Source organism: Dermacentor silvarum, chromosome 8 (genome assembly GCF_013339745.2).
Source record: "Dermacentor silvarum isolate Dsil-2018 chromosome 8, BIME_Dsil_1.4, whole genome shotgun sequence".
Classification (NCBI taxonomy): domain Eukaryota; kingdom Metazoa; phylum Arthropoda; class Arachnida; order Ixodida; family Ixodidae; genus Dermacentor; species Dermacentor silvarum.
The window spans coordinates 16,542,686-16,686,864 of record NC_051161.1 but is presented as its reverse complement, the minus strand read 5'-3'; the positions used below and the strand labels follow the sequence as shown (position 1 = coordinate 16,686,864).

At 44.5% G+C, this 144,179-nt stretch overlaps 5 protein-coding genes across 9 annotated transcripts; 2 read left to right on the top strand and 3 right to left on the bottom strand.

The window, feature by feature from the left end:
- Nucleotides 1-32,980: 32,980 nt before the first annotated feature.
- On the bottom strand, nucleotides 32,981-35,489 carry LOC119460685 (methylmalonyl-CoA mutase, mitochondrial). The gene has a single exon (XM_037721733.2). The coding sequence runs from the start codon at nucleotides 35,329-35,331 to the stop codon at nucleotides 33,019-33,021; it is 2,313 nt and encodes a 770-aa protein (XP_037577661.1). The 5' UTR covers nucleotides 35,332-35,489; the 3' UTR covers nucleotides 32,981-33,018.
- Nucleotides 35,490-35,590: 101 nt separating this feature from the next.
- On the top strand, nucleotides 35,591-69,167 carry LOC119460687 (SH3 domain-containing kinase-binding protein 1). Of its 5 annotated transcripts, none has more exons than XM_049672427.1 (13): nucleotides 35,591-35,692; nucleotides 37,880-38,182; nucleotides 39,567-39,658; nucleotides 47,088-47,141; nucleotides 49,191-49,272; nucleotides 50,217-50,401; nucleotides 55,027-55,192; nucleotides 58,667-59,092; nucleotides 59,918-60,036; nucleotides 63,238-63,342; nucleotides 63,562-63,658; nucleotides 64,308-64,498; nucleotides 68,768-69,167. In XM_049672427.1, exons 1-13 carry the CDS (start codon nucleotides 35,689-35,691, stop codon nucleotides 68,918-68,920), a joined length of 1,977 nt encoding a protein of 658 aa, XP_049528384.1. In that variant the 5' UTR covers nucleotides 35,591-35,688; the 3' UTR covers nucleotides 68,921-69,167. The 5 variants fall into 5 exon arrangements, with proteins under 5 accessions (XP_049528384.1, XP_037577662.1, XP_037577664.1 ...); XM_037721734.2 differs by having other exon boundaries at nucleotides 39,567-39,697; XM_037721736.2 differs by lacking the exon at nucleotides 47,088-47,141.
- A 7,922-nt stretch (nucleotides 69,168-77,089) lies between these two features.
- On the bottom strand, nucleotides 77,090-78,021 carry LOC119460693 (COMM domain-containing protein 2). Its single transcript, XM_037721745.2, has one exon. It carries the CDS (start codon nucleotides 77,850-77,852, stop codon nucleotides 77,247-77,249), a length of 606 nt encoding a protein of 201 aa, XP_037577673.1. The 5' UTR covers nucleotides 77,853-78,021; the 3' UTR covers nucleotides 77,090-77,246.
- Nucleotides 78,022-78,240: 219 nt separating this feature from the next.
- LOC119460689 (sodium/potassium-transporting ATPase subunit beta-1-interacting protein) lies at nucleotides 78,241-101,707 on the top strand. The gene is made up of 6 exons (XM_037721739.2): nucleotides 78,241-78,723; nucleotides 78,916-79,053; nucleotides 79,156-79,236; nucleotides 80,433-80,627; nucleotides 83,100-83,160; nucleotides 94,803-101,707. The coding sequence occupies exons 1-6, from the start codon at nucleotides 78,670-78,672 to the stop codon at nucleotides 95,261-95,263; spliced, it is 990 nt and encodes a 329-aa protein (XP_037577667.1). The 5' UTR covers nucleotides 78,241-78,669; the 3' UTR covers nucleotides 95,264-101,707.
- A 1,916-nt stretch (nucleotides 101,708-103,623) lies between these two features.
- On the bottom strand, nucleotides 103,624-133,671 carry LOC119460695 (atrial natriuretic peptide-converting enzyme-like). Its single transcript, XM_037721747.2, is given in 10 exon segments — nucleotides 103,624-103,713; nucleotides 104,178-104,300; nucleotides 113,980-114,099; nucleotides 117,598-117,732; nucleotides 119,033-119,143; nucleotides 120,236-120,358; nucleotides 127,855-127,884; nucleotides 127,887-128,093; nucleotides 132,546-132,707; nucleotides 133,596-133,671. Coding segments are annotated over 10 exon segments (1,116 nt in total). The 3' UTR covers nucleotides 103,624-103,684.
- Between the last annotated feature and the right edge of the window lie 10,508 nt (nucleotides 133,672-144,179).

Below are 144,179 nucleotides of genomic sequence, written 5' to 3'. Positions count from 1 at the left end.
CTTAGCTATACTAAGCCAGGCTCAGCTTCGCTAGTTCACATAGGTATGTGCCACTGCGCTTGGAGCCTTTCTGCACTACTGCCAGGATCGGCCCACATTTTCTGTACACAACCCACGGACTTGCGCCTGGCTTAAACAGCTCTGCTGTTAAAAAGCGCTTCTGGGTCCGGGTAAAATTCACAGTAAAGCAGACACTCATGTAAAGCGGTTTATTGGCGTTTCGGCCCGTGGCCCGGCCTTCATATTGTTACGCGAACGAAGGATTGAGTACTGGAGACTATTTACAAAATATATTTCCACAGGATAGCTGCAGCGCTGGCCAGTTCAGCCGACAGCTCGAGAGCCAAACGCAATTCGTCTTCTTCGTCTGGGCGCCCGCGCGCATCGTCCATAAGAAACACGCAATATGCATGTATCATTATCCCCGGCGGCAGAAGCACCGTCCCGGTGCGTCTAAATGTCAGAGGGTACAGGAGGGTAATATGGTTTTAGGCGTGCGACATGCACAACGTCAGTGGAAGTCGGGGCAGATGGGGCACTGGTACTGACTGGGGCGATTTCATACGTAACTGGAGTCACGGCACGCAGCACTCGATATGGGCCTGTGTACCGAGACAGGAGTTTTTCAGACAGGCCAACGTGACGAGTCGGTGACCACAGGAGTACCAGAGATCCAGGCGAAAAGTGAACATCTCTGTGATGTCGATCGTACAAACGCCGCTGGTTCGCTTGGGAGGTCAGGAGGCGAGCGCGGGCAATTTCGCGAGCTTGGGCAGCCCTGGTGATGGCGTCAAGTGCATATTCGCTGGTCTCTGCTGCGGCGGTTGGAAGGGATGTGTCCAGTGGCAATGTGGGTTCTCGGCCAAACAACAGAAAGAACGGGGAATAGCCGGCAGTGTCGTGGCGCGAAGAGTTATATGCAAATGTGACATACGGTAGGACGAGGTCCCAATCAGTATGGTCAGACGAGACATACTTTGCAAGCATGTCTGTCAGGGTTCGATTGAGACGCTCCGTGAGACCATTGGTCTGTGGATGGTAAGACGTGGTCAGCTTGTGCCTGGTTGAGCAGGACTGCAGTATGTCGGCGATGACTTTTGAAAGGAATGTCCGACCACGGTCAGTGAGCAGTTGGTGTGGAGCTCCATGCTGCAGAATCACGTCGCGTAAAAGAAAATCGGCGACATCTGTGGCTCATCCGGAGTTCTCCACTCTGTAGGGTTGCGGTATCTGGGAGGGGAATACAGATTGGTGCTAGGCGCAGCTGTCGGCACCAGTCGGGCGTCAGGTCGCGAGACGGAGCAGGCAGCAGGAAAACCGAGGTTGGCAAATTCTTGCCGCACAACTTCCTGAATGAGGGAGATCGCCGGGGCTGGTTGGTCAAAGGCGGGGTCAACTGGGCGTGGATGGAACGGGGCAGGACTTACAGCCTCGAGCTCGCGGCGAACAATACGTGTGACGGTCTCATCGGACGGGGGTGAAGCGGTAATGGCGACGCAGGAGGACGTCGCAGCCGTGTTAGGGAGCCGGGAGAACTGCGGAATGACGCGGCGGCTTTTGGCGAGCTCAAAGCGGCGGCATTCCTTGATAATGACGTCGATGGTGGACACATTGTTGAATATCAACAAGTTGAACGCATCGTCCGCGATCCCTTTGAGAACGTGGCCTACCTTGTCAACTTCGGCCATGTTCGCGTCGACTTTTCGGCAAAGAGCGAGCACGTCCTGTATGTACGAGACATACGATTCAGTAGAAGACTGCACTCGAGTAGCAAGCTCTTTCTTTGCAGCCAGCTGCCGACCGGTCGGATTTCCAAAAAGGTCGCGGAGCTTCTCCTTGAAAGCATCCCAGCTAGAGATCTCCTCCTCGTGTGTCCGGAACCAGACACGAGGTGTTCCGTCCAAGTAGAAGAGGACGTTCGCGAGCATTATGGTAGGGTCCCAGTGGTTGTTGCGGCAAACAAGCTCATACATGCCGAGCCAGTCATCAACGTCGACATTATCTTGACCGGAGAATATGCCAGGATCGCGGGGAGTGGCAACCGTGACGTACGTTGTGGTTGGAGTCTGAGTAGTAGGAGCAGACGAGGTCTCGTCAGCGGGAGCCATGGTGGAAAGCAGGACGGTGCGGCCGCTGCGGAGCTCCGTGGCGAGGACGGGGAACGGCACGCTCCACCAAAATGTTACGCGAACGAAGGATTGAGTACTGGAGACTATTTACAAAATATATTTCCACAGGATAGCTGCAGCGCTGGCCAGTTCAGCCGACAGCTCGAGAGCCAAACGCAATTCGTCTTCTTCGTCTGGGCGCCCGCGCGCATCGTCCATAAGAAACACGCAATATGCATGTATCAATATATATATATATATATATTGTAACGGAATAAAGGAGACGTAGACAGCACCCATTCCTGAGCCAGCTGGCGGAAATCTGTCATAACGACTGCATTGAATAGGAATAATAATTGACCTGGCAAGTGCTGTCATTCACCTTCTCTCGGAGCATTAAACAAAGTAAAATGCAAATGATTTGAAAGATTACATGCTATGACTGCTAACATTGAAATATTAACAAGAAATACCAATGCACATTCACAAAACAGTAATTTATTTAATGCACTGAAAATAGATAGACTGTCATTCACCTTCTCTCGGAGCATTAAACACAGTAAAATGCAAATGATTTGAAAGATTACATGCTATGACTGCTAACATTGAAATATTAACAAGAAATACCAATGCACATTCACAAAACAGTAATTTATTTAATGCACTGATAACAGATTAACAGACCTAATTGTTTAATAAATGATTAAACGGTTAATTGCTGCAAACAAGTGATTACATGCAAGAAGACAATGAAAAAGGTGAGACCATCATCATAATGAAAAAAAGCTAAAAAAAAAATACATACGTACTAGAACCTAGAGGCAACAGAAACAAAGTTTAACACGAGAAGATTGCATCTTATTGTGCACCAAACAACATTAGGGTGTTCAGATAAGTTCGGCCAGGCATATTCGGTAACCATTTTGAATTTTGGTCGAAAAAAATATATTTTGCCTCCCGAGTGCCAAGAAAAACAAATTAGTGTCCCATGGTTGTTGTTTGCAATACACACCCCAATGTGGTATTGGCTCACTGCAAGTTCCGCAGTGAGCTCCTTCGTTGACCAATTTATACCCTGTGTAGAGCTAAAAAGATTGTTTTCGCATACTCTCCCTTGTGTTTCAAGTTAACTGCACGCACGACATGCGCTTAAAGGCCCGATATCAAGAGCAAGCGCTCCAAACCATGTTGTAATGCCCCACGGTTCTGTCGCTGCAGTGCCCATGCATAGATTATGCAATTCCTGTCCATGAAAGCACAGAGTGTTTCACCCCCAAATTTTCTCTTTTGTCAATCCTCGCTTTCAGAACCACCCTGGAGCATTTCCGTGCAGCAAAAGAAAAGAACCTGCTACCATAAGAATGCACAGACCCTTCATGTGCAGCAACGATACCGTCTATTCAATCACATATCACACGCTTTGTAATTCTGAAACAAAAGAAATGATCCAACATGTTCTTCCAGATTACACTAGTTCAAGTCTAAGACTTCATTTGGAAAATTTCAGAGAAAATCGAGGATAGTATATTTTTTAAAAAGATTTTTAGGTTCCGCTAATTTAATGATAGACCTATACTTAAGGGCTTCTTGTAACATTTTAGTGCCACATAGGGAAATATACTTGCCTCAAGTTTCAACAACTTTCATCGCACAGGCTGATGAAATTTGAAAACCGTGCTCTTTACAAATACATAGAAAAAATCTTGACTTTGGTCATTATTGTGCAATATTCCATTTTCATAATTTTTTTTCTCCTCAGCATAACGGTGATACTCGGTCATAATTAATTAGAATCGATGCTACCGAGCTGTACTATATCAATAAATATTGTTAGAACCGTCGCCCCAACACTTTTTCTTTGGGAGCTAACCCAAATGCAGATTAATTCACAAAAAGTGCTTCCGACTGACCAGGCGCTTGCATATTTTTTTCGTGAGGACACATTTTTCTCTCACAAAACTAAGTTTGGTTTCGGTTTTCTTGGCACTCAGGCAGAAAAATATTTCTTTTGATCAAAATTAAAAATGGTCGTCACCAAACATGCCCGGCCGAACTGATCTGAACACACCACCTACTGAAGGCACCAGTCACACAGATACACGAATGTTAACAGAGGTACAGCCACTAACAAAAAGTAACATTTCACATTATAACCATGGCACATAGTGTGGCTGCGAATACAACATAAGCTACCTACCAGCAACATAATCTAGGTACAAAAAGAAAAACAAAGGTGTTGTAGACAGTGAACTTCCAAGGCCAGCATCAAGTAACAATACTACGTACGTGTACAATGCTTGTCAAGAGAAACAAAGTCACCGTGTGAATTATGGCAGCCTAATCTGAGAAGTCTAGAAATTTTTCTGCACTGTCATTGCTCAAAGCACCCGTGAGGAACATGAGCATCACATCTCCCTCTTAACAGCTTTTCAGCTCCTATAATTCTTCATTTCTCCATTGAAGACTTACGATCACATTATTGATGCTCATTTGCCTGACCTGGCCCTCGTGCATTAAACCCTACACACCAGTCAATCAATAATTCTTCGGAATTAAGTGAGACTCATGGTCCTATTGGCGTCATTCCTTTTGAGAAAAAATATGTACATACCAAAGTGCGCACAGTTGTGGCATCACAAAGAAAATCACTGCTGCTGTGATGTGTCGACACTCATCACAAGAAACATCTCTGCAACATTTAATATAGCCGGCCTCAGCTACTGTCTCAACAAGATGGAATAACATGCCAATTCAGAATCTGTTCATTCCCACCACACATGCCATCAAAACTGCAGTAATATATACTTCACTATGGTATCATGTTATCATTTGAACATGTTCCCCCTCATGTCAAGGTTAGGCATTTCAGCATTTTTTAATAGAACAACTAGTTAGATGACACTGGCAGATTCTGTGAATTCACTTAGCAGTTCTACAATAAGAGCATACAATAGCTCTTGTACTTCCTGATGCAGCAGAATGCCATGCAGCATACTGCAAATGTATGCAGATTCCCATTTCAGACTCCATTTAAAATGTAAAATACACCTTCATGGCTGGTAGCATACTTGGTGCTATAATGGTGCTGTGTCTTCATATGTGTTCAAGTGAGTGGCTTGCACAAAGGATTTCGAGCAGACAATGCAGCAGCATGGTCAATCAACTGTGTGGATACACAAGTATTCCTCGAGCTCGTAACATACAGCACATTTGCCTGGTCAGTTCAGAACACTCCAAGGGAAAGCTAAAAAAAAGTCACGCAAGATAGTCGCTACACTTCACCGCAAAGAATGTTCCAGTAGTGATAGTGTAGCCATATTTCTTACTATTATACCTGCGGCGCTTTATATTTGTCTTACTACTTTCTTAATACTGTCAAAATGTTCTGGAACACCCAGCCAAATATGCTTTAACAAATAGGCTCTGACAGCAAAACTAGCACTGAAATGGTTACTTGTGGTTGTGGTGGCACAGGTGCCTGTTGAGGTAGCTGTTACACACAAATATCAGAGGGCACAAGTGGCACTAAAATGGCCTCTCACTCGTGTGGGTGCACAGGTGATCATTCACTGAGGACCTTCGTGAGAAGCTCCGAGGGCATTCAGGGCATTGAAATGGCCTCTCGACCATGTGGATGCGCAGGTGTTCATTGATGAACACCTGCGCATAGCTTCTCACATTTTATGAGAAGCTGTGAGGACATAAGGAGCACGAAAATGGCCTCTCGCCTGTGTGGATGCGCAGGTGATCATTCACTCCGGATCTTCGAGAGAAGCTCCGCGGGCATTCAGGGCATTGAAATGGCCTCTCGCCTATGTGGATGCGAAGGTGTGTTTTCAAATGAACCCTTTGCGAGCTCTGATGACATGTGGAGCACTGAAATGGCCTCTCGCCTGTGTGTGTACGCACGTGTCTTTCCAAATGGTCCCTTTGTGAGAAGCTCCGAGGACATAAAAGGCACGAAAATGACCTTTACGAGAAGCTCTGAGGGCACGAAGGGAACTAAATTGGCCTCTAGCCTGTGTGGATGCGAAGGTGTCTGTTCAAATGAACCCTTTGTGAGAAGCTCTGATGACATGAGGGGCACTGAAATGGCCTCTCGCCTGTGTGGGTGAGCAGGTGCCTTTCCAAATGACATTTTTGTGAGAAGCTGTGAGGACATAAGGGGCACGAAAATGGCCTCTCGCCTGTGTGGATGCGCAGGTGATCATTCACTCCGGATCTTCGAGAGAAGCTACGCGGGCATTCAGGGCATTGAAATGGCCTCTCGCCTGTGTGGATGCGAAGGTGTGTTTTCAAATGAACCCTTTGCGAGAAGCTCTGATGACATGTGGAGCACTGAAATGGCCTCTCACCCTGTGTGTGTGCGCACGTGTCTTTCCAAATGGTCCCTTTGTGAGAAGCTCCGAGGACATAAAAGGCACGAAAATGGCCTCTCGCCTGTGTGGGTGCACAGGTGATCCTTCAGCGTGGACCTTCGTAAAAAGCTCTGAGGGCATGAAGGACAGTGAAATGGTCTCTCGTCTGTGTGTGTACGCAGGTGTTTGTTCAGCGTTTCCTTCAGCGAGAAGCTCTGAGGGCACAAATGGCATTCAAATGGCCACTTGCCTGTATGAGCCCTGGTGTGTGGTTTCAGATTGGACAGATTATCAGTCTCACAGTAAGGGCGGAGGTATTCTTGATGTGGTATCTCACCATCCACAGTTGCTGGAAAGCTCATCTGCACTGACTGCTGCACAAGGAAAACAAGACAGGTTAGTTAAGTAATGCTTTTCATTTGAAACACAACAGTAATTATGAAATTCCAAATAAATGAAATAACATGCATAATAATGCCAAAGCTCGGCTTTTTCCTCATTCAAGAAGTGCTGAGGGTGACGTCAGATCCGATAAAACAGAGCACCGCTGGTTGACCATTTTGATTTGCCCAAAATATTTCAGATTGCACATTGACCAAGTTTGCAAAATCCCCACCTATTTTCGCTAGAAAAAATATTTTGAATAGTGAAATATTCTAAATTGAGAGGACTCGGAGTGCAGTATCAGTGCAAGCTGCTACTGGCAGCCAAGTGTGACAGGATGAACCTTCAGTAATATCGTCACGGAACAATTACTCAAATAACACTGACAGAGATGATGAGCTCAGCAACCAGATGAAGAAGGCAAGGCGCACCTCATCTGGAGCTAAGATTCACTATATTGTATGTTATGGTAAACTGCTACATATAATTATAATAAGTACATTCCAATTTTTTCCTTCCTCATTACAATATCTTGATGACATCCTTGATATTTTCACCTAAGAATTACACACAATTACAATAAAAAAAAAGTATGTTAGCGCCAGTTGTTTAAAAAAATTTGTAATGTTGGTCCTGGCTTTGATCCTTGATACAGGACAAATTTTTCTTCAACTGAAAAGTTTTCTTTACGAGAAACCCGAAGTACAATGCCAAAACAAGCACTCTGCTGCATAAGCATCAGCCCCTGAGTCAAAAACCTAGTTCCTGGCATCATAAACATATACACATGAGCTGTGCCATTTCCATTTACCATACAAGAGTAATTCTTTTTGTTTTCAATACAGGGTGCAACACAGCACGGTTCCACATGTGACAAGAACGCTTGCACGATGCAGTTTTGAACTAACAGTGGTTGCTTTTGGTCAAGCATGCTGCGTTATGACTAGTATTTTGTGAGTTTATGGTGGCTGTGCATTCTTTCAACTATTTACTGCATAACACACTGTAAAATAAAATCTCGGTGGGCAGCATATGCCCCATGACGTGGTACCTGTTACAGACACATTTACTACAAGGTTCTACAGTAGATTGTACACATCTCTGCTTCACATCTAGAAAATATAGCAATGTTCAATGGTCAGTACATCTGCACACAGTGATCAGGTATTGGTGCAGCACGGCTCTTGTTCATTTTCATTATTTGAGTTATTTAATTGTTACATACTTTTTTTTGATAAACATAAAAGACATGAATAGCCTTAACAACTACATAGATAGAAAGTGCACAATGAAGAAAATGATGATGCTAACTTTGCAAAAATGCTGAACAGATATGTCTCGCAGTGCAGGAGCTAGCATAACTCAACACAAACAGTGCACAAAATCAGTGCACAAATCAGAGGCTTGCAGTACTCCAATTATTGATGAGCAGCAAACAGCCACACACATGTATGCATGCACACAAACAAAATAATAAGGAAGAAGAAACCAGACAGATTATACCAAACACCAATAGTAAAAACAGCAAAAATGAAAAACCCTGCCTGTCTGACAGTTGTGTTAATACATGGCACTTCTGCTCTAACAAATGCAGTGAATTTAGAATTGCGATGCCAAAACAGTAAAGGTAAACAACACAAGAAATTAAACCGGTTAGCATACAAATGATGTTGCCATTGCAAAACTATGGCCTTAAAGAATAAGTATATCTTACATGTAATGTACTTTTAATATATTTTATATTAAAAAACATATATAAACACCTTATAAAAAACCAGAACAACAGAACATATGCAATTCTGTAGAACGAAAAGTAGAATTGTAACTGTCTTGAATCTGCAATTACTGCTTCAATGCTGAGGATGAAGAAACAAGGGCGTGCCTCTTATTAAGGCACCAAAGACGACAAAATGCAGAAAGCAATAAAAGACAGAATCTAAAAAACAACTAGCAGAATCACAGCCCAATCTTTAGTGACTCCATTTCTTTGAGCAGCAGTACAATAGTTATTGCTTGTAATAAATCAACTTCCACGTGTGATCACTCAACTTACCTCGGAGCATCCAACACAATAAATGCTAATGATACCAAAAGGTTACAAGCTACTAATGCAAGAATTAAAACATCAACAAGAATTAACAATGCACAAACATTCACTATAACATGGTCATTATTATTCTGAAACAGACATAGAGAACTGAATTCTTAATGATTGTTAATCACTCAATTACCATTAAAGAATACTTACATGTAAATATAATAAAAATAAATGAAATTACAAATATAAATAATAAAATATGATTTTGAAAAATATAATCAGAAGGCTGAAACAAAATAATAGCGAAAAGAACTCCAAGGAAAACAGTGACCATACTAGAACCAAGAGTGAACAAATACATGAGCCAAATCGAAAAAAATCCCATCATATTGTGCAAAACAAAAGAAGTGCTTATAAAAGGACCAGTCACAAAGCTGCAGGAAATGTTACAGTACACAACCACTAACAAAAAGTAACATCACACATTGTACAGATGATGGACAGTGGGTGTCCAACAATAATGTTTTCCATCTGCCAGTGACACACCTAGAGAAAAAGAGGGGAGCACTGTGTTATCAACAATGAACAAGTATAGTTATCAATACAACAAGCATAAATATACAAAAAACAGTTTTGAATTCCACTTGCATTTTGACCGAACTACATTAATACAACTAGTCTGTAGTTTTATGGTGGTTATCTTTGAAGCAATTTATGCATAACACTAAGTCAATTAATATTTCTGCGTGCAACATATGCTAACCAATTTCCGCCATTTTCTAGTCAGTGTTGACCGAACGCTGCGTCTTAAGTCTCACATGATTACGCACCCCAGGGATGAAAAAGCTCGCACAGGGAAGGTTAGAGTGTGGCCTCAGAAGATGCATTATGCAGCTTTAGCTGAGGTACATAAACGAGCTCAGTATGGGCACGCACAGATGACTCCGTATGTTTGACCAGTGCAGTCTCATAGGTTATGTTGGTCACGGCACATAACATGATAGAAACAATTGTAGAGTGGCAGAAACTCTGCCCAGAGACCAACTCTACAGAGTTGGCAGCCAGAACTGCACCAGGGAACCAGAAGAGTAATAGTCATCTTTGTTACAGCAATTGTAACAAGACTTTCGTAATGCCTGTCATATTGTGAATCAGTTACAGATTGTATGACGTGCAGTGGTTGCCTGTGCAATCACATCTTGCGCATACTCTAATGGTCAATGAGGTGTGGCCGGTAGCAAGGTGTCCATACAGAGTGTCAATTCATGGCCAAAAAGAAGATAAAATAACTAATAGTCGACAGTGTCATGGCGTCACAAATGATAGGTGAACGTAACAAAAAGCAAGGTGGAGTCGAAGTTGTTGTGCTCAATAAAAACATACATGGAGAGCATGTAGGTTATGATTTGGTTCAGTTGTTTGATGTGCCCGTTTGAGAGTGATAAGCAGTAGTCACCTTGCGTTTAGTTGAACATGAGCAGACAAAATTATCTAGAACATGAGGAAAGAAGTAAGGGCCTCGATCAGTTAGCAGCTGATGAGGAGCTCCATGAAGCGGAATCACATTGTGGCGAAAAAACTCAGCTATATCTGTAGCACAGCTGGTCAGAAGAGTGCAAGTAACACCTCTCATGGGTGTTTTGTGCTTTGTTTTTCTGTTCCCGTCAGAAACATGGTGAAAAAAAAAAACTGAATGTGCACTAACTAGCCCCGTATGTTGCTTTGCTGCGAGTAATAGCGTAACTTGTGGCATAGTGTGTCATGACAGCGAGATCCATTTGTTCCCCGAGGCCAATGTCAGGAAAGGGCCAGTAGATCAAGGCCGATACAAAAGAAAGCGCCTTAATGGGATGTCGATAGGCTGAAAAAAGTCACAGGTCTGCGCGGAAAACGCAGCACAGTCACGGCGTAAGCTGGTGGAGCGGCTCAAGAGTAACTCCAACTGGGGCACAACACTCAACAGGATCTTCGGGGCAGTCTGTTCACCTCGTTTTGACGAGAACGATCTGAACTGTCCGCCCGGCGTCGACGGCGAGCTGCGGCTTGTAATGCCCTCTCCACAGCAGTCTGCTGAGCCCGATCAAGCCTTACAACTATACAACTTACATGTTGGGCGCACCGCGTTTGCAGGCACCTTAACTAGACGGGGCACCATACAACAGAGGCTCGGCAGCTTGGGAGCGTATTGATTGCTCCCCTTGTCTGAAACGCATATCGTCGTCTGCGCCTGCGAACACTGCGTTTGCAGGCATCTTATCTAGATGGCGCCACCATACTGGCGGAGACTCGAGTCGTCTCACCCTGTGTTTGCCTTAGGGTATTTTCCCCGGCCCAAAAGCAAGCGCTTGCGTGGCTCAGTGATAGAGTATCCGGCTCCCATGCAGCGGGTGCGGGTTCCATCCCGGCGGGAATTGGGTACAGTTTTTTGCGTTTCCGGCGATAGCGGTTACTCGGACGGCGGCGGCGGCATCATCGCGACCCGAAACGGCTATTGGAATGAGCCCATAACAGCTTACGCTGTAAAAGGCCAGTGGGAGGCATAGGTGGTCTCTTGCATTGTTGGTGCAGCTCGCAGCTGCCAACATATACTTCTGCACGAAACAATAAAGCCCAGGTCAAAAGAAATGATGCTGCAAGTGTTTGTCGTAAGTGCATGTCAAACAGAAATTTCCTGCTGTGGGTTCATCATGCAGCTGCTGGATGACCATGGTGAGCAGGAGGGCAGAAACAACTAGCAGGCACTTAGTGCCATTGGCGTAAGCACTGTGGTGTATAAATTGCCACTGTGTAAAGGTGAGCCTGCTGATGATGAGCCTGCTGGTGTCTATGGCGATAAGGAATAGTGTTATCAAATACCTCGTGCACCCGGTAATAATATATTACATATATATATACACGATTTTATAACCGGAACACCACTGCGATGGTAAAAATTTGCCTGTTTGTCCATATCATTGCTATAAAAATGAAAAGCAAATGTGGATCCCAACCCTTGCATCATAATCTAAATTGCTGATGGAAATCTGTCGTAATGACTGCATTGAATGGCAATAATATTTGAACTGGCAAGTGCAGTCATTCACCTTCTCTCTGAGCATTAAACACAGTAAAATGCAAATGATTTGAAAGATTACATGCTATGACTACTAACATTGAAATATTAACAAGAAATACCAATGCACATTCACAAAACAGTAATTTATTTAATGCACTGATAACAGATTTACAGACCTAATTGTTTAATAAATGATTAAACGGTTAATTGCTGCAAACAAGTGATTACATGCAAGAAGACAATGAAAAAGGTGAGACCATCATCATAATGAAAAAAGCTAAAAAAAACTCACATACGTACTAGAACCTAGAGGCAACAGAAACAAAAGTTTAACACGAGAAGATTGCATCTTATTGTGCACCAAACAACATCAGGGAGGGTGTTCAGATAAGTTCGGCCAGGCATATCGGGTAACCATCTTCAATTTTGGTCGAAAAAATATATTTTGCCGCCTGAGTGCCAAGAAAAACAAATCAGCGCCCCATGGTTGTTGTTTGCAATGCACACCCAAATGTGGTGTTGGCTCACTGCAAGTTCCGCTGTGAGCTCCTTCGTTGACCAAGTTATACCCTGTGTACAGCTAAAAACACTGTTTTCGCATACTCTCCCTTCTCTTTCAAATTAACTGCACGCATGACATGCGCTTAAAGGCCCGATATCAAGAGCAAGCGCTCCAAACCTTGTTGCAATGCCCCACCGTTCTGTCGTGGCAGTAACCATGCATAGATTATGCGATTCCTGTCCATGAACGTGCCAAGTGTTTTCACCCCCAAATTTTCTCTTTTGTCAATCCTCGCTTTCAGAACCACCCTGGAGCATTTCCGTGCAGTAAAAGAAAGGAACTTGCAACCATAAGCATGCACAGAGCCTTCATGTCGCAGCAACAATACTGTCCATTCAATCACATTTCTTGCTTTGTAAATCTGAAATAAAAGAAATGATGCAACATGTTCTTCCAGATTACATTAGTTCAAGTCAAAAACTTCATTTGGAAAATTTCAGAGAAAATCTAGGATGATATATTTTGTAAAGAGATTTTTAAGTTCCGCTTATTTAACGATAGACCTATACTTGAGGGCTTCTCATGACATTTTAGTGCCACATAGAGAAATATACTTGCCTCAAGTTTCAACAACTTTTATCACACAGGCTGATGAAATTTGAAAACAGTGCTTTTTACAAATACAGAGAAAAAAACCTGGACTTTGGTCAATATTGTGCAATGTTCCATTTTCATAACTTTTTTTTTCTCCTCAGCATAACGGTGATACTCGGTCATAATTAATTAGAATCGATGCTACCGAGCTGTACTCTATCAATAAATAGTGTTAGAACCGCAGCCACAACACTTTTTCTTTGGCAACTAACACAAATGTGGTTTCGGGAAAATTCGCAAAAAGTGCTTCTGAGTGACCAGGCACTTCTATATTTTTTTCGCGAGGACACATTTTTCTCTCACAAAACTAAGTTTGGTTTAGTTTTTCTTGGCACTCAGGGAGAAAAATATGTCTTTTGATCGAAATTAAAAATGGTCGTCACCAAACAAGCCCCGGCCGAACTAATCTGAAGACATCATCTACTGAAGGCACCAGTCACACAGATGCACGAATATTAACAGAGGTACAGTCACTAACAAAAAGTAACATTACACATTATAACCATGGCACATAGTGTGGCTGCGAATACAACATAAGATACCTACACAAAAAAAGAAAAGGTGTTGTCGACAGTGAACTTCCAAGGCCAGCATCAAATCACAATACTAGAGGCACAATGCTTGTCAAGAGAAACAAAGTCACCGTGTGAATTATGGCAGCCTAATCTGAGAAGTCTTGAATTTTTCTACAGTGCCATTGCTCAAAGCACCCGTGAGGAACATGAGCATCACTTCTCCCTCTTAACAGCTTTTCAGCTCCTATAGTTCTTCATTTCTCCATTGAAGACTTACGAACACTTTATTGATGCTCATTTGCCTGACCTGGCCCTCGTGCATTAAACCCTACACACCAGTCAATCAATAATTCTTCGGAATTAAGTGAGACTCATGGTCCTATTGGCGTCATTCCTTTTGAGAAAAAATATGTACATACCAAAGTGCGCACAGTTGTGGCATCACAAAGAAAATCACTGCTGCCGTGATGTGTCGACACTCATCACAAGAAACATCTCCGCAACATTTAATATAGCCGGCCTCAGCTAATGTCTCAACAAGATGGAATAACATGCCAATTCAGAATCTGTTCATTCCCACCACACATGCCATCAAAACTGCAGTAATATATACTTCACTATGGTATCACGTTATCATTTGAACATGTTCCCCCTCATGTCAAGGTTAGGCATTTCAGCATTTTTTAATAGAACAACTAGTTAGATGATGCTGGCAGGTTCTGTGAATTCACTTAGCAGTTCTACAACAAGAGCGTACAATAGCCCTTGCGCTTCCTGATGCACCAGAATGCCACTCAGCATACCGCACATGTATGCAGATTTCCCATTTCAGATTTTTACGAGAAGCTCTGAGGGCACGAAGGGAGCTAAATTGGCCTCTTGCCTGTGTGGGTGCGAAGGTGTCTTTTCAAATGAACCCTTTGTGAGAAGCTTTGATGACATGAGGGGCACTGAAATGGCCTCTCACCTGTGTGGGTGAGCAGGTGCCTTTCCAAATGACCCCTTTGTGACAACCTCTGAGGACATAAGGGGCACGAAAATGGCCTCTCGCCTGTATGGGTGCGCAGGTGATCATTCACTGCGGACCTTCGAGAGAAGCTCCGCGGGCATTCAGGGCATTTAAATGGCCTCTCGCCCGTGTGGATGCGCAGGTGTTCCTTGAGCACGTACATTTGTGAGAAGCTCTGAGGGCACGAAGGGCACTGAAATGGCCTCTCACCTGTGTGGATGCGAAGATGTCTTTTTAAATGAACCCTTTGTGAGAAGCTCTGATGACATGTGGAGCACTGAAATGGCCTTTCGCCTGTGTGGGTGCACAGGTGATCATTCAGAGTGGACCTTTGTAAGAAGCTCTGAGGGCATGAAGGACAAGGAAATGGTCTCTCGCCTGTGTGTGTACGCAGGTGTTCGTTCAGCATTTCCTTCAGCGAGAAGCTCTGAGGGCACAAATGGCATTCAAATGGCCACTTGCCTGTATGAGTCCTGGTGTGTGCTTTCAGATTAAACAGTTTATCAGTCTCACAGTCACGGCGGAGGTATTCTTGATGTGGTATTGCACCATCTACAGTGGCTGGAAAGCTTGTCTGCATTGATGCTGCACAAGGAAAATAAGACAAGTTAGTTAAGTAATGCTTTTCATTTGAAACAACACAGTAATTATGAAATGCCAAATAAATGAAATAGCGTGCATAATAATGCCAAAGATCGGCTTTTTCCTCATTCAAGAAGTGTTGAGGGTGACGTCAGATCTGATAAAATAGAGCACCGCTGGTTGACCATTTTGATTTGCCTAATATATTTTAGATTGCACATTGACAAAGTTTGCAAAATCCACACCTATTATCGCTACAAAAAAAATATTTTGAATAGTAAAATATCATAAATTGAGAGAACATGGACTGTAGTATCAGTGCAAGCTGTTGCTGGCAGCCAAGTGTGACAGGATGAACCTTCAGTAATATCGTCACAGAACAATTACTCAAATAGCACTGACAGAGATGATGAGCTCAGCAACCAGATGAAGAAGGCAAGGCAGCACCTCATCTGGAGCTAAGATTCACTATATTGTATGTTATGGTAAACTGCTACATATAATTATAATAAGTACATTCCAATTTTTTCCTTCCTCATTACAATATCTTGATGACATCCTTGATATTTTCACCTAAGAATTACACACATATTTTATCACAATAAAAAAAAAGTATGTTAGCGCCAGTTGTTTAAAAAAATTTGTAATGTTGGTCCTGGCTTTGATCCTTGATCCAGGCCAAATTTTTCTTCAACTGAGAAGTTTTCTTTACGAGAAACCCGAAGTATATTGCCAAAACAAGCACTCTGCTGCATAAGCATCAGCCCCTGAGTCAAAAACCTAGTTGCTGGCATCATAAACATATACACATGAGCTGTACCCTTTCCATTTACCCATACAAGAATAACTCTTCAATACAGGGTGCAACACAGAACGATTCCACATGTGACAAGAAGAACGATTGCACGATGCAGTTTTGAACTAACAGTGGTTGCTTTTGGTCAAGCATGCTGCATTATGACTAGTATTTAGTGGGTTTATGGTGGCTGTGTATTCTTTCAACTATTTACTGCGTAACACACTGTAAAATAAAATCTCGGTGGGCAGCATATGCCCCATGACGTGGTACCTGTTACAGACACATTTACTACAAGGTTCTACAGTAGATTGTACACATCTCTGCTTCACATCTAGAAAATACAGAAATGTTCAGTGGTCAGTACATCTGCACACAGTGATCAGGTATTGGTGCAGCAACTCTCTTGTTCATTTTCATTATTTGAGTTATTTAATTCTTACATACTTTTTTTTGATAAGCATAAAAGACATGAATAGCCTTAACAACTACATAGATAGAAAGTGCACAATGAAGGAAATGATGATGCTAACTTTGCAAGAATGCTGAACACGTATGTCTCGCAGTGCAGGAGCTCGCATAACTCAACACAAACAGTGCACAAAATCAGTGCACAAATCAGAGGCTTGCAGTACTCCAATTCTTTTCTTCTTTGTGGAGTTTTACGTGCCAAAACCAGGTCTGATTATGAGGCACGCCGTAGTGGAGGGCTCCGGATTAATTTTGACCACCTGGGGTTCTTTAACGTGCACTACAACGCAAGCACACGGGCGTTTTTGCATTTCGCCTCCATCGAAATGCGGCCGCCGGGGCCGGGATTCGATCCCGCGACCTCGTGCTCAGCAGCGCAACGCCTTAGCTGACTGAGCCACCCCGGCGGGTAGTACTCCAATTCTTGATGAGCAGCAAACAGCCACACACATGTATGCATGCACACAAAGAAAATAATAAGGAAGAAGAAACCACACAGATTATAGCAAACACCAATAGTAAAAACAGCAAAAATGAAAAACCCTGCCTGTCTGACAGTTGTGTTAATACATGGCACTTCTGCTCTAACAAATGCAGTGAATTTATAATTGCGATGCCAAAACAGTAAAGGTAAACAACACAAGAAATTAAACCGGTTAGCATACAAATGATGTTGCCATTGCAAAACTATGGCCTTAAAGAATAAGTATATCTTACATGTAATGTACTTTTAATATATTTCATATTAAAAAACATATATAAACACCTTATAAAAAAACCAGAACAACAGAATGTATGCAATTCTGTAGAACAAAAAATAGAATTGTAACTGTCTTGAATCTGCAATTACTGCTTCAATGCTGAGGATGAAGGAACAAGGGCGTGCCTCTTATTAAGGCACCAAAGACGACAAAATGCAGAAAGCAATAAAAGACAGAATCTAAAAAACAACTAGCAGAATCACAGCCCAATCTTTAGTGACTCCATTTCTTTGAGCAGCAGTATAATAGTTATTGCTTGTAATAAATCAACTTCCACGTGTGATCACTCAACTTCCCTCGGAGCATCCAACACAATAAATACTAATGATACCAAAAGGTTACAAGCTACTAATGCAAGAATTAAAACATCAATAAGAATTAACAATGCACAAACATTCACTATAACATTGTCACTATTATGCTGAAACAGACATAGCGAACTGAATTCTTAATGACTGTTAATCACTCAATTACCATTAAAGAATACTTGTACATGTAAATATAATAAAAATAAATGAAATTATAAATATAAATAATAAAATATGATTTTGAAAAATGTAATTAAAAGGCTGAAACAAAATAATAACGAAAAGAACTCCAAGAAAACAGTGACTGTACTAGAACCTAGAGTGAACAAATACATGAGCCAAATCAGAAAAAAAAACCCGTCATATTGTGCAAAACAAAAGAAGTGCTTATGAAAGGACCAGTCACAAAGCTGCAGGAAATTTTGCAGTGCACAACCACTAACAAGAAGTAACATCACTCATTGTACAGATGATGGACAGTGGGGCTCCAAAATTAATGTTTTCCATCCAACAGTGACACACCTAGAGAGAAAGAGGGAAGCTGTGTGTTATCAACAATGAAGAAGTATAGTTATGAACACAACAAGCATAAATATATGAAAGTAGTTTCGAATTGCACTTAAATTTTGACCAAGCTACGCTATCAGAACTAGTTAGTAGTTTTATGGTGGTTATTTATTTATGAAGGAATTTATGTGTAACACTAAGTCAAGTAATATTTCTGTGTGCAACATATGCCAACCAATTTCCACCATTTTCTTGTCAGTGTTGACCGAACACTGCCGTCTTCAGTCTCACATCATTACGCACTCCTGGGGTGAAAAAGCTCACACAGGGCAGGTTAGAGCGCGGCATCAGTAGATGCATTATACAGCTTTAGCTTTAACTAACAAACATGTGGCAGAGAAGTGCTGCCACTTTAACATTGCTGCCTACAGCAGTCTAGCCTCTGCGACGAAAGCCCAGGACACTAGTTCCCGCAACCATTACTCCAATGACTCACCCTTGGACAGCTCAGCTATATGTGACAAGTCATAAAGCTCTGATGATTCAAGTGCATGCTGTGATTGCGCAAGTTTGCCCACTGCCAAAAGAAGCGTCACCACACTGTGGCACAGATGACAAAATCCTGTATAACACATAAGAAACCTGCAAAGTTGGAAGCACAACCTGGGTACTCCTGCTGTTCTAAGATGTCCATGCATCTGGCAAGACTTTGACAAGACCTGTTGACAATGGAGATGTCGAGCACTACTACACAATATTACCTCCTTGGTGTCATTGCGATCTTTATAAAGTGAGTAGAACAAATGCCGAGGAAGCTCTTCATGTGTTTGACACAATGAATGGTAAGGGGAGTGCGAAAAGCAATTTTTCAGACCAAATTCAATCCAAATCGAATAGTGCAAGAAACAAATGGAGTTGAATACCTTTTGAATAGTTTTTGAATAATGAACACACATTCCTTCAATTAATATAAAATGATGCTCGCATTCTACAGTGTTCATAATGTTAGCATATTTTTGTCATTGCATTGCCCATTATGAAATGTTTATTAAAAGTAGAAGTGGAGCATCAGGAACAAATAATCAGTTTCTTTGCATGCACAGGACTCTGCAGAGAGCGCGATTGATTGTTAATTGTATTGTCGGTAAAGTATGGCTCACTGAGCGACATAGCCTGCTCCACTGTGCAAGTTTTAATCGTTTTATGCCTATACTATACCCATGGGTATGAAATTTATCATACTTTTGCTGCAATCTTATATTTAATTGCACACAGTTATCATTCTGAAATATTCTAAAACTATTTCTATTTATGAATAGTTGCTATTCAATTTGAAGACCGAAACATACAGGACAATATTCGATTTGTTATAAATTTTCTAATATTCGCACATTCCTATCAGTGGTTGTGTAGATGGTTTCTCTGGTTGTACAGAAAATCAGGCTTACCCCAGTTCCGCTTCCAAAAGATTTACCGTATCCTTTCCCCAACAATGACAGCGTAACCATCTATGACTCTTATGACCAACTCACAATAGCCAGTTCTGCCCACCAGAGCCACCTTCGAGGATCAGGATGCTTTTAATAACAACCTTGACTACCAGGATTCGCAAACAAAACAACCTCTGAGCAAAGGACCTGAATGATGTGCATTCATGGTCGAGTGTGAAGAGGAAACACTGGGAAAGGAAAGATGAGGAAACATAGTAAAAGCAGGCATTATGAGAAATGGCAGACAGTCTCTTGACTACAATATTAGCTTTGCCTGGCTGAAGCACTGCTTCAGTCAAGCTAAAGTGAAAGTGTTTCAAGATGTGCAAGGTAAATTTTGCCAAGAAGAGAGCCAAAGTTACGTGCCAAAGTTAATGAAACGTAGGACCAGATTGGCGGCCACTTTTAAACTTCCATATAGTTAGGTGCAGCAAGGTATTGGTCAAGGAGAAAAAAAAAATCCAATAACATAAATAAATATGTGCTTGCATTAGTGTATTCAAACTCTTAATGTTCTTGCCAACATGGAAATACTCTTAAGCTTACAGCTTACAAAAGAATAAAAGAGAGAGAAAGAGAAGAAAAAGTCATTCACATACTGGTCATACCATAGCACACAGGACTTTACAAGGTAAGGCATTAACCTCTTGGAGAAACTACATACAATTAGCCTTTTTTTGTGCATACAAACATCTCTCAACACTCAAGAATGTGCAAATAGGCAGCAGTAAACCATGAAGGACACAAAAAATGACGCAACGACGGCGACACCGACGGCAGAAATCTGGTTGAAGTGTGCATATAATTGCTATCGCAATAAAAAAATTCCAGTGGGAGGCCTAACATTCACTATTGTTCATTATTTTACTGCACACACAAGTATTTCTAGGGTGCAGATGATGGTTCAGCTTTTCTAGTTTATTGTGTGTTCACATGAACGAATATCGCATGGACATGGAAGCTGTAATGTGCTTCAAACTTCTAAAACAAAACGTCCCTCCTACCTTCAATGTGGATTTAACAGGATGAAACATGTTATTCAAAATCATTTTAATCCACGTGAGCCAACAAGCGTAGTAACCTACTTTGACATGGTATCATGGTGTCGTCTGATCATATGTCTTGTCAGTACAAGGTTCTACACAAATGACTTGCGAGGTTATTGAAAATGTGAAATCGCTCCAGCAAGCTGTCACCCAAGGGTGATTTAAATGATGGATATTTAAGCTTTTTTCTTTTTTTTTTTCTTTGGGAATCATGTATTTTGTTAAAGAGGCCATAAAACAGCTTTCTAACTAATCATAAAATGACATCATTACATAATGACGTCACTTCACGAATCTCCTGCTTAAAAATTTTTTACGAATCCTTCAAGCACAAGTTAGATGTAGTTATTGGATCGATGATCGGCTTTCTTTCTCCTTTCATTTCAACTAGCGAGCTGAAGGCTACACAGGAGAGACGGCAAAGGCGCACAAGGGAAGCCACGCACAGCAGACGCAGCAACGCGCAACTGTCATGTATAGACCGGCAGTCCAAAGATGAAATGGTTTTTCTGTTGTTTCGAGATCAGACATATATTTTTCATTTATTTAACGCAAGTGAGCAATAATTGCATTACTGAGAATGTTCTCGCGACCACGAAATCCTCAATAGCTGTTGGTGGGCCTAGCTGATTGCGAAGAGGCTGCATGACATTTCAAAGGAGAAACCAAGCGATTTTTCACTCCTTTTGACATGAGATTGTAAATTCCCTGCTGCTTGCAGTGCAATATTATTTGGCTCCCACGTTCACAGGAGCCTCGTTAACAGATTGGCAACATTTTCTTACTGTGTTAAAAAAGTGTGTCTGACCTCTTTTAACAGCCTTCAGCACCAATTGATTTTCTGAAAACCAGCCCAAATACCACAAGCAGTTGATAAGATACTGTGTCCTGCAATTCCGAGCATAGGTTGCCTGTGTAACTAGGTTGTCTCATCTGCATACAATGTGAAATTTGTAGATGAGAGAGTAAAGAGAAGATTATTCATATACAGGGAGGGGGGAATGGGGCTGAAGACAGATCCTTGTGGCATGCCACAATTTATATTGTTGAATTCCAAATGATACTCATAGGGTACAACTTACTTACAAAGTAATTGGAGATGAATCAGAGTGAGTTTCCAACAAATCAGTAATATTTTAGTTTTCCTAAGAATATGAAATGGCAAACTGCATCAAAAGCCTTTTTGATGTCTAAAACGATTGAAACTGTGATATTTTGCTTAATAAGGGCAGAGCTAACGATTTATCAGAAGGTTGAAATGGCAATGCTTGTAGATTTACTGTTACAGCTTAATAAATATGTTTGTTATAAAGCGGCCAGCCTCCTTGACTGGCCAGAACGGAACTGTCAGTGCCACTCCATGCCGCTTGATATAGGCGCGTCAATCGCACGCCTCCTGGTGGCTCTGCTGATGCAGCATCATCTACAATCATAACACTTCTTCCCTGCAAAGTTATCTATGGAAAGTACCACTGAACTGGTCAGCGCATCTTGGAAGACGTACGAAGTGCCGTTGACTATACCACAGGCTGACTGTCTGTACATGGTGCAGCTGATTGGGTATCAAATGTCAGTGGTGCCGATGTCTCACAAGGGCCACTGTCAATCTGTTAATTGTTGCTTTCCGCTTGCAAGCCTCCATCTGCCTCCTTCACATGATTATATGTACCAGATCCAGGACATCACTTATCGCTCTTCTCAGCAAAAGCCAAACCACATGCACGCTTGCCAGCGCGTGCAAACTTGTGTCTGCGCACTTACACAAGCACAGATAGTGCGCATCGAAGTGTGGCAGGAGCGCGGAGATCTGTTCCAGGCAGATATGAGATCTCGAGCTGGCTCGTGTTGCCACGCGCCTGGAGCCAATCGTAATATAGCACAACATTTGCTATGTGCCCGACCGAGTTGGAGTATGCACTCATGCTCACATGCTCATCTGGCTGTGAGACATGGTGGGGAGCGACTTTGTCCCGCACCAGCTCGACTAACGGATAGTAGTCAAGTCAAGATTGTGCATTTTCAAGTGCTATCGCTAGCACAATACGAGGCGATGTCAGTCAAGGCAACTTGCCACCACACCAAGATCGAGCGTGCATTGACGAGCGTCTCTTGTAGATGCAAAGTGATATTCCTCCCGAGGCATGGCAGGTGGAAGGTGCATAGATGTGAGCTTGTGCGTGTCAGCAAGCATAGGTGTAGTCTGGGGTTAAGGAGCTGTTCATCCGCCATTAGGATCTGATGCCTCAAGTAGTCACAGGACGGTCCCAAACCGAGCCATCCGCCAACTTCGTTTCCCTGGACGACACGCTGGTGGCTTCTCCAGCAACTGCAGGAACCCAGCGAGGACCTGGCCTGAAGTTCTTTGCCCATGCAGCTTCATCAGGCTGGGGTAACGGCTCCATTCTCACCCCATGGTCAATGAGCAACTTCTGCTGCAGTCCTTGGCGCTGCCTCCGGTCTCGAAGGTCTGGCCGCAGCAGGTCTAGTGCAGTCTTCTGATGCCGTCTCGTAAGGAGCTCTGCTGGAGAACGTCCTGTGAGGCTGTGTGGTGTTGTTTTGTAGGATAGCAACACCCTGGAAATCCTATACCCAAAGTCCAGAGGCTGTGATTTCTTGAATGGGCCTTGATTAATACACTAAAGCATCTGCAGAAGTTAGCCTTTTGCTTTTCTTAAACTCGGGTCTCTGCTCCAGTGCCCAGTGCAACAGCTGATGCGAAGGATGTAGTACAAAAGACAAACTTGGCAAAAGCCTCCTGTAGAAACTGATCACTCCCAAAAAACTGCACATCACGCACAGTCCACTACTACGGGGCTTTGACAATTAACTCCACTTGCTCGAATGCCAGATGCACACTGTTCTTATCGATCTCACTGTCCAAGTGCTCTGCCCTGTATGCTCCAAAAGCGCACTTCTGCAGTTTAAGCTTGCGGTCTGCGTCACTCAGTCATACCTTCTCCGAATTGTGGTGGTAGTGGTCTTCGTCCGATAGCCTAGTTATCAGTACATCGTCAAGATAGACAACCACTCCGCGACAATCCCGCAGCAAGTTTTCCATTTCGCGCAAGAAAATCGCCGGTTCTGAAGCCACCCCGAACAGTAGACGACTGTACCTGACTGTACTGGGAAAGCCCTCGGCGAGCGTTGATCGTCACATATGCTATTTTGAGGCATCATCCAGGGGCCGTATTCTGAAACGTTCGCCTAGGCGAAATTTCTTTTTTCGCTTTCAGGCGTGCGCCGATTGGCTGTTTTAGCAAAATTGGATGAGCTGATTGGGTGGTTGAGCCCGACGTCATTCAATTTGCTCAACCAGCCAATCAGCGCGCATGCTGATTTCGCCTAGGCGAAATTTCGCCTAGGCGAACGTTTCAGAATACGACCCCAGCTCTACTGGTGATAAGCTCCTCGATGGTCTTGAACACGTCTCACCAATTTCGCCCAAATTTTGTCCATGCGCGGTACTGGGAATGTCTCAACGTCGCCTGCCTTATTTACGGTCAGCTAATTGAAGTCACCGCACAGTCGGATCTCCCAATATTTTTTTTCAACCCCGGAACCATGTAAGGGTGCTACCCACTGCGACGTCCGCACGGGGTTCACGATGCCTTCACGTTGAAGCCTTTGAACTAGCTTCCTCGTCTTCAAGGTCCTGACGGGCGAATGGTGCTGTCCTAGGCCAAAAAAATCGTGGCATCGCGTCCTCGGGCACTTCTATGTTGGCCTTACACCACGCAGTGGACCCATGTCCATCAGAATACAATTCGGGAAACTTGCTTGCCCAGTCTGTCGTTCCGTCGACGCGATCGAAGCACATTCAAGAGGCTATCCAGCAACATACCAGAAGCTCTTGTCCAGTTTCTTCTAAGTAGGGCGCGGCCGCTCGGCCTGCCTTCCCCCGAACTCGGCGAGTAGGGTTGCCTTATAACTATCAACGACGGATGACTGGTAGCCGAAGTATCCCCTCAGCTACGTTGAACCATTGGCTGAACCCTTCGGGCGGCAACCCGGAAAATTTCCTAGCTCGCTTCGTCCATCACAGAGTACACGGCACCGGCGTCGACTTTCATGCGCACCGGCTGTCCCTGCATCAGCACACACACGCAAACGGGCGTATCCTGTGTTTACAAAGCGTTTATGGTCTTTCCTCTTCTGACGGTGCCAGCTGTCGCATCCAGCAGCGGTTCGGTTTGTAATCGCGCGCATTGGTGCCGCACCGGCTGGCCCTGCGCACACGCGCAAATGAGCGGCTCCTGTGGCTACAAAGCGCTTATGGTCTTTCTTCCGCTGACGGTGCCGTTAAACGATCCCAGCTCCATAGCCCAGAGGCTGTCACCGCTGTCACACTGTCAACGTTTGGTTTGTGATCGCGCGCCTGGGTGCCGCCATGTTTGCTAATGCGAAAACAAAATTGGCGGAAGTGGCTTGCATCTAGAACTTATTATATTCTAGGCAATGTTACGGCCGCTTCCAAGATTCTTACCAAGAATCGGGTGATTGAGGGAAAACAATTATCGGAGACTAATAAGGATCACTGAGAAAGGATGAAAAAAAAACGGCATGACAGGAAGAAATGTTCTATTGTTTCGTCTTCACTACAGTATGAGCACAAGGAGGAGGGCGCCAGATCGATGTAGATAAAAATTTAATGTAGGAATGCGACCTCTGAATTTGGTAAAGAGGACTCCAAGTTTTCTATTATGGCAGAATTTTCTGTTCCAAGGAAATAGGAGGTGTCGATAATCAGTTTGTTAATGGCAGGTTCCAGGAGTCTTGCATGACTGCCCGTCTCCTGAACCTAGCCGCGGTTATATATATATAAGCTGATACAGGAAGAATCGGAAGGATTGGGCCATTAAGGGCAGCTCTCGCTAAGCTGTCAGCTAATTCATTGATAACTAATCATTTGTGACCAGGCACCCATACCAATCTAATTAGTTTTAAGTTAGAAGGTATACTCTGACATTGGAATGTACGCGAAACTTGTGAGCCACTATACTTGCAATAAGAGCTGAACATAATGACAAAGAATGTGTTACTATTACAACTTCCGAGATTGATGAGTGCACTTTTCGTAGAGCCAATGTAACCGCCAGAAACTCAGCTAGAAATGTAGTCTGTATGTAGTCTGGAAGTCTTAAGAGAACGGCCAGTCAAAAACGGAAGAGAAAATTCCAATTCCAGATTTTTCTTAATTCTGATTGCGAGGCATCTGTCGCTATGACGGCTTTTATTTTTAACTCCGATAAGTGATTTTCTAATAGCCCATATATATGGTCCTGGCAATGCCTCCTCTTTCTCCTCTTTCTAGAGGAGAAAGTTGGTCCTGGTCATGGTGCAAGAAAATGGTCCTGGTCGTCCTGATCACCATTCCCGAGTTTGATTAAATTTACTTTAGGCGCAGGTTCCGGGCCCAGAACAATGATTCTGAGCTTAGTTCTGTGAAAAACAAGATCTTGTTCGCCTGAAAAAAAAAAAAAAAAAAAAAAAGAATGCACAATTTTCGGCCGTCGAAAACACTTTTCTGCCAGTTTTGCTATTTCTGAACTTCGAGTCACTCTACTTCGAGCGCGCATAGAGAAACAATGGTACAGGTACTTCTCAATCACAATATTTTTCCACCACAAAGAACAAGTGAAATGCTACCTTATGAGTATTTTATTGCACTTGGCTAGGGAAGGAACTTTGAGAAAAAAATCACAAACGTGGTAAACGGACCAAAATGCCTGTAATTCACGAATTTATTGCTCTCTATATATAGGCTAATAAAAGTGAGGTTAATGAAACTCGGTGCACATTAACCTAAAGGTTAGGTTAATTAATAAGGCTTCACATTCTTTTGAAATAATTTTCGTTACTTTGTCAAGCACCGTTATATTTAAAAATTGCACTTATAAGCATAAGCTGTTTGCCAGAAACATCAAAATTTGCAAATAGTTTTCTGAAATGGCCATTTTTTATTTTTTCAAAAATCACTCTGGTTGAAGTCAAAGACGTTGCATGTCTACCATTGTGCGTAAAAAAACGTTGCATTATTTGAGTACTGAACGAGTTACAAATAATGCGTCAAATGTGACCACACTCAGCCTAGCGGCCACGCAATGCACTGATATTGTGCTGCAAGTAGGACGCAGGTCGTTAAAAAATAATTGTACCTGGCATACTCATATAGAAGCCCTCAAAAAATAAAAATAAGAAAATAGAAAAGAAATGCGCCACCAGGTTGCATAGTGCTTCAAGCTTTGTCTTCCGAACCGGCGCTTAGCTGCTTCCCAATGGGCAATAAAAGTCCGGTGGACATCCACTGGTCCGTCGGAGATCCACAGAAATCCACCAGATTTACTACGGACGTCCATGGGACGCTTATTTGCAAGAAAATTGGCAGTCCGTCGAACATCCGATGGCTGCCAGAACCATACATTCGGACGTTACAAGGACATCCAAAACCATGCACTTGGGCCTTTTCAGTGCATCCATCGGACATGCACAGGAACACAGTTATTGAAACTTCTTCAGCGACGAGGTTACAAATGCGGGGTGCTTGAACTATGGGCATTGTTATTTTGTTTTTCTTGTGGAAACGTGCAATTTTGCCATGAAAAATTATCTGAATTCACTATCGAGACTTTATGCAATGTCCATTGCAGATGTCGCTTGCACCATACGCAGTGCAGAAACTGTTGAGAAATAATCAAATAGACGATGTCCCATGGATGTCCCTCTGTCGTCTGAAGCATGACGTCTGCATAAAATCCAGTGCAGATGTCCTTAGGACGTTCGAGATTAAAACAAAACAGACGTTCAAAATAACCGGAACACAACGTTCCTTGGAATCCTGGGGATAATCGGCTCTGGACGTGGACGTCCGTACATAATTCAGATGTCCACCGGATTTTCATGGCCTATTGGGTTAGCGAGAAAGGTCCCTTGTATGCTGGTCGAGCGAAGGAAGAATGCCTCTGTACACGAAGAGCAGGTAACCTCCTCATACTACATATTCTTTGCTTCTGTTTCGGCTACTATTATACCAGTTTAAAGAATTATTGTGGTAGAACACCCCCTGGAAGACACTTTACAACTTTTATGGTATAGCTAAAATTTTCCACAGGGTCCTGGCGAAGGGTTCTTTTTGTGGAGGGACCCAACAAGGAGTTGTATTACATCAGTGGCTTCACTGTATACCTCACATTGGCAACTTTGCAAAAATCTGAGCAATGCTTGTTACATTCGGCTGAAGTGTCGAAATTGTTTTTATACATAAACCCTTCGAAGAAATTTACAGAAGAATAAAATTGGGTTGGAGTGCATACGGCAGGCATTGCCAAATCCTGATTGGGAGCTTACCACTGTCGTTGAAAAGAAAAATGTACAATCATTTCATTCTACCGGTGCTAACATATGGGGCAGAAACTTGGAGGTTAACAAAGAAGCTCGAGAACAAGTTAGGGACCGCACAAAGAGCGATGGAACGAAAAATCTTAGGACTAAGATTAGGAGACAGGAAGAGAGCGGTGTGGATCAGAGAACAAACGGGGATAGCCCATATTCTAGTTGACATTAAGCGGAAGAAATAGAGCTGGGCAGGCCATGTAATGCTAGGATGGATAACCGGTGGACCATTAGGGTTACAGAATGGATACCAATAAGAGAAGGGAAGCGCAGTCGAGGTCAGCAGAAAACCAGATGGGATGATGAAGTTAGGAAATTTGCAGGCGCAAGTTGGAATATGCTAGTGCAAGACAGGGGTAATTGGAGATCGCAGGGAGAGGCCTTCGTCCTGCAGTGGACATAAAATATAGGCTGATGATGATGATGATAAACCTTCGAAAAATTTATTTCAGCCTGTTCCACAGCCATCTGTCATACTGTGTTACATCTGGGGGCCATTCATACATTGAGCCAGTTATGAAATTTCAAGAGGGCTGTCTGCTTTGTGACTTTCTCACATTACAATGATAACACAATGCTGCTGTTTCAAAAAGTAAACATTTTACCGTTTCTCTCATTACTAAATTTCAAAACTCTTGCAACGGTTAATCATAGCATATCGTTGCCAATTACCCACTCTCAGCGACAAACTTTACCGAATCGGGACGCTCTACTCGCAGTGCACTAAAACAAAACATTTTATGGTTCCAAACACCCATAATGTATATGGTAAACGGAGATTTTCAAGTGTTGGAGTAGTCGAGCGGAACGTTCTGCCCACATAAGTTAAACACGTAGATAATCTTAAGAGATAATTAAAACTACTTTCATGATCTTCTTTCCTATGTTTAAAATTACATTCACCTATTGGTTTTTTCTGGTGCATTTTCCTTTACTTTATATGTTCAGTTACTATACCGTTTGCAATTTGAAGATTCCTTGTATTGCATTCTCTACCTTGTCTGATGTACATAGCTTATTGTTGCTTAGTTTGTTAAGTAGATGTGTCTATGCTATCTTATTTGGGCTGGTATTTTGTAGCGATTCCTTTCGGTAATAATGCCTTTCGCGCTTATCGCGCTTTGTCAGTGGTCGGAGCGACGGTCCGCTCGCGTTATCAACGGGATCAGCCGGCCGTGAGCGGTGGATGATAAGACTAGAGTAGAATAAGTCATAATGCCTCGCTACAAAATCGCGGCCTTGCTTTGCTTCCTCTACATAGTTTTGTTATGGATCCCAACTAGTCTCGAGCTAGGGATCCAAATGCATTTGTTTCACATGTTTTACTCTGTACTGTACGCAAGAAAAAAACTTCAATTCAAGGAAAGACTTTTCTCATAGGGGCTCCGGCCCCCTTATCACAGGTTAATCTAGCCCCTGAAGTAACTATGAAAATAAAAAAATGGCAACAAACATTCCCTTACTTCCTTGTGTTGCCCTGCACATGGTGCTAATGAACTAATGTCTATAATGAAGACATTCTGTTCTTTCATTAGAGGCAGGGCATAAAGTCTCCCTTCAGTGGAGGGGGGAGCCCTCATAGGGCCGCGACCAGTATAGTGTGCTCTCTCTCAACACACACGCGCACACACACACACCAGGATTTTACCAACGTTTTGGCTGGGGACCGGCCTTTAATCCGACCGAGGCCGAAATATCACTAACATTCTGGTACATTTTACTACGTGCTGTTATTATTTGACCTATATATGTATGTGTATATATATATATATATATATATATATATATATTGTCACGAGCCTCGAGAAGTATTCCTGAAGGTTTAATAAACGTAGAGCAGCTGGCTCTTGGAAGACGCGACCGTCGGGGCTGGCTCGAGCAGAGAAGGAACGCGCGGTCTTCTTTCTTCTCTTGGGCTCGACCCACTCTTGCCCTCGACCCACTACCTACAGGTGGCGATATCCCCCCTTCCGAACAAAAGCATCGCCTCGATGCTAAAAAAAAGGCGTAGAAGACAAAGAAGAGGAAGGCAGGAAAAGCGAAAGTACACAAAAAAAAAATGTAGCCGTCACGCCGGCACAGTCAATGAACGAAGAAGCAAGCTCCCAAAGATAAATGAAAAGTAGAAACAAAGAAGGGAATGAGAGAAAAAAAAATGAAAACAAAAAAAAAATTAAGGACGCGCAATGTACGGCTTCATGCGCACAACATGAACTATGTCTGAGGGCGGTTGTCTTTGTGTCCTACTCCGTGTCTGCGATGTTGTGTCCGGAACAACTTCGCAGACACGGAGTAGGACATTTGACCTATATTATTTGACCTATATATGTATGTGTGTGTATATATATATATATATATATTGTAAGCACATTTAACGTACTTCATCATTCTCATTTGTATATATATGTGCTTACAATATATATAAGGTGGCCCTGCCTTCATCAGAGTGTGTCACTAGCCACTAGCCGAAACGTTAGTAGTTATCTTTTGTGTGTGCCATACTAGGGCCTTCCTACATGACAAAATATGATTCTACATGACAGTCGGTTACGTCACAACTCTCAAAGGCCACATAAGTTGTGTTTGGGACGTTCATTTTTTTACTTATTTGACGCCATGAAAGTCAACTTCAAGCAGGTGCAGTTAAGCCAATTTTATCTAGAATTACACGAATTCTTATGGGTGTTCCGCAAATAAATATAAAATTCTGAGCGTGTTTCGGGCATTTATTTAATGTGCTGATATCTCGAAACTGGTGTCATCCTGGAAATTTATTTCAAGTGGATGCGTCTTGCAAACTCACCGGTTGCAATTCATAAATTGCAATATGTGTCGTAAAGTAATTAACCAAGAAGTTCATTAGTCAATTTTTGTTAATTGGTTGACTATGTGTTTCGATTTCTCGTGCTACTAATGTCTGCCTCTTCAAATAACCCAGCTGAACGAAAAGAATTATGCTACCTGCCACAGGCGATTTTTAAAAGTTCCGTAAAGCTTAATTTTGAACACCTGGTATATGTTGAATTCATGCTCGGTTAATATTTTGTTGAAAGTTCTTAGCCTGCTCTATTGCTAGCGGTATGCAAAGGATTTTGTATGTTCCAAGTGCTTTATATTGAAGATATGTTTGACCGTATTTTGAATGCACACTTTGCAGCATAAACAAAAATAAGAGTTTGCTTTTTCAGCTTTTGACACGACAAAGCGTATAGACAAAGGTGCTTGTAAAAAAAGAAAAAAAAAAACTTGTAAAATGTTCCTGCTAAATATGTAAATTGAGTCCATGAAGCCATGGCACAAATCCTACAGTACGTCTGGCTAGCCCCTTTCCCCCAGACTGTATAAAACAGTTTCTATCAAAGGGCTGAGAAACTATGCACAAACAATGTGCATGCATGTTGGCACTGTACTTATTTGCTAAATGTTCATGCATGACAGCTGCGTGGTACATTCCATGGCTCATAAGCAACACCGGAGGCACATGTTTTCATACTGCAAAAGCTGTGACCATTGCAAACAAGAGCAATTGTGCCAATTGATGCTCACTAAATTGCCTTATTATTGACAGGGGTAATTGGAGATCGCAGGGAGAGGCCTTCGTCCTGCAAAGGACATAAAATATAGGCTGATGATGAAATTGCCTTATTCATAGGACTATTTATCATATCGGGAGAGGATGTTTGTGGCGCTCAAAAGCAACTGTGTCCTAAAGCTTAGATATTTACTGCCCCATCATAGTCCAGTGCTTTGTCCCTGGCCTGTGCACCTATACAATGGTCCCTCCAAGATTAGGGGGCTGCTATTTTATGTGCTTTACATACAGCTTACTGCATGCATAGACAGCATTTCTTGAAGAGGGCTTGGAACTTTTAACCTGTCACCCTTTCTGACAATCCCTCTCACACACTGTAAAAAAATAAATGTTAACAGTGAATAATGTGCCATTCTTTAGCAACCATCTAAGCACTCTGAAAAAAAAAAAAAAAAAAAAAAGAAGTGGCCAACATTGCTTTTGCTCAGTGGAGCTAAAGTTTACAATTTGGCAATGCCGATTTACATATAAAACTGAACAAACAGCATGCAATGTATAAAGGTTCATTGTTTATAGTTCATGAAATTAAATCCGAGTGTTAATGTGCTACACAACTAGACATGCATGCATACAAATGAGTGCATTGTGTTAATCTTCAAGGTAATTAATTTTATAATTGTTTCTACATGCATGCACCCTACATTAACCTTTTAAGAACTTGTACGCATCTCACTCAAAGCATTGCATTCATTTTGCACAGTTTTTCTGTACATGGCATGAAACCAGCTTTGTCAGTTGCCCCTAGTGAGGCATGTTACATATTTCCAGCTAGTTATATATAAGCCAGCCAAGACAGCAAACCATAACCCAAGGCTAACAAAATGTAGCTAAAACTCAAAAGCTAGTAAATTAGTGTGCAGATTGACTTGCACAGTGCAAGCAAATTCTTGACCATTGCAATTCTCTTTTGTACAATATCAACCATATTTTAGCCTAGCTCTTCTAGCTGGTTCTCATGATTTCACAACTTGCCAATTATGAGAACCTGAGTCAGAAGAGAATATTTAAGCCAGAAAAAGCCAAGTTCCGAGGTTGTGTAGCCGTCCAACAAAAATATGTGTCACCATATCTCACTTTGAAAGCAATGCATAGAACACAGAATTTTCAATAAAGCTGAATGCTCCAAAGCTCATGTGGCTGTATCCTTTCAGGTACATAGATTGCGGTCATCTCTATAAAACTGCTTTGCAGGCTGCTACAAGGTACGAGACGGTTTGTCTTCCAAGTCAAAGGACATATAATGAGAAAATGCATATATACACTAGACACCAGTTTGTTTTTTGCAACAAGCTGACAAAATTCAGCATGGGTTAGCAGATGGTGTGAAGTGCATAGTTTCTTCTTCGAGACATAAAGAGGGTAAAATAAATTTTGACCTTTTCAGCATGCAAATAGCAAAATAAAAAAAGAGGCGCATTTTAACCACAAGGCAATTTATTTTCAAATATGGTGATCACGCTTGCTGCTTTTCTTTCTCTTCATTTTTCTTTCCCGACAGGAGTTCAAGCACTTGTTCGGCACACACTGGTATGCGTGTACCAGGGCCGAAGATTGCAGCAGCACCAGCCTTGTACAGGAAATCATAATCCTGTGGTGGAATGACACCTCCAACAACAATGTGTATGTCTGGCCTATTCATTTTTTTCAGGGCTTTTGCAAGCTCTGGCACAAGGGTCTTGTGGCCAGCAGCTAAGCTGCTCACACCGACAACGTGTACATCAGCATCGATTGCCTGCTGTGCAACTTCTTCAGGCGTCTGAAACAGTGGCCCGATATCAACATCAAAGCCCATGTCAGCAAATCCTGTAGCGATAACTTTGGCACCTCTGTCGTGGCCATCTTGTCCCATCTTGGCAACGAGAATACGTGGCCGTCGTCCTTCGCGCTCCTGGAAAGCATTGACTTTGGCTATCACATTCAAAATTTCCTCATCCTCTCCAAATGTCGACTTGTAGGCACCAGAAACCATTCTATCAGATGCGACATGGCGACCGAACACCTTTTCCATTGCGTAAGAGATTTCACCGACTGTAGCTCTTAGTCTAGCTGCATCAATGGCCAATGCTAATAGGTTGCCTTCTCCAGTCTTTGCAGACTCCGTGATGGCATCTAGTGCTGCTTGTGTTTTTGCATTGTCCCGGTTCTTGCGGATTTGCTCGAGCTTGGCAATCTGCGAATTTCTCACTTTTGTGTTGTCCACCATCAAGACATCAATGGGGTCCTCCTTCTCAAGACGATATTTGTTTACACCTACAATGACTTCTTTACTACTGTCGATGAGGGCCTGCTTTCTGGCAGCACATTCCTCAATGCGCAGTTTTGGCATGCCCGATGCCACAGCCTTTGCCATGCCTCCCATTTCTTCAACCTCGGTGATTATTTTAAGAGCTTCATCGTACACCTGAGAAGTGAGCGCCTCCATGAGATATGAACCACCCCAAGGGTCTATCACATGTGGTATTCCACTTTCTTCCTGCAGGATGATTTGAGTATTTCTAGCAATCCTCGCACTAAATCTGGATGGCAGTGCAAGTGCTTCGTCGAAAGCGTTAGTATGGAGGGATTGCGTCCCACCAAAAACAGATGCCATGGCTTCAATTGTGGTGCGGACAATGTTGTTGTAAGGATCTTGCTCCGTAAGAGACCAGCCCGAAGTTTGAGAATGAGTACGCAGCTTCAGTGAGTTTTCATTCTTTGGGTTGAACTTTTCCTTGATAAGTGTAGCCCACAACCTGCGTGCAGCTCTCATTTTCGCAATCTCCATGTAAAACTTCATGCCAATGCCCCAAAAGAATGACAGTCTGGGTGCAAAGTCATCGATGGTCATGCCAGCCTTCAACCCCGTCCTGCAGTATTCCAGTCCATCAGCAATTGTAAATGCTAGTTCCAGAACGTTGTTCGCTCCTGCTTCTTGTATGTGGTAGCCCGAGATGGAAATGGAATTGTATTTTGGCATGTTCTTCGAGACAAACGCGAAGATGTCGCCGATGATGCGCATTGACGGGTCTGGGGGATAAATGTACGTGTTCCGTACCATGAACTCCTTAAGGATGTCGTTTTGTATGGTTCCAGAAAGTTGTCCAACTTCGACACCTTGTTCTTCTCCAGCTACAATGAACATCGACAGCACAGGAATGACGGCACCATTCATTGTCATGGACACCGATATTTTCTCCAGGGGTATCCCGTCAAAGAGCGCCTTCATGTCTTCAACGGAATCGACTGCCACACCGGCCATACCGACATCTCCCTTGACTCGCGGGTTGTCGGAGTCATATCCACAGTGCGTCGCCAAGTCGAAGGCGACCGACAGACCCTGCACGCCGGCCTTTATGTTGTCCTTGTAGAATTTGTTGCTCTCTTCGACAGTACTGAAACCAGCGTACTGGCGAATCGTCCATGGGCGACCTGCGTACATGGTCGGGTAAGGGCCTCTCGTGAAGGGGAACATGCCAGGGTAGTCCTCGGGCAATCCCTTGATGTCTTCGCTTGTGTAAAGCGGCTTCACGGTGATGCCTTCCGCCGTATGCCACGCGAGACTCTCGGGGGGCTTTCCCTTCAGCTGCTTTGTGGCACGTTTCACCCATTCTGAGGGAAACTTGAAATCCACGCCGGTCGACGCTGGAGCAGCTGCTGGAGACGGGGACGCCGAAGGAGCAGCAGCGCCTGCAGCAGAACTTGCTGCAGCACTAGTAGAGTCCCACGAACACTGGACATAGGTGCTCCTGTAGATGAGATTACGCCAACTCTGGGATGCCCTCAGCATGGTTGACAATTTTAGCTGCGTGCTACGCGCAGACACCTTACAGAGCGTCCTTCATGGCACAAGGGAACTCAGAAATGAAACAAGGCACCACAGTGACTGAAGCTCACGACTTAAATGTACTACGCATAAACTACCCTTCCATGTCTCATCACGCTACGTTGCGCTACACCGGGTCATGCGTCGGGTTCCCGTTCGTTCAGTCACGTTCAGTCTTCGGTTTCTTTATGTTTACGCTCCTTTCGAGCAGATGGCGCAACGTGTCAAAGCGGTGGTGGGGGCGCGTTTGCCGGAAGTCGGTGACACTTCCGCTGGGGACTACACCTACAAAATCGAAAAGCTGATGACAAGACAACTGGAATGGGTTCGTTCACGTTTTTTGTGTTTTCTCACGATATAAAGCGACATATCCTTGCTAAAGGGTAACCCGAATGTGTTGGACTCGTGCCGAGAAGAATGCGATAATCGACAATTGTCTGCGAGAGACTTAAAACCGTGTTACACCCATCGCCGAGTGGCCAGCCCGCCGCCGTCAAGCTTTTGTAGTTTTTCAGGGCCAAAAAATAAAGCGATTTGACAGCGTCACGAATTGTTCATCGCAGACGCTCGTACGCGAACACGAGCCAGCATTGCCCTTAATTAAATGTTAAACGAAGCGCTCAGTGTAAGCAAGCGTCACTAAACGGGGAAAAAAGCAGCGTGCACTTTTTTTTTTTTTTTGTCCCAGATTCGATTTTCTCTTTATTTTTCAGGCTGGTCTGTCGGTTCAACAAGAGGAAGTGGGGCCTAATTGTGTCAACTCAGCTGATAACGAATGGGGGCCACACTGGCGGACGGGTTTGGGTTGTTTTGACCGAGCTCATCGCTGGCAAGAACTTCGTATTCGTTCCGTCAACTCCGGGTTGATGTTCACGCGGCTTTTACTCAGCAGCGGTACTCAGCAACGTCGCTTTTTTTTTCTTCTCTTTTGCTTCTTTCGGGTGCACGTTAGCAGCTTGCGTTTTAAATCTTTCTAATTTTGTACGGCTGCAATCGCATGCATGGTTCTGTGCGACGAAATGTTTCGAGCAAGCGTCAGCCACACTCAAGCTGCGGCGTAAATTGTGGCACTCCCGGTTTGACAGGAAGGCCGCTGAGCGGTCACGTTTCTAAACTGTTTGCCTCGCGTGCACATTTCGCGCTATTTCGCACCATGATGCGTGCTTACCGCGTTTTTTCTATACCACGAGGATAGCCCGAGTCTGACAAGTTAAGAGAACAGCAGCGTCAAGCGTTCCGCAAGAAATGCTTCAACGAGCAGGCTCGTTGACGCAGGAGCTGAGTAGGCAAAGCGTCTGGAACGACCTTCGAACCATATTACGAAACTCTTGAGGGATGAAAGCAGCCGCTTGCCTATCTTCGAACCGTAGATGAGCTTCATTGGGAAGTTTCTTATCAGCTCTCCTGGCGTAGCAATATAATACCAGCGTGCGGAGGCAAACCGGAACAGAAAGTGCGGCAAAATGTTCCGTGTATAACACGGTGAATAAAAACGGTTCGTATCTTGTTTTATGCCTGATACAAAGGGTTAGCATAGCAGGCTGTGCTTTAGAAATAAAGGTGGAATTATTGTTAGCCAGAAGTTGAAGCTGAGTTCGTCTCTCAAAGGCCAACTGAACTGAGGCACATCTGCGACCATTATCAGAAAAGAGCTGGAAGCTATTTAATACGTTCAAGTATGTAAGGGATTACTGTGTAAACCATTCATTTGTCATTAATATTTGTCACTAATCATCTTTTTACGTCACTTGTCTGTTAGTACTGACGTGCCTGTTTGCCTAAATAATTACATGTCAACATCTACTTTATTGTGAGACAAGTTATTGCTTGCTGCAATTTTAGACCATTGAGCTACATTAAAGTTGTATTGCAGTTCTGTGCCAGACCACCCATTTATATTTATATGTTTTCTTTGGACATTTTCTGAGCTAAGCTGTGTGATAGCATCGGACTAAAAGATCTTATTTCACCAGTATCCCACGTGAAGTTCCCGACTTTACAGAAAGTGCAAAGAACTTATTACTCTGAGATTAGAATATCTTAAGTAAGCTGCAGCAGGGGGCCTAAAAGGAGTTATGGCATGTTGTTTGCATGACATACACCATTAAGCGTGCAATGTAGGCAGTTCTGCTATCAGTTTGGTTAATTAAAAGGATTGTTTCCCTGAAGATTATTATCGGGCTGAGCAGTAATTTATGAAGCAGGACATGTAAAACCTGCATATAAAGTCAATGCAGGAAGGTTTGGTTGGTGCCCCTGTACACACTTCTTTAATGTATTAGACTTCCAGTGGTGAGCCCAAAAGAGCATGTTGAAGTTGTGGTTGTCTGGGCCTGCACCATTACCTCCCCCACTTCAAAGTGAAATGATTTTTTTTTTCAGAGTTTTGTAGACATTAGAGAGCCTCATGTGGCTTTCTGTAAATCCATAACTGCAATTTGATTGTTTTATAGGCATTTCTTTTCTAGAAACATGCTTCATTGAGTGTGGGCATTATTACTTACCCATACAGAGGCGCTGAACAGGAGGCGTGCTCGGGTAGCATTCAGCTACCAGCCCCAGAATGAGGATGAACTGCAGTTGGAGGTGTCGGATGTCATTGAGGTGCTTGAGGAGGTCGAGGAAGGCTGGTGGAAGGGTGTGCTCAAGGGCCGCATAGGTGTGTTCCCTTCCAACTTCGTCGTTCTCGAGGAGGCTGCCCCTGCCTCTCCCCGTGCGGCGGCCACGGCGACTGCCAACAACCAGTCGCGCTGGGGAAACTCAGTCACCTCCGATTTCCACTCTGAAAAGCCCGAATCGTCGGGGGACATCACCGGTTAGTGGCATTCGGTGTACTCTATTATGTTTCCCATTGGTAATCTTTGCGAAGATGCACATTTTCTTTCTTAAGGCTGACTGTGACGAAATTTTACTTTGGCTACATTTGGTTATATTTAAGTAGTATATACTATTGAAGCAATTTTGGGCAAAGTTGCAGAGTTTTCTTATCAGCGGCCTTTAAATAGCACCTTAGAACACAACACGTGCACCTGGTTGTTAGCATGTGACGCAAATCCGACTACATCACCTCCGAGATTTTTAGCTTGTTGCTTGTGGGGGGGGGAGGCAGGGCAGGTCCCGCCTAATCGCGGTGTTCATGCAAAGAAGCCATGCTGGTTCTGAGTGTTGCGCGTTCTGTGTGATTTCCAGTGAGTGGTGATGGTGGCAGTTCTTTTTTTTTCAAGTTTCGTTATCAAAAATGTCTATCTTTGCGAGCTTTTCATGACGCATCCATTCTTATTTAATACTCAAAATTTTGCACAGTGGTTGCTCTATATTTTTACTATCTGAAACTCTGCTTTTTATACACTTCAAAATTTTGTTGTTGCTTTGGATACTACAAAGAGTGTAGATCAGCTTTGGACTGATTAATGACCATTTTTTAAAACTCTGTTTGCACCTGCTGCCATGGCACAGGGGCTATGGCAGTGTGTTGCCGAGCATTAGGTCGCAGGTTCGACGTATGACTGCGGCAGCTGCATTCCAAAAGGCCAGAATGCAAAAATGCTCGTGTTCCATTTCAGTGAGTGGACATTAGTGAATCCCAGGTTGTCAAAATCCGAAGACTGCCACTACCATGTCCCCCATGCTTTCACTGTGCTACTTCAGGATGTTAAACTCCACAGTTTTAAGCACTATTAATGTTCCTTCTTAGAAAGAAATTTATAAATAAATCTTCCAGGTACTACTAGAACGGATTCAACCGTGTGGGTGAGGTCAATTTATCAGTCTCCTGTGAAATGTTGTAAGCTCATTGCTTTAAAGTACAGTATGGTCCACTTTTTAAGGGAACACTGAACTAGCGATAAAGCCAGTATAACAGCAATATTTCACCTTGGTGGAAAAAAGAAATAACTGGTTTTGCGAGTTAGGCAGGTATCTTGAAAAAAAAAATTAAAATTGCCCACGTTCATGTTTTATTCTAAGCATAATTGCTGTCAGAATACAGACTTGGCATTCTCTTTAAGAGTTGACCATACTGTACTTGCCAAAGGATAATGGTTTTGTCCATTGCCGCAAAGTTGTTCATCGATGATCTATAATAAGTTGAGAACATTTGATTGGCCCCCGAGATGTGGGCTGTAGTTGAAATGCTCAAATTATGAGTTACCGAAGGTGTTGCATGAAACATGGCTAAGTTTGCTTTTCTTTTCCTCCAGGCGACCATTCACTAGCATCACTAGAAATCAAGCCCAAACCCGTCGCCAAAGGCATCGGATTCGGCAACATCCTGCCGGAGAGCCGCATCAAGGTCAAAAGCAAAGTCACTGACTCGTCCAATGACAAACGCGTGAGCTTGGGAGCTGCTGTGGTTGCCTTGCTCTTGCTTGAAATATGACACATTGCCGTGTATGCTCTTTCAGATGGAAGTCATAATCATGTGAAGCCAACAGACAATGAAACTAAGGAAAGCATAGGCTAAACTACTTGTTTTAATTGAAATGTAGAAATGATGAAGTAAAGGGAAAAGTGGACGAAAAAAACAACTTGCCGCTGGTTGCCACTTGCGTAAGTAGTTTTTTTTTTTCGTACACTTTCATTTCCCTTTACTTTATCATTTCAATTAAAACAAGTAGTTTAGCCTATGCTTTCCTTAGTTTCATTGTCTCTTGGCTTTACTTGATTGTGAATAACAAAAATCGGGCCCTTCGGTTCTTTCTTCTATCATCATAGGAAAATTTCATAAATTTGTCGACCCTGTATGGCTATGGGGGAATTGAGCTCAGAGATTGCTGAGTCACTATTTCACGATTTTTTATAATTATTGTAGTTTTTCTTTCTTTTCTTTAGTTATTCCTTTTTTTTTTCTTCCAGTCTGAATTGCAGAGAACCTGCAAAGGGAGTTCGCTTGTCACTTTGCATTATTTTGAAAAAACTAAAATAACATGAGGACAAGCATGGGACATGGTTGTCGTGTAAAGGTGGCTGTGCAATATTAAAGCCCAAAGAATGTCGGCAGATGTCATGAAGCAGCCTGTTACCTGGAAATTAAAACTACACCAAGAGTGTTCATTTTGAGGGGTGTCGTAGCACTTCCTCTGTCATAGCACTTAATTACTTAAAGGTATTTAAGGCAGTCTAGCTAGAGAGACAGATTGCTGTCTCGTAGAATTTCCCAACATTTAGTATGTACTGGGGGATGACTTAGTTGCTGGGCGGATTGTCGTAGGAGGCAACGCATCTCTTAGAAACAGCAGATAGCCTGTCAGCAGATGCAGCCTGGTGTTGCACCAACCATTTTGGAGGTCGTGCTCTGCCAAGTACTAGTACATGCTCTGGTAAATCACAGGGCCAATTTTTGACAGAGGGGCATAAACAGATAAAATTGGAAAGTTATTCTTTAGAAAAATTGAAAAAAAAAAAGAATCAGCCACACTACTTTACTTCCATGGTCAATTGCAATGTTATTAGCCTTTTAACATAAGTGGTTGACCATTATTTCTTAACGAAATATGTGCATGAAAGATACTGTACAGTCATGAGCAATGTGAAAGGGAACACTGCAATCGTTTTTTAAAGGGGCCCTGAACCACCCTTCAGGCTTGGTGAAATAACAGTCCGCGGGTATCATACGCTGCTGTGAACATCTCAGCCAAGTTTTGCTGTCGTAGGCGGTGCGTGAAGCTTGGAAGCGGAGCGCAAAGTTACCTTTCTCTTAAAGGCTCTCGTTTCAACAAATGCCATGATCCTCACTCTCTTCTGCGTGCTTTATTACATAATAAAGCACATTCCAATATGCAGCTGCTATTGGTCGCTGCGGTCGGCTGGCTGCTCGCTGTGGACGAGAGTGTTTGGCTTACGTTTAGCGCGTCATAGGCATCAAAATTGGAAGTTGTGGCATCTACGTTAACTCGCTGTGGACAATCGCGTTTGGCTAACGTTCATTACGTCGTAAGCACCAAAATCGGAAGTCATGGCGTCTACGTTAACATCCAAAATGAAATTTGAACTGTGCGCCACTTTGAGATTTCGAAGGCGGAGCATAGTGGGCCCTGCCCCACTCCGTAGCCTTCGCATTGCAAGGCATTCAAAGAAGGGGAGCACGGCAGAGGCAGTGTTCGATTGCCAATAACTCCGCTTCTGCTGAATGCATTGAAGTACTTTTTGCGGCAAAGTATTTCTGAAATAGCCTATTTTCACTTCAAATGTCAGTCTCCACTTCGATAAAAAAAGTGGTTCAGGGCCCCTTTAAACAATTACGTACTCCAAATAAGTAGATAATCAGACCCCTCGGTTCCCTTTCTTCTCGTTCGTAATCAGGTCATCAACTTGACGTAGTCAGGTCAAGTAAACTGCTGGATTTAATATAGTATAACACCTTTGTGCAGGGCTAGGGTGCCTTGAAAGCAATTTTGGTGTTCCTTTTCATATTGCTCTAAGGGGCGTCACTTGAAGCTGGTGCTATATGTGCGCACTCTGTGCACTAATGTTGTCCGGTGTCAACATTGTTTTTTCTTGCTTGCAGAAACCTTGTTCTTGGCCAAAGTAACATTATGAAGCTCTAATCTATTGCTTTAGCTTGACTTGTATTCCATTAGTGCCTCTTAACATGCGAGTTGGGTTTCGACTGTTGTGCAGTCTAAAATTTATGTTGGCAGTGCTCATCTTAACATATCTGTGGACTTCCCATGCACCCTTGCTTTGTAAACGACTGCACTGCCAAACCTTCTCGTATGCAATCTTGAGCTGAGCATGTAAATTAAGACATGGTAACTCTACCAATAGAAAATGTATCTGAAAATCTTATGTTTATCCAAGGAAAGCATATCATTCCACATACAACAGCTCTTGTGTATGGAGTCATGTTTCAGTGTTTGAATTGATACTTCTGGAGCACAAGACATAGTTCACAGTGATTAATATTTTGTTCATTGTTTCATCATGCAGGGTTTGCTAAAGATACAGTCGCAAATATACATTGGTATAGCAGGGTTGCACATGAGCAGTGCTTTCAGGTGGTGTGAGCATTGTTGTGGGCTCCGGCACTATGTTTGCGGTCGTGCGGCCATTTTGATCGCATTGTATAGTGGTCCATATGATCCAGAAAGCAGTGTCGTGGCACTTTGCTATGGTGAACTGCACGTTGTTAAAAAGTCTCGAGAGATGAGAGCGGTGTGCAGTGCGCTTGGCTGCAAAAAAAAGAAAATAGAGACGAAGCCAAATAGGAGGGTGCACCACCACGCTTCACTGAATCTGCTCTGCAGCAGAGACAGAGTAGGATTCTGCCTTCTGCGCACACACATTGGCATTCCTGCCGAGTAGCTGTGTGCATACACACTGTGGTGTCATCTGCCAGAGAAAATGTTTTGCATTTAATCTACCTTGTCTCCATGCAAGCCATAAGAACATATTCCACTTACCAATGATGGCATGGCGGCTGTTGGCAAGCTCTCCGACTCATGGCTCTTGTATCCATCCTCACTTTCAGTAATTGTGTGTCTCAATCACTTCGATCGCTCTTAGTTCGTCTCACATCACAAAATTCCTGCCGTTTATGCCCAAATCCTTAAAGGGGCCCTGAAACAGTTGTTAAACGAAGTAAAAAAAAAAAAAAAAAAAAAGCGTCGCTCTGTTGACGGAGGCTACTGTGAACATGTGAGCCAGATATTATTGCACTCATGCGGCAAGGAATTTATGACCTCGTGTCAAAAGCAGTGAACATTCGCTTGCTCTCGCATCCGCAATGTCGTCATCGAATGCAGTTGGTGGACCAATGCAATTGGCTGATTTTATGATCGCGAGAACATTTTCGGTAATACATAATTGGTAATTTTGAGTTAAATAAATTAAAAATATATATGTCTGCCATCTCAAAAAGACAAACATCCTTTCACCTTTGCACTGTGCCTAGTTGTGTCTGCTGTGCATGGTCTCCGAGATGGCAGTGGTGTGCTGCCTAGCATAGTCTACAGCGTCTGCCACGGGGTGCCATAAGGAGCCCTTTCACCACCGTGACACTCATCTTTTGACCGTGGCTTCCCTCTTAGCTTCTCCACTATGTAGCCTCCAGGGCGCTAGCAGGTATGAGTGTGTTTCAGGGCCCCTTTAGTGATTGTGATGTCCTTGAAGGGGCCCTGAAAAACTGTTCTAGCTAATCATAGAATGGCCTCACTATTAAAGGCCGCCGATTCACGAGTCTCCTGCCACAAAAGTTTTCGAATCTTTCAACTATAAGTGGAGTTATCACACCGATACTTGATTTTCTCTCTCTTTTCGTCTCCGCTAACACACTGGAAGCTACACAGCCGAAAAGCCAAGAGGGTAAAGCCCCGTCCAAAAGTTGAGGGATGAAAGGGCTCGTGGTAGCCACGGTAGACTATGCTATGCAGCACGCTGCTGCCATCTCAGAGGCCATATGCAGCTGACGCAGCTATGCATAGTGTAAAGATGAAATGATTTTTGAGTGTTTTTTAGATTGCGGACATATATATTTTTCATTTATTTAACTCATGGCATTATTTATGTATCAAAATCCGACTAGAAAGTTGGCAATAACGTATTGAGAATGCTCTCATGATCAAGAAACCAGCCAATAGCATTGGTGGGTCCAGATGCTTTTGATGACACTGCATGATGGCATTGCGGAGGTGAGAGCAAGCGAATTTTCGCGGTGTTTGACACGAGATTGCAAATACCCTGCTGCATGCAGTGCAGTAATATTTGGTTCACATGCTCACAGCAGCCTCCAAGACAGTTCGGTAATGTTTCTTTACTATGCTCAAAAAAGTGTTTCAGGGACCCTTTAATAATCGCAACGTTCACACGTGGCAACAGCTTCATGTCACACACATCACCGTCTTCTTAGCAGTAAGGGTCGATGCCTCTGCATAACCAAACCTTTTCGAGATAGCGGCACTCTTCTGCACCGTGCAGGTCACAGGCATAGGCACTGAGACACATGGCATGTGGTACACAGTTGAAGAATGGCTGCAATTAACTACCTGTGCCTATCCTTGTCACTGATCTGCTAAGATCGCAGACCGCAAACATGGCAGCGACCACTGGTGCTGTGAGTGTCCCTAGTGGATGGCAGGGAGAGCAACACTCCTATATTATTAATGTGTTAGCTCAATTTCTTAAACATACTTTTATGTTTTGATTAATTTGATGCTGATGTGTGACCTATCCTATTTTCTGCAATGGGCTTGTGCTGCTTTGTTTTCTTCATCATCCATTTTTTTTTGCACTGTCTCTGACAGGTAGTTCACAAGTGATGTCTTACCGGCAAAGTGTGACTCTTTTGCATGACATTGCACTTCTTTTTAAATTCTACTTTGGGTACTAATTTTAGACTAGGTTTAATAAGAGCCTGGAGCTGCAATGACAGTTCTGGACACATCAGAGGAACTCCAGGCAATGAAAATATGGAACCAAGCACACTGGTTTGCCTAATAGTAAAAATAGTTGCCTTGCAGCAAGAAACCAAAATTTGTTTGGCGGAATGTGTCCCCATCTAAGAAAAATGAGAGGTATGGCGCTGTAGTACTTTCAGCATAAAAGGTGTTTCAATGGACACTTTAATTATTAAAAGTTCAAAGGCATTACATTTTTTCTGTCCAAATGTTGTAGCAGCGTTAGACACCAGAAATGGTTTCCAGACTTGAAGCCAGCCACCATTGCTTAGAACCAGCCCACTTCAATTTGAAACTTCGCTTCAAATTCAGCAATTGCACCACTTGCACCAGCTTCACGTTGTCAGTTTACACATACCTGCCAAGTCTGCCGGATTTAGACAGTTTTTTCCAGTTGTACGGTTGACAGGAAAATCTCCCGAAAAATGCAGTTGTGTTCCCTTTCCATCCGCATCAAGCGCTTTGTCAGGCCACATTGGCAAAAAGAATCCAACCCAATCCAGTTGGAAGTTCATTGCGTAAAAAATTGTTAAGAAAGTAGTAGGGGAACACTATACATGCGCTATTTTGTTAACTGCAGAGCCGCTCCTTACGCTGACGTATAGAGGGACTTTACGCTGATGGGGTTGTTGGGTGCCCTAGTGGCCCTAGCCTCATTAAGCTAGAGAGCGAATGCCGCGTTCTGCCACTAGCAACACTAGACTCTCTATCGTTCTCCTCGGCGTCAGCCGCTCTGGCATTGCGTAGGCCCGCAGTCAGTCATGGCTTTGAAAGCAAGGAGCGCTAGGGCAAAAAGTGTCTAAGTATTTTAATGTAGTGCTCAGTGAATAGACGTTGGGTATTTTGTTGATACCACAGAGTAATGCAGAGTGGCGAGCGGCAATTTAACATGGGGAAAAATACGAGGATGCAGTGCCGCTTGTCCATGTGTCGCTCATCTAAGACGCTGGGAAACGTCATCCTCGCAAAATGTTAAATAAATGAAATTCCTTACAATCAAACATTATCTGAAGAATTTTCAAACACCTGCCGTGGTTGCTTAGTGACTCTGGCATTGCGCTGCTAAGCACGAGTTTGCGGGATCAAATCTCGGGCCGTGGCGGCTACTTTAGTTGGGGGCGAAGTATGCCCGCGTGCCTTCCATTGGGTAAAGAATCCCAGGTGGTCGAAATTAATCCGGAGTTGCCTCATAATGAGATGGTGGTTGTGGGACGTAAGACCATAGAATTTAATTAAATTGTAAAGAATTCTTGAAGACAGAATTAGCAACAATGAAATGCTTGTAAAAGTGAGACCTTGATGTTCATGTGATCATTTGTATATCTGTAAATAAAATTGTTAGGAAGTGCTCCTGCCAGTACTTGAAAATATAGACGTCCGGGGGGAGGGGGGGGGGGGTCGTGTAACCGACTGACTCATCCGGAACTTGGCAGGTATGGTTTACAGCTTTGTGACGCAATGCATTGGCATTCCAGGTGTCATTTTCTGACTGAGCTTTTAGTTGGCATTACTGAACTAAACTAGATGTTATGCCAGTGTGATGATGATGTCTCAAGAATCCTTGAAAATGGATTGAGCAGTGACAGGGTTCAGCTGTCATCGCAACATGCATCATAAAGCAAATAATTAAGTAGGCAATTAGTAGTTTGGAGTATTTAAAGAGCTTATTAGTGATTTTATGGCAGCTTGTGATGTTCACCACTGCCATTAATTTTGACAAACAATAATTGATGCCCTGCAGCAAGAAACCAAAATTTGTTTGGCAGGCTTGCAAGAGCGAAGATGATTTGGCATGGCGGCGATGCCCTCTCCGCTCATGCAACACCTGACGTGCTACTGCAGCAACAGGTGTTCCCTTTCACCTGCTCTGCTTCGTCGAGGCGCTCTCGTGCCGTGGCGTCGCAGCCGGCGCCTCCGTCGAGACGTACTCATGATGTGGCATCGCAGCCAATGGGAATTTAGGTGCCGTTTCGCTGCTACAGACGCAGGACACCGACTTTTTCACTCAACGACCCATTTGACTCTTTTGCATAAATTATTCAAACAGTATTCTCTGAAACACCTCTTATGTTGCTCTCAGCAATGTTTGTGCATGTTGCTTTAATAAATAAAAATAATTGTTGATAATCCATTTGATACTGAAAGAACTTGGTACATAGGCAGCTCGTTCGGTTTCAATGGACAGGTTGCACTATTCTTGCTTCTTCCCACCTAGCTTCTGCACCTAATTGAAGGAACTGCACTCATTTTCACATAATCAACCCACCACCCTCTGCATCATTGGTCACAAACCATGGCCTACTATTGACAAAAATTTCATACTTTCAGATTTTCTTTCAACGAGGGTGCAGGCTTTTCAGAAAAAAATTCAAATCTCTGGAGGTGAATATTAACGCAATTTCAGTTGCATTCATATATGTGCAGTCGGGGATGAAAGTTTGTGGATTGTAGGTGGCCATTGGACCGCTGAATATTGTTGCAGTCAGGGCACGCAACTCGGCATTGAGAAGTGTGTACTAAACTTTGATGTGTAGGAACTGTGGTGCAATTTTTAATGCCAGGCTACACACTTAGACCACAAAGATATCCTGTTTTACTGGAGCATGTGTGTTCCACAAACTTTTGTTCTTGACTGTATGCTTTGTGGCTAAATGTTCAGAACAGTGCTCAGCCATTTAAGAAAGAAACGAGATGTATTTGTCCACATAGGACCTGCTTGAATAGCTTGCTGGCATTAGGTTATGGACTGAGTATTAATGCGTTATAGGAACATGTGCATGCCTGTGAACATAACACATGCACATGCTTCTTTGTGCTGATATGAGACAATGCTATTCCAAAATGAGCAAAGTGCAGGATGTGCGAGGTATTTGAGGGTACAGCTGTGGATCGCCATAGGCACTAACATTCTCATTCTATCGGTCTAGGCGCTTAGATTTATCTTCAACCAACCCTATTATCAACTACTTAGCATATTTATTTCCATGTAGCAACTTTGAGTCTGACACAAGAGATTAAACCGCATGCAATCCTAGCCACCTTATGCACCGGCCACAGTGACTTGGACAGCACCAACTTCTCGATTGTAAAGAAATGCTGTTTTTTGCGTTAGACAGGAGATCAATGCAGATTGTCATCCGTGACAAAAAAAATAAGTGCTGCCAGTGATCAGATTTCATCCGGATGGTTGAGTTTCTCCAGCAGGTGGAGGCCATCATGAGCGAGAAACCTGAAAAGCCAGTGATAGTTATTGCCAAGCAGCATCATATAGTAGAGCCAACAGTGAGGCTTTCTGTCCTTGAAGACATCAGGCACTACTCCTAAGTAATCGATTTGCTCCATCCCACAGGGCCTGTGTGACCTAGGAGTGACTGGCTGTAAACTTCTTTGGCCGCATAACTCTCAACTTAGTGTCGCTGTTCCCACTATTTTAACCTTCTATGTTGACATGTATGGGGGTGTCGCTGAAAGGGAGACTTACAAGCGGCCACACAATGCCAAAACTTGTCAAAGGCTGCACTGGGCAACATCCTCTGGTCCGTACCTAGTAGAGCTGTTACCGAAGCTGAATTCAACCATTGAGATTTAAGATCGTATTATTGAACAACAGTCTTAAGAAGCAGTTGTAAACTAAAGAAATAAATTTTGAGTAAATTTATATGTCTGAAATATATATTAGATAAATTATGTCTTACATAGCATTGCTATTTCTCAGATCGTCATTGTATCCTCAAATACCCTGTGCACCCGGTACGTGCAAAAGGTTCCTATATTGTTTATTTTCTCTACCACCTCATGTTTAAAAAAAATTTCACGAATTGAATTTCTCTATGAAGATGTCATATTTTGAGGGCCTTATTGCCTCTTGATTTCATTGCCTAATTTCGCTTATCTGACTAAGGCTCGTGTTGAAGCTAGGTGGAGATTCATGGATAAAATGCAACACTGCCTGATTTCAAATGCTACAAAACAGTACTAAGAGAAGCATGCGCAAGCAAGTAACTCTAGGACAAAAGCTATATTTTTTAAAAAGGCGGAAAGGAATGCATACACAAATGCATGCACACAAAAAACCATGATTAGATCACATGTCATTGAGACGTGCCATACAGCATGCTTATTAAGCTTAAGTCACCTGGTATAGACAATATTCTTTTTGCTCTTGCTGAACGACGCTATGGCAACTGTGTGCATGCTCTGGTGTGTGCGAACTCAAGCCGCCTAAAATAGAGTGGTTTGCTTTTCAGAAAGAGCTGTCGATGGGGAGCTCTCGCAGCGACTGTGCTTTCCTGAAACCATATTGTAAGCCTCAGATGATTGTTCCCCCTGGCCTTTTATTGTTGCATGCCAAGGCTTGGGCGAATAATCATAGTGTAGAATTGTAGCTAGGCTTGTACTGATAGTATGTGTGAATGTGGTACGTCCTTGCAGGCTCTGGGGCCATTGAAAAAACCTGCGCCCCCCGTACCATCGGACACGTCGACAGAAGCCCCTAAGTTACCTCCAAAGCCGGGTGAGTAGAAACTATGTTCACAGCAAAATGGAATAGTTGGACTAAAGGTCCTTCGTTTTTGGGTTTATGGATTTCATAATTCAAGGGGGGGTTTGTGTAAAAATTGGTGTTATACTCACACGAAAACCGGGGGACAAATCTGCTTTAGTTATCTGGCAGCCCATAGTTCAAAATATTTCTTGCAACTTTCACAAAAAATGGTCTCCTATTGCACACAAATATTTTATTTAAAGAAGCGAAATCACTGACAGGAACACATAATGACAGAAAGCTGTTTTTAAGGTATTTGACAAACTTATGTATACAAATTTTCGCTCGCAGGCATTATTTACTTCTAAAAAAAACTTCACCCGATATTTGGTTGACATCTCATCCACTTCATCACAATGCTCCAGAGTTGACCACTGTAATGCTTTAAAGGTGTCTTTTTCACTATTAACGTGTTACACTACACAATACTGCTACTTACTATCTTGAACTTATTTCAATGATTTGTTAAAATAAGGAATAATCGCAGGGGGAAAATTTGTACGTAGGAGTGTCCACTCGAGGCCGCCGCTGATCATCTCAAGTGTACTCGGTAATCTACGATATTTAAACATTGCTAAAGGACGCTAAGTTGTCATTTTGCATCTGCGGACTTTTGCGTCTTTGTTGACTTTCTCTAGTTGGGGTCAGGGCATGTTAGCCCGTCTCCACGGCACAACTCGCACTTGTCCAGTGCTCTTTGATCACCGTTGTCCTTTCGACCAGCAAACCTCGCGTTTCCTCATCAATCTTTTCTTGGCAGAACAATGCATAGTGGGGCGATTGTATGCCGTACATTTTCCAAGGCTTTCCATTAGAGCAGGCTTGCATTTTTTTTAGGCAGTTGCAAAGAATGCATGCTCAAGAGCTCTGCAGTCCATGCCGGTCTGAGGCTTTCGCATCTGTTTCTGCCGCAGTACGGGAGCAGGCTAAGGTGCTGTACGCGTATGAGGCGCAGAACGACGACGAGCTGACGATCAAGGAAGGGGACGTGATCACGGTGTTGACAAAGGAAGTGGAGGACAAAGGCTGGTGGAAAGGGGAGCTCAATGGCAGAGTCGGCGTGTTCCCGGACAATTTCGTCAAGCTCATAAAGGAGGAGGTAAGCTAGCGGCCCTAACCGCTGTAGTAGCCCAGCTACTATGGCGTTGCACTTCTGAGGTCACAAGTTCGATCCCAGCTGCAGGGGCCGCATTTCAATGGGGGCGGAATGCAAGAACGCTCGTATACCGTGCATTGGGTGCATGTTTAAAAGAACCCCAGCTAATCATTATCAATCTGGGGCCCCCTCTCCCTCCTCCCCCTATTAGGGTATGCCTCATACAACCCCAGAATTAATTTTCTTCTGAGCTAGCGGTTCGACGAAACCATGTTTGGGCTTGCTGGCCACTGCATTGTCTGTACGATATTGAAAATGCTTAAAGGTTTCGAATTACTATGCAGGTGAATGTGGCAGGGCTTTTGTGTGCGATTCAATGAATCCTCGCACTGTACTTGTTGTTTTGATGAATTAAGTCTTGATTACTGTCATGTGCACCTTGTTGCATTTTGTGCCTTCTTTTCCTGTCTCGGCTGGATTTTTTCACTGTTCTCTTTGCGTGTATGTTGTGTGTGTGTATGTGTCCAAGCAAAAGATTAGTCACATTGCTACTGTGGAGGCCCAGTTTCTGTACTTGCTTGTAGGTTCTGCAACTTTCTCACAATCACGAAAGAAAGCTACCTTTAGGCCAATCTTTTGGTTCTTTAATTTTGTTCCGCAATCTATTGACAATAAAAGACTCCACTGTGCCTTGCTCCTCTGCAAGGCACTGACAGTTGTGATTATTCACGTAGCTTTATGTGGCCGCTACACACAGCAGGAGCAGCAGCAGCATTTTTTGTTTTTTCTTGACTACACGTATTCATTGCTTCTGCCAGCGTGTGTAGTCACCCTCAAATTTGAAAACTATCGCAGTATTTAGTGGACAGGTTAAGCACTCGCCCGAAGGTGCAGTTGATCAGGTCACCACCAGTTGTACAGTGCAATCAATGGCAGTGTGTGAAATTTGTTTCTGGCCATGTGCAGTGTATCAGTGTATACCTATGCCTGCAGCCGGGGTGCAGAGCAATACTGTACTCATAGTAGTGCTATGATTGGTATCCGTGCCAACTATAGGGTGAGGCACCAGTTGCGTAAACTGCAAGCAAGACAATTAGTCCTGTCGTATATATCAGGTGCTGTAACCTGTTGTGTAAATTATGGGATAAAATTGACACGTGTGAATGTAAGCTTTAGGAAAGCTTTTCTAGGAAACTTTCGATTTGAGTGTTTGTTAGGCCTAGCTGGCGGGGGAGTTGAGCGGCATCGCGAGAAGCTCGCCCTTAGATCCATAGACGATTACATAGAGACTGCGAATTCGATCACGCACACGGGCTGAGCTGACAGCAATGTGTACAAAGCGGAGTTTGGTTCCTCGGGCGATCAGCCATGGCAACTATACTACAAATGCCTACCAAGTTTGTATTTATGCGCACTGGTACGAACGGCGGAAGCTCACAAGTGCACATAAACCTTTATAGCTCTAAACGAAATTTGCGGAACACTGCTTAAACTGACAGCCTCACACAGGCGATATCTGCACTTCACAGTGCGCATTGCGATGGGTGCACAGAAACTGAAGCCGCTTTCAGTGCAAAGCGCACCGCTGATAAGCAGTCGAGCCAAGGGCTTTTCTGTCACCTAGGCAACCACCGCGCACTCACATCACGCTGCCACCGTTGTTTTTTTTTTCGCTTGCTGCTTGTCTCATGCTCCTCCTCCGCATCGCCCTCGTTGCTTTCCTCTCCCATCAGCGGGCGCAGCTTGTTGAAAAATGTGCTCGCCACCGCACTTGTCGGCGAGATTTTCCCGCAGAATCTGCATTATAACCGGTATTTCGTCTCGCGCAGCTGCACTGTAAGCGGTATGCGTATACCATATTTACTCGAATCTAGGCCGACTCCGATTATAAGCCGACCCCCCGAAAGTTCGAAGCCAGAAAAAAAAAAAAAAAAACTTGCCTTGAATGTAGGCCGAACAAAAAAGCGAGGACAGCATTTGCAAAATGAAACAGCATTTATTAAATATGAACATGCCGAGCTCATTCTACGTCACCGTCGCTGCTAGCTTTTCGCTACCTTCCTTATTGCTGACATCTTCAAACAGTGCACTATATTCAGTACCATCAAACGCATTAGAGATGCTGCACTTCTTGAAGGAGCGCACAATCAATGTTCCTGGGTCACTGCCATCCTCGTTGTGGCGCACGCAAAAAGCATTTCTTGTGGCCCCCTCCGACGGGCGTTTTTCTTATCGATGCCGAAGTCCCGCCCGACGTGAACGTTTGACGATGCCTCTACAGCTAGCACAACTACCGTATTTACTCGATTTTAATGCGCCCTCGATTGTAACGCGCACACGTTTCCCGTGACGACAAGAAAAAAAAAAATCCTTTACAGTACCGCGCACCTCATGCTTTCAAACAGAAATACAACTTTCTGTCATTTGGAAAAACAGATTTCCTCTCGATGCACTGAAGTTGCGTTGAATAAAAAAAGTTACAGTTTCGCCCGAAAGGCGAAGCATCGAATGTGATAACAAATTAGTAGACCGCTATATTAAGTAAGGATAGCAGTTTTATCGGCCGTATAAACTTGCAAACATTCGCTTACTAAATTAACAAGCACGGTGTCATGTGCGCATAAGCAAACATGAACACATCTCGCTCGTTGACCGCGGAAGCGAACTGTCAAAACGCTAGAGTGACAAAACGCTGGTGCGGCGAGCGAATTGACCTTCGTGCTAGCATGCCTCTTGCTTCAACGCGACCTATAAGCGGCGAAAACACGGCGCACAACGGACTTTCGCCGTCGTAGATTGCTTTAATGATAGGGCCAAGGCAATCGTATTGCCGAAGTGGATCGTCGCAGGTTACGTCCTGTTTTGGTCCACTGAAACCGTTCCGCATTGCTTTGCTGGCGAAAATCTACTCCTTCCCATCCCGCACACAAGTTTTGGATTCTCCGAATGCCCGTGATGCGGCCAGATTTCCGTCCGTCTCCGCAGACATGATCACTTTCCTTTTAAATGCGACATCATGATGAACTCGGTACTTCATGCTGATGGAGCAGACGCAGAGAACGTGAAGACGGACGGTAGACTATTGCCTAAGCACGTGTACTGCAGCACACGGAGGAAGCTATGGTAGCTAGGCTCGACGCGCGTGTGAGGGATGGCTATACAGTAACGCAGATTTAGGGTCGTGTTAAAATTGCGCTTTAGATTCAAGTACATAATACGGTATTTGTTAGAAAGCGGCACTATAGTGGCATCGCCTGTTTGGTGCCATTACGATAACGCCACGCCGTGTGCCGATGCTACACCACACCGATACGACACTACTTAACGACACAGATCAAAATCGCGACGTCCCTCGTGTACTTCAGTTGGCTACAGGCACGGCTAGCAGCGGCTGCGATACTGACTTTTCTAGATGGCGCTAACTATGCACCATATTTATCAGTTCAGTTAAAAACTGGCCCGTTTTTTAAAATCCTCGTATCTAAGCCGACCCTAGATTTTGTATATGATTATTTGAAAAAACTATCGGCCTAAATTCGAATAAATATGGTACATAGAGTTCTATGGGAAGGTAAATGGGAGTTGCAAAAGGTGGCATTATAGCCAGTTCTGCACTATGAACGGTTACGTTATATGTGGTCTATCCTGTACATGCATTATTTTATTCATCAAAATAGCTTCGAAGCAGCACACGCACGGCTATCAAGTTGACAAATATTCGTTTCTGTTTGAATACTATAATGGATAACAACAGTTGCTGCAGTCTACTGGGAAAAAAAACCGATTCAAGTGGATGCTCTTAATTTCGAATGATTCTGCCCTGGAGATCCATGGTTGTTCTGGCACAGCAGTTCTCTGTGAATGCATGAAGGTGATCACTACTGCACATTAGTTTCCAGCAAACATGCTTTGCCTTAGGCTGCCTACGAAATTGCTGCTTCAATTTAGACAAAGCAGTTAATTATTTGGCCACCCTCGCCATGTTTCAATTCCTTTAAAAAGATGTGTGGTGCTGTAGTGTACTACTTTTAGATCCAACGAGCAGAACACTTCACTGCTTGCGTTTGATGGCATACTGTTCCTTCGTTTCATTATACGCTCGTTGCCATGGTGCATTAGAAGTGATCACGTTTCGGTTGTTTCTCACTTAAAAGCTTTTCATTTTGCCTGGCACCTAGTTGTTGATAGCATTAAGTTTATCAAACAACATAAATGTCTTTTTTTTTAGTCCTACATATTCTACACAACCTTTGTAGTATTTAACTTTGTTTAGAAATTTCACATATTCTATATTTGAAGGTAATTTTTCTAAAATATTCGATTTGATAAAAAAATTTCTTTATTTGAACACCTCTAGTTAGGCAAAGTGGAGATGTGGGAGATGGACTCATTTTGCCTTCAAGTGTGGCTTCATGGCAAGGTGGATATGCAAAACAAGACAGTTTTTGGGGGCTTTGCCCCCTTTCTGCTGTCATTTGTGCCAGGTCACTTTTACAAAGAATTGAATGTTATATGCATGGGTTACCTGCACAATTTTTTTTTTCAATGTTTAATGTAATTGAAGCTGCAGATAATGTGCTGGGTGGGTCATGTGCACGAAAACAGCTTATGCTCTGCTTGTTGCCCAGGTTCCACAACCTGTAAAACCTGAACGGCCCGAAAAGCCCCCAGGAGGCAAGATGGCGGGCAAGCCCGACCTGCCCGACAAGCCTGCCTTCCAGGAGTACGGCAACAGCTCGGACCGGCCTGTCTCCAAAGTGCCTCCTTTTAAGCCTTCCGAAATTTCTAAGAAAGGTGCATATATCATACGCTCTTTGATCATCTGCGAGGTTGCATTCCTTACCTACGTCTGTGCAGCTCAGGAGAAAGGATTCGGCATTCTAACATTCTTGAAATTTGCGTGAGAATCTCGTATACATGTAAAGGTTGCAGTGAACTTCAAACACTGACTGCTGTCATTAATGAAGCGCTGTTTAGATATTCTAATGCTGTGGCCTATTTTGTGAAGATATTAGTACTAATAGACTATTTTCCTGATATGCAGGTGTGCTTTCCTGCACTGCACATTTGCCCAACTAGTAGTGGGACCGCTCGTGGTTCAAATGACACAGTGCTAGTTGCACTTGCTGTTGCTTGTCTCTTGCGCTTAGTTTCATCATGAGAGCCATGTCTATATTTTTTGTCATTAGACAAGCCAACTTTTTAGTACATGCGCATTACAAAAATGACTTGCCATTAGCTTGGCAAGCTGCCTTGCAGGAAAGCCAGCTTTACAATTTACGAATATAATTAATTGAGGCAATAGGCCTTGAATGCACTTAGGTGTCCTTCATGTGCCATTATTTGCACACGCATCCTGCATGTCTTGATACATCTAAATTTTACATCTTACACTTTGCCTTTGTCTTTCATTATCATTGAATATTTTTATCTGGAGATGCATTGAACTTTTCTTAAAATCTTCATTCTGATAGTTACCATTATCTAGTTCTTCATAGAACTTCACTTTCACAGGAAGTACGAGTGTGATGCACTTGCTTTTTATTTTTTTAATTTACTATAACATTCAGATAATTAGTCCTAGGGCAGAAATGTGTGTCTTTCTCCCCTCGTGTTACTTTTTGGCAGTAATTTCTGCTTCAGCATACACTATGTAAGTGAGACCATATGCATAGCATACATTATGACAGATTGTTGGGGGTGTCAAAGATCTTGGTTGATATTTTGCAATAATGTTTTGTTAATGAGACCAGTACGACCAGTTAAGTTGTGCATGGGTTTAATCATCTTTCCAGTTTTGCCCTTTTAGTCCTGTGTATGCAAAATATACAAATGGGAATTTTTGTTTGGTCAAAAAACCTGCCATAGCAAGTGTGTAGAAATTTAACTGAATTTGCCAATGCGGTTCTACTGGTCCAGTAGATTTGTTGAACATAGCTGTGTCTGGAGTCCATTGTGGTAGGTTAGTTCCTGCAGTCACATATCTCAGCTTCTGTAGACACCATACGGACTTGCCAGAACAACAACAGCGTTGAGTGTTTTGGTATTGTTATGGCTTTTCATAAATATCTGATTACAATGTGTTTGGTGCCTTCTTTAGAGGGAATTCCAGCTCCTTATGGAGATTTTCTGAGGATATTTATTCTTTTATCTTCTTTTGGTGTTAGTGTATTGCAGGCTTTCTTAAGCATGTTCATTCCAGGGAAGCCTGCTAAGCTCCATGAAGCGCCAAGGAACTCCCCCGGTTTAACCAAATTGAAATGTCCTAATTAACTGAATGTCGAATTACCCAGCGTATCAAGAAAACAATAAATTAATGCTTACTACGGCAACACCCTTTTATTTACTGAATGAATCAGCAAATCTTGTTTCTATTTTGCATAAGAGCAGTGTGGCACCTGCCGCAGTGGCTCAGTTAGCTAAGGCGTTGCACGGCTGAGCACGAGGTCGAGGGATCGAATCACGGCCGTGGCGGCCGCATTTCGATGGAGGCGAAATGCAAAAACGCCCGTATGCTTGCGTTGTAGTGCAATTTAAACAACCGCAGGTGGCCAAATTAATCCGGAGCCCTCCACTACGGCGTGACTCATAATCAGAACTGGTTTTGGCACTTAAAACCCTAGAAAGAAGAGCAGTGCGGAAGCTGAAATTCTCGTCATCTCATGACTGATTAGAACTAGCAGCGGCGAAGGCCTCCCGACATCCTTCGCAGAGCGGCCGCAGCGCGCGTCTTCATCTGAGACACGCTTTTCACTACCGCACGCACATCCCGATTATTTTTTTGCGAGTGAGCTGATTGTCCGCCCATTGCGATGTATCCGGTGTTCTTCATCTTCGACAGCTTTGCACTGAGTCAAAGCGAAACTGCTGCTTGCCGCAACCGCTGCGGACAAAACTGCGGCCGTTATCGACGCGATCTTGGACGGTGACCTTGCGGTTCAGAAGGCAGGCGGCCAACGCACGCACCAAGTCAAAACGAAACTACTGTTGCTGCAACAAGTGTGCACAAAACCGCGGTCGTTATCGACGCGATAATGGATGGCGACTACGCAGTTATGAAGGCACGCAGCCGACGCGCGCACCGAGTCAAAGCGAAACTACTGTTTGCCGCAACTGCTGCGGACGGAAACTGTGGTGGCTATCGACGCGATCATAGATCGCGACTACGCACTACGCGACTAGGCACGCGGCTAGCCGCTAACGCGATGTTACGCGCGGCGATTAATGCAAGAATAAAAGGCTTTGAGGGCACAATTAAGCACGAAGAGTTCCGGCGTTGCTGTCAGTCACGTATTGCGTACAATTGCCGCTGAGGACCATAGCAATGCGGACTGCGTCGCTTCGTTTTTATATGCTAGCGCCGTTTTTGCTCTTTTGGGGTGCATTTGTGGTGTTCCGCGCATATATTTTTTTACTCCTCCGAAGTATACGTCAGTGCGCACGCTATCGGCACCTACCCTATCTACAAACGGGAGAAATGCGCACAGTGGTAAGTTACGGCCTCTGAGATTCAAGTGCAAAAACCTAGGTGCGCTGCCCATGGCTGCCCGTTTTCGTAGGTTGGGTGGCTACAAGCTGCTTGCGGATTTATTGCGCAGTTCGCACGTTGCTGTTACACACTGTGATGTGCTTTCTGATACTTGGGCATGGGTAATTGAGGTTCTGTGGATCGAGCGCACCTCGTGTTCGCCATTTCAGCCACTTGGCGAGCGCAGGACCATGGAAAATTTATCAGTGGCTTGCGGAACCCTGAGCAGGGGCCTGCGGAACCCACTTTTGAGAACCCATGGTGTATTGTATAATATGGCTGTCACCGGAAGAATAATGGTGGCGTAGTACTTTGTTGTAAAGCAAGGATCCATTAATTATGAAGCATTATGTGTTGAAGATACAGCGCACTTAGTCCATCACGAATGATTTTCATTTATTTTGAACTGGTCCTGTTTTTGTGGATAGGGATGTCATTCTGGTGTTTGGATGCGCATAGAAAGAAGCTGTGTTGAAATATTTTACTAGCTTGTGAATGATAAATGGCCCATGTTAAGACGTGTACTTTTGGGAGGAGGTTGTCTAGTAGGAGCATACAAAGAAATATACAAGGGCACTAACAGGCTAGTCTGCAGCTTTAGATGAGGGTGGGAAGAACCTGGATTCTCCAACCAAAAAATATATATTGGGAAGTATGTTTGTACCACAGTCCCCATACAAGAGAGGTTGGTAGTTGGCTCTTGCTCCAGTGGGTGCTTCACCAGCCCTCTATCACCACAGCACCATCATCGGCCAGCGTGGCAGTGGTGGAAGAAAAAGGCAAGGCACCCGCCCCTCCCCCCGCTACCTGCTTGGCAGCGGCCAAGAAGCCCTTTGTCCTGCAGTCTCCACCCACCTCGGCAAGCCCCGCCCCCAAGAAGCCCCTGCCCCAGTGGCCTGTCCAGGATGCGGATGTGCCTCCGCCCTCGTCCCCACCCCCTCTGCCACCATCCAGCCCCACTCCCACTGCCACACCCACTTCCAGCCCTGCCCTGCCCTCAGTTGCACCTCCCTTGCTGGCTGCTAGGAAGACTGAAGGGCAAACAAAAGAGGCTGCTGCGCCTGCCCCTGTGTATGCCCAAGTGAGGCGAATTACGGCCAATGGAGTTGGCAACTCCAGGGAGTCTCAGTCGTCAGTGGCCTCGTCCAGCAAGGAAGAGTACTCTGGTAAACAAAGGTCCTTGCCCTTCTGCTGCTGGTAAATCTGTTCATGCGCATGAGCTTGTGTGAGGTTCCTCTGCTCTAGGAGCAGCCTCTGTGCATTGTGCACTTCTTTCGCCTTTCCTGTAATTCTTGCTGCTCCGCTTTGCTGCTGGCGATCTTTGCTTGCTATCCAGTGTCGTCGGGCGCTTTGGCAAAGGCTTCCTTCAGTGTTAGTCATCTATCGCAATCGTTGATTGCCTTTTGGACCCTTTCATTATCGATACTATCATGTCTTCTGTAGTTGCTTCATTCTCTTCTCCCGTGCCTCTAAATCCCTCACCTGTCACTCTCACTTTTCTCTATCTTGCTGTTTGTTGCCTGGTGAGGCTGCTTTCTCTTGGTATGGGGGTCAATCTGCTGGGCTTACCACCTTTGGGGCACCCAATGCTAAGTTTACTCGATGGGCTTACTATTATGTCCTTCAAGGACTGTTTCCCTTTCTTGTCTTGCCCACTTTCTTTCATTTTTCTTCAACCCACTTCAAGAAAGGGATCTCACTCTTTTTCATTGGCATTCTGATTTTTTTTATTTAATGATCTGTGTTACCTTTTCTCAGGGTAGTTGCTGTTCCAACAAGTATTTCTTCCTGTCTGTTCCGTGGCTGACTTTGTAGTAACAAACTTATTCGTACCTCTCGTAACTTGCACAAAATGGTTTTAGAGCACTCGAGACATATATATGTACTTGCGAGGGCTAACTAAAACTTCATGTTGAGCAGTTGGCTTGGTTGCAAATGTTATGTTTGAGTTTAACTGAATGCGGGGGTTGAACACATGCTGCATATTTCAGAAGCGACATTTGACAGCATCGAGCCCTCAGAGAACAAGCTGAACCACCCCACTGCCAACCGTGTGCGACCTCCCATGAACAGGAGGCCTCCCTCGCATATAACAATCGTCAAGGAAAACGTAAGTGAATGACTACTTGCCGTCCTAGTGATTTCAATACTGGCTCCTGTATTATGTACCCATGTTGACCGTAATGCTCCGTCTTTGGAAAAAAAGCATTGGTTGTGTTTACAAGGCTTCACTTTGGTTTTGCGGACATTACTTTACCATTTAAATGCTGCGGAAGTTGTAAAAACCTGAAAAATGTCCTTAACACTTTCCTGCCCACAGGAAAAGCAGCAGTTTTTGGGTAGTCTAGTAAATAGTTTTTTCCTCTCACAGAGCATGCTTGATACTAAAGTGTATAGTATCAAATTCAAGAGGAAAAAAAATATCTTTCTTATGGTACTAGTCTCAAACATCACCTTCCTCAAAAAGAATTTTGAAATACAGAAAAATATGTTATACAAAAATGGCATTGTTGTTTTCACTGAAAAACCTTAAATAATTTCAGAATATACATTTTTAACGCAAGGGACGTGTGCAATATTCCTGCAAATATCAGCTTTCTACGTAAAGAATTTCTTGAAATTTCAATGAAAACTTTAATCCTTGTGACTAGACCTAGTACGAAGCTGAGGTTGACTCTCGGCTGCCTTTCTGTGCGAAACTCGACACCCTGCTTGCTGCCGACAAATGGTCCTGACCGAACGATGTTAACACCCTGCACGTAAGAACTGTTGCCTTCAGAACACACGGGATATCTTTATATCGGTGTGTGGCAGCTTTGAAACGGTGCGGCAAAGACTGCAAAACTCCATTCTGAAATCTGACGAATTGAAGTTTTCTTCTGTGTCAGTGCTGCTTCCGAAGTCCGGAAATTCTGCATACATCAGAATTTGTAGAAAGGCAACGTTTTGGTGCGTGAGCAGCCTGCGTCGCCGATGCCATCTTGGAAACTATTTAAGTGTTCACCGCGCCAACTGTGCCCCTTCTCCAAAGGCGCTTTAAATGTCTCTCTGCGGTAAAAAAAGAAAACAGGAAAGCGAAACGGGCTAAATAGTTCGAAAATAGCCCAGTAGATGGCGCCAGCTGTGCAAGAGCACCCAGCGAGACCTGTAGGTAGCATACATCTTCCAGAAGCGCTTGGATTTAAAGTGGACGGGAGCATAAACCGGTCAACTGTCCCGTTAAGCACGCTACCTGTAGAGTATTGGTAGAAGAAAAGCAGGAAGAGATTGATACGATCGTATCCATTACAGGCATAGGTAGCGGTACGAAGTACATAATTTTTGAGGAAGAGAAAAAAGACTAAAAGATGTATACAAAAATGCGAAAATGAAAAGCACGTATAGCATACCTGAGTAACCCAAGCAGACTAAATGACTGTTTGTCACCGTCCTGTTTCGGAGGGGATACAAGAAATCATCATCATTGCTCAAAATGGCAAAATACTTATTTGCACCCATCGTTGATGGGAATAGGCACGGACAGGAAAGTGTCGAAGGGCCCCCCACTATGTTGGGCATCGCAAACTGACAAGTGCTGTGTGTAGATCATGCTGTAAAGGTCGTGTCTGCAAAGTATCAAACTGCTGGACGACGCGAAAACAGCTGAAATTGAACGAAAGTTGGTGCGGCCTTCATCTTTAGGGAGCCTTCCTTCCTGCCAGAGAATCAATGTCACATGCATTAATGCCTCTACATCAGACACACTGCCTGCAACATCACCGATTATGGCATGTGACTTCGGTAAATCATCCAATGCAGTAACGCCACTTAAAGTGTGCCGTACAGCAAAAATTGATGGGAAGAAAAAAAAATGAAATCGGAGCTCGTGACGTAATTGCTATGTGGTTCCTTGCCTGCGGTTTGGGAGAAGGCAGGGATGAAACGAAGCTTGCGGACGCTGATCAAGGCAAATGGAGAGTGTGCCTACGTTGAAGTAAAGTTCGCCTCCTGGCAGCATGGTGATGCAAAATTTCAATTTCCTCTATCTCCTCTAATGATTAACCAGTTTGAAAAATTATTGTGATTAAATGCTCCCTAGATGGCACTTGAGGACTTCTGTTAATTTAACCTCGGTTAATTCAAATTTTTGCTTAATTTGACCGCACTGAAAAGTCCTGGCAAGAAGCCATACATTGCTACTGAAGGAAAACTCGTTTAGTTACAACGCAGAAGCATGCTGCTTCAGTCTAATTCGAACCCCACTGACCTTAACCGGTGCCCCCTGATACGCGGAGCAGTTACTAAAACCTTGAAAGTCACAAGAATTTCAGCAAATGGCACTATTCCATTTCTTTAGATGGCACTATTCCATTTCTTTCTTGAGGATTTTGTCTTCGCCGACGACAGTGTTGAGGTATTTGTGGGCCACTCACCGACGACAACACTGTTGGAAATGTGATAGTCCAACGCTGAGACAGCATTTAAACATGTAGGTGCTCTTCGCCACATGCTGGTTGATTCGTGCTTCAACAGGAAGAAGCCAAAGGACATTACGAACTACTTCTAGCAGTAAAAAAGATTTGAATTCTTTCATTTTGGCACAATTTCTTTATTCAACCTTCCAAATAATTCAGGCATATCTTGCGGTCGGGCAAGGGTCCAATTAACGGGAGTCGACTGTATAACCAAAGTGGTGGTTTTGTGCATACTGCATTGAATAATTTACTGAATTCACATGCCATAATTGGGGATGTTGCATGCAGTGCATCTTGTCCAGTGGCATTTATTTGTGTAACCTTGATTCACCGGCAGGAAGCGGGTCTTCCTTGAGAGGAAGGTCACACACACTTTTGTTTTAAATTTAAGCTACGTTCGCTCCCTGCAGTGGTTCAATATTTTGCAGACACAATCATCACCGCATGATCAAGGCACCATGCTTGTCTGCAATGTGTCAACCTGGCGAGGGACCCTCCCTTTAAGAATGAGCATATTATCCATCTATAATTAACCAATTTATACTTCAAGAAGCGCAATTTAATAGCTGGTTGGTTTCCCCTATGCTTTTCCGGTCTTCATTGTCTGACGGCTTCATATGGTTGGTAAGAAATATCAAGCTCCTCAGTTGCTGTGACACTTCTCACCCTTAGCACCTACGGGTGTTTTCGGCAGCATGGGAACTTTATTTACATTTGCATATAATGTTTTCGATGCATTCTTTCACTCTGGTGCTCATAAAGAGAAGCTGAAGGATGTTGAAATAAAAAGCTTTGAATGACAGTGCCTTGCGTGCGCTATTTCATGGTGTCCTCTACTCTCCCATATCTCTGTGCAGGGAAATGAACCGAGCGAGCAGCAGCCAGCTTGGATGAAAGATCTTGGAAAGAGGCACCAGGCCAAATTCTCTAGTCAGCCTACATTTGAGGGCAAGGACACAAAGGTGACCATCCTTGAGTTGAATTTGCCTTGCCTATGTGTCCCATGCAGGCATGATTGCAATTGAGTGAAAAAAATTGACACTCTATTGTTCACACATGATGAGTCCGGTGCCAATGGGGAGCCAACAGTTTAGTGCCTTTTCCTTTGGAAATCCAAGAAATGCCAGCTTCGTCCTGAAGTATGGTACTGCATAAGCAAGTTTGCAACGTTTTTTCTCCAGATTGCCAGCAGCCCAGAAAAGGAGCTCCCGAGTAGAGTGTACCCGCAGAAATCGCCACCGTCTGCACACAAGCCTCTGGCTGGTTCCGTCAGAGAAGGTGGGCCAGCATGCATTTTATTTTATTGTTCTTGCATCGAGGTTCAACTGCTTGTGTGTGTGCATGCGTGCATGCATGCATGTGCATTATACAAATGAGAACCCATACGCATGGAATTTGCAGCTGTAATTTGGTGTGTTAAAAGATTACATGTTTGAACTTTTAACCAGTGAGAACAGTCGAATTTGAAAAAAGGGGGCTTCTATTATAAATTTAGCCACCACGCATTAATGCACAGAAGGGTATGTTGCCAAAGTTCTGTGTTTTCTTAGCTAAAATTAAACCAGTTCAATAAATCTAAAGTGAAAGTTGGAAGGGAAAGTATGAATTGGCATTCATAAATAAGACGTTGAGAGAGAGGGAAATTTTTTAAAGGGGGGAGTGATGGAGATGTTTGCCTGACCGTACACCTGGCATGCTTCTCCAGATGAGATTGCTGACTCATGAAATGGCCCACTCATACACATTATGCACACACAATATGCACAAGTAACAAGCATAACATTGGGTGTGATAAGGGAGTTAGAGGAAGGGAATGTGTGTAAGACTTGCAAACCGATGCTACAAGGCTGATGTGTGTGCACATGTGCGGTCACACATTAGCCATAGTTAGCAGAGACGCTCATTTGGTGCCGACACTGCTGCACAGAATCAGCTGTGCTGTCACGGAGCCCGGTTGCCAAGGAGATTCCGGCAGTGACGGCAGCACCTGTAATTCTGCGGAGCCAGAAGGGCCTGTGTTCAGCTGAAGGCGATGCTGTACAGGAGCTCAAGAATGAGCTAAAATCACTTCGCGAGAATTGCGTGCCCAAGGAGGAGCTCACTAGCCTCCAACAGCAGGTGGGTGTTCTCAGTCATCTGCTTGGCATGAACTGCTTGCAAGAGACACTGTAAAATTTCAGTATAGCAAGCTCACTTAGAATAAAATCCGCCCATGTAAGAAAATTTATCTTCTATTGAAGACAGCAGGACTTGATGCTTTCACACATTGTGCAAGCATACTTGGATGTGTCTGGTTAAAAATAAATTCGAAAAAAGTTAGGCCAATTATAATCTTCATCAGCTATTCACATAGTTTGCTCGTTAGCAGAAATTGATAACGACATGGAAGGTACTTGCCAAAATTACCTCGCTGTCATATGGTCACTTTGTTGACACACTAGGTGTACTCTGGTTAAACTTGCGGGACATTAGGAAACTTGGAAGGTCAACATGTTGGAGATTTTGTTAGCCGACAGCATGCATACTCATCCTTTCCATGTTGTACAGCAGAGATTTGCACGTGGGTTGGTGCAACCGCACTTAATTTCTTATCAACAAGTGCTCAAAGCATGCGTGTGAAACCACGACTTGTCAGGGCTCATGACATGCATGGGCTTTTTAAATTGTGAAAAGCAACATAAAGTGGTCTATGGTTAGCGCACTTGTTTTTATTGCCCTAGCATGGAAATGAGTAAGGGTGTGGTCAACTATGGCTTAAATTGTAACTGGCCAGAGCCTCTGTGGGCTTGAAATCAGTTGCAAGTAAGATGTGTCCTGATGACCGTGCAGTGTGTGCTGTGCAGTGATGAACATGCATAGTGGCCTAATAAGCATGGGGACTGTGGCTGCTGCCACTGACACAAAAATTGCGTCTTGATGAAAACAGCATGAAGTCATTTGGGGGTCCCAGTGCTCTTGATAACAAAAGACACAGCGCACAACAGTGCCAACATCCAAAAAAATTAATGTATTACGCCTGCTATACCAGCATTTAAACTAGCCAAAATACGAAAAAAAAAAAAAAAAATCAGAGTACACTTTGTTATCCCTACGTGGATGAATGTGAAAGCATTGCGACCACCAAAGGTCAAGGGTTTGACTCCCACCAGTGGTCGTGGGTTCAAGTGCCGTAATAGTCTTTGTCTTAATTAAACCTACCTTAATTAACTTTGCCTTAATTGACGGTCATCAACAGCCTCGACTGACTCGCTTGGGCTCCCTTGACTTTTTGGACCATCGTGGTCACGCCAACGCCGGATTTTCCGGCTCATGAGCCATATAATGCTTTTGCATTAGTAATTCCTCGATAGAACATGCTCAGCAATTAAGGAAGTTCAACTCGCCATGCAAATGAATGTTTGCCCAAGACCGATGCCTAAGTCACTCGTGGGTGCTGTCTCGTGAAAAGATCCAGTTTGCTCATGCTGGTGTCACTTCTGAAGCCGAATGGGGAGCATTCCACGGGTTAATCTCTCGACGCTCACCAACAATGCACATCGCCATCCTGTACCTGAAGAGCAGGAAGCGAGTTACACACATGTCCATGTTGTTCACGCCTTCAAGCAATGTTAGCATTGAACGCTTGCACCATCTCTCATCTCAGCTGCGTAACGACGGCACCGACTGCTACCATCGCGTATGTGTGATGTGGGGAAGCCAAACGTCAGGAGACACGAGAGCCGTGGAGGGAAGAGGAATGTCAGGGGACGTGACAAGTCGAGCGTCCCTACAAATAGGCACAGAACTGACTGATCTTGTGTACAGAAATACTGTGACTAGCTTCACTGCAGCATACTCATTGTAAAAAAACTATGAGGACGTTCGGACGCAAGAAAAGCAGTCAAACTCGCGATGCAAAATACAAACTACATTTATAATGAAAGCCAAACTACACCAGGACAGAACGTTAAGGCACATGACACACATAATATGCTAAAAGAACTAAGATTGCTATGAGTCCGAGAAACACAGTTCGAAACAGCTCACAGTACGTGGACAGGAGACGAGAGGTTGCCAGGAGTGAGGGGCGATGACGTGGCGACGTCGGACACACCATGATATTGGGTGGTGAGGATATGGCTCTTGCTTAACCGGGACGACCAGCTCAGCAGTCAGCGTGCATTAGAGCTGCAGTGCACGTTGCAGGAATGGTCAGCCTGCCCAGCGGACAGCTTGCGCGCGAGCCGCAGTGCTGGCGCATATGCGGCCATTAGCCAGGCCACGAACGGTGCTCCGCTGAACAGCTGACCAAGGAGACGCCTTGCCCACGATCCTTAATGCTCGCGGCAAGAGGTAGCACAGCAGGCCAAGCCATGCTCCGAGCTGCAGTACTCGTGCTAGTGAACACCTTAGCCAAGGACAACGTTCGGGTGGTAGCTCCAGGGGCGGCCGTGTTCCTTGGAGCCTTGATTGTCAGCGTCCGACACGTCAGAATCAGAACTTTATTATTAAAGGTTGAGACATATTACCAGTATTTAGTATACAGAAGGAGGTCCCATAGTCAAAGACTGTATCGGGACCTCCTGTGTCGACCTGCTGTCTTCCATCTCGCTGACTAGGCGCGTCTCGCCACGACGCATCTTCGGAATACCACTGGGCCATCGCTGATTTGGCGGGATCACTCAAATGCGTGGTCCACTCGCGAAAGAACACGTGCACACTTCATCGTTGGCGTCATTTTCTTTCATTCATCACACTCATATATTGGAAAGTACAGTTTCGTGAATCCCAAGTGGAAGAGTGCGGAAATGGAACAAAAGAACTGGGAGGTATTTTGTAAGTGTCCACCCAGTGAACATGTCTATTTCGCCTGCTGCTGAAGTGATGATTGGCTGTGGCACCTGGCTCCTCCTGACGCGCACCCCAGCCCAGCTAATCAGAACTTTAAGAGCAAATAAAATGGACATGTCCACTAGGTAGACACTTACAGAAAACCTCCCCTGGACAATGCTAAGTGCCGACTCCCTCGAGTGTTAGGAAATTCGCAGGCGCAAGTTGGAATAAGCTAGCGCAAGACAGGGGTAATTGGAGATCGCAAGGAGAGGCGTTCATCCTGCAATGGGCATAAATATAGGCTGATAATGATGATTTAAAATCTTGCGAGTACCTATGAGAAAAATTTACAATTTTTTAGTGATCATAAAGTGACAAAAAACATACATTGTTTATTTATGAATACAGATGGGCTTGCATAAATACTTATAAATAAGGTAGATACACTGGAATAGATATATTCCAATTTGGCCCTTGGGCAGTAGTGCTCATGAAAGGAATTGTCGCATCGACTCACTTGCAGAAGAGCAACCAGCGCGCATGTTCATAGTGTAATCGAACCAGGTATGTGAGCGCACGCACTCAGTGGCTGTGTGGCCACAACCATCAGAAGGGGAGCTCAGGCTCTTCTAACTGTGCATGCGTCTAGACGTTATAAATTTAAGAAGAATTGATAATCGCGAAGGTATCGAACCTCCTTGTCAGTCAAGGTATAATCGAAGGCGCACGACACATGACAATCCCTTGCAGTGCATAGAAAAGGCTTTTTAGATCTCACGTGCTCGCTTGTTTCAGTATTTGCGCGGAACACGTCCTGTGTCGTCTTTTTTGTCTTAGTTTTATTTCGCGCTGTTTTTTAGCTATGAGTCCATACCCTTTTTCCTGTTTGTCATTTCTTAAGCTTACAATGGAATAAGTTGCAAAAGCAAATGGCCCAGACTTTAACAATTCACAAGTTTACTAAGGCATAGGCATTCAATGGAAATGGACTGAATACTTGAGGCAAATGCAGACTGTATCCTATGTTTGCATCCTTTCGAAGCACAAAATTGAAGGGGAAAAAAGAGAATCGTCACTGCCAAGACATCGATTCTCAAATGGAAAATAGCAATGGATACTTTTTTGTATGACTGCCACATTTCCAACCTATATCCCTGGCTAAATGGAGAAGTCGTGAAGAAATGCTGCACCCTAACAACTTTTGTGCCCTGAAAACTTCTGCAGCGAGCTGTACAGTCGTGGACAAATTAAATATGAACAAGTTATGATCAGCTAGATCGCATTCTTTCATTTATGCATTCGCTAATACATCTAGTATGTGCAGTGCACAATTTCGATTTGTGCGTTTAGTGTGAAGCATGTACCATCTGTGGTGGCCAGATAAGCAGCGGTGCGAGATCTTGCTCTCGAGTTACAAAAGGTGTCCTACTTTGCAATCTTTTGTTTGCATTTTATTCATCCATGATTGTACATACACAAGTGGCCCACAGCCCACAAGCATTATGCTTGAGAGCCTCGCTTAGACCCGCAATCACCTCTTTCCTTCTCTGATACAACATTGGTAAACCTTTGCAGATCAATTCTCTGAAAGAGACCGTGGAGTCCAACCGGAACCAGTACAGCAAGCTGGTGCGCGACCTCATGGCCGAAATCGACGAGGAGAAGAAGCTACGCATGACCCTTCAGGTGGAGATTGACCGACTCAAAAAGCTGACCCTGACTGTCTGACCCAGCGCTGCTGTCTGACCGGGTTATGCGGTCCGACCAGACTTGTGCAACCTTCCCGTCTGAAGGCAGAGGGCCCCCCGGCACGCCTGCCGCCCTCCAGCCAACTTGTCGATTCAGCAGGGCAAAACTAGCGAAGCCCTCCCCCTTCAGAATCTCGGAAGTGCATAAGTATTTGAATGAGGGTGTATGCAAGCTGCTTCAGGGCATGTAAATTTTCTAAGTATTAAATTTTATCTATGAGTGAGTATTTATGAATTGAGGTTGTGTCAAGCTATAAAATGCTGGCATCAATGGCTGAGCGCTGTAGTAAATGTTTTAGTACATAGAGAGTTTCATTCTTTTTCTTTATTGTGGTGTAACAGCTGTAAAGGAAATTGTGGCATTGGTGTTTCGTACGGTCGGCGGTGGTTTTGAAGGATACTTTAGCCTTGATTTGAGACTTGGTGCATGTTTAGGAGACATAGTATGCATTACAATGGTGTCTTGCGTTCTCAAGGCATCAGCCATGCTCTTATTGCGATGGTGATTAACATTCGTTATGAGGAGCTTTCCTTTTAGTCAAGATATCAGGGGCCAAAAATGCTGTCTGCGATGCAAGAAAGTGTCGCTGAGTAGGCTTGATAGCAGAAGTGGCTGCCCGATAAGTAGATCACTGTGCAGCTAAGCAGTGGCCTGTTTAACATCCAATAACAAAAGTTACAGCTGCAGTACGATCGCTTTTTGTCAAAGAATTAAGAAATGTGTAAATGGTTTCCTGCACTAAAATAACTTGCATTTGTGTACTCGTAACAGTACCATACTACCATTGCCAATTTTGTGCCATTTAACAATAATACAACTACTACCATAACTACTGCAACCACCATTGTCACCTCATCTCGCTTCTGGTGAGCCCTGCTGCATAGTATTCTGTGAGATTTCAATGGGTCTTGCTGTGCATGCAGTATGGTTGGAGGGACTTAAGATGATCATGGCTTACGTGAGATCATTGCCACATTAATAAGGCTTAAGGAATACAGAACCAAGTCTGCACTTGCTCTGTCTCAAGACTTTGATGGATAGTACAGCTGGGAAAGTCTGAATGAAATCACGAAAGACTGTCATTTGTAAAGGGGTCAGAAGTTGACTTCAAGCGACAAGTTTATTAATAACAAAGTATGTTCTTATTGTCGGCTTAAAACAGTGGTTTCAAGCAAGCTGGCCTTGGATGTAGGTGCAATGGTCTCAGTCTGTTGTATTTCCAAGCAGTGAGTTATGCTGACACCAACACCTCCTTTCTTTCTTTCTTTTTTTTTTTTCTAGAGTAGCTGATAGTCTTTTTTTCTTCGATGTGTGCTACACAATCTGCTTATTCTTTTGCTGCTTGGGCTTTTTCTTTTTCTTCACCCCTTTGTACCCTAGTGTAGGTGGTGATATTGCTCATGGCAGTATTCACCTAAGGGAACTATCTGCTTTTTCCTTGAGTAAGAGTTGGTTCAGTTCACTTAGCTGTAGGTGTAACGGCTGAGAGTAGGTCAGACTGTGTAATTGTTCCGTCTTGAAGTTTGCTTTTTTTCTGTTATCTTGCTCGAGATACATTATGACCACTGGTCTGGTTCAGATGTGACACCTATAATCGGTGACAACCCAAGAATGCAGTGCTAAATAAAACTATGTCCAGTTCACAAAAACTGGTTCAGAAGCTGTTTGTAGTAGCTAAAACTTTGCTCTGAGGGGGATTGTTATATGTGGGCTTGACTGTAGATGCGTCAGCCAATTAAGTTCGCTCATTTCTGTGATGTCACGACAGAGGCCAAACTTTCAAAATAGGTGTCTCTTTCGAGAACTGTGTTTCAGAGTGCGGAGGCACAGAGTATATGTGCAGTGTGGTTTTGTGGGTGAAGCTGGTACTGGATTATTGGGCTGTCACCAGGTATAGGCAGTGATCTAAATTGCTCATTCTGTTAAAAATTGTCTTATTACTTTACTGTGATGTATAGGTAATGTGATTTGTGGCCTGTGACAGATTTCTCGAGTGAGTGTAGAATAGTTTGTTCTGAGCTTGCAGGTGGGTCGACGCACGAATGTGCGAATTGCGTGGAGCTGGTTACTCTGACGAGGTTGCAGGCAATGTTGGTTTTGCTGCATTGTGTACTTCACCGATGGTACAGCCATTGACCTTTCCGAATACAGTTAGCGCCAACCATCTTGTGTTGGTGTGCACTGTAATCGGCTCAGTTAACATGCACAAAACATCTCATCTTTCTTTATATGTGCTATTCATCATGAGAACACCTGTATATACTGAATGTTCGTTTTCATTTGTGTTCATAATGGGTCGTAAAAGGTGCAGTATAGTATTCAGGCAGCCGTGTTCTGCCAATTCTTTTCCATATTTCTTGGCTGTTCCGGCACCTGTTTTGCAATAGAAATCGTCAGTTTAGTGCTTTTCTCATGGATAAGCAATATGGTCTCATACTTTGCTGCAAATCCTCTCATTTTCATTGTATCTTAGTGTGGCACCGTTGAGACAAGACATGACATTATCAATCTTGTCATAACGAATCTATGGTGGTGAACATCTTCAGAGGAAACATTTTTTATGCTCATTGAGATGCTACCTAATTTCGATGTAATCTATTTTCTCTGTGGTTCAAAAGCGTGTCGATATTTCTGCATGCAGTCTGGTGTTAGGTCTTGAATTGCTTGATTTCTTTTTTACTCCACTATGAATTGTGGTCTTTTACATACTCTCAGTGAGTTTTCTAATTTATGTGTCTAAAAGTTTATTTATCTTTCGGTTGATGTCAAGTTTTATTAGTTCTTGGTGGGCTTGTACAAAACTGTGATGTCAAGTCTGCAGTTACGCACTAAGGTCTGTAGAGCAGCCAGGGCTTAAACAACCTTGATTGTGGATTTATTGAATAGAGATAAATTTCACATCAAGATGGGTCTTTGAGGAAAAGCATACATAATGTACCGTGTAGACTTCGTACGATTCTTGACTGCACAGCCCTACGACAGACCAGTTTTGGCTGCCAGTTCGTGCAGGTCATCTTGCATTTTTTCGAAGTGCTCTTTTTTATAAAGCACCAGCACTAAAAACGTGGATCAGGCTTGCTTTGTGGCCTGAGCTGCTTCCCCTTTTGTACAACCAATTTAATTGCATACATACCGTCATTTTACATGGCCTGTTTATGGCTTTGGTACGAGTTTTTCACAGAAGTGCGTGTTTTGGGACTTCTGACTGAATTTTTCAAGTCTCCTTACTCGATAACCCTAGCTTGATGTCTCGAGAAACTTTTATTTCTGTGAGTGCAATGTGATTTTTTTTTCCCTTGTGGAATTTATGCAACGACTTGTACTACCCCTTTTGTGTGCCTGGCCATGTCACTGTTCTTCTGAACAGCATGCGTTACTCATCGCTGGAACGATCCTCAGCTGTGTATTGTTTATCTCGCATTGTGGTTATTGAATATCCAGCCATCACTGACGTGAGCATAACTTTGCGACAGTAGAAATAAGGCCTTTACCGCACTTTTGAAAATGTGCGTGATTGTAACTTTCAGTCCACATTGCAGCAGCGATGAAAGCCTATACATGTATTAATGTGCAGTGCTGGTGTGGAAGGCATAGAGGCCACCACCTCAACCGTGTTTCCTGCTGTGGGTTTATGCGCTGGCCATCTTGCTGTAAAGAAGAAATTTGCTCATGCATACTGAATGTTTGTTTTTCAACCTATGATTTCTTGGTCGATCATCGCAGGCCAGGCAAACTGCCAATGATTGCTGTATGGATGGCAACTGATAAGCTAAGCAGTTTTTTCTGTGTTCAAGTGCTACTGCCTTTGCAAATAATGCATCGAAAGTAGAATTGGTATTGATTTCACTGACATACACAGATATAATCAGCGAGGATTGTGGGATCTCAGAAAATGTTGAATTGGAGTAGCTTGCAGCCGTAGACAGTAAAACTGGAACACTATGTTTATGTAGATTAGCAAAGGTCGGAAACCCAACTACCAGGCTGCAGAAATTGTCTGCTTATTTCTATGATCCCTCAGCCCATAAACTATCTTTTGATAAGAACGATCTTTTGATACCTACTGTGAACACCTGCACGATGCCTTTCATACCGTGTTGACAGTGCTGCGAGAATCATAGCTGTCTCTGGAACTCTGTGGAGTGCGAGCTGCACAGTCGCATGTTTTTGCTGATTATTGTTTGCCGTGTGCACATCTCACAGCTGTTATCGTAAGCACATGCGTCAGGCACTCTCAACATGACTGAGTGACAGCTGCCGGCAGTACTGGTGAGGATGCACATTTGCTGTGCAGTTCGGGGCATTGGTCACCAAACTTGTGCGCAGCTTCCCAGATAATGCCAGCGGCTCACAAGGTTGCAAGCATCAAGGGAATGTAGCTTTAACACTTGTGTGGTCTGTGTGCCCAAGATGACAGCAACACAGGTTGCATACTGGGAATAGAACTACTGCACCGAGGCTTCTTTAACTTACTTGTAAGGCCTGTGCAAAAAATTTATAACTGGTGTCTTTACAGTTTCTAGCATAGGTAGTAGCCATCTCCAGGGTCGTCACGCAACCTATTCGTTCATATATAGTAATTTTTTTTTATTTAAGTGTCGCATTTTGCATCAGGATTTCATGTGCAATGATCTTCACTTGGCAGAAAGGGCACTTGCTCCAATTATTTGAATTTGGTTAATGGAAGTATGCTGTGGGGGGCATACTGTTCAATTTATTGACCGTTGTTATTGTGACATACTCTGAGCAACTCGGCTACTGTGCTGGGAACTGTGTATTACAAGGATTAGAGTATTGGGTCATCTTTGTCAAGTACTAGTGAATCAGCTCTTCAAAGAGTCTGCTGCCAGGCTTTCACATTTTTTTGTGGAGGGTATGACGTAAAAATGCATATCCATTGATTTTTGTGATCTTAACATTCCGGATATAGATACCTGTACAGATGGAAAAGTTTCTTAACACAAGGGTGTGGATAAATGGGGGGTGTCTGTCATTCTTATGTTATTTAAGAAAGTAATGAGAACATCCTACACATCGTTTTCCCGTGTGAGCTGACCGAAATAAGTGAGGCGCTATTAAATGTTCCTGTACTTGAATAGTCTAGTAAGTGCTTCAGGAGATAGTAAATTTCTTGTGCATCTTGTTATCTGCTGAGCTAGCTTATCTATATACAAAAGTACATATCCATTTGCAGCCAATGTGTGGCATTTGAGTCTCTTCTACCTGCAACTGTTTTCTACAATGTCTGTAGGTAATGTGCAAGTTTAAAATGCTGAAGAATGTAATGTGGCTTTTATGAGACAAGCAGACAGCAAGTTCAAAAACTTATTTCTATTGTTTGTTTCAAACCGCCAACCAGTGTGAAATCTATGTATCTGAAAGATGTATTTATCTTCAGCAGTCACCTTACGTCATTTTTACTGTAAGAGCTTAGCACAAATGCACTACTGCAGAACCACCGTTCCAGGTTGCAATGCTGACCGATGACAGATTTTTTATCATCGATTCACTGCTGGAGAGCTGGGCTCAAGATAACTTTTTTTGGCTGTGTGGGCTGTACTGTAGAACACAGCCTCGAGCTCGTATTTTGTGGCCCTAAATTTCTTGGATATGCTTGCTTCTGTGGGTAATCGTGTTATGCAAACAGAAACTAACGTAAACAGGGCAGTGATATACCTTAGAGCGACACTAAAGAGAATGATCTGTATCAGTAAATTATGCTTCTACAGTACGAAAAAAGCCGCTCATACGATAAGAGGAAGCCTTATAAGGCAGAAAAGATGTAATAACAAGACTGTTGGCAACACCACCTTGAAGGTCCTTCACCAGCTCACCGTGGATTTTAAGAGTATCTACTCGGGCCTAGTTAAGTGTTTATCGGTAAGATGGACTTCATGGTGTTCTAAAGCAGCCAAAGACTGAACTTAGCAAGTTTCAAGAACTTACTGCACTGCAAAATACTTTCAAATTCATGGCATCACCCGACATCTCGGCACTGGGGTTGCGGTGCGTAGTCAACTTTTACTTTAAAATGAGTGAAAATAGAGCTTTGAAACAATATTTTAATCAGTTTTAACTAAGTGTTTCTCATCAGTGCCCCTTTAAGAACTATTGTTCTACACCTCTAAATGTCTTTTAGTGGCACTTGAGGATTGTATTTGATAGTATTTTGAATTGTATGTCCCACTCAGTAGTTTGGTGCACTCACTCTTTAATTATTTTGAAGATACTTTCGTACTTTCTTATTTTTCAATAGGAGTTGAGCAAGTCGCATTTGTCGTGGGCACGCCCATGCTGAGAGCGTGGCATCAGTTCCATGGTACTTAATAAAACGAGCATGTTCCTACATTCCAGTTTGCAGAGATGGCTTTCTTAATTACCAGGTGCTAGGAGAAACATGGTTAAAAGAAAAAAAAAAGGGGGGGGCCCTAATGCTGCTGCAACTAAAAGGGCATCCTGTCACGGGGCATAACATTCGTGTGCTAAAAAAAAATATTGCCAATGACTTAGGTACCTTGACTTACGTTGTTAGATAGTTATTGTAAGATTTGTGATGCAATTTAGCAATAAAGCTGTGGATACTGGTCTAGTTGACGTGTAGAGCAGTGAAACATTTATGCTATACACCAACCTGTGTGTTGCATCGTGTGTGAAATGTGTGTGCGCTAGCTTTGGTTTCAAGTATCAATCCTTTGTACTTGGTTCTGTGCTTGGCTGCACTAATCTGTGTCCCCTTGTACAATAGTGTTTGTGTATTGCTAATGTATTGACTTGTATGTCCGGCACATGACAAGAGCGGTCAACACAGAGTAACAGTATTGCTGAAAAGCAAACTTTCTTGTTCTCCTTTTTGTCAGGTGTTGTAGGTAGGCACAAGCAGTGTTGTTTTTCACTGATGTTAAATTATTTAAGCATTCCAGCTAGCAAATGGCTGTGAATCATTTGTCAGGCCGTCTGCTATGTCTTTCTTTAAGCCCTGCTCTTTTGTATGGCCTTCGAGAGGCTGCTTTTGTTTTAAAATGGAGTGCTGTTCATTATCATGGATTGCTTAGCTTGGTGTGCACAAGATATGTGCCTCAACTAAAAAACTTCTTCCTCTGCTCCATAAAGAGTACGACAGTGCTGCCATGAACTGAAGAAGACAGTGTACTTCAGTAATGCTCCTTGGTGATTACTGCTGTAAAGAGTTGCTTGAGAGACATCACTACTTTAGTGCCTTCGAGTAAACAGTTAGCTTGGTTAATGAAATAATAGCGTGGGAATCGCCGAGGAGCATCATTGAAGCGTGGTGTCGCCTTCAGTGGAGAGCGGTGCAGTCCTTTACTTTGTGGAGTTGAGACGAAGTGACAAGTAGAGGAACTTTTGTGTGCTGGTGTTTGTTTGCTTATAGTGATGTAGTATGCTGTAGCACATCAAACCCTGAACAGCAGCTGGTTGCTTCACTCTTAGAAAACACTGATTCTACATAGCCCAGTGAATTGCTGCACGAAATTCTTAAGCCTTAAACTGATTGTGTGTTGCACGCCTTTTATGTGGCTACAGTACTGTTTTAGTTGCGAAGAATTTCCCAACACTGCAAGGAAAATGAAAGCAGGGCACTTCCCCCCCCCCTCCCCCCCCTTTTTTTTTGTCACAAGAAAGCGTACACAGTGTGACAATCCTCTGAGCTCAGTCTGTATGTAATATAATAGATTTATATATGATGAAGAGATGATATGTAGGTGACCTGAATGTGTAGCCCTTTCGTACAAATAAATGGTATAACCACTGAATGAAACTAGCCTGTGCCAGTTGTTTTGCTTGGCCTGCTATGCATGCTTGCTATTTGCAGATACAGTTTGGTCATCTTTTGGTTATGCGAAACCATATGTCCCATGAAGCAGAAAAGCTGGCATTGTCCTGAACAAGTGCTACAAAAATCATCAGCATGGATTAAGGTTTGTACAAATTAGAGCAGGGTGGATTAAGGTAGAGTTGTGTTGGGCATGTGACAATGTACTACGTCACGTGTTGTGGACGTAACCAATTAGAGATGTCAATGTTTTCAAATTCAAACCACATCAGTATGCTTAAGTGACAATTTTTTTGCATCACAGGCAGTGAGTGTAGTTTATGCAGATACAAAACGCATGAAAACACCCAGTAATGTCAAGGAATACGGTAATATATTTGTTGGAACCATTATGTGGTACCACAGCAAATGATTCGGGTTTGTATTACATTGTTCTTATTGCGCGAGAAACGCTTCGTACAACACAGGTAAGACAAAGATCCGGATGTTGCGAGCCTTTATCGCGTTCAATAATCACTTGACGTGCTTCGCTATTCTTCGCATGTGAAGAGACTTCGCACTCTGTAGCGCTTCCTCCAGCGATTCGGCCATGTGCAGCAGGTTCAAAGGGTCCGTCTGCAACACCACTTCTTTGGTTTCGCTGCCATCACCTTGCTTGAGATGAAACTTGAAGGTAACTAGAGGCGTAACGTGCGACTTGAGACAGCGACTGGCGACCTCGGCCTCCAGTCTCCACTGGAGATGCGAGAAGCTCCAGCAGGGAATGGACTTCTCGGACAGCAACTTGCGCACGTTCTTCTCGTTCTCGACGTGATGTTTCACAAGCTCTTCGCACACAGACTCGGGAAAGCTCAGCAGCAACAGTGATTCTCGAAAGTGTTGTTCGCTGAGCTTTAGCTTCGCCGCCTGGCTGAGAAGATGGGAAAGGCCCTCGACGGCACCCTGAACGACGTCGTCGTCGACTTGAAGCTTCTGCGCGGCAGAGTGGTACACTTTGGGGTTCACTCCGCGAACGAGGAACTCGTTGGCGATCTTGCAGAACTCCTTTGCCACCGGCTCGTCGACGCTGGTGATAAACTGGAGGTGCTGCTTGTGCTCGTCCTCCAGTATGAGCAACATGATGCCTGCTGAGCTCAATTGGCGCTGATCACGGCCACACGTAGCAAAAATATTGAGACGCACGACTAATAAGGAGTAAAGCACGTGTCGGAGTTTCTTTCCATGAACATGAAACTGGTGAAACGCCCACAAACCGCGGCGCTATAAGCACCAAATACATTAAGCGGGGGGAAGGGAAGGGGGGGAGAGAGAGAGAGAGAGAAACAGAAAGAAGGTGCAAGAAATAAACTTTCACATGGTAGCCAACAGGCTGCTGACAAGTTGCGCTAATTGAGCACGCCTAGATTTGGGTATCGTGATTTTAGGTACTGTATCATCTTTGTACTTATCAAAATTTTTGTTTGGTATAACACAAGGATAATGTTCTCAGGCTTTCTATTGAACACAGATCATTTCGCAACAGTCTTTCTTTTATCCAACATATTTTGTTCTAGACGGCGACGCCGTCGCTTCGCATTTCTTTCGCTCTTCCGCGCATGCTCATTGGTCTGAAGTTGACTGTTGTGTACACGGCGTTCTGTTTTGTGTCGTGCTTTTGTGCTTTTTCTACCAACCAGTGTTGGAGAAAACAAGTCTGGAATTTTTTCAGCGCTCTAAGAAATGATGCCTCTCAATCGGTACTTCTCTTTGTCACTGGAAACTCTAAAGTGCCGGGACAAATATAGTATGTGACGTGAATTTGTGATGCGGTGGTTGCCATGTTAGTGTCATCTGCAGTGCTGCGGTTGAGGCCGCATCAAAGAATTGTTTTTCGCTGTATATCCACGCTGTTGTGACTATGGAGAGTTAGACACTGTTTGGTTATTGGCGGCAAAGTATGTCTTGCTGCGGCGCAAGGATCCTTGTCTTGGCGATTTGCATCATTCAGCTGGTAAGTTGACCGACCATCACCTTTCACGTAATCAGATAAACGCTGCGGCCTTATCACGCAGCTGTGTAAAAGTAGCCCAGGGAATTGCTTGTTTTTGTTTTCGACTTAGCTAGCTATAATTTTTGTTTATTTTATTTGGGCGCTCATGCGTTGCGCTGCGTGTTCTGAGCGCGAAGAGTCGTCTTTGTGCAGATCGCAACATTCCAACGCCAAGTCTTCGACTTCTTGGGGTACATGTGGGCGCCGATCCTGGCGAACTTCTTCCAGATCATATTCGTCATCTTCGGTTTCTTCGGAACGTACCACTACCGGCCAAGATATGTTGTTGCCGTGAGTGTATTGAAGCATTTTGTCCAACAAGCGCCGATGTATAGTGTCTTCAGATAGAGATGGGCGTATGAAATCAATGGGGGTATGAAATTTTCATTGCAGTACATCATCTGGACACTCTTGTGGATTGGATGGAATCTTTTTGTCATCTGCATTTACATGGAAATCGGCGCCCTGAACAGGGTAAGAGCAACTTGCTGCGATTCAGCACTTAAAAACCTAAACTAGTACACATGCTAGTGGATACACTCCAATAACAAAAGATGCATTGTTTGTATGCATTGTTGTTTGTTTGGGATATGGGCTGGCGTTAATTGTTCTAAATAATGCATTCTATTGTTGAAATATTTCTGTCCATTTGTCTCGGTTACCAAGGTGTGCATTTTTTGTCTGCTTTTGTTTCCTTCGTGCTACTCTTGTTTGCCAGCTAAATAGGCTGTCATACGCGGCCAACAATTGGATTGAATTTTACGACGAACACCTTTGCTATGAAATTACCATTATAATAAAGGGGTAAATAATGCCTGGTAGATGATTTATATGGCATTATGAGTAATGCTGTAACAATAAATTCTCCCTCTTAAGAAAAATGATGCGTCCCTTATCACATTTTGATGTTTTATAGCTAGCGTACACAAGAAAGATTTTGTTACAATATTTAATTGATGGCATGCACACTTTGTGCAGCTGGGAGAGGCTCATGCTCTGCACAAGTGCATCGGCTGATGAATCTTCCTTGCTGCATCACAGACAAATACAGTTAGAACACAGCATTATGCCTCCTGTATGTTGTTCTCACACAATTTGTTGGGCTGGGGCAGACTCCAATATTAGCAAAGTACGATGTTGGGCTAGTTGGTGCATAGCTGTTGATGCTAGTGGCACGAAAGATAAACAGGTAAAAGATAAGATGGACAACAAGAGCTCATGCATTGACTGCTTGGATGCGCAGATCCAATGAGAGCAAACAAGAAATATATGAAGCACTATCACACAGCCATATCTAGAAACTTGCTCTTGTAAAGTGCAACGGAAGCGACACTAATGCATGTCACCCCTCTTGATATAATATGTGTTCATTAGCTCTCGTGTCATTGTATCATGACTTCTGAGAATGACCTCGAACTGCAGTACACCTCCTCACAAGCCATAGTGGAAGCACTGGTGTGAGCTAGTTCCATTCTTAATCAAAAGGACATTTTCCTCTTGTTTAGCAAAAGACAGATGCTAATGCATAGCACCTGACCTGTGCACTCATTCTTCATCTTTGTCTTTAGTGTGCATGTTTTTGCATACTTTATTATGAACCAACGAGTCAAGAAAACATTTTGCAGTGTTGACGTACAGCAAAAAGTGCCTTGATTGTTGTTTGTTCTCAGGATTCTAGCATTCTGAATATGGGCACTGGAAGCCGGAGTTGGTGGGAGGCGAACGGCTTTGGTTGTGTGGCCATCTTCAACTACAGCTCTTCCGATGACATCTTGGCTGTCACCAGGCCTGTATCAGTGACGGGATGCCTACTTGCATACTACTATGTTGAGTGCATTCAAGCTGGCGTGCAGTGCCTGCTAGCGGTAAGCATGCCACACACCCATTTCTCTCCATGTTCTTGAAACAAGGCAATGCTACATTGTAGGCTACATAAAGGTTCCTTCAAAACTTGCTAGAAAAATTTAATATGTGCTTCTGTCTATAAGCGCTACAGGTGTGGCAGTTGAACCAGCGTCAGAATTATGGGTATTACAATGCTTTGCCATTGTACTTAAACCTTCTGGCTTCAAATGGCCATGTTGCTTTGCAAATTAGTCATTTTCAACAAAATATTGGGCTGTAAATGCAGTGATTTGCAGTGGTTATTTGTGTGTACAGAGACTCATTTCCTTCATGCATTAACCCTTTGATGGTCAATGCCGTACATTTACGGCGCTGACTGTAGGTTTGAAAAATGTGCCATTTTTTTCTATTCTTTGTTGCCTAGCAAGTGTTGCCACTCTATGTGGATACAAGTAATTTTTGGGTTGCTCCGTAGTCTCTTGGTTTTCATTCCACAGCTTCTTTATGGTTGTGTTTCAGCGACAGCTCCTGCATCCGTGTGTGCGGATGTGCGCTGCTGTTAGTTTTAGTTTTGTCTCGCGGGCTGTTTCTGTTTGTTGCGCTCTTAAAAACTGATGTCTATCAGGTTTTTCATCTCTCGAAGGGTCACTGCTAGATGCTCGCCCGTCTGTTGCTCACAGGGGTGCGATTACATCTGTGCACAGGCAGGCACTAGCATATACAAATGATGCCACCGTAGGCAAATGATGCTCCCATGCCTGCATTTCTTTTATTGAGACTCGGCTCGCAAAAGCTGATTGCCCTTCGTTGGCGATGGAACGAAGGATTACTGCAAGTTTCTGACTCGTTTGGTTTTTCTGATGGGCGCACAACCATCGAGTTTTCTTGCGTGGGCTCTGGTACACGATTCAATTGTGCTATGGGCGTGTGTGCTGGTTCCTCTGCTGAAAGTGAGTCGAGCAGAGATTCCTCCAATATGGACTCACTTTGCCAAATCAGAATATATCTCTTTCAGTGTATGTACTTTTCTATTGTTAATAAATGTATTTATGGAAGCCCATCTGTATTCATGAATAAATAATGCGTGTTTACATATGGGAAAATGGTCACACCAAAAAAATTGCGGTACATTTTTTTCCGAAATAGGCCAGTCTGGAGATTTTAAATCTGCAATAAATATATTCGACCCTGGGAGGTCGCATTTGGAAAAAAAAAAAAAAATCTACCCTCAAAGGGTTAAGAAACATGATTGCTTTGAAATTTTAGAAAAAAACAAGCCACAATCATTAACTCCATAAGGACTTCTGATGGCATCAGCACAAAGATCACAGATTACAGAGTAGCTGCATGATCGCAGCACAAGATCTCCCTCTGGTAGTTTTATTATAGAACTCGGTTGTTTGTGTAATGTTTATGTGTAATGTTTATGTGTTTGATGATGTTTATTGTGTAAAATAAGTTGAATGGCACTAGAGTAATGAGGCATCGTCTCTGTAAACCAAGGGGGCACTAAAATTCCATTGTGCGATAAGCTCGCTCCTTGGGACCAGGGTGCTAACAAGTTAAATGGCACTAAAGCAGAGTTAGCGCAGAAATTCCAAATTTTTTGTGGAATTTAAGAACTTGGGATTACGTTACGAAAAATGCTGTTAGCCAAAACGTTTTGCTTGTCAGTCTCTGAACCTCCTGGTGGAAATTTTCCTATGGTGAAAGTGTGCAAGAGGGATGCTTGCTTTGAGCAAGTTCAATGCAGACAAGTTCCTGAAGCAGTGTGAAATCTGCAACAGCAAAGTCGCTGAAACAGTTTCTGTGATATAAAACAATGCTTTGCTGGTCCATCTCAGCTGTTGAAACTTTGCTGCTGCTTCTTGAGTGCTGCGTCTAAAAATAAGCCATTTTTAATAAAGTGCGTACGTATCCCGCAAAAGGCGTGTGCTCAAGGCAAGCTTTTTAATAATTACGTGCTGTTGTCATATGTGTACCATAGGTATATATTGCATTTGCTTTACATTACATGGGTTATGTACCACTACAGCCAGAGATCTTGCGTCCATTAATCTCCTCTGACCATGCTTTCAAAAGAAAGCGAGTCATGTGCCAAACTTCTTCCTCATCCTGTTTTGCTGCTCTAAACCAACAAATGACTCTTGACGCCTGTCATTTAATGTCGGCCGAAGACATTTAGTGAGAAACTCTGTTTTCAATGATGTAACTCAGCAAGAAAAACATTATTTCTGGTGTGTGTTGCCTGTCGACAGCACTCATCCATAAAGGGGTAACTACATTGTTTTGATGTTTCTAGAAAACTAAAAGACGGCCCTTGGACGGTTAAGCTTATCACTGAATAATGTAGAGAAACAGAAGGTGCCACTTGTATTTCCTACAGTAGGGCACTTGTCAATTGGTAGAGCTGTGTAATGTCTTTCAATGCAATGACAAGCTCAGCATTGTTGGTGCCTATAAACTGAATTTCATTTGTATTTGCTCTGCAGTTTGTGGGCTTTGTTGGAGGCTGCTACCTGATCTACCTTTACACTCAGGAAGATGATTCATGTAAGTTTGAAACATTTTCTCAGGGATGATAGTCGTGTGCATTACATTCACACAAACTATTATGACTTCTTAGCTGATGTGTCACCAACATTGTAAATCTCAATCCCCCCAAAAATACACAGGAACACTTCTAACATTTTGTTAATTGAAAATGCAGTCTGGCATCACTGTGTAGCTATTCATCAAGTATACGGGAACTCTACATCCAAGTACCATATTTATTCGAATATAAGGTGAGATTTTTTCTGGGAATCTTTATCCTCAAAGTCAGCCCCCGGCCTAATATGCGAGGCTGCAGTGCCATATTTTGCTGATCCAGATTTGAGACAGCAGCGCAAATTGTAGCAACTAATAAACCCTGGAAGGTGAGGCAGTACCATATTTTTGCGTGTGTAACCCGGACCGAGAATTTTAAAAATTTAGCTGTAAAAGTGGGGTGCGAGTTATATGCAAATTTCGCCTTGATGTGCGACTTCATGGCAGCGCGAATTTTGCGGCTTATGATCTTCCTTTACAGCAGCACGGCATGCACTGCCGAGAAGTCACACCTCGAAATTCACATATATAACCTCCACCAATTATTACAGAAATTTTAGATTATACGGTATTTCGGGCAATCCTCGCCATGTCTGAATAATTCTTTGGCTACTCTATATCGCCTTGTATTAGTGTGCATACTTAAGTTTACTATACTATATACTGTACTGTACAATCTGCATACTTATAAATGAATAAATATGGTATAAGTTAAATTAATCCAATAAGTACCAACAAACGTGTAAATTTTAAAATTATCTCATTTTTTACAGCTTTTGTTTCGATTTCGACTGTATGCAAATGTACGGGCTGTCTTAATTGAAGAGAAGCTTAACAAACAGTGTTTGCCATTTCAATTAATTCTTCTCTTGGACGAGAATGAAAGACTTTGGCAGCAGCATATACACTTGCATGTTATATATACACAAGGGCTTTTTGCAACGATACTGGCAGCCTATAGATTTTTCCTCTTTTGTCTCCCCTGTTCAATAATAATTGTCAGTTTTAAAACATAGTGTTTGTAAGCACAGAGTGAGATCTCTGCATTCAAACTGGCAGTAGTCTTATTCTTTAGTTTGTTTTAACTCTAAGAAGAAGATGGTTTCTGCTGGATGTTGAGGCATCCAATAAATTAGAGAAAGCTTTAATAACATTTTCATAAATAGTAATGTGATTAACGCTTTGGGGAATGTTGTATTTCTGAGGTGGGGGGGGGGGGGGGCAACAATTTCAATTTCTGTGAAAGTAACACAATAGCGGGCTTTAAATTCAAAGGCTGTTTATAAGCGATATGTTGTTAAACATTTTAAAAATGTTTCAATCTTAAAATTCAAACAAAGATCTAAATCATTAAAATAGTAATTCCTTCTCGGGCAATATATCCTCGTCGCTGTCATTGTCCCTTGAAGACATCTTGTAATCAACATCAATATCCTCCGAATCAGAGTTCATAAAAAGTTCTTTAATTTCTGCATTGTTCAAAATACACATGGGCTTTTTGCACTGGTTTGCCACGTCGGAAAATTTGAGATGCGAACGATACCGACAGTCAGTCGATAAGTTCTGTTGCGCCATCTGTCGTATAAAAAACAGAACCTACCATAAAATTTTTGTAAACTTCTGAGTAGATGGCGCCACCGGGCTATAGATGTTTCATGTCCATAAATTATCTCAGGTACAGCCAGGGATGTGCATCGGTGGCAAGACGAGCGTAGTCGAGCACGGCACTTGAAGGGCTAAATGTAAGGTCAGAGATCTGAAGTCTGAAAAAATTAAGGAGAAAGTGCTTTTGAAATTGAGCGAGATGTGTCAATCTTGTCATGTTTAATTAATTAACAGACAAGGTAAAGGTTCACAGGAACATGAATTGGAGTGACCAAAAGTGGTGTTGAATAAGGGATGTCTCTGGAGCGAGTGTGTACTTAACAGTCAGTATTCTTGACCTTATGTTTGATAGCTTGCTAAACTAATGAAAGTCTGCTGCCAGACTGTCATTAACACACTTTTTTTTTCTTTTTTCTTTTTTCCCTTTGTACTGTGGTAACTGTCTCCTAATACCTTGACTGATTCTACATGGGTACGTAAAATGGCATTAAGTGCCTAATGCTGCCATAGAGATAAATTTATTAGCATCTTACTCGCATTTAGAAGTTTGGTCAGCTCTGTATTTGGCTGTCAAACCTGTATACTTTCTCACAATTGGTCTTGAGCAAGATAGTTTGATGATAGTAGGAGACAAGTGTATTGCGAAAATTCTTAATTTGATGCTATTTAAGTGCTTTTCTTTTTGTCAAAAAGGATAGGGACAGTTCAGAATCTCCGCTGAACATTCTTAAGACTACAGGCACCTCTTGAGTCAACCATCTCGTACCTCAGAAAAAACATCATTTGACCACCAAGCTTCTCTTAGCAGAAGACAGCATCCTCAAAAAAGCAAATAAAGCACTGTGCATGAGAATCTCTTTGCCAAGCACAAGCCCTGTGTTTAAAAAATGGTGGTTTATCCAAGGGGCAGAGAGAGACATGAAAATGTAGTGACTGTTTCATGTCACTGTTAGCACCTTTGTTAAATGTAAACAGTGCCATTTTCTGAAACTTGCGATTCCACCATCATTTACTCCCAAGAATACCGTATTTTCACCTGTGTGTGCACCTGTACATATTAGTATAAACTAAACCTGAATATAAATTCTGTAGAAGAAAGAAATCTGTGCCTGGGTAACTCCCGTAGTTAAACCTGCATATACAACGACATGCATACTTTTGTATGCAGAATAAGAATAATAAAACGCAATGATTGTTGTCTTTCTTCACTGCTGCTCCTTGTTTAGATGGGGTGCGGTTTCAGAGCGATGTGAAGCATATCACAGTGAAGCTGCATTGTAAGGCATAAGTTGTGTGCATTTATAGCACATTCAACAGAGCTGTGTGTTGCCATAAAGCCACTCTACAAGGCTAAATTCATTTATAGCAAACACCTACTGTTTCACTGTAACTTTTTGAACGTCTGTGGGGTGTAATACACGAAAATATGTTAACAGCATTAAAAAACATAAAAACATTGGCTCTTAATGCAGAGAAACTTGCCCATGTGGCACTGGTATTAGCCTTGCAAGTTGTATGTGAGCTCTGTGAATTAGAAAGTCTGTTAGAATATCACATCCCTCTCTACTTTTTCAGTTGATTTCATTGGGGGCTTTGACACTTACTCGGCATATATAACACCGCCAAAGCCATGTCGCATGCAGAACACAATGTATGTATTCTCTCCTTCTCTCTTCTCTTGTTTCTTGTGCTTGGGATGGGTGTCCTTTCTTGCGTGCTTGTGTCACCTACTAACAACTCACCGTGCTGCGCAAAACTAACTTTCAATTTACTTTTCTCTTCACAGTGTAGTGTTACACCCAAACTCTTGAGCACTGTGGCAGAAGTGAAATGGCTTGGGAATAACATCTATATACGCAAGGTTCTGGTTGATGGCATTAACCTACCCGACACATTTTTACCTGGTGATTAAGATGTTTTTAAAACTGAAGCTAAAAAAGGATGCTGCCATGCTGCTCACCGGAACTAAACCCAGGACATTGAAAACCCGTGCGGCACCTAGGCCTGACATTTGAGATCAGGCGCTGCCTCATGTGTTCAATATCTGACTTGCATCACATCTGCTAACCACCAGCTGCCCACTTCGTCTGATAGGGTGCTGTTGAAAGGCTGTTAATAAAAAGAATAAAAAAATTACTAGCCCTGCAGCTTTGGCAAGATTGCTTTGATAGTATACAGTGGACTTCCGTTATTTTGACCCTGACAGGACTGAAGTTGATTGAATTATCCAGAGGGTCAAGTTAAACAAGATGTGTCCAAAGTAGAAAACTAACGTAGGAATGATATTAAAGCTCCTAAACAAGGAAATCTAACATGTACCTGATTTTTTAGCAAGAAATATTGTTGCACAAAGGCAGCCGGTTTTCTAAAGTCAGCTTCACCACACTGTTTCTAAAGTCGGCTCCACCGCATACATCCGTGTTATGCAATAAAGCATGCAACCACTGCGAAGGCAGTTTTGGTTTCGTGCCCAACTGCACTGCGTAGGCAATTTCCAGCCCAGTACTCTTTTAAAAAAATAAAGGAAAGGTATGCGTTAGAATCAGGTAAATAATGTCAGGTATTGTGAGCTATGATTATTGCTTGAATATCTACCTAAGGTGAGCCAGAAATTGGCATTTTTAACGAGAGATGAGAGTACATTCACTGATCCTTAAGCTCAGCCAGAACAGATGCTGCCACTATAGGGGTCACTATCGAGGTCACGATAGGGGTCAGGTGTGTGCGTGCTGAATGTTCAAGTTCGAATTATCCGGCGAAGGCCAATTTTAGGATCGAAATAATTAAAGTTTGGGCCCGTAGAGATGCATGGGTGCCAGCCAGGACCTTAGGTCGGGGTCGAAATAAACAACAAATTGAATTAACCACAGTCTAATTAATGGAAGTCTACTACTAACTACTACTATACTGGTACACGATATACCATTAATTTATAACCAATTTAGCAACAAAATGAAATTTCGTTTCTGTTGGCATTTAACAGTGCAACTATACAAGAGCATGTGTAAGTGTTTACATTCATAGAAGGAATGTTCAGGTTGAATTTCACTTAGTTTTTAATTAAGAGAGAGGTGGGTGAACATATCATTGAGCACTTTTGGGTTCAGTGCAGACTGCCTTTGTGCCATTGACTGGATATTGCTGTGTCAAGACAACTTGCTTGTACACGATCAATGCCTGATTGGTCGAATGACTGCAGTTGAATTGTACTCTCTTCAGCATCTGTTGGCATGATGTACTAGTGCACATGTGTGTTCGAATGAGCAAGAAATGACTGCCGCAGTTACTCGATTCTGACGCTATTTTCCCCCAAAAGATTCACTGAAATATGAAATTCGCATTAGAATCGAGTGTGAAATGAAAAACACAATGGGCGGTGTCCAAATCTCATTGCTCCAATCTTGAAGGCCGGGTTTTGACATAATGCAGGTGCTGCATGCTCCTGCTGGAACTGAAACTTCAACATCACTGGATATCACCTTCCGAGATACCTTGTAAATTATATTGCACATTGCTTCAAACCTTCTCGAAATTGTCACATGCATGCGGAACTGTATGAAGGTGGTTTAATGTTATTCTTCCCACCAGCTTTCGAATAAATTGACACTAATTTGTTATAGGCCATTATGTCGTCACAGAGAATGAAAAGCAACCTAAAGTGCATTTTGAATCCCACAAAATGACATGAAAATCCATGATCTAGCGTCAACATAGCAAAATAACACACCATGCTGTGTATTCATCTGTGTTATGCTGTGTATTCATGTGTGTTTATGTAAAAAAGGCAGTTTTTACCATACAAAATATTGTTGCAGTTCACCGAGCACAGGAGCTTTATTGACAGGTACGAGAAGTACTCCGTCGTACTCGAATAAAGGGTTCCGAGAGAGAGACTCTCAGGAGTGTCTTCCTCCTTGTCTCTAGGAAGTGCTCACACTCTTGAACATCTTGGTCGTCGTCTTTGTTACCGCCAGCGTATAGCTGGGCACTGATAGGGACGCGGCATTATCCTCCCTCCAGCGCGAGCATCGTCCCGATGCTCGCCAAATAGTAGTTGATGCGCAGCCAGCGAGTCAGCGTCCATATCACGCGGAAATGTACGGTTTCATGCAAACGATGTGCACTGTCTCAGGCGAATGGTGACGGCGTCTTGAACAAGATGGGCTAACAACAACCACCTTGTAGTTGACGTCACTAAGACGGCCCAGCACCTTGTACAGTCCGAAGAACTGTTGTAAAAGATTCTTGGACAGGCCCCGGCATTGTACAGGAGTCCCACACCCTTTTGCCGGCTTGATAGACGACGAAACAATGGCGGGGATTATACCGTCGGGTGCCACGCTCTTGCTGGCTAGCTATTCTTACACGTGCGAGCTGTCGTGCTTCCTCGGCACGCCAGAGTGAAATCAGCGGCGTCATCCTCCGTATCGCTGTAATTATGGGGGAGCATAGCATTCAGCATAGTTGTAACTTTTCAACCGTTAAGGAGGCTGAGTGGCATCATTCTCGCTGTTTCTTGGTGTGCCATATTATACACGAAAGTGACGTATGGGAAAATCTTGTCCCAGTTCTTATGTTCCACGTCGACGTACATGGAGAGCATGTCTGCAATAGTCTTGTTGAGGTGTTCTGTAATCCGATTGGTTTGTGGGTGGTAGGCTGTTGTCCTCCTATGTGCAGTGCCACTGAGTGTGAGTACAGTGCACAGAAGCTCAGCTGTGAATGCGGTTCCTCTGTCAGTTATTATGGACGCTGGAGCTCCATGCCTCAGGACTATGTTCTCAATAAAAAATTGTGCTGCCTCAGCTGCAGTGCCACGCGGGATTGCCTTCATTTCTGCGTATTGGGTGAGGTAGTTTGTTGCAACTATCACCCATTTGTCTTCGCTGTCAGACAATGGAAATAGGCCGAGAAGGTCCATTCCAACTTGGGCAAATGATGTTTCTGGCACTATAACGGGATGTGATTGTCCGGCTGGTTTAGTCGGGGGCACTTTGCGTTGCTGGCAGTCAATGCAGGTTTGAATGTAATGCTTCACATCTGCTGCGAGCTTTGGCCAGTAGTATTTGTCTCTGATTCGTGCCAACGTTCTCGTGTAGCCGAGGTGGCCTGTGGTGGCCTTGTCGTGGCAGGCCTGCAAGATTTCATTGCGAAGGCTTTTGGGAACGACTATAAGATAGCTCTTTCCTGTTGAGAAGTTCTTTCGATAGAGAATGCCGTTAATTATAGAAAATGACGGGAGATCCGTTGAAGATACTTTCGGCACACTTCGAGTTCGCCCTTTCACGAATTTAATCAGTCAGTTGAGCACTTGGTTGTCTTGTGTCCGAGATGGCGGCCGCATCAACAACTCCTAAAAATGCCATGCATTCATTATCGTCTGTGCTTCGCGAGTCAATCGGCGCTCTTGAGAGGCAGTTGGTATCTAAATGCTGCCTTCCGGATTAATAGATTACTATCATGTCGTACTCCTGCAGCCGTAAGCTCGAGCGTGCCAAATGTCCGGATGGGTCTTTCATGTTGGTCAACCAACAAAGTGAGTGGTGTTCGCTTATTACTTAAAAAGCGTGGCCGTATAAGTACGGATGAAACTTCGTGACTGCTCATACTACAGCCAGGCACTCCTTCTCCGTGGTTGAGTAGTTGGATTCGGCACGTGACAACATTCGGCTCGCATAGGCGATAACTCGCTCGGCGCTGTCTTGCCACTAAATGAGAAAGGCGGTAGACCCACATTGCTGGCATCTGTATGGATCGCTGTTGGTGCGTCCTTGTCAAAGTGAACGAGCACCGGTGGAGTTTGCAGGCAGTGCCGTAATTCGTTAAATGCCGCTTATTTTTCCTCTCCCATACAAATCCAACGTCTTGTCTTGTAAGCTAGGTCAGCGGAGAGGCGATACGTGCAAATTCCATGATGAATTGCCGGTAATATGTGCAGAGACCCAGGAAACGTCTGACTGCCTTCCTATCTGTAGGCCTCAGAAACTTTGCGACGGCAGCAATTTTATCGGGGTCGGGTCTAACACCTTCGTGACTGACCACATGACCCAAGAACTGAAGTTCTTCAAAGCTAAAGTGGCATTTTTCTGCTTTTAATGTGAGTCCGGCTAATTTTATGACCTGGAGAACTGAGAGTAGCCGTGGCAGAAAAAACAATCATATCGTCAAGGCATACCAAACAAGTCTTCCATTTGAGGCCAGAAGGAACAATATTCATTAGCCTTTGAAACGTGGCTGTGGCTTAGCATAAGCCGAAGGGGAGGACCTTGAATTCGTAAAGCCCATCAAGCGTAATGAAAGCAGTCTTCTCTTGGTCACGCTCATCAACTTCTGTTTGCCAGTATCCACTCTTTAGGTCCATAGACGAGAAAAAACCGTAGCCTGTCCAAAGAATCATCAATTCGTGGCAAGGGATAAAAATCTTTTTTTTTACACGGTTTAGCTTCTGATAATCAATGCAGAACTGTAGGCTACCATCTTTCTTTTGTGCGAGCACCAAAGGTGATGCCGATGGGCTTTTCGAAGGCTGAATTACTTCATCCTCTAACGTCTTCCTGACCTCCTGTTGTATCGCCTCGCATTCTTTCTGTGTTACACGGTACGGATTCTGCCGAATGGGGTGTGTGCTGTCTTCTTGGTAATGATGCAATGTTTAGTCGGTGGTGTTTGGCCCACGCGTGACGTTGAGGAGAAGCAGTCCTTAAACTGGTCCAGCTATTCCAGAAGGTGATGTTTCTCCTCCGGCATTAAACTTAGGCCAACATCGACAACAAGTGCACGTGCTTCAGTTATCAGCCGTTGCTTCGCCTTGCGCCGTAAAGCAGGCACGAAGTGATGGCTTTAGTTGACACCGGTGCGGACTTTTCTATAATGATTGAGCCGTTGGCTTTGAGAGTGCTGCAAAGTTCTCATATTGGGAATGGACTTTTTGCGAGCGTACGGCGCTGTGTGGCCTCCATTACAGTGGCCTCCTTGATGATCTCGTCCACTGTTGTCGGTGGGTGGAGCACTAGGCCAGCGAAGAGCTGTTCTTTGACGCCATGCAAAGCATGGCTCACCTTCTTAGACTCGGGCATGCTGGCGGAACAAGCGCGCCATGTCCTCGGTTAACATGGTGACAGCCTCATTTGGCTTCTGGATTCATGCCTCAAGAAGGCGTTGCGCGGTTTCACGTCGATTGATGTTGCGGAAGGTCTCGAGTAGCTGGTGGGAAAACTCGTCCCATGTTGTCAGACTTCCCTCGCGGTTGTGGAACCACGTTCTCGCACTACCTTCGAGGGCAAAGTATACATGGAGAGCTTCTCGTCAGGGTGCTAGTGATTTGACTTAGCTACCCGTTCGTATTGCTCCAGCCAGTCTTCTGCATTCTCATACACGTCGCCATGAAAGGGTTCAGGAACTCCAAGGTTTTGAACTGTCACCTGTGTTGGGCTGCTTGCCGATGCCATTTCTTGAGCAGGAGTAGCCGTTGACAGAGAGGGGTCTTGCAACGCACCAAATTCAGGGCTCGGACCTTGCAGACGATGGCTTGTGCGGTGGACAGGTGTCTCCACACGTGGATGTAGGGCTGGATGTAGGGCTGCTTGAAGGAGGAGTCGTTGGGATCATGAGATGATGGTGTACTACCCAGCACCTCCACAAGTTTCGCAGTTCACCAAGCACAGGAGTGTTATTGAGCGTCTTCCTCTTCGTCTCTCTCTAGGAAGTGCTCGCACTCTCGAGTGTGTCGGTCGTCGTCTTCGTTACTGCCAGCGTATGACTGGGCACCGATAGGGACGCTGCAATATGAGGAGATAGTGACTTTGTAAATGTATGTGGAGATGCTGCATCTGGTATCCAACAGGGTGTAAACTAAAGATAGGTTTTTCACTTGCATAACATACCAGATGGTGAGAAGAACAGGCTTGAAAAATGAGTATCTCACTGAACAGTAGTATCAGGTTTATATCACGTGGATTAAAATTTTTTTATCTATCCGTTACCAACGTGTCATAATTAATTAATGGCGGTCAAGTACCACGTCTGTCTTGTCCGGGGTACTGCAGAGATCTGTGCTGGGTCCCCTTCTTTTTTAAATTTATATTAATGTCATCGCGTTAAATATTAGCTCAACTATGAGACTCTTTGCAGACGATTGTGTAATTTATAGGCAAATAGCTTCTCAACCTGATGTAAACGCCTTGCAGGCCGACCTAGTCAAGTTGACCGAATGGTGCTATCTATGGCAGATGGAAATTAATATAGGAAAAACGGAACGCGTTTTTTTTTTTCCACTCTCACTAACACGCCCCGTAATCTTTATACGATTGACAATACTCTGATAAAACAGGTTGAGTGTTTTTAATATTTGGGAGTATTTTTCACATCTGACTTAACTTGGGACAAACACGTAGATTATGTCACGAAAAAAGCCTCTAAAAAGGTGGGCCTGCTTAAGCACTGACTATCACTCGCAAACTCGGAAACAAAAATGCATGCGTACACATCCCTAATAAGGTCTTCTTTAGAGTATGCATCAATCATATGGCATCCAAATAACGCTAGTCTTACAAAACGCCTGGAATCGGTTCAACATAAGGCTGCTAGGTTTATTTTATCTTCGTACTCAACATACACCTACATTTCCTTTTTAAAGGGCACACTTAATCTTTTAAACCTTGACACTAGACGCAAGTTCTTGCGTCTGTCTTTTCTCCACTCTTTATATTTTGGTGACTCTGGATTCGCGGCTACACGCATTGTTCCTGCGCATCATATTTCCACACGTACTGATCACATACACAAGGTATCACCTATTTTTGCAAGAACAGTAAAGTATCACACTTCCCCCCTTTTATTATCAATTAAAGAATGGAACGCGTTACCTGAAAGCGTTGTGACAATAAGGGAAACTGATTCTTTCCAGACAGCCCTACTTGCCCATCTTGAACCTAGAAATGTGCATTAATTTGAATGTAAGGACTATGACGCGATTCATGTAAGATTTCTTGTTAGCAGAGTACATAATTATCGAATTGTGTTATGCCAAGCCGCATGTGGCATTGCAGTGATGTTTTTCTCCCTTTTCTTTTTTTTGCAACTGTACGATGTGCCGATTTTCTGTGCGTGCCTTTCTCTTTTCTGTTGTATGTGATGCAAATTTGGATTGTGTAAATTCCCTCCCTATGTAATGCCCCTAGGGGCCCTTAGGGTATGTAAATAAATAAATAAATAGCTGATGTCCAAATCGGGCACCTCCATTGACCTAGAGTTTTATTTTAGATTTCCAAGTGAGGATGAATCGCATTTTTTGTCTGTTACAATGAAAATCTGGTGAGGGAACAAGCAAGGGTATTACATTCTTGCATTCATTGAAATCTGATAATTGGAGTGCATTACAATAGAGCAAATTTGCGTTTGTTTGTGTCTGTTTCATTGTCCTGTCTAAGGTGTGCACTTCTGTTAAACCTGCAGTTAATGAACCAACTAGCCGAGCAACATGTTCGAGTAAATATGGTATATTTCAAACATTCTGGCAGCAGACTGGGCCTTCGTCACAGTAACCAGCTCAGGTTCGTTAGAAGAAAGACCGAGCACTGCAACAGAAATGATAGAAATGTATACTTGGCTTTTTCTCTGGCCTTCATCAGTGCAGATAATAGCTTCAGGTTATTCCTGCACACAAAAATGATGGAGTTGCCTACAACCATGTCATATTGTAGTAATGTGGTTACTGTACTGCAGAGCGTCTTTTCATGATATCAAGAGGCAAGAAGGAAAGATAAAGGACACTAAAGAGGTGCACAGGGATGCGCGAAAAGGCATGTCCATTATACTGCCTTTTCTGTCCCTTGTTGTTTCACTGTGTCTAAGGATATCAGCTGACTAAATAAACACTTCCTGGCTGTATTGCAGGTTCTTGCACTCAGTGATATTTTAACTTTCGTGGCAAAATTTGCATAGCTGACCTATTTTGTGCTTGTTTTTCCAACACTGCTCACACCATTTTCTTGCTGCCACAGTTGCACCCAGAAGAAGAAACAGCAAAAGAAAAACGCTGAACAGCCTGCCTTATAGCATCGAGTTCCGTACTGACCCACCTGCCACCGATGGTGGCGGTCCCTCCATGGGCTCTGGATTGGGCCGTGCACCCATGACCCCCCGCCGTGTGAAGCGACGTTCAACACGGTCCAAGCGGTCGACGGGCCAGGCACAGTACCAGAATCCCGTGACACGTCTGCTTGACAGGTCCCTAGACACATCAAGCAATGACAGCTATGCCCACTTTGGGGGTCAGTGCAACCCAGTTTACCTGGGATCCCGCACCAGCCTCCACTCGCTGTATGGCAAGGCCAACCCCAACCTCAGCGGGCCTCTTCGAACAACCCACCAGCATGATGCAACCACAGGGCTGCCTTCTACAAGGCACTCTACAAGGGGGCGCCACCAGCCCTACGTGGACAGCTCTGAGACAATGATATAAGTTGTTTTGAACAGTATGTGCACATTGTGCGAGCGAAAAAGTGTGTGCGCGTAGAGCTGTGCTCTGTACTGAGAGGCTAAATTTGGTTCCTTTCTGCTGGGTCTTTGGGTAGCAGTGCTTGACCAGTCCTACAACCTGTCATATGCACATTGGCAAGCAATATAAAATGAATAACTAGATAGTGATATGTAGGATAGAGTATTCAGGTTCTAACTCTTAACCTGAAGGTCAGCAGAAGATAGGATGTCCTAGGCTTACATGTAGTATTTGCTTGAGGTTAGCTAGTAAGCTTTAAATTTGTGATGGAATCGAGTGTCATACCTCGTACTGCTCACCAGTGTGCAGCCTTTGTTCTCATGTATGGTTTGTAACTTGTACTTCACTGAAAGGAGCTCTTAGTATTGTTCTTATACTGCTGGAATGCATTTCCGAGAGCAAATTGCTGTTGCGAATCAGCTACACTGTGCTCACATTGGATAAAAATATTGACCAGAATGCTTTTATTTTAAACATTTGTTGCCATAAACGTCTCCCTACTGTACAGCCATTTTTACAAGAAACATTTCATGCATTCTACACACTGTGACAAGACGTCCCTGAGCGCAACCACGCCATACCATGTTTCTGCATTGCACTTGTGTAATTGACTTTGTCAGGAACATAGATTTTTTTTTTTACTTGCTGCATTTCTTGTAGTAGCAAACAGTCTTGATTCTGTCATACGTTTCATTCTGATGGCTACAAATGGCAACCCTACTTGCTAACTATGCTCAGCATTCTCGTTCGTAAACTGTGAAATGTCATTGAATCTCTCTTGCACAACTGGACATTTGGTTGAGCCTTTGCAGGTTTTGCAGCATTTGAGGTCGCGAGATGAAATCCCGGCCACGTCGACCGCATTTCGATGGGGGCGAAATGCAGAAAACACCCCTGTACTTACATTTAGGTGCACGTTAAAGAATCCCAGGTGGTCCAACTTAATCCGGAGTCCCCCACTACGACGTGCCTCGTAATCAGGTGGTGATTTTGGCACGTAAAACCACCATAATTATTTTCTTTTTTTTTTTTTCAGGTTGTTTGGCAGTAGTATTTCAGTGATGATGCAGGCATGCATGACTTAACATAGTCATTTTTAGCCTGTTACATTTTCACCGAAAGGACGCTGTTGAAGGTTCCACGAAACACCTGAACATGCTAATGAATCTGCCCAATCTGTAGATCACATGGTCATAATTTCAAAACCTATGTTATTCTGGTGAGTCTAGAGCATATGCTGCTCTTATTGGAGAACAAAGTTTAGAGAATATTTGCCTCAAAAAATACATTCACTTGCCTGAGTATGTCTGGGCATAATGTTGCAAGCAGGAAAACAAGAAGTGGCATTTTTTAAAAGTGGGTAGGTGCAGCTTTTCAACCATTATTTTCTGTTATTTGCTTTGTTCATGCAATTTTCATGCTGCTACGTAGTCGGCTCATGGTAATTCAAGCTCATAAAGTTCAAAGTCCTAGTTTATCTAAACATATTCCAGACTTTTGGTTGGTCCGCTCTCTTTTCAGTTAATTTTGAGGGTTCTCAGTCAAAGCAGAGCTTTCAGTCAGTTCGAACATTCTTGCTTCCCATAAACAGAGCAGCATGACTGAGCACTGCTGATGAGAGTACATTAATAAGTCAAGAATAATCTAAACTTGCTTGCATTTGATATTCATGCTATATGTTTGCAGCCATGGTTGCATGTCCATAGCAGTAGAGTCTGTGTAGCTATTCTTATTCATTGTTTCATATAACAAATAGTAATTCTGTTTTGAACTGAATTTTATTCAAACTGCGAAATTTTTGTACGAGAATCCTCAGTGTATATGAGTTTGAATCATAGTGAGTTGACTGTAATTGGCTAATCTATCTTGAATCATATTTGTTTTTGACTGGTACTCAAAGCTGCAGAAAGTTACAGCTGATTTTTTAAATGTATGTGTTACTTATTGTCGTGCCATTTTTGGGTAATCAACTTTTAATTGCTGTAGTTGTTGACTATTGTTTGGAGCAGGAGGTCTATAATTTTTACAAACATTTGCTTTATTTGCAGTCTCTACCTCCTTCCGAGTTATTTCAGTTTTTTGTATGTGTCCAACTTTGATATTACTCTGGTGATTTTGGCTTTGTATCCAATGTGAACTCAATGTCCAGATTTGCAACATGCGTGCGAAAGGCATGGAACTTTAGCAACGCATTCAGAGACATGAAACGCTTAAGTTTTAATTCATATAGAACTGCTGGAGCAAAACAGTGCAAACTCCACCTATTAGTTTCTTTTTTTCTTGATATTTATGACATGGTCACAAGGATTTATGTGGAAATTTACTCCTTAGCTTTCTTTTTTAATATTTACGAGCAAATGAGCAGCTGCGTACACAAAAACCATTTTTCATTTTTATCTGTCTTCTTTCATATCTGGGATTGAACATCCCTGCATTTTATGTACATATTATGTAATCTTTCTGGGCATTGCAGTGGCTGCTGTCTATTTCTAGGCAGCCAATGCCTCAATTTTCTTTTAATTAATTGACAACATCGTATATCTGTCTCGTTTTCTTTTTGTTGTTGGCATTCTGCTAGTTCCTACTTGTTTTCTTGTGCAATCATTAATACAACCTTGCATGACACTAAGACAAGGTGGTCTCTCGTGATCGTGATGGTTTTGAGTGAATCCTGACTTTAGCATGCACAGCCTTTGCATTGTTTGTGTGTTCTCCTTTCATGCTGCTTGCAATTTCAGAGAAGACTGTCTTCCTCAGTCTTCCAAGAACCAAAGACAGTGGTACTCTAGCATTGTGTGTGTTGTTTTGCTCCCTTAGTGTGTTCATCTGACTGCATCTTGTAAATAGTTAGTTGTGTGGCCATCAAAATTCTTGTATCACGATTGGCTGTGCCGTCATGTACATTTTGTTCCTGTATAGCTGTACCCATTTTGTATTATTCCTTTTTCCACATGCAGGTGATAATTTTGACATGGTACTTAGGACACCAGTATTGTCAGGTACCGCAAATCAAAAGGTCAGGGTGTCATCCGTGCACGAATTGGAGCAGTCAGATGCTGCATTCAATGAGCTGCTTGCAGTAGTTCCTCTCAAACAGACATAGCTTTATATCTGCAAACACTGCCTCACAAACAAAACTTGAGAATGCTCAACCTTGTGAATCTGCCTTGGTGCAACTTGCTTGGAGACCAGAAAAATGAGTAATTGTGAATTTAAGAGAGATTGTTACAGTTTGCTGCTCATGGTTTGAAATCATCAGAATCTTGCTTAGCGGTGAGTCATTGAGCTTGGCAATGACCGTTGTATTTGTGATGAGCCATTACGCAAATTTAAGGCAGTGCAAAGAAGTGGAGAGGACTCGTATGTCATTGGATGGACTTCACTCATTGATTCACTTTAATGGTGTCTTGCCCTGGCACAGGAAACCTGTTTGACATATTTTTTTGTGTGCCAAGCCTCTCTATTAAGTCACCTTTCAGTGTTACCATTTCTCATTTTGTGTCCTTTAGCTAAGAGGTCATGGATGCTGCAGTATTGGAAAAAATTTGTTTGACATATTTGCTGTTGTGAAGTTCTGCATTTCCATTTGACAGTGGCTTTGTCAATTCAGATGACGTTGGGTTTTTGGCAGCATTTGATAAACCTGTGCCATGTTCAGAGATTGACAGGATGAACATACTTTTGCAATGTGTTTGCAGTATGTCTTTATCAGCTTTTGGGCATATTTGACCTCTTCTTTACAATGGCATTGGACACTGAACTCCCCTGTCCTTCAAGATGCATATGGCAGACAAAAGAGCCACCAAGCCAGTGATTTTTATCACCTTATAGTAATAGCAAGGTCAAATTGCTCAGACAATGTGTCTTACTAATTGGTAGAATGAAAAGAAACTGGACGACAGAAAAAGCCAATTGACACAATAAGGGGCATTTTATTCTACCTATGGTGTTTGCACTACTATATTCTATTCTGTGTCACTGACTTGTTGGGTGGCATTTTAATCTATATGAAATAGAGTCGAACCTTAATATAATGAAGTTGCAGTTGAAACAAGCTTTCGAAATTCAAAATGAAAAATATGCACAAAAATAGAGGCTGGCTTGTTGCAGCCACTAGTAATACGTTGCTGTGCAAATTTTGTGAGAGCTCATGGATTGTGTCGGCACTCAGAAGACTTGCTTTTGTTAGTCATTTGAGTTATCATTTCAGAATGGTGTGTTTGTGAGTTACTCTTGCAAATTTTTAACTCTTTGCTGGTAGCCTGCTTATTTCTAGCTGTGAAAAAAAAAATAAAAAAAATTGCTTCGAGATAACCAGTTGCCCTCATACTGTGCCCGGCATTTTTACTTTTGTCGTAGCACAAGCAAATATTAAAAAAAAAGAATGAATCATAAAATAAAGTGTTGCCAAACAAGCTTTGCATTTAATTTGTTGTGCTCAACAATTCATTATATCAAGGCTCGACTGTAATATGGTGTCTCTGGTTTCAACTGGTGGCCTGTTTAAAGCACTTAGTTGTCCTCTACCTGTCGTGTTTAGAATGTGTGAAAAAACTTGTGCCGATAATGTGGTGATTGCTGGCATTCCTTCTTTTGTGTTGCAGCCCATTCACACTGTAGTGTTGCGTGTGACAGACTCTTGAAGCAGTGGAGGAATTTGTGATTGTGTGAAGTTCATTTTCGTCAGCATTGAGGTTGCCGTCTAGCGTGTTGTTTGTGCTTTGTGCTTCAACTGTTGCAGACTCCGTGTGCTTTCATGTAAATAATTCCTGGTTGACCTGTCCGTGTGGAAAGCGTTTTGAAACGAGCACTTATTTATTTAAAGCCACATTTGTTGAGGCTTCATGCGAGCCTCTCGACCAGTGTTATATTTGTCACCCTCGTACAACTTGGCACAGTGATGAGGTTTTGAAAAGCTGTTGCTCAAAGGGCCAAACGAATTGCGTAGGCTGTTATTTGTAGAAGACTTTGGAAATTGTTGATAGGAGAAATCATAATGCAAGTTACATAACAACATGTAGGATTTCCTAAAGCCTTTAAAATTCAGATAAAGGTATTGTGAGTGATAATGGTTCTGTTGTTTTACAAGGTAAAGAGCTTAATTGCATTTGCATTTCTTGTAAATTAAAGTGTTTCAGAGGAAGTGCTCGCTGTGTGAACACAAATGGCATCTTGCTTGTGGCCATGTGACATACTTAGTGATCTCAATAGCAGTGCAAGATTAATTGACTGCTAAAAGGTATTTGTATAGTTGGAGAGGATGAACCATTGCCAATATATGCATAGTGGAGAAGTTTTATGCCATGGCCAACACAGTTTTTCATACTCTTTATACACCTGTAACTAGACATCACATTAAATTTGGAGCTAGTAAATGAGTTATTGCTTTTTGATCAACCTTGTCGATAAACATTCCATAGCCTTAAGAGCAAGGTTTACTTAAGGCCCTGTATATTAAAGTGCATGTGAAATGCAGAAATGATACGTCAGTCTTAACCAATATAGATGACATTTGTGGCACTTGAGATGAAAAGTGACTGTTTAGTGACACATCCTTTTTTTTTAATTAAAAGAAAGGAAGATGAAAATTGTTGAGTGAAAAGAAAATGAAACAGCAAATTTATAACTCTTACGTTTGCAACAAAGATTGCAGTTCTCCAAGCAGCAGCTGATAGAGCAAGCGCATACTACCGGGTGTACGCAAAAGTGATATCGCATGCATCAGTAGGTCAATCGTACTGCTGTTTTGGATAGGGATATTGCAAAACTCTCGTAAATAAAGTAAAAGTATATTGTAAACTGCTGGCTGGCACTTTGATTTTGATTGACGCTTTTCTTACAGTTAGAACTCTAATCCTCTTAACTCCATCTTTTTATTTTCAAATTTTGTGACCTTTCAGGGTTCAAATAAATTCATTTGCAAGCACGCGTCACTGGAATTTACATCTCTTAATTGCAATAGATTTTATTCATATTTGTTCAGTGTTTCTTTTAGTGCATTTTTATGTCTCGTATGTACTTAAACAGGGAAAGCTTCAAAAGACCTTTCCTTTCTTTTTTTTAGACCTGCGTACCTGTCTGAGTTAAACCCAGCAGTTTTCATCTTAATTTAGGTTGCCCATAAGACCATTTTGTGTCACTTTGAAGGGACAACCTCTGCCAATTGTTGCATCCCAGTAACAAAACGTAGTGCCATTAGACATTAATATAAATATTCTGCAAACTTGACAGAATCTCTGTCACTGAATGGCTTAAAGGTGGTTACTGTATGGGGCATCTTGCCTTCATACTTCGTTTTAGTGTGTGTTTGTTATGCTGGTAGACAGGTGTACAAGTGTTGCTTTTGTTCACTGCCAGTTTGTAAGGAAAGCAGCCTGTATAAATAAAAAAGAAGTACTTTATTTTGAACCCAAGGCTCGGCACAATTTCGTCATGAGCAAACAGCGAAAATGATGAGAATGATTGCCAGTACTGGCGCTATCGATGTGTTTCGTTGAGCGGCGTGATCTTTTGAGTTTCAGTTCTTGCAGTTTCGGTTTCATGCGCGGATAATTTCAGAAGTTATGGTTAATTACAATTGACTAACGTGTAAGTCCCAATTTTTAAAAAGAAACCGCGTGTTTGTGCTAGCGCAGGGTGACTTTCTTTTTTTTGCGTTGGAGTAGACTCTTATGTAGTCGATTGCGTGTATATCTGTTGGCAGTTATCAGTAGTTTCGTTTTAAATCGTAGGTTGGCAGGTGGCGCGTCGGGTACCGCCGTGGTTCACTCATTCGCTTGGTTTATCTGCGTGCGCTCGTGGTTATTGAACGTCACGCTCTTTTTGTATTCGAGACTTGGCTGACTTGGTTATGTCGCGACGAATTGCACTCTCGGACGCCCAGCTCGTAGCTATTCGGAGCACGCGGGTAAGTGCGACTTCTGACATGCGTGTCTGTGTCTGCTTGTGTGTGTTTACAATGCGCTTCGCGCTCCTTGCCGGTCGATTGCAAATACGGTGCTTTAAACGTGACTGCTTCCCCGGGATTTAGTTTGAGTAAAGATAGCAAGGTTTTGCATCGCTGGTGGGCGCATGGGGCCTTCGTGAACCCGAGACCGTTTCATGTTTTATTGTTTCGAAGAGCTGCCGACGTCGTATGTGTCAAGACCACTAGCCTGTGGCATCGCCTTGCGTGTTGCTGCCACCGCGAGGCACTGCTGTCGTGGCTTTTTTCTTATGTCCGAAGCAGCGCCGTGGCTACCGTGGCGCTGTTGAGTTTGTGCGTTGACATAAGCGGGAGCTTTGAGCGTCGCTACACAACACAACGTTATAGGTTCAGTCGTACGCATGTTTCGGAAAGTAAACACTTATGCTCCACGCGTTAACGTTTGCTGTTGGTGTGAAGTGGAGGACGAAGTGGGGTAGAATTTCCCGAGTCGCCGCTCATCGCATATATTTTTATTGGTTTCCCTGAACACAAAAGCCACTTACCGCAGATGAATTATGCTTACGCGGAATGATAATGTGCGTGAACCGTAATGTACTTTACATCTGGCATGGGTGTGAACGTGAGTATCGAAACTGAAAATAGCCACTGAAGAGATCGCTAATGAGTCCATCAGTGAGAGAAGTTTCCGTACTGTTGTGCCGCATTCACGGGGACCAGTACTTCGCAAGCTCAGCTACGAATACGCATGACTCGCGCTGTGATCGCTTAAAATGGCGGAATCGCGTGTTTTTATATATTTATATGTATTGGAATAAGCATCGGTGTTCTTTTGCTCGCAGGGAGCGGAGCGCAGTTGCGTGTGCAATCGGCCCCTGGCCTACGTGACGTGTCAGACCTGCGGCGCCACCATTGTAAGCAGGGTGCGGAAGTCGTGCGTCGAACATCCTGCGATCGTACACTTGATGGACATGGTAAAGTGTCACAAGTGCTTTTCGAGCAGCCTCATCGAAAAGTATCCAAGCGGCAGCGTGCGTCAAAACTAAGATGAGAGAGAGACGCCAAGACCTTGGCGTCGCCCAACGCGCGCCTTTCATGATGCGGCCCTGTAGTGGTCGTCTCCTGTTCATTGTTTACCTCCTCTTTTGGCTTGTGTACTTGACAGCCTGACCAATGCTCGTCTTTTTGGACACGTTGTATTGTTGCGACTGACACCACCCTCTCCTCGTTCGACGTCCGTCCGGAGAGTGGTTCATAGTTTAACGGTGGCTCTTTTAGTTTCATTTGTTCCCGCGCGCCCCGGCACACGTGAATGGAAATAAACGAAAGTTGAAGAAATGTCGGTGAAGAGCACATTTTGGCTTGTCTTGTCCGGCCCGTGAGCAGTTGCCCTTGCTTCTCGCTCAAGAATTGTTTCTGTTGGCCGCTGCTTCGTACGCGATGTCTTTGGTTGCCCAGCTTCAGTGTTTGGTATTCGGTCGGCCGTTCACTGAAACACGAAAAACATGTTGGCACTGAAAGGGTGCTGCATCACAACAGCGTCCACACACACACACACACACACACACACACACACACACACACACACACACACACACACACACACACACACACACACACACACACACACCACACACACACACACACACACACACCACACACACACACACACACACACACACACACACACACACACACACACACACACACATCTCGCGGTTACGTTAAAGCAAAGCTTTCTCTTGTCTCGCCGAATAGCACATATATGACCTCGTAGCCCCATAATTGTGGGTACCGGCTCTGCTATCTGCAGAATTACGTGGTGAAACAACCAGCGGTATACCCAGATATCCTCAGTGCAACAAATATAGAACGGTAACGCTATGCTGAAAATCGCTCTTGAAGCGTGGCAGAAGGCCAGTCATAGAATAAAGAACCAACTTGTGAGCGCACCTTTGACGTAAGTGCCGCAGTGACGTTCGTCGCTCCCGTCGCGGCAGTCGTTGTGTCCGTCGCAGCGCCACAGCGAGGGCACGCAGATGCCGTTGTCGCACCGGAAGTCGCCGGCCGTGCATTCTGTGATCGATGCGGTGCGAGACAAGAACACAGGGTTACGTAACCACAGCAGTCACTGTACCAGTCACGTTTCGCGCGTCAAACGCTCCTGACACAAAAGAATATCTAATCAGTATAGCCAGATTACTCCTCTTTCTCTCACTTCGAGCTATTTTTTTTGCACGGCAGAAATACGTTGGTTAGCAGCTAAGAAAATGAGGACCAAACGTTCCTGTTTTGAATTTAGACCCGAAACGCAGAATAACCGATAGCGCCAGTCGGACGTCGCGAATTCCACAGCATTTTCATGTAACTTGATCATTAGCATAAAAACTGTGCGAACGTTTACAGACAGTCATTACATTGTGGTCGGTTTCTCTTCTTTTAGACGCTTAACTAGCGCGGGGCAGGCGCTGCCATAATCTGTGACGTCACGGGAATCTGACACGGGATTTTGCAGGTGGCGTCGCCAACCGTTTTTCGCTTTAGCAAATTGCTTAAGCGCTTAAGCCTCCGTTCGCAGTGGAAGTGGTCTATTTAGAAGCTACGAAAGTGTAAGTCGCCGATCGAGTTTAACACGATGTCTAAGAGTTCAGTAGAAGCCCCGGCCGCCCACAAAACCACATTACACCTTGTCCCGGTGTCTCCGCCGCATCAAAACAGTCCCACAGAAACGGTGATATTGAAAGTACAATATAGTTCGCCTATACTAGAGTGTACTAGAAATATTCTAGTACACTCTACCTATATACCGTGACGTCACGGGCATATGGCTGGCGCATTTATACAAATTATTGTCCAGTTGGACGGCGGTGTATTTTTAGCCTGCCACCGAGCTAGTGATCGGTAGAGCATACTTCTAAAACTTCAAATCTGCCTTACCGTGAGCTCCGGGAGGCTCAGCACTCAAAATAAACAAAACTACCAGTTTTTTTTTTTTTTTAGCTGCGTGATATTTTTAACAAGTGCCGATTGCAGATAACACTAACCATTATGCTAAATTATTCGATGAGGCGGCCATTAATTCTACGAGAAATAAAAAAACTTAATTTAATCATTCACACAATTACACCAATTAACCGTATTTACTTGCGTAATGAACGCACCCCCAACTTTGCTACTGTGCGGTCCCACGGCCGTGCTACAGTTTTTCGGGGAGACTAGGATCTTTTACTCTCGCACATGTGTTTAAAGCAAGCGCTACTTAATCTCATAGGCGACGGAAACAGCGACCGCGATAACGCTCAACCTGCTCTTACCGCATGCTTGCCGCCAGTGCCGGCGCAAAGGCACCGCGCAGGCTCTAAAGAGAAAGAAAAAAATGTCACAGTTTCGCCCTAAGGGCGAAGCAATGAATGCGATAGCAACACAGCAATGTACGAAGTAAGGTGAGCGGCTTTGGTAGCAATATGAATTGTAGTAAACATGAGCTGATTAAGTAAGCAGGTGTGCTGCGGCGTAAGTAGACCGACATGAAGAGAGACTCGATGACCACGAGAAGGCGCGTGTGAAACGGTGGTGTTGATGAGAAGCGCTTCCCATGGGCAGCGCGTGCGAAGGGACACACCTGTAGTGCTGCACTGCCGATCCGGGCAGCATTGCATGTGTAGCGTGCGTTGGAAAATGTAGCCAGACTATTACTAACTGAATGAACAAGCGTGGTGTGAGCGCGCACAAACAAACACGAATAGATCACACTGAATGACTGCAGACGACTGTCAAAACGCTGGCAGCAAGCATACGCCGCAGCGGGCGAAGGTACGTGCGGGCTATCGCTTCAACGGAAACTGAGCGGCGAATGCACGGCGCATAAAGGTCAGAGCCGTGTGGAGATAGACGGTGCGGACGAGCGACGAGCGCGGTTGTTGGCAGAGTAGAAGTGCCCCCCCCCCCCCCCCGCTCCCCCCCCCCCCCCGCTCCCTCCGGCGCTGGCTTCCTGCTTCCTTGCTTGCGCGTGGGAGATGAGTGCGTTCGCTCTCCGTGATAGCGCGCGTCCCCGCACGCTTCCGCTCGGGCATACGGCAACTGGCTCTCCGCAACTGTACAGTTTACGGACTCTTCCGCCTTTTTCACGGCCCGACGGCGCATGCGCCCTGCCCTGGCGGATTAGTCGCGAAACGTTTTGGAAGGGTCGCGCGCGCGGCCGTGCGGCCCCATCTGGGGGAAACGTCCCCAGAAAAAAAAAAAAAAAAGCGCTCGGACGCGCGCTACTGACAACTCGTGCCGTGTACCGCTTTAAAACTCCACTGGTAGCTCGACGTCATTGCAGTACTGAAAGTGTGCGTAGCGTAAGACTGGCTTTGGTACTGCGACGGGCTTTCTTATCGACGGCACCGAGAAAATCACCGTGCCTATACCATCTTTCGACCGAAACCCGCGCGATAGGCCGTCGGACCGATAACGCGATAGCCGCAACGCCTTCGTTGGTATATATAAATAATCGCGCTCAAAGTGAGTCAAAACATGCCTACGAAGTTGAAAGGTTGAAATGCGCAAGGCTTCGACCCTCTCAAGCCGTGCACATAAAGTTTGTGCCAATGTTGATTTCAGCGAAGCTTAGGCCTGGCTCCGTCGAGTTCGTGCAACCGCTACCGGCGGACCTGTACTGAAAAGTAAGCAAGTTAGGACGAAGGAAACTGCTTTTATAGTTCAGTTCTGGCCTTAGCGATTTGAAATAAACTACTCTTCGCTTCGCACGGCGCGTACACAATAATCTGCAAGCGGCGACACAGCGCTGTGCCCAATGGCTGTGCCAACGGCTGTGCCAACATCTGTACACGTACACGTCCGTAGGCTGCCGCTCGTATTCGCAACGTAGATGGGTCGGTTTGTACGTGTTGGTATGCTCACGCATTTCTTAATTCCTGAGATATACTGTTTATCTCTGCGTCAAACGCGAAACAAGAGACGTACGGTAAATTCGGTACAGCAGCATAAACAGCCGCCTCGCTCAGTTATATACCAACGGTGTCAGCGATGGCATCCGCGTTTTTGCGGGAGAACAACACGGCCTTTAAATGTGCGCTTATTTGAGCACATTTTTCTATAATAATGCTTTATGACACGCGCAAACTAAGTATGATGAAGTTAAAGAAAAGCGAGAATCAGTAATAAATTAACAGCCCGATATTTGTAACTGGATCACAGTCGCCGTTGAGTAGTAGCTCAGGCGCTCATGCTGACTCGTCTCACGGTTGAATAACGCGGCTCATGTGAGCAGGTATGTGTGTTTTATTCGACGTTTCGACTTTTCTTTTTTTTTTCCTATCAGCGATGCACCTTTTCCCAATGTTTGACGCTAACAACGATCTGTGGCTGTAGATGTCGATGTAAACAAGCGCACCGCTTTGCTAAATCCGACGCGGAAGGCTGCGCGGTTGAAAACTTCTTATTTATGCAAAATGTCTAAAGAATGTGCAAAAAGAATTGAAAAAAAAAAAGAGAGGTGCAAGTGCAGGAGTCAGCAACAACAAACTCCAAAGCAGCCGCGCCGGCAGAGGGTACTCAGCGTACCTTTATAGGCCACACTATAAACAAAACAGCGCTATCACGCCTCTCACCCTATATATATAGTTGGTGAGTGCTACGTGGCTTCCAGGAACGACATGCTGCCCCGCAGAAGCCATTAATAATTATTTGCGATCCCCGAAATGCACAGCCGATGCGCACTCAACAAGGGCGCATGCAGGTGCACAAATCAACCGGCGAAAGCCCCGACACCCTACCAAAACGTTTCGAGGTGGCGTGCGGCAGAGGGCAGCACAGGAAAATGAAAAAAGGGCGAAAGAGGGGCGGCCGGCACATGGTCGGCGTAGTCTGTTGCTCGCTTTTGTGCCTGTCATTGGTTTCGCGGTGTGCGATGGGTCCAAAGTCGAGTTCTACGCCTGCTGTAGGACAGAGAGTTTATCTGCTCACAAAACGGAAACGCTGATCAGATACCTATAAACTTTGACACGCCGATGAGCAGTATGGTCGAGCAAAGAGACGCACGCAGCGTGCGTGTCAAAGCAGTTGCCGAAAAGCAGCGCTTCAACGTGATGCTTGCGATAACGGCAGACGGCCGGAAGCGGCTGCGAGGACGGACCGACGAACTGTTGAACCACGGTGTGGATGAAGCGGCCAGCAACCTGGACGACAGGTCTCGTGGTTTCGATGCGTGGTGAAGTGCAATAAAAATGCTGTTACGTTTTGCAAATAGCTTACGTCTATCTTTACTGCAAATATAAGTTATGCATTTTTCAAATAATTACCGTCTTAGTTTTCACTTCTTGCTGTTTCGAAAAAAAGTCTCCATAAAATTTACCCACCGTAATAAACGCGCCCCCCAACCTTGCTTCGATATTTTTTTTTAAATGCGTTCATTACTTTACGGCACATATTTAAATTTACGAGTTGTAGCCGCTGAGTTGGCAAGGCGTGCACTTGTAACGAATTCTCAGAAGTAGACCAGTTTCGAGATATTAATTTTGATAGGGTCCGACGAAATGCACTGGCGTTCCTGTACATTTTCTGCTTCATGGCATAAAACAGAATTTTCGTAAAGAAGTGGAACAACAGTGCACTTTTAGCGCGAGCTTGACGGCGCATATCTCGAAGCCGGTTCCAAGTCGATATGCCTTTCGTACTCGCTAGCTAAAAATCGTAGATTTAAACATCGTAGTTCCCGGCCTCTGAGCTCTCGGGACTACCCTTTTGAGTGCGGGCTGGTCTACGTGCTCTTTCTGAGAAGGCTTGTTATGTGACGCAAAGTAATTAATTAAAAAGTTAGCTTAATCACGTTACTTCATCGAGTAATTTAGCTCAAGGGTTAGCATTGTGCTATCTGGTACAGGTATTTTAATGCGAAAGCATTATATGGCCCATGACGCAAAAATCCACCGGCGTGACCGAAAAATGGTACCAAAAGGGGCCGACGGCACAAAGAGTGAAAACACGTCAAGAAATGCTCGGATTGACGTCAAATTTCTTAAGGATGTTCCTGTAAACAAAGGTAAATTAATGTTGTTGTAAAGAAATGTTGGTACATTTCGGTCTGGGTGGGAATCGAAACCGGGTCTCCGGGGTGCGAGACGCGCACGCTTCCCCGACGCCGCGGCGGCTCCACGGTATTGGCCGACTAAAGGTGCGGCCTAGTGCGTGCGTCATTGGGCACGTGACGACGCAGCCAATGGGGAGGAGGTGGTGCCACGTCATGAGTGTATAAAATGAACGCGTTCATGACGTTCCGAGGTCTACAAACGCTATAATGCTTTCGTATTCCCACACGTAAGCAGTCTTAAGTGTCTCTGCCGATTTTTTTTTTTTTTTTTTTTTTTCATTTGCTTCAGCTAAAGGAAACCATACACAGTGTGCCGGTTGGCGAGACTACCTCGAAATACCAGCTCCAGCGACGTCGTAGATTCTAGCAGTGTCTTCTCGACTTGGCTGAGACTTGGCAGTGACTTGGCTGAGTGTTCGATCATCAATAAAAATTATTACATGGTGCTGAAAAAAGGAGGTCAGGTCTGGGAACATTTGTGGGCATCTACAGCACAAGAGACAGTGAAATCGGTGACGTCCCATTGATAATCGCGAAACTTGGACGAGGAAAGCGTGTCGTTCATTTTCTCCCCGAATAATAAAACATTTGCTGTCAAAGAGACGCAAATGGCGTTTTGAAAGAGTAACCGCCATTTGGAACTAATTTAGCCCCCACATTCCTGTGCATTCATCGAGCGTACTCTGGAGACAGCACGGTTGCGCTGGTTTTTCGGTTTCCTGGTGTGCTGTAATTGAAACATGGAGACATGGGACGGACATCGGGCGCACCGTGGTGCCTGCCTCTTTCTGTGTTCACGTGCCTGCAGTAATGGGGCGTAGCCGAGCGCATGGATTTCAATTACGAAACTTTATGAGTGTAAAGTTCTCAAACTTTCGACGCGCAAGGTGCACTGACATTTCCAAAGGCGTGCTTTAGATTTTCAATTTTGGAACTTTATGGGTTCATTGTTCTTATAAACTTGGGCCAACATATGCGCGCACTGGAGCCCTCGTGTCCAAGCCGTTCCAGAAATGGATGCACGCGCTCGCAATCTTCCACACACATGAAAATACTAAATATCACCGTGACTGTCAGCTGGCAGCTGATAATTTTCTCCAAGCATTTTCAGGAAGCGCGCCCAGTGTGACCGATCAGCTGAATCAGTGCAGGCAAAAGTAAAATAAGAGAAAACAGAAGAAAGTTAATGGCCTATTATTGAGGCAGTTCTTTTTTGCGGGCGACAAGGTCTGGCTCCATAGGGACAGTGGTCCTATGGATTTAAGCAAAGCCCCAGCTGAATATACTGGTATTTTCAGAGCACTTCCCATGTAAGCTGATTGTGGAGATACATATCTGAAGAACCATTTTCAACGTTGACCCAGTAATGCCTCGTAATTAAGCCCATATGTACAGAACCAAATTATAGAAATTTTTGGTGAAATTATTAAAGAAAGCCTAGATGCAAAAGTAAACGCTGCAGGCTGCTTCTCCATACTTTCTGACGAAACGACGGATATTGCTGGAATCGAACAGCTTACTGTTTGTGCAAGGTACCTAAACAAGGATGCCAATGACATCGAAGGAGTGTTTTTAGGTTTTAGCACCGGAATAGATGCCCTCTCTCATTGCGGCTGCAGGTTCTATGTAAATGAGTACAAACTGCTGCAGATTCTAGTCACCGTTTCAGTGACCACTGCCAGCCCAGAGAGAATATTTTTAACATGAGATTACTAAAAAAACTACTTGCGCTCTACAATGTCTGAGGAACGCATGGTTAGGCTGGCGCTTCTATACGCCCACAGTGACGTCGGCATCAACGTGTCCGAAGTCATTGACCGCTTCGCTAAACTTCCCCGCCGAGTGAAGTTTGTCCTTTAAATAGCAAGCGGCAAAAATCAATGCAAGTAAAAGCTCTGTTCCTTCAGGTCCATAAACTCGTAATTATGAAAACGTATGACTGTTCATTAGCTTTTAAAACCGCAGGAATTTTCGCCGTTTATTCTAGCAGTTAGCATCATGATCACAATTATCACGCGAATACAAAAATTACGAGAATACCAATAACCAATTTTGACCGACCTTGCTCATTGAAAGCCTGGCCCACGCCGCGTTTCCCAACAAACACACTCGGATGTTGGGTATAGTTCAACTTGCCGCATCATCTGTGGCTTTCGTTTGGCCCACGGTGTAAACCGTGGTTTGGCCTTTTCATTCCTTTTTAGCCACCTGCTTTTACTTTTTTTTTTTTTTTTGAACCGAAGCAATACCCTTCTTTAATTTTGGGTGTCAAATATTTGTTGCCGCTCTGCAGGCAGTTAAATTACAAATTTTCGTACTGATTTCTGCATTATTCCTCTATTATAGGAATTATTATTATTATTATTATTATTATTATTATTATTATTATTATTATTATTATTATTATTATTATTATTATTATTATTATTTCCCAAACCGTTGACAGTTACAAGTATCTTGGAGTTACTTTTACTAATAAATTAACCTGGTCTAAACATATATCTGAGATATGTTCGAAGGCATTTAAGAAGTTGTGCTTCTTACGCAGAAAACTTCGTAATGCTCTCCTCCTCATGTGCGCTTGCTCGCTGTAAACAGATATGTACGGTCAAAATTAGAATACGCGTCACAAATTTGGGACCCACACACGATAAAAGATAATAATCAGCTCGAAATGATTCAGCGTAAGGCCCCAAGATTCATCTTTAATAAATATAGAAGATCTGATTCCCCAAGTGAAATAATGAAGAAAAACAAAAAAGTTTTCCTTACATTCTAGAAGGAAATTCCATCGCATAAAATTTCTTCATAATATAATGACTGGTTACACGAAGTTAACTGATCTTCCATACCTTCGCCCTGTAACAACAAGGCAAACAAGACACACTAGAGCTCATTTTTTGCAACCAATTTTTGCCAGAACTAAAGCATTCCAAAACAGCTATTTTCCGAGAACTATACAGGACTGGAATATACTTCCAGAATCAGTAATATGTCGCCAAATTTCGTTCAGTCTCTGGAGGAGCACATTTTATGTTAGTTGTGAGGTTTTTTTCCTGCTGATGTTGGGTTTGATTAACTTCACTTCACTTTATTACCTTAAAGACCCCATTAACTACGTGATAATGCGTTATTACTTATTATGTATTCATTGTAGCTTTTTTCTGTCCTTGATGCTTTGTATTTATAGCGTATTGTTATCTATTGCGTCAATATTGTACCATTGTATGTATCATTTTATCATTGTTTTTATTATCATGTATCTGCCCCTCCTGCTTGGGCCAAGTTGGCCTGCAGTATTTTCAAATAAATAAATAAATAAATAAATAAATAAATAAATAAATAAATAAATAAATAAATAAATAAATAAATAAATATGGTGCTATCGCGACCGCCGCATGGCCCAAGTACATATCACGATTTCTGCGATCATAGTTTTGTTCTTGCCTGGATCGTCTGTCTTTCTATGCGTAAAGTTTACTATCTGTGACTGCGCAACATGCTTATTTGTCTTATTTGACGCATTATATACGCATACAGTGACGTTTGCTTAAATACGTAGATTTATTGGAGGCTTATATATATATATATATATATATATATATATATATATATATATATATTGTTGCGAGGTTTTGTGTATACAAGCAGTGAACTTTCATTTCAGCGACATATTTTTGCCCTTTATCAAGTTGTATCTTCGCATTTCTAATGTATTTATTGCAGAAGTCCTGCTTTTTATATGTACTCACTGTTGCGATTATAATCTCGGTGTAATTATAATACATGACCGGTGACAGCTGCTCCTGCGCAATCTATTGCAACGAAGGACAGCGTCAGTGAGGTTTTTCCCTGGCCGTTGCATATGTACAAAAATTTAAACAAGGTTCTTGAATGACAGAGATTCGTGAAAATATTTGCCCTCAACTTGTCCATTTCATGGCCTTTACGTTTTTCATATCAGCCGCATGCACTGTTTTGCTGCATGGTTTCGAACTGATATAGTTCTAAAGTTCGTGTGATATTTTCTCCGCTTATTAAATAGACAAAAAAAAAAGCGCAAAAGCATTGATATCAGTTATTGCTGCCACAATTTTTGGGACATACGAATATATTCTTTTATGAAAAAATACATCTTCTACTTGACAGTGCGTAGCGTTCAATAATTCGTTTGCAGCATCTAATATACAATGGTATTGGCAATTGGCAATGACAATGCAGGTATTCATGCATCTGATATCTCGACACATTCTATAAGGAGGAGCTGCGCTCCAACGTGAGCCCCCACCCCCCGAACAATATTTCTGGCTACGCCACTGCCTGCAGTGTCTTCGCCCTATAATGCCCAAACTCAGTTCTACATAAGACACGAACTCTTACTTCAGTCGTTAGGCAATTAGTATAGCTATTATTTTAATTCGTTTGCTGAGATATTCACAGCTGAAAACTCTCTCCAGCGTATCAAAAACGCTACCACACGCTATGCGTTCAGATTCAATCCCGTGCTCAAATCAGAACTTCGAGGTGTCGAAACGACAGGCGTAGCTTATACGGTACATGGGTCATTACAGGGTAAGCTAAGGAGCTTGTTTCGATTTTGGCAACGGGATCGACACAACGATGTTTGCAGTCCCTGTTTGCGACTGCACGTATTATACTCACTCCTGCTCGTGCAGTCTTGCTCGTCGCTGCCGTCCCGGCATTCGGCTTTTCCGTCGCACACCCAGCGCTGCGGGAAGCAGCCGGAGCCGTCCCTGCACTGGAACCGGCCCGTGCCGCACACTGCAAAGCGAAGAACGCCGAGCACGTCGGTTTTCGCTTCGCCGTTTTGCGTGACTTCTGCGTTCAAAGGGACGCTGAAGATTTACTCAGTTCTGGTGTTTTACGTGCCAAAACCACGACCTGATTATGCGGCACGCCGTAGTGGGAGGCCTCCGGATTAATTTTGACCACCTGGGGTTCTTTAACGTGCACCGAAATGAAAGTACACGGGTATTTGCATTTCACCCCCATCGAAAAGCGGCCGGGATTGGACCCGCGACCTCGAGCGTTGAGCTGCGGAGTAGCAGCAACTCTTTTCCCGAAATGATGGCGACGCCGCTCTGAGGTTCTCGCAGCAGCGGGCGTCGTCGGAATTTTGACGGCGTCGACACGGAGCGGTGACAACCTCAAAATGCAGTGACCAGTACACCGTTGTCCAACTCCAGAAGAACGTGTATACGATAGATGCGCCAACCAATAAAATTCGCTCATTTCCGTGACGTCGCGGCGGAGGCGAAATTTCTATATTGGCGTCTCTCGGGGAACTACGTTTTGGACCGCGAAGTGACAGCAAGCAGGTGGGGATGAGGTTTCGCGGGCGGAGATTGTGCGTACTGAATGCTTAGGTTCAGGGCCGTACCCAGGAATTATTTTCGGGAGGGGTTTTGCGGTGACAACGACCGCCATTTTGAAACATTATCGCGAGTGAATCAAGCACATCGCTGACATATATGGTATAGTACAAACATATAATTAGGGTTGTTCGTTCTCTGGCTTTGTATTTATGTTAATGGGGGGGGGGGGGGGGGGTGTAAAATCGGGTGCTATTTTGCAAGCTGATAATCGGGGAGAAATCGGGTTTTTTGTGGAACCATTCCGAAATTAGGGTTTTTCGGGTTAGATTTAGAAATGTTCAGTTTCTTTCTCTTTTTTTTTCTATTTTTTTTTAATCGGAGGGTATCACGAGCTCCTTAACACTAACGCGTTAAAACTAGGGATCTCTTGCAAGCTGGTTATGGGGGGGGGGCATCATGATTTTCTAGCAAAATAATGCTCTGGAATTCGGCGATTGTTTGGGAATTAATAAGTTATAATGATAGTAAACAGGTGTGATAACTTCTAGGAAATGAAACATTTTATTCACGAAAAACTGGTGATTGATTGTTTACACATCCTTGTTAACATTCATTATCATCTGCATGCGCAACATGTCGGTCTCCATCCGAGACCTGTCCAATCTTTGAACGTGTCTCAGCTGAGAGAAAGTTCTCACGACATCACAGCTTCCATTATCTAGGCACAACAATGTGCTGCACGCAGCTTGTGAAATGAACTATAGGTCACTGCAATTCACTTAAGCCAACAGGATCTAACTTCGTTATCGCGAGGCACAGTAGCTATAGAGCGTCTGAACCGCATACTCCTTGCAGCGTTAAAAAAAAAAGAAAAAGAAGAAAGAAAGGTTGGTATGGTGGTTTTGGAATTCGGGGAGAAATCTGGTGTAACCCGATTCTCCTGAAACGTGTTCGGGGTGTAAAACTCGGGTAAAATCGGGTTTTACCCGAAAACGAACAACCTTGTACATATAATACATATATTGACATGTGCATATAATATAATGACATTTCTGTAAGTTGTTATGAGCAGTATTTCGCCGCAGCGATAATTTTGGCTAGTGTCAGGACCCCCTAACCTTCCCCCTTGTAACGGGCCTGCTTAGGTTGATCATCGTTTATCGGTAAGAAGGGCTACATTGCATTCTAAAAGACCTGCGAGCTGAATCTAGAACATTTTTCCCGCTCCAAAACGGCCCAGGTACGAGAAGATGCACGGAAGTCCGTGATGACAGTGCGAAATTCAACAAGCCGAAGTTTGGTCTTAGCTTTCTCAGGTATATAATAAGCAACTTTTTCAAAAAAACTTCAAAAGTTATTTAAGGTTGCCTGTGCCAGATAGCCGAATTCTAGTTAATGAGCTGGTCTACTCGAAGAGGCGGACAATGTTTAAAAAAATTGAAATGCATAATCGACTAATTAAAAAAATCATTAATTAAGTTTTTAACTAATTACCTGATGGTCAATATTGCAATTTACAAATTGTAGCCGCGGAGTTCGCAAGGCGGATCCACTTGGAATTAATTCTCAGGATAGCACCAGTTTCGAGATATTAATTCCTGAACTTTGCTGAGAAATGCATTGGCGTTCCAGTTAATTTTGTGCTTCAATGCAGAATGCCGCCAAAGTTCGGGAATTAATATCTCGAAACTGGTGCCTGAGAATTAATTCCAAGTGGATCTGCCTAGCGAACTCCACGGCTACAATTTGCAAATTGCAATATGGGCCATCAGGTAATTAGTTAAAAGCTTAATTAACTATTTTTGTTAATTAGTAGATTATGCATTTCAATTTTTTTAACATTGTCCGCCTCTTCGAGTAGAGAGATAGCCCATTAACTAGAATTGGGCTATCTGCCACAGGCAACCTTTAAGAATTTTTGAAAGTGTTCGCTGAAACACCGTGTATAACGTATTACAGAAAGGCAGATAGGTTGGCTTTAGCTTACATGGTCTCGCATATCACAGCTGCAGGAGGTCACAAAAGCGCTGCTGCGATTCCCGAAGGCAACCAGAAAGAAGGAGCACTTGAACATGGCGTTTTCTTTTTTGTTTGTTTTTTGTTTTGGCAATACAGATTTTTCATTAAAAAAACTCCAACCGTGAGACAGCTGTCGTATTCGCATACATCTCTGCGGCGAGGCGGAAATACTTTGCCGCTGCTTAAGTTACTCTGAAAAGACTAATAAACAAAAATGTGTTAATTTTTTTATTATTAACTTGAGGGCAGTTGTTTATATGGAAAACTTGTAGGGCGTCACAATTTATCGCATACCCTTTTTTTTTTTCAGAAATAAAAGAAAATCGCACGTGATTTGAGATATTCATCATCGAAATTGAAGCAATTGAAGGCCGAATCCATGCAGACAATATCGAGACTGAGCGCTTCCCGCTGCGCGTCAGACGGCAGCACCCCGTAAAGAAGTGTGGGGTGAAGTTTGAATGATACAGCTTGGGCGCGGCAAATCCTGACCCGACACACAGTGGCACATGCTTGCTAGGTGCCGTATCAGTAGATGCCAAGGCTGGCCGAGACGTTCAGCGCTTGTCGTCACGGGGCGTTTCGGTCTGACATGATAGCGTCCCGCGGCGCTCGGTTTCGATATTGCCTCAATTTACCGTTGACATTCGATGATAAATACCTCGAATTAGGTGCGATTTTCGCGATCTTTAAAAAAAATGAGGGTAATGAGTAATTGAGATGAAGGGTTACAATTGTGCTATTTGTCACAGGCAATTAAAAAGAAATGTTGCAGCTAGTTAAAAAAATAAAAATATATATAATTCGCGCTGTTTGTACGTGTTGTTGTGCAAACACCCTTACTGTGCTATACACTTTTGGCGAGAGAGGTTGCAGACTTGATGCCAGCTGGTTCTCGCACGGAATAAGGCAGCACGCGACTCACCTGGCTTTGGTGGGCAGTGCCTCTCGTCGGCGGCATCCTGGCAGTCCGGTTCACCGTCGCAGCGCCACGTGTTGGGGATGCAGCGGTAGTCGCAGCGGAATTCCTCGTGACTGCACACCTTTGATGCGCCTCGGCCTGGCAGCCGTGGTAGGATACGGGATTATAACTTTTTTTTTTTCCAGTCGATATCATGTCGCGGGACACTCAAGTTATCGGTAATCGTTTTCCGCCTATACCGAATAAACGGAAATAATTCGTGTCAGTTCCAGCATCAATGATACACTTTCATTTGGCACACCACCCGCGCCCCGCCCGCCGTCGTGTACACCGAAAAAAAAAAAAAAAAAGAAAATTCGCAGGGTCTCCTATGTTATCCCTAAGACGACTTGAAGGCGAAAGCCCAAGTGTCGATGCATTAAAGACGGACACGTCACGTATACATCCCCCTTAATTCGCTTATCATCTCTCGTAATTCGCATACTCATCCTCTTAATTCGCTTAGTCATCCCCCTTAATTCGCTTAGTGTCCTTCGCTTAGACATTCCTCTTAATTCCAAAGGTCGAGGGTTTGATTCCCACTTACGGGCGTGGATTCGACTCTTGCCAAAGGTCGAGGGTTCGTAGCCTTTTTTTCTTTTTTTGTACTTTTCGTGTCGTCGACGCGTTTTCGCTCAAGGTCGACTGACTCATGAGACATAAAAGGCTCTCGCCTTAAAAAAAAAAAAGGGGGGGGGGCAATACATTTGTGCAGGAGTAATTGCGTGCTCCATATTTGACTCTATTAGCGAGAATAATCGCGTACACCATTAAGGGAGTGCGTTCGGGCGCAGGCGGAGTAAACAAACGCCAGCGGGGGGAGTACGAGGACTCTCGGACATGGAGTCGAGTATAAAAGAGAAGTTACTCCCACAGTGATGGATTTGCCCTTATTCGATTGTTTTCAAGAGTGTATGTCTTCGCGCCCGACACACACCTAATTCGCGTGCCCCCATTTTATGTTGTACGTGCATATACTGAGACGTACGCACTATTGTAAAAATGCTCTATTCATTTCCAATTGGAATTGAGGCTATCGAACAGCTCGAAAAATGCTCGAACATTGTTCGAAAAGTACTCTGTCCCCGCGCCGGTCTCGGCGGCACCATCGAGTCCAGTTGGGAAGCTAGCGACAGCGCTCTCCGAGATGTCCCGAGTGATGGTGTTCCCGTTGGAAAGTGATATACTAGTTTGTGGGTACCTCATAACCAATAAGGTTACCAGGGGTGGTGGTGGAGGAGCATCTACTAACTTCTGGAGTCGTCATTATTATGTTCCAAAAGTGTAGCCTCAGGCACAACCCTGGGAATCCTTGCAGTGAAGCTCAGATAACTGCACGAAGCATGCACTGATCACCCCCGTTGTACAAGCATGCTGTAACCATGGTGCCAATACCTACCAGTGCAGTTTGCCTCGTCGGCGGCCAGCGGGCAGTCCCGGACGCCGTCGCACCTCCACTGCTTCGGGATGCACGTCAGGTCAGGGCACTGGTGTTCCTGGCGCATGCACGCTGATGCGGGCGAGCACCAAGTACAGGTCATGTCGCGGAATCGATTGAGCCACACTCGTATTGTGTACTACATTGCGGGCTGATGCCATTAAAACAATGTTGCGCAGACTTGTACTTTATTAAACTGACCGCACAGCTGCGTTGAAAATGATTGACGATTTGCGAAAGTGTCAAAAATTGCCAACGCACTGCGTTGGGCTCGTTCAGTCATGCCGCTTGAACAGCGATGCTTAATTGGGACGACGGCGCGAAAATATGGCGCGGCACAGTGTCAGAGTGTCGATCGTGTTTCCTTCTCGTGGGCTCGTCCCAAGCTCCTCTGGAAGTCGCCTGCCTTGCGAAGTTCTCCTTCGACCAAAAAACCTGTCAACAGACCCACATCTGCAGCATAAAAGAAAAACAGCCTGGGCCTATCTTGTCATTATTTTAGCACCGTACCGACTGAACGATTATCGTGATAAGCGCTGTGCCCTGTAACATCTTGATTGATTTATTTATTTCCTGCAAATTATATCAGCACATATGGGACGTCGTTTTGCTGTCCACTTGAAATGTGACCGCCGCGGCCGATGATTACGAGTGCAGCCGCGGTTGGAAAGAATATTATCGGAATGTGACTTTAGTATAATCGTTGTGTTATTACAGTTTCTGTCAGTACTACAACAATGCTGGAGTTACGTGGTTGCCGTCGCTTCAGCCTGCGAGCATAGCTTTTCACCGGTCCTCACGAAGACGAGCTGGTTATGCCTCAGGTTATATTGTTTATCCGGTTGCACCCCCCCCCCCCTTCCCCCCCTCCTTACATGTTGTACATGTTCTTACACGTTATAAGAGGAGGTTGCCTGCCGAAGCCAGCTGCCTCACTTCATGCTCTCTTCTAGTCTTTTATCCTTCCGCCATGGTTTTATGCATTTAGCGACCTGTCCAGCTCCGCCATATTCATCTTGGTATGAACTAAATGCGCCTACCTGTTAGCGACTCCCGATTAGACGGTCTGCGTGTGTTCACTGACGACGCACCATTATACCATATACATGTTGCACTGCAGGTTCGAGGACGTGTAACAGTATGCGATATGCGATATATACTCACATGCGCTTCTGGCCAGGTTGAGGCAAACTCCCGGGCTGTCTGAATCCGGGTAGCGACGGCAGTCGAACACTCGAGACAGCGCCAGCGTCGCTGGGATCAGCTTCTGGCAGTTCTCCGTCGCCACTGCGCAAAGCGACGCACGAGCCGGTCAGAGACCATCTCCCCTCTATATAATGTACGGAGATGACCGCCAAGTGAGCCCTCTTAGCTCGGTAAATTACCCCTTCACAACTATCTCGTCATTGCCAAAAAAAAAAAAAAAAAAAAAAAAAAAGAGGCCAGGCAGACGGCTCCCAGGCCGACAGACATTGCTGTATATATCACTGCAGGGGCATCCCACGGCTGTTTCTAGAGCTCGCTGTCACCGTTCGTTCCAGAACCTTCCTCTGGTGCTCCAGCTATAAAATCGTGCGTGCAAATAGAAAAGCTGTCGTCTTATTCTAAAGGACTAATAATGACGACCTCTGTAGTAAGTCTAAGAAAGGTTAACTATAAACCCCGAAAATATTTTCAGAACATCTACTAAAAGATGGATGGACAAGGTTTCCAACAAAATAATGTTCATGTCACTAAAAAGTTTCGTTTTGGGATTGTTTGGTAGGGCATATTTAGCATGACAGTTGAACTTAAAGGACAGGGATTGGAGCCTGACCTCCAGCAAAGATTTATGTCCTGTCCTTTCCTGTTCTCCACCTTTTCCCCACTGTCTCCTGTCATTCTTTGTCACTGTATATTTTCGCGTTCGAGCGTGCCCCCCTTTCTGAAGTAAATCTGTGTTGAAAGTCAGCGCTGCGCGAGTCTCATCTCTGCCGCAAGTTCAATGCTAAAAATGTCCATGTCGCGCTTCTCTACAGTGACGACGCCTGGGCCGAGTTTCGTTGCGATTGATCGGCGTTGGTACTTTTTAGTCTTTATTGACGTTAAGCTGCAGCCAGAACAACTTTCGGTTCATTACAACCGAAATTATACTTCCAGTCTATCGAGGCAATTACTTATTTAAAATCTCGCATATTAATACGAAAACGGGTATTTAATGATGAATTCGTTGTTTTGTGGCGCAAGTGCCAAGTATGGCTAAATAGCTCCAAAACCGGATATAATACAAGTGGCAATTCTTACGATACGAATGAGATTTCTTGCTCATACAGAGTGTCCTACGAATCCACTTGTTTCTTGGTCATTCAAGAACCGCGAGAACTTTGCCACTCGTACATAACACCAGAGCCAAACTTAACGCTCGAAAATCCAAAACTACGCTTCCTACTGTATATGCAGGGTTTTGCGGTAGTACAGGTCTGGAAATGATCGTCTATACATGAACCCATCGGCCATTTGCCGATATATTGTCGCACCTCCGCGCTTTATCTTCGTCGCCACTCATCATACTTTTCATTCTCTCCCTCTTCGTTCCTTCCAGCTCCGAACAACACCGCTATGGATCGTTGGCTATGGAGGCAATCAGCCCGAGGCCAACCTCTGCCTTAGGTTGCAAATGAGCGCCTTTCCGCCGCGCGTCCTTTATTTTTCGAGAGTACCATAAACGCGCGTTAAATAGAGGAGGCATTAGTGAACACAGTATGGTTTCCACGCTGAGGATCATTCAACCGAAGCATTAATTCGATCCTCTTCGACATATAGCCGAGTCGATGCGTGGGAACTTCCTGCTCCGCATTTGGAGTGCACGTCTCAGGAGCGCACGTCGGCTTAATTGCTGCTCGCGCAGCGACCGGATTAGCGTTTTTTCGCGGGAACGAGCCGCTGCGAACCAAAGCGCATCTCGAAGCCGGAGGCGTGGGGAGGCTCTTTTCAGCCGCCGCGAATCAGTCAGTCAGCGCGTGCGAACGCTCCAGCGGCCACCGCTAGCCCGCGGCCGGCGTAACCCGTTCATTACGCACAGCGTCCTTCGTGGTTATCGAGGACGTTCGCCGACGTGCACCGGACACACCGCGACGTAAGAGGCGCACTCTGCGTCACTAAAACACGACAGCGTTGTGAATGCTATAGCTCGATATTCACGAAGCTGTTGTAGCACGTGAGAAGTGTTGCTGATTGGCACGGTGCCGTGGCGGCCGTTGTAATCGTGGATGTTTGGATTTGCCAGCGTGCGTGTGCCAGTGCACATGTGCTTTAACTCTTCGAGTTAGCTCTCCAAAGTTGCACTTTGCGATATAAGCTATAGGGCCGTTGTAAAGTAGATGGTTTCGGCGTTCCGTCTCCATCATGTGTGCGCGTGCGTGCGTGCGTGCGCACGCACGCACGCACGCACGCACGCACGCACACTATCTATCTATCTATCTATCTATCTATCTATCTATCTATCTATCTATCTATCTATCTATCTATCTATCTATCTATCTATCTATCTATCTATCTATCTATCTATCTATCTATCTATCTATCTATCCTTTAGCGCCACATCATCATCATCATCATCATCATCAGCCTATATTTTTATGTCCACTGCAGGACGAAGGCGATGTCCCTGCGATCTCCAATTACCCCTGTCTTGCGCTAGCGTATGCCAACTTGCGCCTGCATTAGCGCCACATTCCTTCCCTAGCGCCGAGTATAGTAGCTCAGACCTTTGATTCAGGCCGACCTCTCAGATCTCTCTGTACTGGCTCGATAGCACGAATTTGCGCTGGTTGAGTAGCATAGAGAACAGTGCAGATGGCATGACAAGAAGAAAGAAAGGCGGATAACTCTTCTTTTTTTTTTTTTTCGGGGGGGGGGGGGGGGGGGGGGGGGCTTCCCACGCAAATGCTATCTATAGAATTTTTGCGTGCCATAATCAGCGCATCTTGCGTTCTGGCTCAGCAGCTTACCAGTGCTGTTAGTGGGTTCCCATATTGTTTGGTTGAGTACCTCTATAGTATGGGTTTCGCATTCCCTTTACGTGTCTTGACCCGTCATTGAATTGTATAGTTTCCGCCGCGTTTTCTTTCACATGTTAATTCTGCCGACTGTGCGAATTGTACACCGGTTTTTCTTCTTTTTTCTCTAATGCTCACTCATGTACAGTATGTGGTGCATACTTCGTGTATTGTCATTATGTAATCCCCCCTCCCCCCCCCCCCCCCCCATTGCCCGAATGGGCGAAGTGTAGGCATACAAATAAATAAATAAATAAATAAATAAATAAATAAATAAATAAATAAATAAATAAATAAATAAATAAATAAATAAATAAATAAATAAAGCACGTGGTGCTGTGTTCAGCGCACGCGTTCCCGTCTCTCCGAATTCTTGTCCTGTCGTCCGCACTGTTCGCCTTATAGCGCGTCATTCTTGTTGAGTTTTTCGACGTCAAGCTTTCAGAACGCTGCACGATATTGCCGGACCGGACTACTATTTGGGGCTTCGGCGGTTTCGGAAAGAGGCCATTGGAACGACGTCCGCTTGGCGATCGATTGCGACGCGGAATTCGAAAACGATTATTTCGCGAGACGACAACGACGGCAGCGACGACCCGCGGCGGCCGAAGCGGAGATAATGTAGAAAGAAGAGCGATGTCCCGACGGGGTCATCGCCATGCAGCCGACCGACGAACGCAGGTCGAATGTTCCGCCCTGCAAAGCGCATCGCTGGGTGCGCCTGTTGAACTAGTGCTAACCAAGAGAGATGGAGGAAGAGAGACGGGTCGGAGGGTATGCGGGATAACTAGAAACAAGGAGCGGTACAAGACATAAAAGGGTGTCGCACTCCGTTTGCGGCAGACACCAATCCCTGCCCGTGACCTTACAGGTCACCCGCCACGTTGCGTTAGCTTTCGTTTCTTTCTGAATGCGTTTGTTTGCTCACCGACGCCTAGACGTTCGAGATCAACTCTGCAACTCTGTCTTGGTAGCAGCACGTCTTCGCGATCTGCCTCCCTCTCGGTACCTCTATGCGACGGCGTGCATGTGTTCGTCACGTCGACGGAAAACCAGCTAACCTAAGCAACCCGTGCTACTCGCTTACGCCAGCTTTAGCGCTGAGCGATGCTGTCGGTCCCGTATCGGGTCATGGTATTCGATATTGAAGCCTAAGCACTATAGCTACAGACTGGCAGTGGGCGAGAGGTCGCAAAAGCGTTAAGATTGGGACGGATTATGTAAGCTATGCATCGTCGTGTACAGTGTCGCCGGATTGAACCTCCTTATCGAGAAGGTCATCTCGCTACTCGGTGGTGTCGAAGGTCACGTGGCAAACGATCGTTTTCAGTCCTGTTGGGTAAGCTTGTTTCGTTGTAAATTGTCGGCTGCTCAACATTTCGTATAACCGGTAGGCCATATAGTATATTTTTGTCCGTTCTACTAGGAAGAATAAGAGCAGAGAGAGAGAGAGAAACAGGTGCGATTGAGAAACGCTAACCAGCCAATACAATCACATTGATACCCGATAATAACGAAATCGCTTTATTCGAAATATCGCTTTGTTCGAAGTTTTCATTATCCCGAATTAAGTGTACGCACTGAAGGACAGATTTTTCCTGAACTGCGAAGCTTTTCTTTCTGAGGAAACCGTATAGTTTTTCTTTGTAGCTTCGTTCTACATTCGGATGGATGACAAATTTCCTCTTCTGGAACCTTTCTCCACCTTGCGGAATTCTTCAGACCTGATTTGCCATATTTAATATTAGCAGTACATGCTTGTTGATGGTTGGGGAGGCAATCTTACAGCTGTAACTGTAAAATCAGTCGCTCTTATTATTATTTTTTTTTTTTTTTGCAGCAGTATAGCTTTCTCCTTGTCGTCGCCTCTCTCGAGGAACCTATGCAACAAGAAGCCATCCTAAAACAACACGATTGGCGAAGTGATGTTCTGCTTGAACTATGCACCGGCTAAAAGGCAGACAATTCTTGCGCAGCTATTACATTCGGACCACCGTAAGCAAGGCATCTTTAGTTGTCCACTTGGTTCATTCCCGGACGCACGATGGGGAGGAGGACGGAAAGAAACATAAAGAGGGAGACGGACACTTTCCGCCTGTCGCTTGTCCGGCAAGACTCTTTCCGTCCAAGATGCACCACGCGCTGCATGCTTGCGATCGTTGCGTCATATACTGCGCGTTCCCTCCGGGTCGTCTTTCTATCGCTCCTCACGCATCGCTGCACGATTGCTCTGTTGACCCCACATTGGAAGGAAAAGAGGCTGCTGCGCCCCTGTATAGGAGGCAGGGAACGTTCCTGCGCGGCCGAAAGTAGTCCAGGAGGACGCTCGCGTAGGAACGCGCCGTTTGGACCGATTCCCATGGCACTCTCGCTGAGGAAATGAACTCCGCGGGTCGACCTGCTCGATTAAACTGCGCGTTCGTATTAGTGTCTCGAACAGCCGATAAGGCAGTGGTCGAATTACGTGCGTTTTGCAGCGCTTCCCTTCTCTGGGAAATGGATTATTGGAGGTCGGATAGTCACGTCTGTTTTCACGGAGGTATCTGAATAAGGAAAGGGGGGGATTAAAAGAAGAAACAAAAAAATTGGTCGGCCCTTCCACTCCGTGAAGATGGTTCACAGCGAAGCTGAAACGTGCGGCCCCGGTTTTTATCACTGGGTTAATCCCGAGGGTTCATTAAACATTTCTCAATTGTGAGGTTACACACACGTTCAGCTGCGACGGAGAGAATGACGTCATTGACGGTATATGCCCGCAGTCCGCCGTTGTCGCTTGCGTTCGATGTCTCGAGTTTGCTCGGCGGCGAGGTTAGCAGCATTCGCCCGCCATTGCCGCTTGCGATTCTTCGAAATTAAATTGCCTTCAAAATTAAATCTGTCCGTTACGGTAAGACAATGAATGGCTCATACCCCCTTAAGCAATGGCTCATACCCCCGTAAACGCGGCCTCCCCATTACGACGACAGAAGAGAAGTGAAATTCTACGCTGGAATGATGGGCGGCAACGCAGCCAGCTGTGGAAGAAGACGACGACGCTCGAGCCAATGCTGATGATGATCGTTTTCTGTGAACAGGCGATTTCGGCTAGCCATATAAAGCTTCGCTATAAAAGAAACACAGGGGAAACACAGCTTTGCCGGCGGTATATAGGCTTCATTGTTACATGCTGTCGATGGTCTTCTGGAGAGCATGTTTCGTAACACGAGTTTGATATTCCTTAAAAATATGGAAGATGCAATAATTTTGCGATTTCCACGGAATTGCTTTTCCCACAGAGGTACACATATTAATGACTCGGTGTAGTAGTTAGAGGGTATGGATGGTAATAACTTTATTGAGTTGCCCTGCAGTTTTGACGACCCGGGCTCAGGTCTCCCACGAGAGGCTACATATGAAAATTATACAATCTTTTTATCGGAAAGAGCCCGACGATTGATCCTAATGCACAAGTTGAAGCCCGTCATCCTTACCAACCTGTGGTCTCCCGTTTCATGCTCTCTCTGCAGTGAGATGTAAACAGTCACGTGACTTTTGTTACTGGTGTAATAATACGAGGAACAACGGGAATGAACAGGACAGGAAAGAGCGTTTCGCGTCCTATTACACCACTGACAAGAACTATCCCAGCAAACAGTAGCGTTAAGTCAGGTAACATACAGGCGTCGGTTGCGCTCTTTCGCAGATCACTTTCAGTGTGAAAGTGGCCGGAATTCATTACTCTCCTTGGTCGAATTATAAGCGACAGATCTTTTGATCTCTGCAACCGATAATGAACTTCTCTTGTGCTCTAATGCACTACAAGAACAAGTGGACTGTTGCCAGTTAACACACACAGTGCTTCATCTTGTAACCCTCTGGTGCAGCTTCATGACGATTCACGGTTGACAATGCACGGTGACAATTCATGTGACAATTCACGGTTGCCCCCCCCCCCCCCCCCCCCCGGTTCGATGTGTACAACATCGATGTGTACCACTTATGCTGAGGTCCAAACAGACGGCGGTGATGTATACAGTTGCAAAAGCTGGAAGTAATGTAGGATAGGATACCTTTGACGCGAACACGCGCATGGTGATAGTGAGACGTGCTTGCTATGATGTTTATATATATTTATATTAACTAATAAATAACGTTCCGTTATTCTATATTATTCTATGCCGTAGTTTCTATATATCTCCCTCACACTCCGATCCTGTATATGCTTTCTGTAATATTTTCACTCGAATTGTACGATGAAACCCCTACACAGGAGACACACAGTCCAATTCCGCGTGATAATTAGACATGCGACTAGTATACAACTACTATGCCCACTAAGTGTGCAACAGGTTTCAACAGGTTTAGGCAGGTTTTAACCAGATTTCAACTGAATTCCGCAAAAAAAAAAAAAATGAAAAGAGAAGCAGTTACGAGAAACCGATGCAATGACTGCATCAGCTGAGCGTAGAGTAAGTCGGCCTCGTTGCTAAGACATAACTGAAGAACGTTCAAACGCAACATAGGACAGACACGAATGGAGTGAACGCACAAGCACTATAGCTTCAGTTATATATTGCGTCGCATTTCAAATAAAGCAATTTGTTGAGGTTGGCATTTGCGCGTGCCCGCGTGCACGTTGCTTCGTTCGTGCGCTCTGCTCCGTTTGAATGTTCTCCAATGCATCAGACTTTCCTCCACGAGTAACCGCAAAGAATACTCTCGCCGCATACGCAGGGAGCTTGAAGAGGATGAGAATGACGCGAATACCTTTGCAGAACTTGCGGCACGGCAGCAGGTCCTCCCACCGCGGCAGGGCGGCTCGAGCAGCGCGCAGAGCAGCTGCTTCAGCCTCGGGTTGCACTCGGTCTTGAGCATGAGCGCGAAGAAGAGCAGCGTCCGGTCCAGGGATACGCGGTCCCGGTCGCCCACCAGGTTCGGCAGCAACGTCGAGTTGTACGGCAACACGTCGTCGCACAGCGACAACTGCCGCGGGCGGCAGATGGCCTCTGCGTTTGCGCAGACGCACGGACAGAAAGCGCGTGAGGCTACAACGTTCAGGACTGGCGTATACAATGGAATCTCGTTGATAGGATCTTCACGGGAATCGGAAAATAGTGCGTATGGCATCGAAAAATCGTATTATCCAACGTATTGTCCAACCAAATCGTATTATCGCGAAAGGAAAAAGAAACGTACTATCCGGAAACCGTATTAGGCAGAATCGTATCAACGAGATTCCACTGTACATACATTTGTTGAGGGAGCAACCTTTCACGACCCGACCCTGTTTGCGATGAGCGAGAGCGTGCAGGTAGCTGAAGCGGGTGCGTAGTTTGAAGGAATAAATGGGCATACTACGTATTACGTGTATAGATATGAGGCAATAAGTGTATCTCTGAGCATTGGTCTATATGAATTGTCTATAGACTTTTGTCTACATTCTACAGTCAGTATGCATTCTACAGTCATTCTACATTCTACAGTCAGTAAAAAGTGTACGGTCACTATATATAGACGGTCTTCAGACCAACTTGCTTGCTTTATTATTGTTCCTCCTCATCCTTTCTCTATATCAGCACAGGCCAGAGACAGCGCCTCCGGCCGACCTCTGTGCCTTTCATTAAACATGTATCTCTTTTCATTCGATGATTCAACGTTCTACGGATAATTTTACTTATAGTGGACTCTAAGTTGGCGAGCTCTATCGAGCCTGCGTTCTTTTGTTACCAAGCAGCTTGCTTATTGCGTCCTTGGAGCAAACAGCGTACTGCAGACCAACGGAAAGTAAGGCTACCTCAGAGTCGGCTATCATAACACATGGTTAAGAAATCAACGTTACCTCCTCCCTCACATAACACACACACACACACACACACACACACACACACACACACACACACACACACACACACACACACACACACACACACACACACACACACACACACACACACACACACACACACACACACACACACACACACACACACACACACACACACACACACCACACACACACACACACACACACACACACACACACACACACACACTCCACAAAGACCTAAATACATACACAAAAGTAAGGGAAATAAAAACAACATTCTAGTCCCGCGCCTCACAGAAATGCAAAGCATGTCAGATTGCTCCTTTATACTCTCAGAGTATGACGAAAAAAAAAAAAAAAAATAGAAAGGTAGCTCACTACTTATTCAAAAACAAACTGGCAAGAAAGAAAGAAAGAAAGAAAGAAAGAAAGAAAGAAAGAAAGAAAGAAAGAAAGAAAGAAAGAAAGAAAGAAAGTATGCGGGAAGGGATAGAAATCCGTGTCGCAGCACGCGTCCACGCAATAAAGTTTCCTTCGCCAATCTGCTACTAACGGTGCTTGCGCAATCGAATTGGCGCTTCTTCTATATCCGCGAATGAATCTCTCCGAAAGCATACGCCCATACTAACACAAACCAAGTCAAGTTTTCTATGGCGGTCACAATGAATGGACGCCTATACATGCTATCTCGGCCGCATTCACCTGTACGACGTGCGCGTGAAACCGGTCTCCCGGAACGCGCTCAAATCGCACTGAGCCGATAGCCGAATAAAGGTTTTCGGCGTCGTTATACCATACGGGGTACCCAGATCACCCTTCTGACCATGCACGTCCTGCCAAGAAGTCTATAGTGTGGCCCTATCCGTTCATAGAACCAGCATCATCAGACGAAGGATAACTCGAGGGGGGCGTCCCTGTGCGCTCCGCAGCAAGAGTCGAGCGAGTCGTGCATCTGATGCGGGTTCTGCCGTTCCGAATTCTTCTTCTTCTTCCTCCCTATCCGCGTTTCACAAACCGAGCGAAACTAAACCGGAGCCGGCACGCATTCGGCGTCGTTTTCGGCGCCAGGTCGGCGCCGACCGAAGCCCGCTCCGCCAACGACGATACGTCGACGACGGCAACTCGACGACGACGTGCGCACACAAACCAGGGCTGCCGGACGCGCGTGTTTTCTCTCGGGCTAAGGATGGGGCGATTCAGGGTCACGCGATGTATACACGTACAAAATGTACATATATAAGACGCGCGCCCTCCCGCCAACTATGTAGGTATAAGGCGCCCCAGCGGGCGTTTTCATTTTGGTGTCAGGTCGCTTGTCCCCCCCGTCACGTCCACAGGGCTCCCGACGGTCGGGGGAGAAGCTCGCAGCGGCCGGCCAGCGAGGACGATTAACCTGGAAGAGCACGAGTGGCATCTAAAGATGCGGAGAATGAGGGTCGAAGCGGTACAGGAGCTCTCCCGTGATGCATGCTATTTAGGCGAATACTCATTACCCTGCGCGCGCACGTTAGCTCGGCGCGTGGCCAAGACGCCTGCACGTATAGATATATAGCAGCGACGGTGCAAGCAAGCAAGCAAGCAGCCAAGACTGTCATCGCGGATGTTTCATGATGCGGTGTCAGCAGAAGCACCAGGAGAAGGGACGGCCTCTCGTTTTCTTGTTCTCGCTTCGTCCACGCCAGTGAAAGGATGCGCTGAGCTTAATACTCGGAGGGCGCGCTCGCGCGCATGGTAATCGCGGCCCCACTATAGCTGTCCGAAAAAATCGGCGAGAGATGCGCATGCCCGCGTTGTTTGACGGCGCGGCGAAACGCGACCCCGTTTGTGGTCTCTCCGCTGGGCTCGAGCGTATGCGCGCACAGACCGCGCATATGAGCAACAAACACGGATCGGCGCTGTTTTTCGCTTTCTTCGCCTGCAGCGTCCCTGTTTTCGCTGTAATATTACACGGCCCGCGCGCGGCGTGATCGTGGGACGGGCCACGGAGTCGCGCGCGGTGTATCGGTGGCACTCCCTCACCACGCGCGAACGTCCTTCGCTAATACGCGTCCTTCGCTATAGAAGGGGCACGCACATCCTTTACGCTCGGCACTTCGTCTTCGGCTGATCGACCTGCTGCGCGCCCGGGTTCAATGGCCCCTTGTCTATTACGCCTCATGAACCATTGACATGCATCGTGTAGCCGGCGAGCGATTGCTGTGTACACACAGGTTCAATCGTGTACTCGTGGTTCACTGCAGGAAAAGGACTAATTGATCGTTCGACAGGAGGTAGGCGGGTGAAGGAGGGGGAAGGGGGGCGACCGGTCTTGCGTTAGTGATTAGACTAAATCTGCACGGCGAGCGCTTTTGTTGGCGCGTTCCCTTATAGCTTGTGGGAGTGTTTGTGAGACGAATATTTTCCGCGATGGACGTCCCCCCCCCCCCCCCCCCTCGTCATGATTCAGAGCCGCTATTAGGATGAACGTTAGACGCAAACGGGGATCGATACGCTTTCGCAGTACGCCCTTTGTGGGGCATCAGGGCGAGGACCAGATAGATGACTACTGCAGGTTGCGCGATCATGGTTACTTGTGCTCCTAGGAGCGGTGTTTATTAAACAGGCCGTTTGGCTTAACAGACTTACCACGCGTGCGCGTGACACAGTATACGGTCGGCAGAAAGAAAAGAGAGAGAGAGAGAGAGAGAAAATAAAAATAACGGTTGTTCGTTTATCGACCCGGGTATAAACTGTTTTGAAGGGCAAAGTACTACCTGTCTCCAGTCTTTGCAGCGCTAAAGCATGCGATACATTTCTGAAAACAGCGCTTTTGATTGCCGACCGTATGCGTCTGGGTCAGGTGAAATAAACACGGAGGTTCTCGCGGAAATGTGCGATCGTAGAGTAAAGGGTACCGAACTCGGGTATTGTGGCCTGCTGTACAGGTACTCCGTACACTCTCTGCGTAGATACGTCTTTCTCCGAGCTAAGGCGAATACAGAGACGCGGCGTATTCCATCAAGTGTCTTTATCGCGAGCTACAGCTTATAATGAGATAAATAACGGCCTGATATTCTAAGCGTTTCAGCCAGCTACACCTATATTGCCTTGCCCTTCAAGCATCAAATAACACGACTTGCTCTTTTGAGATCTAACTCAATAAATGAGGTAAGGGTCGACCTTCCTGTCAGCCCGTACTTCGGTATTGTGTTGTCATTTTACCTGCTCGATCACACTAGTATACCTGGTGAGTCATTGGCCCGCTGGCGTGACGAATTACTTGCGGTCTCGCATAAACAAAAACACTCCTACGTTATAGAACTGTTCATAAGAAAAGATGCCATATAGCCGATTATGAAATTTGAAATGCTATTACTGAAAGCAGCCGACCAATGGCAAACAGCAATTACGAAGGAAGAACCTTGTGAATACGGCGCCTGGACATTTAACTGCGGTAATTTGTATCAAGTTACTACCAAAACCAATTCGTCCCCCAGCAACAATCATTAGAGTACATAACGTCGCCTTCGTCTCGAATGATAATCACACACTGTCACACGGTCGTCCTCTAATGCGAGGCGAGTTCTTACGGCGATCTCCCTTGACGACTGAAGTGATTACAGCATCGTTTCCATTAGCGCGGCGCACGTACCTGACCTGTACGAGTTCTCGGTCATCCACGACGTCCTCGGCAGAACGGGGTGTCCGTAGAACTTGGCCACGTTTCTGGCGTGACTGCGACTCGACGGGTACCTGCCGGGCAGCACCAGCGGCAGGCCCAGGCCGTCCAGCGTGTACAGCGAGTTGTCGGCGCCTGCATGCGTCGGGTACATACAGACAAGTGAACGCGCCAACTCTCTATACTTCCTGATTATGTGGTACAGGCCACAGGACGTTTACACGAACCAGCTGACCGGGTCGACCTGTGGCAATCTACTTGATCGCCTGTCGGTTTCATGTAAACGCTCGCCGGTATAGGGCTGGGTGACTGTCGAGTAGGGACTGGTGCACCGAATACGTTGACTCAGCTCGACCCGCTTGTATGTGAGGTGTAGTCAAACCCTTTTTTTCGGCGGTTCGCGGACAGCGCCGAAGAACCGGACGCCGTTCTCGCGAACTGCTGCCGGTTGGAGCCGAACTAACAGCCGGTGGCAAGTTGTTATTTCGTCCACCTCCATTTCCCGTTTCCTTCAATAATAAGATAAAGTTTATCACAAATTTAACCACCATTATTAACGATTTGAGCATTCCTTTAAGAAAATATATAGTTAATCTTTCTTACGTTTTCCTTAGCTTGATTGTATGCTGTATTTGTATGGCTGTTACTAAATTGAGCCCCTCCGTTCCCTTCATGCTTGTCGTTCACCAACTCTACGTATGACATACATCACGCTAATGTTACCGGCAACGCGGTCTCATGCAGACCGAGGTTCAATTGAGAGATGTTTGCTCTTCATTTTTACCGATAGTAACCAAACAATTTTCAGCTAAATATCTGCAAATAGAATTTCGAAGGAATAAAATGATATTGACAGGTCACTTTGTTTCAATATTTGCTGCTTTCTCAGTATAACATTGCTTAATAAATATCGATGGTACATTGGAACACGTAGCCGCCTTGTTACCTAAAGAAAACTAGCCCGCGTATAGGCTGGATGGACTCTTCGTGCCTCCATTATACAGAAGCGGGTGTTTAGCTCACCATTGAAGTAGCAGTAGGCGAATCCGGCCAGTGCGAGGTGCAGCAAGACGTCAAACGTGCGCCGGCCTCCGTCCATGGCTTCGAGGAGGGCTCAGCTGTGGGCCGAGATGAACGCGGGGTCGCCTGGGAGGAGATGAACGTGCAAGTGGTTCTGGCCAGAATGACTTCTTGCATTGCCCTGTCTCAGACATAGATCGTTGCCAGCTGCGTGACAGCGCATTAGCGGTTCGAGCAGTCGGGACATGCTGCCCGTGGCCATACTCTGACGATGCGACCGGCAAAAACATTTCGTTTAATTTGATACCATGTAGAACCGAATAATTTCTTTTTCGTTCCGGTTTCCCTTTCCTGTTTAGAGAAGAAAGTTCAGTTGTGGTTCAACCCCGGAACGAAAAAATAATTCAAACTGGTTTGAACCGGCTTATGTCCGTTTTCATAACTTCCGGATGATTACAGGTTAACAGCATACATTTAGTTAGTACAAAAACTCTACGACGCGCCTGAGCTGCACTTAAAGACTCAAAAGAGGGTACGCGTGCAAGTATATGTAGTTAAAAGGCGGCTTAATGGTGCAAGCAATTAAAGAAATAACATTGTGGAAGCGCACCTTAGAAGCACGCGCTAGTAGCAATACGTCGCTTCTATCGCACCTACTTCAATTTATACACCAGCGCAATCGAAAGCAACCGCCCAAATAGGGAGTGCTTCTTCATTTCAGCGATTATATGTAGGTCTTTCATCACCGGATAGCCATTTTACAGCCACCAGTTTCAAACGCTCACTAGTGTATTTCTAACATGTCTGCCTCGTGACGCGACACGCTTCATTCAGTGTGACTCACGGCTACAGCCACAAAAAACGAAACAACCAAAAAGTGTTTAAATTTCAATGGCTATTGCCAAGCAGCGATAGCGAGTTCTGTTCAGATTGTCCTCAGTAGTTACTTGGCTTTGTATTCAGCTTCAAATAAAGTTTTGTTTTAGGTTAGCATTTTGTTCGGTCTGTAGTACTGCCACACGCGTTACCGGAGGTTACGTTTTCCCGGATTATGCGTTCTTTCCCGTAGTCCACTAAGAATGTATCAACCGGGTTCTACCGCAATACAGCCTATCTCTTATGCCATGCTACTAGACACAGCGGATATGAAAAAAAATGTGGTTGATCCCTCTTATATAGGAATCGGTATAGAACACGAAAGTGAAACGTGTCTTCACAGAAGTAGTGTAATGTTTATTGCACATTGATATATAATGTCTATTGGTGTTTTGTGGCTAAAGCGCCCTTAGGCGTTGATGCACCCACGCTGACGCCTGGTGGCACGTCTCCTCCATCACGACTACCAACGTCGATGACCATGAGCAACCGTCGTGCATATGGAAGCTGCACTACGCTGCACACGCTAGCACAACGCGAAAGACGAAGCACGTAACTGACACACTAATACAACGCGCAAGACAAAGCACGTAACTGAATCGTCACCGAGTCAAATCAGCGCGTACAGCGCGTCGTAATTGCAGCCTCCGCGATCAACTTCAGAAACATTTTCAGAGCTAATTGCGGAGGCCACGCTCCGCTGTGCTGAGTACGGTGAACGCCACCTAGTAGTGCTTCTGCGAGAACGCGTTGGTAGTGCTTCTTGATGCCAGCGTCCCTTCGAATGCTGGCATCGAGGCGTCGTAGTGCTGAGACCACCGAAGCGTTCACTGTCGGTGCGCGTTAGTGTCATAATGCAGTACTTCTCTTTTCTGCTCGTAGGCGGCAGCACCGCCCCGAGCAAGAGCGCGGGTACACGGAGGAGTGTTAGATATATAAGGCGCGTCTGTGTAGCTCTCTGCACATGCGTTTGTGGCGCAATGGGTTAAACGCTCGGCGATCTATCGTCGCGGACCGAGAGGTCGTGGGTTCGATTTCCAAATTTTGCATGCTTGTGGAACTTTTTCTTCTGGTTTCTTTCTTTGTATTATGTTCGTGTATGTTCGTGTGACGTATTTCCGTGACGGAAATACGTCAGTGAAGTCTTGGTGGACCCCGGCATAAAACACTTTCGTGTTAAAAAAAAAAGAACACGAAGAACTTGCGACCCGCCACGGTAACTTAATTAGTGGCTATGGCGTTGCGCCGCCAAACACGATGTCGCGGGTTCGATTCCCAGCCACGGCTGTCGCATTTCGGTGGCGAAATGCAATGACGGTCGTGTACCGTGCATTAGGTGCAGGTTAAAGAACCCCGGGTGGTCAAAATTAATCGGGAGTCCCCGATGCATACGTACGGCGTGCCTCATAATCATATCGTGGTTTTGTGCCACGTAATACCACTGAGTTTAATTAAAACGTTCGATGTATCTTCCCTTTGTCCTTCCTTCTTGCAGAGTGTATCCTTAGGAAACTTCCAGGCTTCTACATTGTGCGGCATCGCTTAGTATGGGCAGCATGTTGCGTCATTTGACACCACACTGGAGAAGGGCCGCAACTGCAACGGAGACGTGTATCAAGCAGCGACGCCCCGACGTGTATATACAACGGCGCCTGCATCAGCTTGGATTACTCTTGGCGCGGCTAGTTCGTATACACATACTACTTGGACTCTGCGCTCTTTACGTGGCCACAGGCGGCCCAGGGAAACGTCTCGGTCGCGCACTGCGTATAGTTTCATGCAATACTCACTAGGGGCAAGTCTGGCGCTAGTGTCTACGGGAGCTGGAAGCACGGCCGTTCAGCCAGCGTGGGAACCATGGTTAGCACATGGATTTGCTTAAACGAATTCGTCCTTATTATGGCTTCGAACATACGTTGCGTTATAAATTGCACGATTCACCGTGATTATATATGCAAGTTCTCGGAGTCTTATTGCCTTCTGGCTTTGGCCACGGGTTCGGCAACGGAAATTTAGGTCCAAGTAGCGTGACATCACAAAGCAGAGTGCGCAGGCCTGCTATCTAGGAGGCGTTATATAAACCCGGTACTCATGACATCACGGGTTTCACTGTGTCGTTGTGCCTTTAATTTTCTTTCTTTCTTTTTATTTACAGGAAGAGTATTCATAAGTCGCCAGGCCGAGTTTTTCTTAATTTGTCAATACATTGCAACTTTTCTTGCTTTTTTTTTTTTGTAAGGCGTTAAGCAGCTTGAGCGAGATTCTACTAACATATATGGTTAGATTTAGGTGCACGTTAAAGAACCCCAGGTGGTCCAAATTTCCGTAGTTCCCCACTACGGCGTGCCTCATAATCAGACCGTGGTTTTGGCACGTAAAACCCCATAATCTAATTTTTAATTTTAACATATATGGCGTCGCCGCCGGGGAGCTGGTACGGCAATTTCAGTGCGGTATTGCCACCTGTTCTTCCTTTTCACGTCCTTTCCCGACATATCGAAACCCCGCGTGGGGCGAAACTGACCTATTCGCAATTTCATCGGTCTATACCACGAATTTATAGTTCACCTTTACATGTTTTGTTTTGCGTCCATTTAAGACGGCGCAGTAACCGTTTGCTATCGGTGTCTGTGTCATAGTGTAAATATAGCCACGTAATTAGGTTTGTCTTTTTATACTAAACGGATTTTTTAAAAATTGCCTGTAGCAGACAGCACAACTCTAATTGCTCGAAGACGTGGACATTACTCGCACGAGAAATCGAAATGCATACTTGACTAATTACATAATTCATTTGAAGTTAAGTTTTTAACGTACTACTTATTGCAATTAAGCGCGTATTGCAATTTACTCATTGTAGCCGGTGAGCTTACAAGACATACCACTTGGAACGAACTATGAGGATGGCACGGGTTCTGATATACTAATGCGCCGTGAAACTTTCAGTAAAAGTTCACTATTTTTCCACTTTTAACAAAATGCAATTTTATAGATTGAAGCACGAAAGTAACTGAAACGCCAGTGTATTTCGTCGCACACATTGGGAGTGAATATCTCGTAACTGATGTTATCCTGAGGGTTCATTCCAAGTGGATGCACCTTGCGAATTCATCGGTTACAGTTCGCAAATTGCAATATGTACCGCAAAGTAATTAGTTAAAATTTTAATCACTGAAATTTGTTCATTATTCGATTATGAATTTCGATTCGTCGTGCAAGTAATGTCCGTATAATCCAGCTCAAGACCAGAATTGCGTTCTGCCACATTGATCTTTAGAAATTCTGTATAAGCACGGTAGTTGCCGCCTTCGCAGCCACGCAGTCGAGGGTCTAAACACTCCGTGTGAAATGTGACTGGCAGTGGGGTCCTCTCAGAATCGTGGGTTATCAAGAGCAACTGACTATATGACGCCTTCTGCCTTACAACTCTGTGCATGCGTCTATGATACACATGACGTCCCCTTGCTTTAGAGTATGGAGACGATCGACGAACTATAGCCTCACGCATGATGTCAATATGCGAAATTTTGCCTTTACTTGAGTGGTACGAGCACTGACGTTTGCGGAAGTTCGGATTGAGGCAACAAGGACACGCATGATAATGCAATACGGGCACTTTCGTGTCGATTGTGGTGGTAGATTTTCGTAATTTGAGAACTCTGGGCTCGAGCTCAGCGTGTTGTGAATTTAAGCTTTCTTTCTGTCTTTCTTTATTTATTTCCGTGGATTAGCCATTAGTAGGAAGTCGAAACCTTTCTATTCACCAGTCGCTAGGTCTTTCATATTCTGTTTAAGTTCAACGAAATTGAGCGGGGGGTGGACGCGGCAGTATACCCAAGAACATCCTCCTCTCTGCATCGTTTTCGAAAGAAATTACATGTATCACGCGTCGTCATGAGGCAACACTAGCTACGCGTTATACGATGGGCTCTACGATGCATGGTAATCGCCACAATGTTCAGAAGCGTTTACGACCGAAGTCCCGCAGAGGCGTGGCATTTCCTATGCAACTCGGCTCATATTCACAAAGCGGTTCGTATACGCCAAAGAGGTTCTTAAGAACCTGCGCGGTCAAGTTGTGAAAGCTGGCACGGAATTGCGAAGATAATCGGTCACTGGCAAACTCAACTCTTACGAACGAAAAACTTTAATTATGAAATGGACCCCCTACTACTGCAAGTTTTCGTGCTACGTAAGTATGACACCAGTACTTTCAAAGTCAACGTTCCGAACAGCAACAGGGCAATGAATGCTGCTCCACAGCTTCGGGAGTACGCAACGAATTATATAAGTATATACAGCCGCCACCAGAGTTGATCAGGACACTTACCGCACTCTTTGAGCGGCCTTATTTTGCAGACTCGGGTCACGAAACGCAAAAATCAGTCGTCTTGCGAAGGAGACGGACCAATTATAGTAAGCACTTGCGAGACGGTGATACCGGAAAACATTATCTCCGCCAGCAAAAGAAGCGACGAATTAACGGGCGCTAAAGGCGTGTCCGGGATAAGTCTGACTGCAGCTGTACGCCATGCAGTAAAATGTTCAAATATGTATACCGTCAAGAGTGCGTATATAAACGAGCGAGCGACCATGGGCGTCGACAATGCTTGACCTCAGATTAAGCGCTCATTGGTTTCATTAGACGTCATCCAGCGCTGCCGCAATCGACCCGGCGCTAATCTTACCAGCTTTCACCGCAAGTGTACACGATATCCTTGCGTTGCTTAGAGACGGGGTTATGACTCAGAGGCGTTCGCTTGTAATCCGCCGCAGGGTATATAGCTTCGCACCAATGGTCCCTCGACCGAGCACGTGAACCAAGTGTCCCACTATGCGGTTCCTCTTGTGGCCAACTCAGCGACCGGTCATCAGCTTAGGGCAAAGTTATAACCTGTCTCGTGGCTATCGTTCCGAACCTTCCAGAAGTCGACTCAACAAGGTAGGTTTGAAGGGCAAGTCGGGCATCTCTATGGTAAAACTCAGAGCGAGCACCTACGACACAAGAATTAACGAGACAGGACGAATTCGCCAGTTTGTGTATAATACATGACAGCACAGCCGAATGCCTCAAACGCATTCGACTGGTTTAATGTCAAAACTTCAGCAGTCACACTGGGGTGCGAATATTTTAGGTATTCTGCCTTCACTGCAGCACATCAAAAGCCTGCATAATCACGTCCTGATCAGGCGGCATTATGAAATGCGTTTGCCGTTACCGTTAGTCCGACTTCACAACCGCACTGCGTGTATATCAGTGGCACCGGTACTCAGGTGCTAAGCGCGAGTTCGACTCCGGCCGTCGGCGACGTGCATTCCAATGGGGCCCGAATGCAAGAACGCTTGTGAACTTAGATCTAAAGGTTCGCGCTAAAACAGGCGGTCAGAATTAACCCAGATCTCTCCGTTATGGCGTCTCCCATAGTCTAATAGTTAGTTTGGACGTTGTAAACATCCCATCGATCGCAGTTGTGTTTCTATCTGTTAAGCTTCAGTAATACGCTATGTGTATTTGTAAATCATCGTGAGTGGATGCCAAACGCTTTCAAGTGTGGTATCAGTGATGCAGTCGTATGAACCGCGTCCTCGTCTTTAGAATTAATTTGAACGGACAACTTTTGTGCACGAATGCAGAATTACTGTACAAATTTTCCCATTTGTCATGCATACGTTTGTGACGGAAGAGTGTGGTTTCGCAGGTATTCAAAACATTCTCATCATACCAGCTACATTGCACACTCCACTTTAGATTCCGGCCCCTCCTGCGACTGTCAGCTTCTTTTGAGGTTTAAGAGCCACATGCATTGCAGGTGAACAAAAAGCTGAAAGTATTTGCCGTTTAGGCTGCACCGTGTCGCCACAGTTCGTAGAGCCCCGAAACTTGAGCCTATCAGCGTTCGATATTTTGAAGCACTATGTCCGTAAGGAGTCTTCTTGCGGCTGGTATTATCCACAGAGTTTCATATGATACTGTCGAAACGCTCTACCACGGTTCAGCCAAGCTGGCGAAACAACTTCCCATTGCGTCGTCTTTCTACATTTCAACGGCCGACAAGCTCACGCTTTCCCGCAACATCCGCGAGCGTGGCGGAGAAAGTGACCGTCGCGGCGCGCCGCACCTGCACGCCGGGGGAAGCGTGCGAGCGCGCGTGTTGGTCACACCGACTCACTTCGTCGTCGCCGGCGTACCGGAGATGCCTTGGAAGAAGCAGGTGGGCCGGCCGGTCTGCGTCGTTTTCTTTCAGACGCCGACGGGACGAGGTAGCAGCAGGTCGCTCGAACACCTCCGCTGGCTTCGTTCGTTCGCGTGTCGGTTGCCGTCAATGGATCGCTGGGCGAACACGATCGGAGGAGAAGCGCCGGCGGAGAGACCAAGCTCGGTCGCTGAGCGCAGGTGATGGGGATCTGGCGCTTCCACTGACGGCGAATCCCTCCTCGAAGCCAGGGCGTATCCCAGGTCACTGGGGCCGCTCTTAAGGGGAGAGGAGGAAAAGACTCCGGCGGCGCGCCAGACCGCCGCGCGTTCCTCTGCTGCTGCTGCTGATGCAGCATCGGCCACTGCGAAGAGTATACGTTCTTCTTTCCTCTCTTTACGAAGACCATTATCGCCCCTTCTCTCTTTCTCCGATCCGCTCATCTTTAGAAGCGCCGGTACCTCTCGATGAACCGGAGGAAAGAGGAACCAGCCGAAGTGTGAGGGATACGAGAGAGAGGATGCAATACATAAAAGGAACGAGAACAACGGGTTTCCTTTCTTTCTGTTTTGATCTTTGTTCCTGCCGGCGCTCGCGTCTGTGGGGAGGGAGGGCGGAATGGGAGGGGGAGGCAAGGTTGAGGCACCACGCGGTCTGCGCCGACGGCGCTACTCAAACAAACGCGCCGACGGTCGTCGTCGGTCCGCGGCAGACGGGGCTCCGTGCCCCCGGGTCCCATCGCTCTGATCCGGATTCGCGGGGGCGCGGCGGCAGTGTGTGGGGCCCGTTCGCGCCTTGTGCGCGCGCGCGCGCTCCCTTGGCCCTCGAGGGGGATTAGGCAGGGGCCAAGTGTGGTGCGGGAGCGCGTGCGTTTTTGTGTGCGCGTGCGTGGGTCGTAAGGCCTCGCCTCGCTTCTTGTTAGTTTCGCTATGCGTTGTTCCCTGGACGAAGCCGTGCGACGGCGTTGTGGAGAGTGCATACACGCAGGAAGAAGGGGGCGTGACCGTGCCGACCGAACGATATGCGCCGCTCATTCCCTTAGTGTGTATAAGTGTGTGTGTACGTGGTGGTGCACGTGGGAGGAGACCAATTCACGCCGCCGTTCTATCGTAACGTTGCCTTCGGGTTAATTACTTTTGATCCGCTCGTTGGCCCCGTTTTTACAACCGCGAACGGCGCGCTTACCCGCATCGCCTCGCGGCACGAGAAGCCAGCTAGACCGCAGCGGTTTTGTTAGCGAGACGCGTTGTGCTGTTTGTTTATCGTGAGAGCTTCATTCAGGGCTCTCTTTGGGCATTTTGATGGGGAACGTACGCGAAAGACATTCCTGTTAGTGGATTATATAATTTGCTGAGGACTGATTGCACCGATTGTATTCAACGTCGAAGTACACTGAAGAGACTTGTTGAAGCCCTCGAGAGAAGTAAGGGACTCGACATGCTTTGCCAAAATCACCACTAAATAGAAGAGTTTCGTACATCGTAAGCCTCATGACTTTGTCTATACCATGTTCGGGAGGAACTCAGTACAGGAAGACAATTGTCAGCTTAGTCCTTCTTTCTCATAATTAATTGTACAGACGAATAAAGTTTTTCCAGTCCAGACGAGACCTCTTGGCGTTGTATTTGGTCAAGATGGCGTTGGATTGCTCGGCTAGGCAGTCAGGTCATTCTAGCTCCGTGTTGATCCCGCTTTATTCCCTGTATCCACTTGCTACGGGTTCAGACTGTCCCAATACCAGTGGCAAACTTCTTTTCCGAACAGTGCAGTAGTTAAAAGTTTCACGATTGAACTTTGTGAGATAGTCAATGTAGGTTAGTCGGCAGAGTCTCACCATCTTCGGTTCATCGGTGAGTCCAGGTGGACTAAATAATTGTACAGATGTTCTAGGTGCTCTGTGCGATAGTAAACCAGCCAAGTTAAAAACAATGTTTACAGAGGGTGGTACGGCTAGCAGTATACAACCGAAACGGTCGCAATCGAGGAGGGGGAGGAGGGAAAAGAAGAAAGGAAAGGCAGGGAGGTTAACCAGACGCACGTCCGGTTTGCTACCCTACACGGGGGAAGGAGTTTAAAGGGATGAAACGAAAGAAAGGAGAGAGAGGGAAGAAAGCTCTCTGAGTAGGAACACATGCGGTTGTCCAACATTTCACAATCGGTCACTGAGGCCAGTCGACTTCATGAACTGTAACAATGCCCGCGTCGCTTTTTAAGCCTGCGACGCGTGGGGCCATGGTCCAAGAATCTTTGCCTCTGAAAGCGGTCTGTTGTCTAATCGGTTTAACACACTCCGAAGAATGTCGCGTTTGATGTCATAAAGATGACAAAAACACAACACGTGTTCGATCGTCTTCTCACAGTTGCACAAGTCACAGACTGGTGGGTCGGACATGCCCATAAGGAATGAGTACGCTTTCGTAAAAGCCACCCCTAACCAGAGGCGGCAAAGTAAAGTTGCATCACGGTGGAGGAAGTTCGATGGAATCTGCAACCTCAGTGTAGGATCCAGCCGGTGGAGATGACAGTTCGAGAAAATCGGGGTGCTCCATGAAGTTTCAGCCTTGGTTTGAGCGAGTAAACGAAGACCCCTCGCAGCGTCTGTCCTTGATAAGGGTATAGGAATCTAACGTTCAGAGGAGCCAAAACGACTGAAATGAGGTTGCCAAGACAGATGTGCTGAGTGACAGAGGAAGATGGAGCTGCAGGTCACGATTACATCCGAGGAGAAGTCACGTGGTTGCGGGCAGTGCGCGGGGTCAAGGTTCACGAGGGAAGACAGATGGTTTGGCCATCTGGTGAGAAAGATACGATGGCTACATTTGTAAGAAGATAATGATGATGGATTCCGGCGGTAAGGGGACACGAGGTCCGCGCCTATAAAGAGGTGGCAAGGAAGACCTTAGCAGCAAGAAGCTGTGGAAGGAAGGGGATGACTGATTGGGCGAAGTGTGATAAAGTCGTCAGCAAGAGCGACCTCGTATACATGTGACGAAGCTGACGGAACAAGAACAGGATGTAAGGTAATATAAGGACAGCTCAGTTAGGGCTACGGCCGGCGTGGGCGTCTTTTGTCCTGTCCTCGAGTTCCGTCCGTAAACTGACCTGCCTTAACAAATTTGTCAACTGCGACTGATGTCGTTTGACGTCTCAAAGCAACACCTGGAATGTGAGATCTATACGCCATCTCACAAGCCGTTTGCAGCACTGTGGAACCCAAGAGGCCGAACACCCTTCGAGATGTGTTCATCCGCGCCTCGTCGTCTGCTCAGCGGCTCCTGAATTCGCGGTATACGACGTGCATTCGCAAAGGTCCATATATATTACGCATATCACTGTAACGTATCATGTACCAAGCAACAACAAAGCTCTCTAATAACACCATTGGTCAGACAGTTACGCTCGGAACTTCATTCTGCTGCGCAAGGATATCGCTTTTGTTCGCCTCCTACCTTCGGCAGCCGTAGTGGAGGACTCCGGGCTAATATTCACCATCTGGGGTTCTACAGCGTGCGTGTAA

Excerpts from the sequence above, each read along its gene's own strand:
- LOC119460685 (XM_037721733.2), bottom strand. The coding sequence starts at position 35,331 with ATGCTGAGGGCATCCCAGAGTTGGCGTAATCTCATCTACAGGAGCACC.
- LOC119460687 (XM_037721734.2), top strand. Across the intron at positions 39,698-47,087 it reads ACTCGTCCAATGACAAACGC|ATTTTCTTTCAACGAGGGTG; the intron begins GTGAGCTTGGGA and ends TCATACTTTCAG. Across the intron at positions 60,037-63,237 it reads TAACAATCGTCAAGGAAAAC|GGAAATGAACCGAGCGAGCA; the intron begins GTAAGTGAATGA and ends ATCTCTGTGCAG.
- LOC119460693 (XM_037721745.2), bottom strand. The coding sequence starts at position 77,852 with ATGTTGCTCATACTGGAGGACGAGCACAAGCAGCACCTCCAGTTTATC.
- LOC119460689 (XM_037721739.2), top strand. The coding sequence starts at position 78,670 with ATGTCTTGCTGCGGCGCAAGGATCCTTGTCTTGGCGATTTGCATCATT. Across the intron at positions 79,054-79,155 it reads GGCCAAGATATGTTGTTGCC|TACATCATCTGGACACTCTT; the intron begins GTGAGTGTATTG and ends TTTTCATTGCAG. Across the intron at positions 79,237-80,432 it reads AAATCGGCGCCCTGAACAGG|GATTCTAGCATTCTGAATAT; the intron begins GTAAGAGCAACT and ends GTTTGTTCTCAG.